General features: G+C 39.0%; 2 long non-coding RNA genes and 1 pseudogene across 5 annotated transcripts; 1 reads left to right on the top strand and 2 right to left on the bottom strand.

Annotated features, from left to right (window-relative positions):
• Nucleotides 1-34,868: 34,868 nt before the first annotated feature.
• On the top strand, nt 34,869-70,322 carry LOC113603736 (uncharacterized). 2 transcript variants are annotated; one of them, XR_008300016.1, is made up of 5 exons: nt 34,869-35,060; nt 39,953-40,032; nt 60,276-60,358; nt 62,551-62,678; nt 70,128-70,322. It is a non-coding gene; the product is annotated as an uncharacterized LOC113603736 (long non-coding RNA). The 2 variants fall into 2 exon arrangements; XR_008300015.1 differs by lacking the exon at nt 70,128-70,322 and adding an exon at nt 63,616-64,154 and having other exon boundaries at nt 34,874-35,060.
• Nucleotides 39,372-98,740, bottom strand: LOC113603735 (uncharacterized). 3 transcript variants are annotated; one of them, XR_008300018.1, is made up of 4 exons: nt 98,678-98,740; nt 76,372-76,665; nt 54,873-54,973; nt 39,372-42,042 (listed from the first exon to the last, which is right to left on the bottom strand). It is a non-coding gene; the product is annotated as an uncharacterized LOC113603735 (long non-coding RNA). The 3 variants fall into 3 exon arrangements; XR_008300017.1 differs by lacking the exon at nt 39,372-42,042 and adding an exon at nt 42,969-44,778; XR_003425429.2 differs by lacking the exons at nt 39,372-42,042; nt 54,873-54,973 and adding an exon at nt 70,579-71,422.
• Nucleotides 98,741-140,239: 41,499 nt separating this feature from the next.
• Nucleotides 140,240-144,179, bottom strand: part of LOC106967345 (60S ribosomal protein L7a-like) — a 6,010-nt pseudogene continuing 2,070 nt past the window's right edge.

The following is a 144,179-nucleotide window of genomic DNA, read 5'->3' as shown; positions in this document are numbered from 1 at the left end:
TAGAAACAGGGGAATGGATGACAAGCTTTGGTTGTTACAATGAAATATTACTCAGCAATAAAGAGGAATTCAAATAACAACATGGATGAGTGTTGGAAACATGCTGAGTGAAAGATGCCAGGCACAAAAAGAATTTACTGCGTGGTTCCCTTTACATGAAGTTCTAGAACAGGTGAAACAAATGTATGGTGATAGAAGTCATAAAAGTGGTTTCTTCTGGGGAGAGATAATTGACTGAAAAGAAGCCTGAGGGAATTTTCTAGGGCGTTAGAAATGTACTATATAGAGATAGGACGGTGAGTTATATGAATGTACACATTCATCAAAACTGATTGTCTTAGTCATTTTGGGCTGCTGCAACAAATTACTATAGGATGAGAGGCTTAAGCAACAGAAATTTATTTCTCAAAGTTCTAGAGGCCGGGGAGTCCAAGACCAAGCTGCCAACAGATTCAGTTCTAGTGAGAGCCTGCTTTTCAATTTGCAGTTGGCCATCTTCTTGTTGCATCCTTACCTGGTAGAGAGCAGAGAGGACGTAAGCTGCATCATATCTCTTCTCATAGGGACACTAATCCCATTCATAAGGGATCCACTCTCATGACTTAATTACTTTTTAAAAACCCCACCTTCTAATACCATCACATTGGGGGGCAGGATTTCAACATATGAATTTAGGGAGAACACAAATATTTAGTTTGTAACAGTGATCAAACTATTCCCTGAAGATCTGTGCCTTTAACTGCAGGTAAGTTATAACTCAGTTAAAAAATGAAAGGAGAAAACAAACTCCTGGACCTACTCTTCTTCCCCTAAAATATAAGATTTCTCTTCTATCTGGAACTATTTTTTAACATTTTAAAAACTCCAGCTAACGCCAAAGTCATCTCTGAAATGAGGAAGCAAACCAATCTGTACTATGCCAAATGTTAATGCAATATCCTTCTTAAATGGCCATAGACACTGCAAGGTGAAACCAGCCTTTTAATAAAAACAAATGTATAATGTATCTATCACTTGACTTAAGATTAGGAGACTGGTTCCGGGTCTATTTCCTGGTGACCTCACTGGGAAATTTTAGGCGAGTCACTTAACTCCTTTACTTTCTCTAGGCTTTACATCCTCACTTATTAAGTAAGAGGTTTGGCCTAAGTTTCACTAGACTCATTCCTAGTTCTACTAGAGTCACAGAATCACTGAATGATAGAGTTGAGATGAATTTACAGCTGACCCTTGAACAATATGGGGTCTGTGGTGCTGACCCCCTGTGCAGTCAAAATTCCATATACAACTTTTGATTCCCCAAACACTTAACTGCTAATAGCCTACTGTTGATTAGAAGCCTTACACATAACATAAACAGTCTATTAACACATATTTTATAATACTATAATAGATTTATTTAAAAAAAAATTCTGTGTTTAGGTGGACCCACACAGTTCAAACTTGTGTTGTTCAAAGGTCAACTGTATTCATAACTGCTTCTTATTTGTCCTATAGGATGCAGTTTCTATATTATCTCCTCCCAGAGGAACATCCTACTGACTTAAATATGATATAGGCTCCCTACTTATTCTCTGTAATTATGGTCTGTTTGATTTTGGTATTTTACTTTAAAAAATTTGGGACACCTGGGTGGCTCAGTCAGTTAAGCATCTGACTCTTGGTGGTTTGGGCTCAGGTCATAATCTCACATTTCATGAGTTCAAGCCCCACATCAGGCTCTGTGCTGACAGTGTGGAGTCTGCTTGGGATTCTCTCTCTTTCTCTCTCTCTGGCCCTCCCACACACTTTATCTCTCTCTCAAAATAAATAAGTATACTTTTTTTTAATTCTAATAATATATTTACTGTTTTAGCAAGTTGGATATAACAAACTATAAAAATCATTGTATATTATGAGCAGTTCGAATTTATGTTAGGAATGAAAAGCTTTCCTACTATTCAAAAAGATAATTGATTAGTTAAAGCAAAAAAAAATGTGTAGGGTTTATAACATATACAGAAGTAAAATGTATGAAAATAATAGCACAAATATGGGACTATACACTACAGAGTTATTAATTTCTTAGATATTGCATGACATTATATATTATTATATGAAGATAGAGTGAGAACAAAAATGTATGAATGAATTACAAAAATTAATTTAAAAAACATAGCCAAAAAGCCAATAGTGGAGATGTAATTAAATGCTAACAATACTCAATTCAAAGAAAGGCAGGAAAAGAGGAAAAGGGACAATACAATACAATAAATAGAAAATATATGGCAATATGATATATTTAAACCAGACAATATCTGTGTTATATTAAATGTAAATGGTATAAAGTATTCAAATTGAAAGGCAGAAAGTATCAGCATACATCAAACACCAAAGCCCAACTCTATGCTGTCAATAAGAAACACATTTCACAATTGGATAAATGTAAAGTGACAGAAAGTGGAAGACCGTTTAATTAATAATAATAAGACTGGAATGGATATATTAGTATAAGATAAAATGAACTTCAAAAGAAAGAATATTGCCAAGGATAAAGAGTGACATTTCATAATGGTAAAAAATTATTTAAGAAAATATAACCATTATGACTGTGTATTTACCTAATGACAGAGCTTTTAATAGATAAAGCAAATTTTCACAGAACTGAAAAGAATAACAGACAAGTTGATAAGTACAGCTGGGGATTTTGCCCTGCCTGTTTTATAGTAAATAAACAAAAAATCTGTAAGGATATAGAAGGCATGAACAACATTACCAACCAACTTGACCTATTTTATATTTTTAGCACACTCTATTAGCTGACAGAATATACATTTTTTTAAGGGCATCTGGAACATACCCCAATGGTTGACCAAATGCTGGGCCAAAATTTCTCAATAAATTTAAAGGATTAGGATCATACAAAGAATGTTCCTGACCACATTGGAACTAAATTAGAAATCTATATTAGAAAGACATCTGAAATATTCTCTAAATATTTGGAAATTAAACAAACTTTGAAATAACTCATGAATCAAATAAAAAAATTACAAAAGAGGATAGAAAATATTTTCAATTGGACTGAAATAAAAACACACAAGAAATTTTAGAATGCAACTAAAGTAGTGTTTAGAAGAAGACTTACAAGTTTAAATGCTGATGGGGTGCTTGAGTGGCTCAGTCGGTTAAGCATCCAACTTCAGCTCAGGTCATGAACTCACAGTTTGTGAGTTCAAGCCCCTCGCTGGGCTCTGTGCTGACAGCTCTGAGCCTGGAGTCTGCTTAGGATTCTGTGTTTCCCTCTCTCTCTGTCCCTCCCCCACTCGTACTGTCTCTTTTTCAAAAATAAATAAATGTTTAAATGCTGATATTTAACAATGATTAAAACTTTCACCTTAATATGCTAGAAAAAATAGAGCAAGTTAAACCCAGGACAAACAGAAGAAATGAAATAATAAAGATAAGAGAAAATTCCAATAAAATAAAAAACAAAAACAGAAAAAATCATTGAAATCAATGAGACCCAGATAGTTATTTATAAAAAAACAAAAACAAAAAAAGCAGTAAGATTGATTGATTGACCAGCTTGACTATTTAAGATAAAATGAGCAAGCAATATTATGAATAAAGAGGTGACATCACTCTAGATATTACAGACATTAAGAGAATAATGAGGGAATCTTACAAAATACTCTTGCTAAAATTTGATCTGTTTTGGCAAACTATAGCAATATGCTAAATCTTGCCTGCTACCTGTTTTAGCAAATAAAGTTTTATTGGAACAGAAGCATACATATTTGTCTATGCATTGTCTACAGTTGCTTTCATGATACAGTGGCAGAGTTGTCTATTGTGACAAAGACTGTATGGCCCACAAAGTCTAAAATGTTTACTATCTGTCTCTTTACAGAAAAAGTTTGCTCATTCCTGACACAGGTGCAATGGAAAAATTCTTTGAAAAATATAAATGAACAAAATTTATTTTTAAAAGGGTAGAAACATCTGAATGTCCTTATATCTATTAAGTAAGTTAACATCATTTTATAAGTTTTCCACAAGATGAACTCCGAAGTCAGATGGTTTTACTGATGGAATCTATACATCATTTAAGGGAGAAATAATACCAATCCTACACAAGAATCATTCAGAAAATAGAAGAGGAGAAAATCTTCAAAACTCATTTCATGAATTCAGAATTATCCTAACACTTAGATGGTATTACAAGAAAACTATGGATCAATATCCTACATAACCATAGATGAAAAATTCCTTAGGAAATATTAGTGACTAGATTTTAGCACAACATAAAAAGAATAATGTTCTATAACTATGTGGGATTTACTCCATGAATGCAAGACTGATTTAGTATTTGGAAATCAATTGATATAAATTACTAAGCTAAAAGATATTAAAACATACTATCATCTCAATAAATAACCAAGATTCATTTAACAAAACAATTCCTGATTAAAAAGAGTAAAATCTTTCAGAAAACTGGTACTAGAAACATACTTTAACACCTGGTCAATGGTATCTATGAAAAATCTAGAGTTAACATACTTCATGGAGGGGTGCCTAGGTGACTCAGTTGGTTAAGTGTCCAACTTCGGCTCAGGTCATGATCTCATGGTTCGTGGGTTCAAGCCCTGTGTCAGGGTCTGTGCTGATAGCTCAGAGCTTGGAGCCTGCTTCAGATTCTGTGTTTCCCTCTCTCTCTCTGCCTCTCTCCCGCTCATGCTCTGTCTACCCTTTCTCTCAAAAATAAATAAACATTGAAAAAAAATTAAAAGAAAAAATACATACTTCATGGAAAATGAATGATTTCCACCTACAGAGCAAGAGGGGTGCCTGTCTGGCTCAGTCAGTTAAGCGTCTGGCTCTTGACTTTGGCTCAGGTCATGATCTCATGGGTTCATAAGTTTGAGCCCCACATCAGGCTCTGTGCTGATAGTGCAGAGCTTGTTTGGGATTCTCTCTTTCTCCCCCTCTCTCTGCCCCTCCTGCTTACTCTTTCTTTCTCTCAATAAATAAATAAACTTAAAAAAAAATAATAAGGATGTCCACTCTCACCACTTCTTTTCAATACTATAGAAAAATCCTAGCCAAAGTTATAAGGCAAGAGAAAAAGAAAGATGACAAAGTAAAAAGAAAGAAGTAAAATTTTAATTTATAGAACACATGACTGTGCATATGAAATATCCTTGGTAATTTACCAAAAAAAAGCTTATAGAATTAAAAGGCAGATTTAGTATGTTCACAGAAAATAAGATCAATGTGAAAAAAAAATGTATTTCTACATAATAGCAATTGGATTGAACAACTGGAAATAGAATTAAAAGTTCATTATAATAGAATCCAAAACATGAGCTAAATGTGCTTAAAAACTATAGATAAAATATTATAAAACAAACCTGAGAGAAAATAAACAAAATTTAAACAAATGGAAAGATTTACTGTGCTCATGAATTGAAAGATTTAATATTGTTTAAATGGCAATTCTCTCTATATTTTTCAATAGATTCAAAGCAATCCCAATGAAAATCCCAATAGGCAAGTTGGTTCTAATATTATACAAAATATTATAAAAGCAAAGTAACTATAAAGGCCAAAGAAATTTAAAAAAAAGAATAAAGTTGAAAAGCATACAATACCAGATTTCAAGAATTACTGTAAAGGTACAGTAATCAAGGCAGTGGGGTATTGACATACAAATAGACATGTACTTTGGAACAGAATAGAAATTCCAGAAATATACCCACCTTATGTGGTTAATTGATTTTGACAAAGATGCCAAAATCATTCAGTGGGGGAAAGAAGTTTGTTATAAAAATTTATTTATTTGTTCATTCATTTTTAAATTTATTTTCCATCTTTATTGAGGTATGTATATCTGACAAAATTGTATATATTTAAAGTGTATAACATGATGATTTGATATGTATACTTTATGAAATGATTGCCACAGTCAAGTTAACACATATATCACCTCAGATAGTTACCATTTGGGTGTGTGGAGGGGAGGTGCTGGGGGTAAGAGAGCTTAAGGTTTACTCTTCTAGCAAATTTCAAGTACACAACACAGTATTATTAACTATACTCACCATGTTGTATGTTAGAACCCCAGAGCTCATTCATCTTATAACTGGGGTTTGTAATCTTTGATCAGCATCTCCCCATTCCCCTTACCCTCCCAGCCCCTGGTAGCCATCACTACACTCTGTTTCTGTAACTTTGAGTTTTTTGTTTTGTTTTCTTTTTGTTTTTCTATATTCCACAAAAAAGTGACACCATACAGTATTTGTCTTTGGCTAATTTCACTCACCATATTGTACTCCAGGTTCATCTATGTTGTTGCAAATGTCAAGATTTCCTTCTTTTTTTTTTTTAAGTTTATTTATTTACTTTGAGATGGAAGGGAGGAGAGAGAGGGAGAGAGAGAATCCCAAGCAGGCTCTGTGCTATCAGTGCAGAGCCTGAAGCAGGTCTTGATCCTACAAACGGTGAGATCATGACCTAGGCCAAAATCAAGAGCTGGACACTTAACTGACTGAGCCACCCAGGTGCCCCAAGATTTTCTTCTTTCTCACCACTAAATCAAAATCCATAACACATCTTATTTATTCACTCATCCATTGACAGACACTTAGGTTGTTTTCATATCTTGGCTATTGTGAAAGTGTTGCAATAAATATGGGAGTGCAGATACCTCTATGAGATACTAATTTTGTTTCCTTCGGATACATATCCAGAAGTGGAACTGCTTAATCACATGGTAGTTCTATTAGTAATTTTTGAGGTCCTCCTCACTGTTTTTCATAATGGCTGTGCCAATTTACTTTCTATCAACAAGATTCAAGGGCTCCCTTTCCTCCACATTCACACCAACATGTCATCTCTTGTCTTTTTGATAAAAGCCATCCTAACAGGTGTGAGGTGACATCTCATCATGGCTTCGATTTCTGTTTCCATGATGATTAATGATGTTCACCATCTTTTCATGTACTTATTGGTCATTTGTACGTCTTCTTTGGAAAAATGTCTACTCAGTTCCTCTGCTCATTTTTTTTTAATTTAAAATTTTCTTTAACATTTTATCTTATTTTTTGAGAGACAGAGAAAGGTAGAACATGAGCAGGGGAGGCGCAGAGAGAGAGGGAGACACAGAATCCAAAACTTTCAGCACAGAGTCCAATGAGGGGCTCGAACCCATGAATGCGAGATCATGACCTGAGCCAAAGTCAGACACTTAACCAACTGAGCCACCTCCTTTACTCATTTTTTAATCAGGCTATTTGTTTTTTTACTCTTGAGTTGTAGAAGTTCCTTATAGATTTTTTATATTAACTCCTTTTCAGATATATGGTTTGCAAATATTTTCTCCAATTATTTAGGTTGCCTTTTCATTTTTTGATTTTTTCCTTTGCTGTGCAGAAGCATTTTAGTTTGATCTAGTCCCACTTTATTTTCACTTTTGTTGCTTCTGCTTTAGTATCATATAAAAAAAAAATCATTGCCAAGACCAGGGTTGAGGAACTTTTTATCTATGTTTTCTTTTAGGTGTTTTATGGTTTTAGGTCTTACTTTTAAGGCTTTATTCCATTTTGAGTTAATCTTTGTGATTAATTGTGATGAGAAAACAGATATTTTGAGTTGCTGCCTAGGTATTTTACAATTTGACAACCCTGCTTACACTCAGAGTCCAAACATTTAAAGACCTAACCTGAGAGTTCTTCCCAAAGTTCTCACTTTGATTTTCCTAGGTCATCTTTTAAAATAACCACTTATAGAGTTGAGGCCATGAAAAGTTAGTGCCTTCTGCCCCAACCGGCTCCTGGGTAATAGGTGTTTTCTAACCTGCTCTCTATCTCCTGCTTACTGGTTACCTGCGATGGAAGACTGCCCTTTTCCTGGTCCACTATGTCCCTAACCCCTCCACCCTGTTTCTGGATCTGTAAGTAATAAATCTCATGACTTTACTTTCTTTGTGTGAGTGTTTTGGAACTGTGCCTTCAATTAAAACCATCCCAATGTTCTCACTTCCCCCAGATAGGAGCACAGTTGCTAAGTGAGCTACCTGTTGACCCCATGTGGGTAACTTGTGCCTCCTCATTTAGAAGGTCATAATCTGCATATTCTTGATTTAATACACCTGCTACAACACTCCCCCCCCCCAACACAATGATGTATTATAGGGCTCCAATTTCATCCTTTTTCTCATGACTATCCAGTTTTTTTCAATAGCATTTATTGAAGAGAGTATCTTTTCCCCATTTTGTATTCTTGTCATTCTTGTCAAAAATTAGTTGGTTATATATTTGTTGGTTATATTTGGGTTCTATTCTGTTCCTTTGGTCTCTGTGTCTTATTTTAACATCAGTACTGTAATGTTTGCTTGCTGTAACTCTGTCGTATAGTTTGAAATCAGAAATTATGATGCCTCCAGACTTGTTCTTTCTCAAAATTCTTTTGTCTATTCAGGGTCTTTTGTGGTTGATAGGACTTTTAGGATTTTTTTCTATTTTTACGAAAAATACCAATAGAATTTTGATAGAGATTGCATTGATTCTACAGATCACTTTGGATTCTATAGACATTTTGATAATATGAGTTCTTCCAATTCATAGTCAGGGGATATCTTTCCATTTATTGTGCCTTCTTCTATCACTTTCATGAATGTTTTATAGGTTTCAGTTTACAGGTCTTTCACGTCCTTGATTAAATTTATTCCTAAGTATTTTATTGTGTTTGATGCTTTTGTAAATGGGATTGCTTTTTCTTTATTTCTCCTTCAAATAGTTCATTGTTAGTATATAGAAATACAAATGGATTTTGTGTATTGGTTTTGTATATTTTATTTATTTTTGTTTATTAGTTCTAACACTCTTTCTGTGGAGTCTTTAGGGTTTTCTGTATATAAGATCATGTCACTTGAAAACAGACCATTTTACTTCTTCCATTTTTATTTGGATATCTTTTATTTCCTTTCATTTCTTAATTGCTCTGGCTAGAGCTTCTAGTATTATGTTAAATAGAAGAGAGTGGTGAGAGTGGACATCCTTGTCTTGCTCCTGATCTTAGAGAAAAAACTTTCAGCTTTTCATCGATTATGATGTTAGCTGTGAGCTTGTCATATATGGCCTTTAAAACATTGCAGTAGATTTCTTCTGTACCTAATTGTTGAGAGTTTTTACCATGAAATAATGTTGAAATTTTTCAAATCCTTTCTATGCATATATTGAGATAATGATATGATTTTTATTCTTGATCCTGTTAATGCAATGTATCACATTTTTTGATTTGCATATGTTGAACCATTTTTGTATCCAAGAGATATATCCAACTTGATCCTGACTTATGATTCTTTTAGTGGAAAGAATGGTCTTTTCAACAATGCTGCCAGAAAGTCTGGATATATGTATGGTAAAATGTAAAAAAAAAAAATTGTATACTTGACTTACATCATACTGCAAAATTAATTGGAAGTGGATCATAGACCTAAATATAAAGCTAAATTTATAAACCTTCTAAAATAAGGGTTGGCAAACTGTACCCACTGGCTCAATCTAGCCATGCCCATTGTATAGTGAATGGATGCTTTTGTGGTACAATGGCAGAACTGAGTAGTTGCAACAGAGACCATTTGTTCCTTAAAGCCCAAAATATTGATTAGCTCACGGTTTACAGAAAAATTTTGCTGTCCACTGAACCAAAAGAACATGTTAAGTATTTTTGTGGCTTTGGAATAAGAAAAGATTCTTTAGGTAGGATACAAAGAGACACTAACTATAAAAAATAAATAAATGACTGGAATTCATTAAAATTAAAAATATTTATGCTTCAAAAGACACTACTAAGTAATTTTAAAAATAAGGATACTGGGAGAAAATATATGCAATACCTATATCTCTTGAAGAACTTGCATTCAAAATATATAAAGTACTTGTACAATACAACAATAACAAACAAAATGATCAAATTTAAAATTGGACAAAGACTTGAACAGACACTTCAAAAAATGAGATAAATGAGTGGTTAACAAATATATGAAAGATGTTTAACATTGCTAGTCATTAGTAAACAAAAATTAAAGCACAATGAGATATCACTGCATATACATTAGAATGGCTAAAATTAAAAAGACTGACAATACTAAATGTGGGCAACAATGTGGAGCAAGTGAAATGCTCATATATATGGTATATATGGTCTCGACGCAATGATCTAAACACACAAAAAAATAAAAAATAAATAGATGATAGATCGATGATAGGCAAAATGATCTAACCACTTTGAAAAACAGATTGACAGTTGCAAATATACTTACCAAACACCCAGCAATTGTACCCTAGGTATTTATCCAAGATAAATGAAACAAACACTTGAACACATATGCTCATCATAGCTTTATTTCTAATAGACAAAAACAAAACCACTCAAATGCTCATCAACTGTGAACAGATAAACAGAATGTGGTACATTCATTCAATGGTATACTACTCGGCTATGAAAAGCAACAGAATACTGATACATACAAACATATGGATCAATCTCAGAAACATTGTGTTGAGTGAAAGAAGCTTTGCACAAAAAAATCATGCACTATATGATTCAATTCATATGGACTTCTAGAAAAAAGTAGTCTAATATATAGAGACAGAAAGCACATCAGTTGTTGCCTGCAGCTGGAGGTAAAGGGCAAGGTGGAATTGACTGCAAAAGAACAGAGATCTTTTAGAACTTCAAAAACGCTCTATATTTTAATTTAGGTTTTGGATACATGAATGTATACATTTGTCCGAACTTATTGAACTGACTGAACTGACTTTAAATGGGTACATTTTATTGTATGTCCATTTTATTATAAAGCAACCTCAATAATGTTGTTTTATAAAATAAACAACTTCCTTCTGCTGAATTTAATTGCTAAACATTTATTTTAACTCCCCCTTTATACTTCTACCTTATGATTTATGTAGGTTTGTATTAACAGAGTCAGGAAATAGCCTCCCACCTACCCCAGAAATTTTCAGTTACCGTTGGTCACCAGCCCCCTGTTGAAGACAGCATTCCTATTTGCACCATCCACAGCTGCAGAAGCCTTTTGCATATGTTCCGGAACTTACTGAGAATCTCTCCTGCTTGGATTTATGGCAAACTCCTTTTGTTTAGTATTCTGTGGACTTTGAACATGCCACTTCCTTGAAATAAAAGCTTATTGGTTTGAGGACAATAATTAGATCATTTTTCTGAGGTCAAGTGTACCAGTATTTACTAAGTCCCTATGCCCTTCTGGGTACTCTGCAGCCCAGAGAGCTGGGAGTCATCATCCTTGAACATAGAAAGATGATTCCCCAGGACAGGGGAGAGACAAGTTTCTAAGCCAATAGCAACCAGAAAAAAGTGCTTAGGAATATAAGCTAAAAATCAGAATATGCGATATATTCTAAAGGTTTTAGGAATTCAGAGAACTGGAAAAGCATCCTCAGTTGGGTAGTCAGATAAATTTTTATGAAGGAGATGAAATTTAAGTAAGCTTGGAGCAACCTCAATCCCTTTAAACGTTCTTCCTGGGACCATTAGTCTATCCCTTGGGTCATTTCAGGCTCTCTCCTCTGGAACCCACAGGAAAAATGGGGTCATTTCATAACATAGCTGGTGGTGCTAGGGTACACCTGAGGGGAGTTTACTGAAGAAATATGCAAAATGGGTATCTCTCTGGATCGCAGCTGGGTGATTTTGCAGGGATCCAGAGAATAGAGTTTTCTACTTTGGAGTGTGTTTTTGTCATCTTAATTTCCGTTTGCTTGCTCTGCAGCTCAGTAAGCCACAGGAATATTAAGATCTAGGAGTTACAAAAACAAGCTCTTAGGAGGTAAACGTTTTTTTTTTTTTGCTAGATCTGGTTGAAGGTAGGAGTCACGTGTACCAGGAAAGATGGCAAGATTTATAAGTAGGCATCATTAGTAGAGAATATGCTAGGAACACAGCATGTTATGTCAGTCTTCTACCCCTCGGGTTCATTAGGCTTTTGTCTGTAATAATTAAGATGAAACAGCTCTCACAGTGAAACTAGGAAAATATACTCTGCCTGTCAACATCTACTTCTGAGGATTATCAAAGCTTCTAAAGGGCTAATAGTTTTTGTCCCACGAATCATTATTACATCTGGTATCAGTTGCCTATGATGAAACAAGTATTTGTAGCCAATGGGCATATCTTCCATTAATTTACCGTAGGCATGAAAACACCTCATGGTCACTTAGTTGTGGGGGCCTAACATAGTTGAAAATAATCACTGTTGGTCTTGGCAAGGTTCACCTTGGAGAAAATAATTCCAAATTTTAAAGAATGTGGGTTGTTATCTATCATATCTTCCAAATGACCTACTTCAGAATTCTTACAAAGCTGACCAGGTTTCACTGGTGAATTACACAGATGTTTATAGCACCAGAAATTAGCTCTAAATATACAATTTAGAAGAGGGCAACATATTAATCTTCTCTTAAATTCATCAGATTGGCTTATTTTGTCTGATAGAAGGATAGGGCCTGAGAAAAGAGAGGGACACTGACCCTAACCCTGCATCTTCACACTGACATAACCCACCCATGGACCAGATCACCAGAGGCCAGAACATTTGAGCCCCATGTACTATAACCCACTTTGAGGAAATTACTTAGAGCCATTACTCTGTAGTGCTGATGGTGGTGGTGGTTTTTCTTCTCTTCTTGCTCCTCCTCATCCTCCTCCTCTTCCTTGTGTTGTTGTTGCTGTTATTGTTGTTGCTGCCTTTCTTCTTCTTCTTCTTCTTCTTCTTCTTCTTCTTCTTCTTCTTCTTCTCCTCCTCCTCCTCCTCCTCCTCCTCCTCCTCCTCCACCTCCTCCTCCACCTCCTCCTTCTTCTCCACCTCCTCCTCTGCCTCCTCCATTCTTTTCCCCTTCACCTTCTTCCTTTTCCTCTCCTCCTCTTTCTCCTTCCCTCTGTTGCTCTTTGCTAATTCCTGGTCTGCTAGCTTTTCACCCTTGGGCTCTGATTTTAATTCTCTAACATCGCTTTTATCCCTTGGTATTAACAACAGTTATTAGTTTCCCTGAATTTCTTCCTTTTAAATTTTTACAGGACAGAATTTTATTCACTTTTAACTCTCCCTACCTTTAGTATTTAGGACATGAATTTTACACTATTCAAACTCTGTTTCTATGTGCCAAACCCCAAAGCTACTTACATTTCTGAACTCTTTTTAATTGGGAGAGAGGGACTAGAAACACAAGAGAGGTAAATTTAGAGGGTTTAGAGGGCACTGGAGTGATCAAGGTAGAAATATTCATGCAGAAGCAAGAACACCATGCCCAAGAGAAGGCTGTGAGGCATATGGTTTAAGGTGCTGGTTAGGTACATAGGATTTATCACTCAAGAAAGAAAGAATTGACTTTTTGCCTTTCAAGTTTCCCTAATGGAGCAACAAGTAGACTTCAGGAGTGAAAATATAATCAAAAGGAGATACAGCAATGAAATTATAAAAACAAAACTGCTTTGCAAACAGAAAAGTATTTCTTAACTGCAGGGGATTACGATTAGCCTTAGTACCTCAGTTTTCCCATACATGAATTAGGTCTCAGAATTATTGCACAACCTACTTTATAGGATAACAGAGATAATCTTGTGAAAGAATAGATATAAATGTGTTTTGTAATACATTTTAAAAGTCTTCAGTTTTTAAGTTGGCGGGAAAAGCATAGACTGCAGACTCCCTCTTCTCACATTAAATCTGTGAAAATGAACGCATATCCATTATCTTCCTTGGAAAAAAGAGAGTAAACTATCAGGAAACCAGAAACTATGAGAAATCCTAAAAGAATGCAGATGGAAAACAGCAGAGGCACATCAGCCAGAAAGAGAGGCTGGAGACCAGAACAAGCATAGGGAAAAGTGGCAATGTACAAGCTCCCTGCCTGGAGGTGGTGGAAGCTGGGTGTAGAATGTAACTAGGAAGCACCAAGACGGTGGTTAGTTGTGTGATCTCAGGAGGAAGGACCAGGTGGGCTTACCTGTGCACTTTGCTCTTCTACTCCACAAGCAGTAGTAGAGTTATCTAATTCATAAGTGAGTAGTGACTGTGAGATCTTGGGAAAGATAGTTTGCAGAGCCTCAGCTGGCTTGCAAATGCCCAGAAAGTGCAGGGTTGCATCTTATAGAAGATTAAATGCTTAGGTGCTCCATGCTAGAGTAGGCCCTGCTGCCCCCCAAATTACCCTGGAAGCTCAAATCAAGCAGAGCAAAACAGAGACAACCAATAGACTAACCAGGAATTTTTATTTTTTTGAGACAGAGACAGGGAGAGAGAGAGAGAGAGAGAGAGAGAGAGAGAGAGAGAGAGAGAGAGAGAGAAAACAAGTGGGGGAGAGGGACAGAGGGAGAAAGAGAGAGAGAAAATTCTAAGCAGGCTCCATGCTGAGCATTGAGCCTGACATGGGGCCTGACCCCATGACCCTGGGATCATGGCCTGAGCCGAAATTAAGAGTCAAATGCTCAATCGACGGAGCTACCCAGGTGCCCCTAACCAAGGATCTTAATACAGGAATAGGCACTCAAGTGAGAATCCCCTGATGTTTGATATAGTAGACATTATGAAAGAGAAGCAATAACATCAACAAATGGAAGAATTTACAAAAGACTACAGAATCACTAGAACAATTAGAAGAGAATTTAAAGAAAAAGACCAAAATTAGATTTCCCATCTACAAATACTAGATAAAAAATTTTGGATCAATATCTTATACATAAAGGAAATAATTATGAGTCTGTGTGGTAAATACCCCTAGTTTTCTGCATAGTATCTATGTTATGCTAACTTCTTACTAATTAACAAAACTCTGGTATTACTTAGACCATCAGTGTACCCACTTAAAACACTCACTTGCCAAACTCTTCAACAAGGATTGGCCATGAGACACAGAAATATAAGTGGAAAGTTATTTGGATAGTGGTAGTCTGTGAAAGTCTCCTGTGTTCATCGTAAAAAAGGGACAGATATAGCTAACTTGTACATGTTGTCCTTGTTCTTATCTTACCCCTTTCTTCCTTCCTAGAACATAGACTTAATGAATATAGATATATGAACCATTTGTGACAATGAAAACTAAAACCACATGGTGAGTATTGCAGACTAGTAAAGTAGGAGTTTTGATGGCTTTCTTGAGCAATTGCAACAGCCTAAGACTTCCAAGCTATCCAGCTACTTACTACATGGGAAAAAAATCTCTACTTTGTAGAGATTTGGAGGACTTGCCTCCCTTACCAGCCTCATTGACCAAATTGCTATTCATGCAGGCAAATGCAATTCCTAACATAAAATCTAGAATTCTATACCTAGCTAAATGATTATTTGAGATGTGGAACAAAATAAACATACTTTCAGGAAAAAAATGCAAAAAGCTTAATCATTTATAGACCTCTGAAAAAAATTACAAGGAGATATACTCCAGCAAGAGAAAGAGAAGGCAAAATGCAATGGAGAATGAATTTATGTATTACGTGCATAATGTTAAAAAGTTATAATATAAAAATATATTAAATGCAAGGTAAGCCACACTTTTATTCATCAAAAGTGGTCACTAAAACAATAATATATGCTATGAAAGTGAAAATTTGTCATTAAGATGTGTGATTTCATATAGTCATATATTGGCTGAAAATATTCAGTACACTGTATCTTCTCAGAAAATAAGTTGTTAGAGAGAGAAAATACTCTAGATTTGCAAAACCTTGAAGTACTGCCCAAAATCATTCTGCTTACTCATTTAAGTCCCTCGAGATATTTGAAAGACTATAAAAGGATTTAGGACCCATTAATTCATTCTTGATAACAAAATCGGGACACAAAATATGACCTAGTGGCCAGACTGCTGGTTGGAGATGAGAATAAAGGTAGTGAGGAGGAAGGGCAAGAGGGAGAGGAGGAGGAGGACAGAAATTATGACAAGAATGGCTATAACCACAGTGAACTTTTATTGAGTGCTTCCTATGGGCAAGGCCTTGTGCTCAGTACTTTACATACATTACCTTATTTATCTGTTTGGAACTTCTCTCTGTGCTCTGCCATTGAGAATGTGGGTCATTCTTAGGTCAATGAAGGTTGGCAGGTGAATTCAGTAACTAAGCAGCAAGGTCAAGAAGAGGTGAGAACCTCTGCAACTGTTCTTTTGTTGGGGAAAACTGCAACACATGAAGACCCACAGCTGCTGGGGTCATGCATTTGAGCTCTTTTACTCCTCCACTTCCCAGTTGCTTTTAAGGTATATGATAAATGGGCCTCTTTAAAACTCTGTCTCACATGGATCTTTAACATCCAGATAATGTTTACTTTGACTGACTAGGGAGGAAGAACAAGAAAGGGGTATGTACAATAGAAGAAAAATGGGTAAAATGGACTTTCAACATCTGGTTAGAGTAATATTGCTCTCCAACCCCCCCCCCCCACCCAAATTACCTGACAAATAAACTTGCTATACATTCCCTTCTCTTGCCTTCTGTAAGACATGGCTTTTGGACAGGCCATCAACTGGTGAACACTATTGTCACCACTGAGCTGCAGGAAGATCTCATTCTCTCTTCCCTTCCCTTAGAGGATGCAAATGGAAAGAAGGCACAGGAAAAAGTAGAGGAAAGGGTAGGGAGCAGAGTAAAGATGGCAAGAAAACATTTGCTCTCTCCTTTGCTGTTTCTATAGCATGGTTCTGACTTGCCATGCCTCCTGGAAGATTATCTACAACTTTATCAGAGGTTTTCTCTTCTTTCTTCACCTATGTTGTCACCACCACCTTTGGGTGGGGACTTCTCTGTGTCATGTTCTTTCACTTCTAGGTCGCATATTTTCATGTCTGGAGATTAAACAACTCCTTGACTAACAGGTGAGCAGTTGAGCAGATTTATGAGAAGAAGCTTCCAACTTAAGGATATGCAACATGGTTAGGACTCAGCCTTTCCTAGTGTAAAATTGAAGTTGGAATTAGTGATTTCATATCCTGAATTTTTTTTCTCAAGTTTTCAAGTACTACTGCATATTAGCCTAGCTCCCTCTCTGCTAAACTATTTAAATTGATCTTATCTCTTGGTTGCCTCCATTTTCACATCTCTTTCCAGAGAGGAGCCTCTTTTCTTTCCCTCCTGGCTTTAAGCCTGACTTCTAGCTGCTTTTCCAGCCTAAATAGCATGACTTTTTGAGCCCTAAATGAGGATTTGAACCTGAGATACTCTTCCCTATCTATAGAGAGCTCTCTTTGGACTTTCATTTCTCTTAATTCCTATAAAATTAACCTGGTAGTGCTAAGGATAGCACTGGGTTTTGAGGACATCTAACCTAAGTTCTACCATGCATCAGGCATTATCAGTTTGAAAGGCAGTCTGCCAATCTGGGCAAGTCATGTCTCTGATGAATGACGGAGTTGGCCTGGCTGGACGGTATTGAAGGTACCTTCCAGCTACAACATCCTAGGATAAGTATGACTAGTCTTTCACGTGCATTAGACAGGTGGCTTCCACATAAAGGGGTTATGCAATTAACATTGTTATAGAAATTATGAGTCTTCAAATGTATTTTGATTTGAGCAGGGTGTATATAAATAGATATAGAGACATATAGATAATTTAGAAGTCTTGAAAAAATAGTACAATTTCTTTATAACTTGGCATGTTGTAAAATATATGGAAAAATAAGGGGAAATTACATCTTCTCTTTTCCACATTGAATGGCTTAGTCCAGAAGAGACTTTGTACAACCTGGCCTAAGACATGGGATTTATTTCTGCCCCCAAAATCCACTGCACCTTGAATTCTGTTTTATCTTCTTGTTCTCTAGTCTCCCCACAACAGATGTTTTGTTGGTGTTTTTATGTTAAAAGCAGAAAGAAAGAATGGGATCTTTGTGAAGCTCACTGGTGACAACAGTGTTGGCCAATTGATGGTATGCCCAAGAGCCACTTAAGCAAGTGCCAAGGTTCCCACCTGATGGATGGACTCACTGTGTGAGCCATGCCCCCCACAGCTGATGCTTGGACACAGGTCCCTCTGGGGTCACAGGCAGTCATTCTGCCTGAGAGAACTTTGCCCTGGCTGAGGGACCACTGCCGCGCCTGTCTCAGCAAGGAGTCTCGCTCATCACCGTTTTTTATTGGTCTGGTAACTAGTGTTGACACCGTGTTATTTTTCAGAAAGTGGTATTTTTTTTTCTGGCCAGCGTCTTTGTGACAGTGGGCATTGCAGTTGTGACAGTAACACAAATGTAATTGAACTAGCAGCAGGCTCTTCAAGCATAATGAAGGTAGATATGGTTGAAGTTGCAAGATCTGGGGGAGTTGGCCCAGATGACTTGTCAGCGGCCATTAACTCTCCCCCGACCCCTGCATTTCCCTTTCCATTATATCTTAGAGCTTTGTTTCAGACAAGTTGCCTGTGGCAGTAGGTTGGGGAGATGACTCTGAAGGGGCTTCAGCCCACACAGGGACACGTGTGACAAATTATCCTGACAGGGCTGCCACTACAATATTAGCAGCTCGTTAGAGGAGATGGGTGAAATTCATCTCGGCTTTGATCAATTTTCTGCTAGCACTTCAGGGCTTTAAAAGAATCCTGTCTTCCCCACCCCGCTGTACCCCCACCACTAATTTCTCCTAATTTTTTATTGTTGAGGCTGCACTTGGCAGGGCTTCCCAAGAATTCAGAGTATCTGGCAATAGACTGAGCAAGTCTTACAAGAGTTTATGCCTGGTTTTAGGAGGAAAAAGGCAACATGAGCCTGGATTTTTGCATTTGTACTTGAGAATAGAGAAACAAAGATCTTGGATGATATAATTCCTAGGGTCCTATCCAATTCTCACACTCCATGATTCTATGAGGAGAGCTGGAAGACAGGGTGTGGAGAGGGGAAGATCTTTGCTCACACCATTCCCTCTGCCTGGGGAAACTTGGAGCTAGAAAGGCCCACAGAGCAAGGCCAGTCCAACTGATGAAATCCCTGATAAGGAAGCAGATGAGACAAAGATCTGGACCTCCTGATTTCCAGTTAGGTGTCCCTCTTACTTGATGGCATCACCCAAAGAGAGAAAATTAATCAAAAATAAATATATCAGGAGTGCCTGGGTGGCTCAGTTGGTTAAGCATCTGACTCCTGACTTTGGATCAGGTCATGATCTCAGGGTTTGTGAGTTCAAGCCTGTGTCAGGCACTGTAGTGAGAGGGCAGAGCCTGCTTGAGATTCCCATTCTCCCTCTCTCTGTACCCCTCCCCCACTCACACTCTAAATGTCCTTCTCTCTCTCTCTCTTTCAAAATAAATAAACATTTAAAAAAAGTAAATGTATCAGGATACCTCAGAGAAACACAACCAATAGGAGATATATGTGTGTGTATTTATATATTATATTTATATATGTGTATATATATATATGTATTACATATAAATATCTACATATGAAATATTTGTACATATATATGATTTATTAAATTAAATCTCTGTACATATATACATATATATAATGTATAAAATCATAGGGCAAGCTAACAAGCTGGGAATTCAGACAGGGGTTGATGCTGCAATCTTGAAGCAGAATTTTGTCTCCAGGAAACCTCAGCATTTGCTTTTAGGACCTTCTGCTGATTGGATGAGGCCCACACACATAATTGAGTGTAATCTCTTTACTTGACATCAACTAACTAAGGCAACATTTGGTTAGTGTTTGATTAAATATCTAGGTACTATAACCTAGCAAAGTTGATGCATAAAATTAACCATCACAGCAATCACACAGGTGCCTACCTTGTATAATACACTTTGTTTAATAATAGAAAACATGTATGTAGAGCTTACCATGTGCTAGAAACTATTCTAAGATTTTACAATAGACAGTTGATCCTCATTATTTGTGGATTCTGTATATGCAAATTCACCTACTTGCTAAAGTGTATTCGTAACCCCCAAATCAATACTTGTGGTGCTTTTGTGATCATTTGTAGACATGGACAAAAATTTGAGTTGCCTAATCTGCATGTTTCCAGCTAAGGTTGAGCAAACTGATGTTCCTCTTTCTGGTTTCAGCAAACAAGTGTCCTTTTTACTGTCTATTTAGTGCCACGCCTTTTTGTAATTTTATGTTTTTTGAGGGTGGGTTTCTGTTTAGAATGCCCCCGACCCCAAGCACAGTGTTGAAATGCTGTCTAGTGTTCCTGAGCATAAGAAAACTGTGATGTACCTCACAGAGAAAATATGTCTGTCAGACAAGCTTTGTTCAGACATGAGTTACAGTGCTGTTGGCATAAGCTCCATTTTAATGAGTCAACAATATATCTCAGTAAGGTGTCTTTAAATAGAAACACACACAAAACAAGGTTATGTACTGGCCAATGGATGAAAATGTATGACCAGACACTAACTCTGTGTTTCTCCTAGGGGCCATGGGCCCATATTTGCTAATTCAGAGTTCTGGGCAACTTCATGGAACATGAATACTACAGAGAACTGCAGATGGTGAGAATCAACTGCATATCAATGTGCTTAATTGTAGAGCAACCCTATTATTCCCCATTTTAGAGTTCTCATCTCTAAAGGACAAAAGCCTTTAAAGGTGAGAACTCTAAAATGGGAATAATAGGAAAGCTAGGTAGTGCTGGCATTGTGACTGGAAACTAGGCAGGTCAGGTTTCCTAGCCGCTGTACTATATTGTGTCCCTGCAAAAGTTCTTCTAATATTAAATTTCGGCTGATGCCTTTGATCTTCACTTACTCCTATATATGTTATGTCTTATCCTACTATCCTGAACTTTAGTGTTCTGTGGGACTTTTTTTTTTTTTTTTGGTACTGTAATGCACTTAAAATGGGAATATATAGAATAGAAGAAAGATGAAAACCAAAGAAATATGGGAACTTGATATTGAACTTCAGAATTTCCTAAAAGTTCTGGGCCAGATGACAAGCTAGTATAGAAATAGACAGTGAAGGAAAACAAACTCTGATTGGATTGGGAATGTTAAATCAGAAGTAACAGGAGATGGGTTCAGATGTATTCATGTAGGATCACTGAGTGGCTCAGTTGGCTGAGTGTCCAACTCTTAATCTTGGCCCAGGTCATGATCTCACGGTTCTTGGGATCGAGCCCTGCATTGGACTTTGTGCTGGCAGCTCAGAGCCTGCTTCAGATACTCTCTCTCTCCCTCTTTCTCTGCCCATCCTGCATGCTTTCATGCATGGTCTCCCCCTCTCTCTCAAACTGAATAAATAAACATTTTAAAATGCATTCATGTAGATTCTCACAAGGCATTTTTAATTGTATGTCACTAAATTTTTTCATCTTTAATCTCTCCCTCTCTTCATTAGTTGTATTTCTGGCTAATGTAAACTGGGCAAAACATAGTAAGATGGCATGCTTTCCAAAGACTTATTTATCTGTGCTGTGAAGCATGGTCCAGAGTTCCTGCCTGTGAGAATTTCATTGTGTTTGAGGAAGTAGACTAAAGCAATAATTCTAATGCAATAGTGGAGGTATTTCAGACAGAGGGAACCTTGTAGACAAAGATATAGAGGCAGGGAAGTTGTTGCAGGAAAGGTAAGTAATACACTACGATTAGAACAGGAAGGATTGAGGGTCAAGGCCATCATTCTGTGTAATGCCAAAAGGCAACATTTCATTGTCTCCCAGGTAAACAGAATTTTCTAGAGTTGTCTAGTGTACAGCCTGAGTTGGACAGGGAGGTCCTGCATAAGTTTGAGAAGGGGTGTCCATGCTAATTTTCTCTTTTTATATTATGTAAAAGAAGATTCAAAGGGGAAACTGACATCAGATTTGCTTATCATTAAAAGGACAAAAGCTGTATATCTTTCTGTATCACCAACACTGTCAACTAGAAGCAATGTGTTTGTGACTAATTCCGTCTATACCTGCTTGAAATATTACTATTGGTGGTACAGTGAAAATGCCTAGTCATATAGTCTCCATGTGTGATAAATGCTCTGACATAAGTTCAAGAACCAGGTGAGAAAAAATAGCCTTTCCAAATATTCAAGCATTTTCAGAATGAAATGCATAGGCCCTCAGAAAATGCTCTGTGAGAGCTGGAAGAACTTTTAGAGAAATTCCAGTCTACTTTACAGATGAAGCAAAATATCTTTGCAAATTCAAACTTCTGCAGCAAGAATAAGAGCTGGAACTCAGATCAACAGCTTTTAATATGGTGTTCTTCCCTCTCCTCGGACCTGTCACTAAAATCAACGACAATAATATGCCTTCTCACTATTTTAGCAGGGAACAACCTGCCAGGCCCGCCTTTTCCTCAACAGTTTTTCTTTTCTGTTTTCCACTGCCTCAACTTGATCTCAGATTTGCACTGAAATTGAGTCCAAACAGGATAAAATACCATGAGAAGCTTTGTTCAGATTGCTGCAGCCCAGCCAGAGACAGGAAATACTAGAAACCATGAGAGAGTGCCTGTTCTGACGAGAATTCCAGCAGAGTTTGGTTCGATTCAAGCAAGTTCCAAAACAAAAGAAAAATCCTTACATGATCCGCCAATATTTCTAGGGTACTCCTCCAAAACAAACAGAAATTTACATCTTTAGAGAGTCCCTCACTCCTGGAGCCTATCCACTGCCCGAGTTCCCCTGGCAGCCCTTCTCTCTGTATCAGAAGAAGGCTTGTGATGGGAAGTCTCAGTTGTGGAGACCTTTTGTGAAGCTGCTGCTTGTTATGAGCCTTGTGGCTAACTCTGACAGCGAGCACTTTCCTGAGGCGTTCACGTACAAAACTATTGAGTTTCATTTTTCTTGTGCTGGGTAATGTGCCAACATTAATTGATATGATGCTGTCATTCTCTCACCCTGTAAAAGAAAATCACTGCAAGTTCACGGCTTAATCTTTGCTCATAGGAGACGTAATAAAAGCTATAACTCCAAAAAAAGAGAGGTGAGCATTGTTAATCACTCTGTCAGTGCAAAAAGAATGCTTTCTGCGGTGCAGTTGTTCACTGACCTAAGATAAATTTGAAGAAGAGGCCCAATTCTCATCTATGCTCCAGAGGCCATATTGTTTTGCAGACGGTGGAATAAATAAAATATTTCCTGAAGAGCAAACACGTGCAGGAAAGAGTGGAGTGTGAGGATATGCTGCAGTTAAGACAGGCTAGCCAGATGTTAGTGCTGACCTCCACTCGCTGGAATCTGATTGACATTGGGGTTGGATTTCTCCAGCTGTTTGGAAGAGCTACATGGGAAGTCGACTCTTTCCCAAGACTAAAGGGGGCCACCTGCAAAATATCCCCTTCATTGCCATTGGGATTTCCATTCTGTGTATTTCTGAGATCTTGAATCCCTATTCTTCAATGTATAGAAATGTTATAAAAAGGATTATAGATTTATCAGGAACCAGATCTCTTAAAGAGAGCTCTGCATTATTTCCACCATGATACGTGCTTAGAGTGTCAGCAGGACCCTACTGAATCCGTATTTAATATTTAGTTTCAGGATAATTTGAACTGTGGATGGCACATACTGAAGCCAGCAGACTAACAAAAAGCACACACAGACACACACATACATATATATGTATGTGTGTGTGTGTGTTTATGAAAGTGGGATGTGTATCATGAACAAGTTCCCGCAAATGGAAACCATCTATAAAACTGTCTACTGGAGCCAATGGAACACTCACTAATTAGAATCATTTCTGGAAACTATTGTTTCAAGAAAGTGGTAGTTCCAGGAAGCCTTGTAGATTTTATTTATTTATGTATTTATTTATGTAGATTTTTATCACTGGAGCCTTGGCTAAAATTAGCATTGTGAAGCAAGGACAACAAAATTGCATATTTTAAATGTGCCTTAAAACTGAGCATTAGTCATAATAAAACACCAGATACCCAAGGACTCAAAACCAGCAATTCTGTAAAAACCACAGAAATTTGGACCTCATGTATAGATTAGTTAGCTGAAATTTACCTTTGCGTTGTCTATGAAATAAGGGGTTAGGGAGTAAATTGCGAATGCAAATTAAATTCAGGCCAAGGTTTAAAGAGAACAAACTGGCTTCAAACAGACCCTTAAGCATTTCAGAAGCAGCTATTTACATATAAGCAATTAATGTCTGAATTACAAATCATTCTTATCTGTTCATTAAAACAAGCTCCCCAGGACCTCTATTAGACTTTTAAAAAATCTAGATATATAAATTGTATACATTCGAAAATAGGAACACATTCCACTGTTCACCCTTCACTAATTCAGATTGTTCTTTTTGACAATCTGGGTGAGAAAGGCTTTGCTCTTGAAGGAAAAAACAGATCTTAGTGATCACACTGACATTGATCTCTGGTGTCTTGGGATTTTAGAAATGACCTTGGAGTGTGCGAGCAGGTCACAGAGGAGATAGCCATTTATGTGATATAATTTAAGGGGTTCAGCTTGCCCCAAATATGGCCCCACTTTCCGGCATTTAGTGTGTCTATGATTAGACTCATTTTAGAGGCAGGCAAATAGCTTTTTCAAGGGGCCCTTGTTTAAATGAACATATCTTCCCAGAGGAGGCAATCCATGAGCATAGATGGGTTTGCCAACAGCAGGGCAGCAGAGGTGAGTAAAAATGGGAGACATCGTTGGGGAGGACCCGTCTGAATCATGGGACCTTTATTCTCATTGCTAAGAAGATAGCAGTTGTAAATAACGATAGCTTAATGGTATCTGGTGAACAGAGAAGACGAGGAAAGGAAGTGCTAAGTACACGTTCTATCTACTTCATAATTGTGCTGAAGGCCAGTCTTCCTTCCAACATGCTAGATGAGCTCCATCCCCATAGGGTTAGCTCCAAGGGTGGGAGAAAATTTCTAACCTCTTAGCTTTTGCTTTTTCTTTCTTTTTTTTTGTTAAGTTTATTTATTTAGTTAGAGAGAGACAGAGACAGAGTAAGTGGGAGAGGGGCTGAGAGAGGGAGAGAGAGAACCCCAAGCAGGGACCCCACCGTCAGCACATAGTCCAATGCAGGCCTCAAACTCACTGACTATGAGATCATGACCTGAGCTCAAATCAAGAGTCCAGCACTCAATGGACTGAGCCACCCAGACACCCCAGCCTTTGCTTTTTCAAGGCAAAAGGCCCTTCCTCTGCCTCATGCCAGTCCCTCTGATGTGGCTTCCTCTAGCTCATGGTAAACCCTCTAAAATACCAAGAGCCTGAATTTAAATGCCTGTATGCATTCTAGAAAGATACTTTATCATATTTGATCAAGCATGGCCCTCACTTCTGCATAAATATCTTGACTTCCATAAGAACATTTTTCAAAATTAAAATTCAAACCCAAGCAAAGTATTTCTGGGATATTGTGAAATGCAATTGGCAACTATAACTTTTCACATGATGAAAAGTCAAATACATAAAAAGTCCATGCATTTATATGACCTACTGAACATTTACACATTGCCCAAAGATATTGTTGTAAATGTTATTTCAGCCTGAGGTGATGTATCTATTAAAAACCATATGATAATACAACCAAGTAGATGTTTTAAACATAATTGCTTATTGGGGCACCTGGGTGGCTCAGTCGGTTAGGTGTCCTACTTCGGCGTAGGTCATGATCTCACTGATGGTGGGTTCGACTCCTATGTCAGGCTCTGTGCTGACAACTCAGAGCCTGGAGCCTACTTTGGATCCTGTGTCTCCTTCTCTCTCTCTCTTTCTCTCTCTCTGCCCCTTCCCTGCTGGTGCTCTGTCTTTTTCTCTCTCAAAAATAAATAAACATTTTAAAAAAATTTAAAAAACTGCTTATTGACCATTTTTTCCACTTAAACAAAAAAGCTGGAACATCTTAAAATTAAAAATTTTAATTTCAGTGTGGTTAACATACACTGTTATATTAGTTTCAAATGTGCAAAGTAGTGATTCAACAGTTCCAATATATTACTCAGTGCTCATCAAGGTTAGTGTACTCTTTTTTTAAAAATTTTTTTCTTTATGTTTTTGAGAGACAGAGCATGAGTGGGGGAGGACAGAGAGAGAGGGAGACACAGAATCTGAAGCAGGCTCCAGGCTCCGAACTGACAGCACAGAGCCCGATGTGGGGCTCAAACTCATGGACCATGAGAATATGACCTAAGCCAGAGTCAGATGCCCAACTGACTGAGCCACCCAGGCACACCAAGGTAAGTGTACTCTTAATCCCCTTCACCTATTTCACCCATCCCCCCTCAACTCCCCTCTGGTAACCATCAGTTTGTTCTCCATAGTCAAGAGTCTGTTTTTTGGGTTATTTCTTTTTTTCTTTGTCCATTTGTTTTGTTTCTTAAATTCCACATATGAAAGAAATCATATGGTATTTCTCTTTCTCTGATTAACTTATTTTGTTTAGCATACTACTCTCTAGCTCTATCCATGTCATTGCAAATGGCATGATTTCAGTCTTTTCTATGGCTGAGTAACATAATATAATAATATAATATAATATAATATAATATAATATAATATATATCCCACATCTTCATTTATTCATCTATCAATGGACACTTAGACTGCTTCTATAATTTGGCTATTATAAATAATGCTGCTATAAACACTGGGGTACATGTATCCTGTTGAATTAGTATTTTTCTGTTCTTTGGGTAAATACCTAGTTGTGCAATTGCTGGATCATAGGATAGTTTTATTTTTAACTTTTTTGAGGAAACTCCACACTGTTTCCAAAGTGACTGCATTGGTTTTAATTCCCACCAATAGTGTAAGAGAGTTCCCCTTTCTCTGCATCCTCACCAACACCTGTTGTTTGTGTTGTTCACTTTAGCCATTCTGACAGGTGTTACCTCATTGTAGTTTTGATCTGCATTTCTCTGATGATTAGTTGAACATCTTTTCATGTTTCTGTTGACCATGTGGATAATTTCTTTGGAAAAATGTCTATTCATGTCTTCTGCTCATTTTTAATTGGATTATTTGGTATTTTGGGTGTTGAGTTGTAGAAGTTCTTTGTATATTTTGGATACTAACCCTTTATCAGGTATGTCATTTGACAAATATATTTTCCCATTCTGTAGGTTGCCTTTTATTTACTTGATTGTCTCCTTCCCTGTGCAATACATTTTTATTTTGATGTAGTCCCAATAGTTTATTTTTGCTTTTGTTTCTTTCACCTCAGGAGACATGACTAGAAAGTATTTGCCTTGGACGATGTCAAAGAGGCTACTGCCTGTTTTCTCTTCTAGGATTTTTATGATTTCATGTCTCACATTAGGTCTTTAATCCATTTTGGGTTTATATTTGTGTATGGTGCAAGAAAGTGGTCCAGTTTCTTTCCTTTGCATGTTACTATCCAGTTTTTCCAACACCACTGGTTGAACACACTGTCTTTTTTTCATTGGACATTCTTTCCTGCTTTGTCAAAGAATAATCGGCCATTTAGCTGTTGGTTCATTTCTGGGTTTTCTATTCTGTTCTATTGATCTATGTGTCCATTCTTGTGTTAGTACTATACTGTTTTGATTACTAGAGCTTTGTAATATAACTTGAAGTCCAGAATTGTGATGCCTCTGGCTTTGTTTTTCTTTGTCAAAGTTGCTTTGGCTATTCAAGGTCTTTTGTGGTTCCACACAAATTTTAAGATTGTTTGTTCTACCTCTGTGAAAATGCTGTTGGTATTTTGATAGAAATTGCATTAAATCTGGATATTGCTTTGTGTGGCATGGACATTTTAACAATAACAATATTTGTCCTTTCATCCATGAACATGGAATGTTTTTCCATTTCTTTGTGTTTGCTTCCATTTCTTTCATCAATGTTTTATAGTTTTCAGAGTACAGGTCTTTCATCTCCTTGGTTAAATTTATTCCTAGGTATTTTATTGTTTTTGGTGCAGTTGCAAATGGGATTGTTTTCTTAAATTCTCTTTCTGGTCCTTCATTATTAGTGTATAGAAACTCTGATTCTATATCCTGCAACTTTTTAAAATTTTTTTCTTTACGTTTTTGAGAGACAGAGATTTTATATCCTGCAACTTTACAAAATTTATCAGTTCTAAAAGGTTTATAGTCATCTTTAGGACTTTATATAAAAAGTGTCATGTCATCTTCAAATAGCAAAAGTTTTATTTCTTCCTTACCAATTTGGATGCCTTTTATTTCTTTTTGTTGTCTCACTGCTGTGGCTAGAACTTCCACTACTATGCTGAATAAAAGTGGTGAGAGTAGAGCACCTGAGTGGCTCAGCTGATTGAATGTCTAACTCTTGATCTCAGCTCAAGTCATGATCTCATCATTCATGGGTTCAAGCTCCATGTTGAGCTCTGTACTAACAGCATGGAGCCTGCTTCAGATTCTGTCTCTCCTTCTCTCTCTGCTCCTCCCCTGCTCATGTGTGTGATGCATGCACAAAACTCTCTCTCAAAATAAATACATAAACTTTAAAAAATGGTGAGAGTGGATACCCTCATCTTATTCCTAACCTTAGGGTAAAAGCTCTCAATTTTTTTCGCATTAAGTATGATGTTAGCTGTTGGTTTTCCAAATAAAGCCTTTATTATGTTGAGGTATGTTCCCTCTAAACCTGCTTTTTTGAGGGTTTTTATCATGAATGGATGTTGTACTTTGTCAACTACTTTGTGTGTGTGTGTGTGTGTGTGTGTGTGTGTCTGTTGGAAAGATCATATGGTTTTTATCCTTTCTCTTATTGATGTGATGTATCAAGTTGATTGATTTGCAAATCTTGAACCACTCTTGCATCCTGGGAATAAATACCACTTAATCATGGTGAATAATTTTTCTTAATGTCTTGTTGGATTTGGTTAGCTAGTATTTTTTTTTTTTTGAGGACTTTTGCATCTATTTTCATCAGAGATTTTGGCCTGTAGTGGGTTTTTTTGTTTGTTTGTTTGTTTTTTGTGTGTGTGTTTTTTTAAATTGGATTTAAAAAAATTTTAACGTTTATTTATTGTTGAGAGACAGAGAGACACAGAGCGTGAGCAGGTTAGGGGTAGAGAGAGGGGAAGACACAGAATCTGAAGTAGGCTCCAGGCTCTGAGCTGTCAGCACAGAGCCCAACTCAGGGCTCCAACTCACAAACTGTGAGATCATGACCTGAGCTGAAGTCAGTCACCTAACTAACTGAGCCACCCAGGTGCCCCTGTTTGTTTGTTTGTTTGTTTGTTTGTTTAAATGGTGTCTTTATCAGGTTTTGGTATCAGAGTAATGCTGGCCTCATAGGATAAATTTGTAAGTTTTCTTCCTCTTCTATTTTTTTGAAGAATAAGTATTTGAGAGGAATAAGTCTGAGAATAAGTATTAACTCTTTTTTAAACGTTTGGTAGAATTTTCCTGTGAAGCTATCTGTTCCTGGACTTTTGTTTGTTGGGAGTTTTTGATACTAATTCAATTTCATTGCTGGTAATTGGTCTATTAAAATATTCCATTTCTTCCTGCTTCAGTTTTGGTACGTTTTATGTTTCCAGGAATTTATCCATTTATTCTAGGTTGTCCTATTTGTTAACATACAATTTTTCATAATATTCTCTTATAATCCTTTGTATTTTCATTGTGCCAGTTGTTATTTCTCCTCTTTCACTTCCAATTTTATTTGAGTTCTTTCTCTCTCTTTCTCTCTTTAATGAGTCTGAATAGAGGTTACCAATTTTGTTGACCTTTTCAAAGAAGCAGCTGCTGGTTTCATTGATCTCTTCTCTTGTTCTTTTAGTTTCTATATCAATTATTTCTTCTTTAATCTTTATTATTTTTTCCTTCTGCTGGCTTGGGGCTTTATTTGTTGTTCTTCTTCTAGCTCCTTTAGGTATAAGGTTAGGCTTTTTATTTGAGATTTTTCTTGTTTCTTGAGGTAGACCTGTATTGCTATAAACTTCCCTCTTAGAACAGCTTTTGCTTCATCCCAAAGATTTTGAAACATTTTGTTTTAATTTTCATTTCTCTCCATGTAATTTTTTATTTCTTCTTTGATTTCTTGGTTGACCCTTCCATGTATTTGTGGTCTTTCCCAATTTTTTCTTGGGGTTGATTTCTAATTTCATAGCATTGTGGTCAGAAAAGATGCATGGTACAACTTTGATCTTTTTGAATTTGTTGAGATTTGTTTTGTGGCCCGATATCTGATCTATTCTGGATAATGCTCCATGTGTACTTGGAAAGAATGTGTATTCATCTGTTTTAGGATAGAATGTTCTGAATGTATCTGTTAAATCCAACTGGTCCTGTGTGTCTGTCATTCAAAGCTACTGCTTCCCTGTTGATATTGTTTGTATCATCTGTCCATTGATGTAAATGGTGTATTAAAGTCCCCTATTATTATAGTATTACTATTGATTAGTTCCTTTATGCTTGTTATTAATTGTTTTATGTATTTGGGTCCTTTTATGTTGGGTGCATAAATATTTACAATTGTTATATCTTCTTGTTTGATTGTCTCCTTTATGATTATATAGTGTCCTCCTTTGTCTCTTATTACAATCTGTTTTAAAATCTATTTTGTTCAATATAAGTATTGCTAACCCAGCTTTATTTTGACATCCTTTTGCATGACGGATGTTTCTCCATCCTCTCACTTTTAGTCTGCAAGTGTCTTTAGGTCTGAAATGAGTTTCTTGTACACAGCATAAAGATGGGCCTTCTTTTTATCTGCTCTGTCACCTCATGTCTTTTGATTGGAGCATTTAGTCCATTTACATTCAAAGTAATTATTTATAGATATGTGTTTGTTGTCATTTTGTTACTTGTTTTGTACCTGTTTTTGTAGTTTTTCTCTGTTCCTTTCTTGCTCTCTTTCATTGTTTGCTTGCTTTCTTTAGTGATATACTTGCATTACTTTCTCTTTATTGTTTGCATATCTTTTACTAGTTTTTGATTTGGAGTTACTATTCAGTCTGTATATAACATCTTCTGCAGATAGCAGTGTATATTAAGTTGGTGGTCACTTAAGTCTGAACCCATTCTTTAAAGTTGGATCATCTTTTAAAGGATATCCTAGTTTTCCTTAGAGGAGGGAAGGACAATCCTGTCTTATTTCCACTGCAGATATTAGCCAATCTTAGAAAATTCCCCTTCCTCGCAGGCAAGTGTGAGTCAGGCAAATAGCAGGAGACCCACATTACCTTCCATCCTAACTGGACCATTTCTATGAATTACCAATCCTTACAAATTGTTCACTATTTATATACCTACAGCTTTTGGCTTCCATTTCTTTTTATTTAAAACAGAGTTATTCATTTTTATTCCTGGGAGAGTTCTACTGGGTGTTTTGAGATGGGCAATTGTTTTGAGGATCATCTTAGATATATGGATAGGGGAAAGTCATCTGTATTCAAGAACTCTGGCATATCAAGAAAGATTTTCTATGCATAAAATATCTGCACTCCCACTATCCCAGAGAAAAATGGTAAAAGGAATTTTAAGATGTCTAATAAGTCTTTAGGACCCTCAACTAAGACTTTGAAGATGCTTGAACAAAAAGAGAAGCACCAAATGGTTCAACTAAATGGATGTGAGGAAGGTGAATCATACTGTCTCTAGAAAGCCAAGAATTTGTCACATGGTAGAGACATTTGAAGAGCATACATCCCTTTCCAAGATATTAGTATGTGGTTAGAGGGAACACTCTTGGTATGATTCAATGTGATGCCAGTATTTCTGTCCTAAAAACAAATGCTGAGTGCTGAGTGTGCAGGTCATCAGTGGAATCTGCTAGGATGAGCAGTGGTATGGCGGCAACAACTCAGGAGCACAAAGCAGCCTAGGCCACAGGATCCTGTCAGTAGAGGGACTTGGAATTCGGTAACAAAGCGGATGAGGTCTCTATGACTATGATTGTCGCCCAAACACTGGATGATTTCCAGACTAATAGACTCTGAGAAACAAGGAGTTAGGTATTATCCAATGTTGTCTAAATCCAAACATAAATATAACACAAACATGCACATTATCCCAGATCTCACCACCTGTTATTCTTGATCCCCTAAATCTGGCATACCCAGAGGGGCAGGGTAAGACAAAATTCTGTTGTCCCTAAACAGAGCTCTGTTTTTCACTGTCCACTTGAAACTTTAAAGCAGGCTTAATGTTTTATTTCTTAACCCACTCATATTACTCAGTACTAATAAACTGCTAATCTTATTTGATTCCTAATGGAAAGGTGCTGAAGATAGGAATGTCCAGTGTAAATCAGCTGGTTGGTGTAAAATATGCCTATACAAACATACGGAGATTTATCTCTAAAACTATTTTTCCCTTTGGTATTTTGAACCAAAGCAGTGTGAATACTGAAATCCAATCTGGAATGGTTATGGACCTGAGCCTCAAAAGCAGTAACTGAACACACCCTCCCCGCATGTCACCTGTTCTCCTTGGCCCTCCAGGGAATGACGGTATCTGTCTCTTAAACTTTCAACAGGTCTTACTGCTGACGATTGAAAGATGCCCAATCAGAACAGTTGTCCCATCAACTTTAGGAGGGAAATTCAACATTAATATCAAGAACTTTTGTTTACTTTTTCCAAAGTTGCTGTATTTTCCAGCCCATTCCCACAATACCTACCAAAAGAAAAAAAAATGATGACAACCAGAAAGAAAAACAAATTTGCTAATTTTACCTCAGACTTTACTTCTCTTCCTTGTCCATCTCCATTTTTTCCCAAGAGGTTGCTTATCTTCAATTTTAGGTCATTTCATTTTGCTCTTGACAAGGTTTGCACTAGAAATTATCATGTTGTTTTAGAAGAGTGTCTCTAACTAATATTGAAAAAATTCTGCACATAATCATAAAGAAAATATCTAGACTTAAAGACATTTCTGCAAGATTCCTCAGAAACTTTACTAGTTAGTGACTAAGACAGCCTAATCACAAGTATCAAATAAGCCAGGGCTCACTGAATCAGGTGCAGAAGAGAAATAGCATGGTTGTGAGTTTGATATAGAGAACACTCAGTAAATGAAATAAGAATTGCACACCTGTCAGCATCTAACCAGGAACACTGCAGTGCAAAAAATTTTCAACCCAGTGTCGTCAGCTAAAATGGATTGGCTTTGATTGTCAGTGGACCACATGTAAATACCAAATGAAAGAACAAGACCTAAGGTCTGATTCCCATCCCATGAGGTATTGGAAGATCTGTTAATCTGAGAGGAAAATTATTTGGCTGGGCCATAAAATAGTATGCTTATCTGTCAGTGTGGTCATGTTTTTATTGAGGAAATAGATTATCCAGAAATGTGTACTGTCTATAGTTCTATCAGATCAAAGAGTTGTTTCTAACTCACATAACTTCTTTCTTGTCAAATATGCAGCCCCAGCAGTCTTCTTCAAAAAGATGGCTCAAGTCCTGAAGCTCAGGTTCTTCATTCATTCATTTATTCATCAGACAATGACTGAAAACCAGTGATGTGTGAAGACATATTAAAATTTGATTATATAAACAGAAAATCAAATAAATGAGCTGGCTGAGGATATAGGCACAAAAGCAGATAATTATTAGTTTGAACTATATGAAATTGCCATTTTTATGTCAAAAATGATTAATATTGGCAATTTCATATGGTACAACCATTTTAATGCAATTTGTTAAACTCAGTTACAGAAATATGTATAGGGTTTTCATTGTTTGTTTGTGTTTCACATTAGAAAAGGATACTGGAGCTGGAGATTATGGATTGGAGAATGGGGACAAGCCTATCTGGGTAGGTTTGCTGGAGGACACATGGTTACAATAGAAGAAGATGTGAATTCTTCTCTATTCTTCTCCTGAGAGAACCTTCTGGAGCAGCATGCCTTTAGAAAATTATCCTGAAGTGGCCTTAGTTATTTAATCAGGAAAGTTGTTCAAAAAGAGAACATTAGGACAAAAGTGCTGATGTCCTAGGGTACTGATACAGAAGCCATCACATATCTAATTGACCTTTTGGTTTCTTGCTCTTACTGACCTGGAGTGTTCCACACCCTTTATTCACTTACCTCCCACCTTAATTCCTGGAGATGGTTCACTGATCAGCAATCTCTGCAATAAGTGGTAAAGACCTTAAGTACCTTATGATTCACAGTCATATGTGAGGAGCTTTTGGAAATAGTCCTTACACCTACTGTCTGGATTCTAAGCCCTGATTTTTTTTTTAAATTAATGTTTATTTATTTATTTTGAGAGAGAGAGAGAGAGAGAGAGAGAGAGAGAGAAAGCATGTGGGTGAGCAGGGGAGGGGCAGGGAGAGAGGGAGAAAGGGAGAGAGAGAATCCCAAGCAGACTCTGATAGCACACAGCCTGATGTGGGGGTTCGAGTTCTCAAACCTTGAGATGATGACCTGAGCTGAAATCAAGAGTCAGAGGCTTAACTGACTAAGCCACCGGGTGCCCCAAACCCTGATTTGTTGATTCAAGGTTGATGACTCCAAGCCTATAAATGCTGACTTTGGCTGGGTTTAATATTGGCCTCACCCTTGCAAAATCTTTTGGTTTTCATTTCCTGACTTTCAAAACCTCCGCTCTTAATTCAACTGGTGCTTGCCATATATTAAGCAGGTCTCATTCTCTGGTTCTGCTTTCTATTCTGAGCAAGCAGTCCCAAGTTCTGAGAAAAGCCATTTTGAAGATCTAACACAAGAGCACAGGGGACAAGAGCATATTGAGTTAGACTCCAGTAAACTTGCAGCGATTCAGGGTTCTCTTAAAAGTTCATTGAAAGTGTGTTACCACATCACTGTCTGGGAAGCTCTTGATGGTTCAGGCTGCCAATGGTTTCACTTTACACTCTGTGGCTTACCACACAGACATTTATGGAGGAGAAGAACACGCTTTCAGCCTAATAATTCATTAGAACTGGAAAACGTGTGGCTCATGAAGATAAAAGGTTGTATACATACACATGTTTCTGGATATGCATTGCCATGAATGATGAGAAAGAAAACATGACAAGAGGAATTATATCCTTCACGAACACTCTAGAATGCTCTCTGCATCACAGAGAGTTTGGGCTTATTGGACTTAATGCCTCTTAAGGTTCATCCAATTCTATGATCCCGTGACTTGCAAAACACCCCAGATGTGAAATAGGATGCTTTGTTACCTAACGTCACTAAGGTAATATTACTGTATGTTCTATGAAGAATGTGCTGCATTCCTGGGGACATTTCAAATCATGTACTACCCCAAGCTTTTAATCATTCCAGGAAAGGCCTGTTGACCCATTGATAAGATCAGAGTGTGTGTAGAAGGTGGTTTAGAGCCTTAGACCGCCACGTCTAGATGATGACGTGCTTTGAGACACAGTTGGAGATGTCATTTGTGGCCATCCCACTTCTATTTTTTTCCTGCTATCAAGGAATAATCACTTTCTGCATGGGCAAACACAGTTTGATGCTTCATTCTTACCTTTTTAGTAAAGTCTACCAGGAACTTGTTTTCTATGATGACAAGATGCATCCCAAATTACTCTAAAGATGATATTGATTTTCTTACAAATAATAAGTCCAGCCTCAGGAGAACCATAAAACTTCAAGCTGTTGCTTCAGTGAGTGTTACCATGTAATGTCAGTAGCTCTGGTTTTTATTTAATTTTGTGATTAAAGTTTTTATTGATTTCCCTGCAGGGTAGAATATATCAATACCTTTGGTTTCAAAGGAGCATTCAGTAACAAGGAAACATAAAAGGACTCAAGTACAGAAAACTGTGCAATATTTTAAAATTTAAGAAACTGCCACTATGAATCCCCAAGGTATATCTTTGGAAATAACTTTGGATGGGGCCACTCAGCCTTGTATGTTAGCTAATCCCTCCAGTAGCAGCTGGTTCATAGGCCTATGAAGTTTAGTTGAGAAATGCTTAGCTAGCAGTATTAAGAGCTAATACTATTTTGCCAGAAGCGGATGCACCAGCAAGTGAATCACACTCCACGTTATCATAAATCATATGTGTTTCTTTCTCTTCACCAGAGAAGGAGTAGCCTAATATTGCCCAATCAATGGAGGCCTGTGGGAAGCCTTGTGTGCTTTTAAGAGATTGTTCTTTTCAGAGGTATTGCATCATTGAGAAACACCGTCAATGCTAAGACTGAATTTCTGACTCAGAATGGACGCCACAATGATTCTAGAGCATCTACAAAACTATACAGGAAATGTGTGGTTTCCTTTAGAGTTAGAAAGGGGGCGTGCCTGGGTGGTTCAGTTGGTTAAGCATCCAACTTCAGCTCAGGACATGCTCTCGCAGTTTGTGAGTTCGAACCCTGTGTTGGGCTCTGTGCTGACAGCTCAGAGCTTGCAGCCTGCTTCAGATTTTGGGTCTTCCTCTCTCTCTGCCCCTCCCTTGCTTGCACTCTCTGTCTCTCTCTCAAAAATAAACATTAGGGGCGCCTGGGTGGCTCAGTCGGTTAAGCGTCCGACTTCGGCTCAGGTCACGATCTTGCGGTCCGTGAGTTCGAGCCCCGCGTCGGGCTCTGGGCTGATGGCTCAGAGCCTGGAGCCTGTTTCCGATTCTGTGTCTCCTTCTCTCTCTGCCCCTCCCCCATTCATGCTTTGTCTCTCTCTGTCTCAAAAATAAATAAACGTTAAAAAAAATTAAAGAAAAACATTAAAACATTTTAAAAAATTTAAAGTTAGAAAGGGTCATGCTACTCTCAAAGTCACCCAATTTTGTGTGTTATCCTCTTCTCCCCTTCATACTCAGGAACCCCACAGGTTGTCTTCCTTTTTGTGGGATGGACATGGGGGACATTCCCTTATGTCTGAACTACTTACTATCACACAGACGGACTGGTTATATATCCTTAACACTTACAGTTAAAATTAGGGTTTCACAAGTGACATTTTACCTGATCCTTCTGATGGCTCCAATGGGGCAGGATTTTCCCATCCTCATTCCACTTACAAGGAAACTAAAGATTCCAAGGGATGCTAAAGGTGTGTTTCATGACTGTAGGTAGCAGATGACAGAGCTAAAGATTAAACCTAGGTCTCTTGTCTACTGACACTTCCACCCACCCTACCGCACTGAAGTCACATGAATCAACTAGCCTTCTTAACTTATTGGCCTTGGCAGATTCATTTGGCTGTTTGTTTGTCTTTCTGTCTGAGTTGACTGCTTGTTCTGGTGTGGGAGAACCGTGAGGGTCTGGTCACCCACCAGTCTGCCTTGCACACTAGTCCACATGTAGCCTTCTTTCTAGTAACTGGGTGTGGGGGGTGGTCTATTTCTTAGAGCAGAGCATCTTCTAGCAGAGAAGCAGGGCATCCTTCAGTGCTGGAGAAATTGAAATGAGGACAAAAACACCAGCCAGGCAGATTTTGCATTCTCACCGGTCGTTTGTCTGCAATCAGAAAGACACAGCAGTTTTGACTCCCTTCTCCTTCCTCCTTAAAAATGCATTCCCTTTGGTTGAAATCCCAACCTGTTTTTAAAAGAATAAGGCAGAATGATCTATGTAGCACACAATCCCAAAAAATATAATTGAGTGTACTGCAGCTGGGGAGAGAGTTAGATGGCTGTTCATCAATAAAAACAATATTAAAAAGGAGGCCCTGTCCTCTGGCTTCACCATAGTCACCTCATCTTTGCTGTTCATCCTGCTTCATCAAAGAGAAAAAAAAACACCTCAGTTTAAGTCAAAGAATAAGGAAGAAATTCATGCTGGATTCTCACTACTAGAAAGTAAATCCATATTCACATTTGATCTTTCATTTGTTCATTTGAACATGCATGCAACCAGGAGAAGGTCCATGGTGAGGAGCTTCATGGAGTCAACTCCAAGAACACAGCTCACCACATCCAGCCCCCTCATGCATGGGAAGGCATTACCTGATGGTCCTAAGAGACAGGCCAAAAGATAAACAGAAGAGAGGTGACAAAACATGTTTTCCCACTATGTCGGACTGAAGAATCTATATTAATGACTTTTTGGATTAAGATATTGCTGATACTAAAGTGAAATGTTCAATGGTAGGGCTATTCCCTAAGGCCACTCTTGCGCATCAACTCTGAATGAATGCTTGTTGAGTTCACTATTCCTGCTTTTTTTTCCCACAAAGTCTCTGAGGAATTACACTTAAGGAAGGTGAAGGTGAAATGGTCTGAAGGTTTTGCCTTCCCTCAGGGGTCCTTAACTATCTGGAGGGAGGGGAATGTGGGAAGGGAGATGCCAAAAAGGAGCAAGGGAAGGGGGAGAGGGACACTATGGAAAGGATTTACAATTTATCTCCCACAAAACGTTAGGTGGGTAAACTCGGATTTCCCTAACTGGGCCTCGCTGGTCCTGTTTCTTGTCGCTGTTGTGAAAATCAGCACTGCGAGAATCCTTAGGCTTTTTTTCGAAATACCCTAAGAATAGGCCAAAGAAAAGGGCAGAGAGTGGTGTTGCTGGGACAACGCCAAGACAAAGAAACTTTTAGATTTCTGGGGACAAGAGGCCATGTGAAAGGAATTTTCCCTTTCACACACACACACACACACACACACACACGTACACACACACACACACACACATTCACATACACTAAAATTCAACAGAGGATGTATACGTGCATGTGGCTGGCAGAAGTTTGATTAATTAGCTAGCAGCATCAGCTTTAAATTAAAATAATTCAAAATGTAGAAGGAGAAAACATGGAATGGGATGCAATCTTTTTTTTTTTTTTTAATGGGCCACAATCTTAAAATGAGCACATGAACAATAAATGGGGAATTAGAGACAGAGCCATTTCGAAAAGTGAATCCAGACCATCTGGAGCTGAGGACTAGAAGAGTCAACGAAGCTGCAAGCATATGGGACGCTGTTTCCTCTTGTGGATGGGGGCATGAAGGGTGTGGTGGGAGGCAGGAGCAAGGGGTGGAAGCCAACCCATCAACAGGTCTGGCAGCAGGGCCAGATGGCCTCCTACCCGAGGGCTTGGTTCCCGTGACAGTGCGTGGGGTGGGAGGGGAGCCCACGGTCTCCCTGAAGACAATAAGGAGAAACAGACCCTGGGGCTGCTGGCTCCCCAGCCCGCTTCTGGCCTGCAGATCAGATGCCAAGGCTCCCTGGACAGGAAATGAGTGAGACTCCACGGAGATCGGTTCAGGGACTCAGAGGAAACCATTGACCCTGGCAACAATAGGAAGAAGGGAGAGCAGGGGGGTGTAGAGGAAGAAGTTTGTTTGCTTAATGTTGATCTATTAAAGGTCAGTGATAAATGTTTGCAAAAGTCTTCGGGCTGCGCACATCGAACTTCAGAGGCCTGGGGAGACTGAGTTCCCGGTGCACGGCCCGGGGGATCTGGGATTGTTTAGAGCTGAAAGAACGACCATGATCCCTGCCACTCAAGGGTACCCTTGCCTCCCCACTCGCCTTGGCAGCCTCCCCCCCAAGTAAGACCAAATGCTTGGCATTGTTTTGTAAGTCAGATCCAATTTATTATTTCTTTTTTTTTTTCCAACGTTTATTTATTTTTGGGACAGAGAGAGACAGAGCATGAACGGGGGAGGGGCAGAGAGAGAGGGAGACACAGAATCGGAAACAGGCTCCAGGCTCTGAGCCATCAGCCCAGAGCCCGACGCGGGGCTCGAACTCACGGACCGCGAGATCGTGACCTGGCTGAAGTCGGACGCTTAACCGACTGCGCCACCCAGGCGCCCCTCCAATTTATTATTTCTTAACTCAGTCCAGACAGCAAGAACTTGAGGCCCCATGCTTCATAAAACGCATCAAATGATGCCTTGGACAAGTTACCTCAGTGCCGTCATCTGTAAATTGGATACAACTAGTTTGTGGAGTATTTTAAAAACCTAGCCTTTTACCCAACACTTAATAACTTCTGAAAAAGTGGTAGCCATTCTATATTAGGAGTATTGTTATTTATCCAGTCATTTCCATTTGTCATAGTCACAAATAATACTTTAATAAGTATCTTTATATTGAAATCTTCACCTGAATGTTTTGATTATTGCTCTGGTGTAAGTTTCTGAAAGCGGGTAAACTGAATAAAAAAAAATAAACTCTTTGCAGGTGTTGGATAACATTGCCAGATGATTTCCTATCATGACTGTGCCCACATCTTTCTCCACCTTCCTTGCGTGGGAACACAGGTAGAATAGCCTTGATGATCCTGGGTTGAGCCACTGAAAGCCATTCCATTGGCATATATTTATTGTGTGCTGTTCTGGGCACTTGAGATATAGTCACAAACAACAACAAAAAGAATTTCCTGTCCTCCAGACACTCAGATCTTGTGGGAAGACAGGGAAAGTAAATAAATATAGAGTAGACTGTTATGCAGGGATGGATACGTTCTATGAAGAAAGTAAAGCAGGGTAGGGAGCTGGTGGGGTGATGCTGTTTCAGTGGAGGTGCTATCTAAATAGTTTAGGTAGACAACATCTAAGTCCAGAACAGAGAGAAATGAAGCCTTGTGAGGATCCAAGGAAATAGCATTCCAGACGGCCGGGAGAGCAGGTACAAGGGCCAGGAGGTTGGTGTTGCTCCACAGTTTCAAGGGCTGGTGGAAAAGCTGTAAATAGAGCAGCAAGAAGGGGAAAGAGATGAGTAGGTGCTTGGAGTGGCCACCAGTCAGCAGGAGGTGATGGAGGGTTGTTCTTAGTGGGAAACCAAGGGTAGGAAGTCCAGAGAAGCTACTCCATGCTTCTCAAGATTTATCAGAATCACTCAGGCTGCTGTATGCATCTCAGATGAGACAGTAGGGTGGCAAGTATGGGAGCAAAACCAGTTAGAAGGCCATGTACTAGTTGCTAATTTGATAGACAAGAAACATATTTCTCCTTTTAATCTGTGTTCTTGATTACCTGTGAGGCTGCCTTTTCCATGTACTTATTAAGCATTTGCATGAATTCTTCTTTGAACAGTGAACTGAATTTAGCCTTTCCCCAGGACCACCCCTGCTCTGCCTTCAGTGGGATGGAGACCTTTCAGCTCCTACCCTAGAGAGGGACTTAAAAGGCAGTGCCTAGAAAGTTCCAGCCAGTTTCTAGTCTATGTGGTCTCCATCTTGGGGGCATTTGGGGGAGTTCTGTGGCTCTGTTTCTGGCTTTTCTCACCAATTTTTAACAGCCTGTTTAAAATATGTGCTTTATTAAGCTGTGATTGTGCAAATTGGGGGATGGGGTGGCTTTGGATGTATTAAAGCTGAAAATTCAGGCTGGATAAATATTACATTGGATTTACTCTTTTATTATGCTTTGAATCATTCTGTGAATGTTTTTTCAAGAAGTGCTGGCATCTCAGGAATGGAGAATCATTCAGCATCATGCTCTTTAAATGCAAAAAAAAAAACACTAGATAAATGGAATCTTTAAAATAACTAAAGGAAAGTGTGCATTTGTTATGCAACATCACACAATTGTTCCATTGGCACACCTTCCTAATGGCTTCTTTATGCAAACGTTATCGCCTTGTGCCATTTTCTACTTCTGCTGTTTCCGGTACATTTATTTCAATGAAGACTGCTAAAAACCTTGAAAGGAATTGGGGAGCCTGGCCCTTTGCTTCATGCGTCAGGATGTGCATTTACAGGACGAACTCGCCTCAACTACCCCGGATGAAATCGGAAAGGGGCAGTCTCCTTGCTTAAAGTTTGGAATCTATGCCTGCAGAAATGCCGAGCACATGCAATCGATTTCGATCTTTCAAATATTTACAAAGATCATTAATTAAATGCACAGAACCAGCGCTTACATTGAATCTGGACTTGGGAGGAGCTTAACTTCAGGTCTTTATAGATTCAGTAAATTTGTAGGGAGTAAGAATGTTGTACTGGCGGAAGACGAACACCTTTCCCAATCTGGACTCTTGTTTTCTGTTTCCTTTGTGATGTAGAGCTTCACTAAGGCACACGGACTTGATTAGAGGTGGCTTTCCGGGATGCCTCATCTTTTTACACATTTTGTTTGGAGTTCACTCAGAACTGCCTAATAAAGCCCTGCATATTACAGACCTTTTGCTTTTATTCACGTGTTTCACTCTCTTCACTGATGTCTGATGCAGGCAAAGCTGATAGCATTTGAGAGGTTGACTGTGGTACTTGGCAGTTCTAACATGTCCTTTGTTCCCAATCTACATTAAGATACAGCCACTGGGAACACCTGGAGAGAAAAGGCCACTGTACCTGAACGTGCTCTGGGTCTGAGTCTCTGCTATGAAACCCAAACACATAGAAAGTCAACCCATTATCACTGATGCACAGGACCTAATTGCTTTAGTGCAGAGGTTCTAAAACTTTTTTTCATTCTTGACACCATTTGTTTTGTCTGAGCAACATATTCCCATTAATAGCGTCCTGCGCTTCTGAGAGGCAGTGTAACAGAGCGGTGAGGAGGCAGGTTCCTGTCAGCCATAGATGAAAATGCAGGGAACTATTCAGACCATTCGAACCCTACTCATATGCTCACTGTCCTATAAACAGTATTCGTGCAAATCACTAAGAAATATTATATATCTTTATATTATATATTCTTAGGATAAATTATATACCCTTATATATTTATATTATTATAAAATTTCAAATTTATTTATATTTTATCTATCATTTAAAAATTTTAGAATATAAAGGAAATAGTAGCCAATTTGGAAAAGTTAATTAAAGTTTATTAATTGCATATGCTTCTTTGTCACAGTTGTCTTTATTAGGTTGCTTAGATAAGGTAACCTTTGTCAGTGAATGAAAACCCTCTAACTTTCCCTATACAAGGTGAATCTTCTCACATTCTAAAATTCTTGTATAATGCAAATTGTTTCCATTAATTACATCTTTAATGGAGGTACACCCTCTTAAGCAATAAATTGATTTTCAAAGTGGAATGATAAACAGATTTTATTTCTGAATTCAGTAAGAGAATTTTCTGGCTTGATGTCAGTGGATTTTCATTTCTAGTGAGGCCCTTATGCTTAGAATAATGGTTTTGAGCAAGCATGGAAGGAGTTTATAAGAATGCTCCCTGCTGGTAATGAATGTTGTAACTTTTAAATTTAGAAAGGCACAGATAGTATCATTCTAAACCAGGAACTGGCAAACTATGCCCCCAGGCCAAATTTGGCCCACCACCTGTTTTTGTAAATAAAGTTTTATTGGCGCACAGCCACGCCCTTTCATTTACATAACCCTATGGCCTGTAAAAGCGAAAATATTTGCCAGCTAGTCCCTTAGGGAAAACATTTGCTGACACCCAAACTAAATGATACTGGGTAAAATAGGACCAACATTAACCAAACAGATGAATAAACAAGTCACATTCATCTTGGGACTTGGAATGGAAAGTAGTTTAAAAAAATTCTGGTCTCCATAACATTCAGATCTTTACTCATCAACTGTTGGACACCCGTTCTCTCTCAAAATCACACAATTCATGGATTTCAAAATATGTGCCTCCCTTGGTCAGTCGTGAGTGCTCTGTCTCATTTCCCTTAAGATGTCATGGAGAGAGCTCTGCAGGCTATGGGTGTGCACTACCCACTAAACCCCAGTGTGTGGGGGTAGGGGCATTTCATCAGGTATGAAGACCAGGTACCTGGTTCCACCATAGGTTCTCTGACAAAGGTGGAAGCATGAAGTCTTTCTTACTTCTAAATTCAAATCTAAATTATCTTCCAATATGTTACCTTGTATGTTTTCTGGAAACTGTTACCTTCATCCATAAAACTGGTTCTATTTTGTGAAATTGGAAGAAACCTTTAAATTTAAAGTATTATTTAGCCAATAGAGCCAGGAGTTCAGTGTGCCAAGGGAATAATCTCTCTGGATTAAAATCAACCTTGATAGACAATGAGATAAGGTTGGCACTGTGAAAGGTAGTGGAGTTGGAACAAAAGCCAGGAGACAGGTTCTCTTCCGCGGGCTTCATCACTAGTTATCTGTGTGACTGGGGGCAGGTCACTTTGAATCTCCATTTGTTTATCTGTAATTATTTTTCATCTGGAATAGCAATGTCTGTTTTATCTACTTCAGTCTGATTGTTGTGAGGATAAAATGAGATAGCAATCGTAATTTTTTGTGTAATGACCTGAACGAGCCTGGGATTTAGTTCAGGAACTAACCATGTGTGGTTTGAGGAACCACACCAGGAAGGCTTCTTTGATGTTAATTTAGGCAGATTTAAGATATTGGACATTCTGGAACATTCAGAGTCTTATGTGGAAGAGGAATAATTTGGGATAGACTGTACAAAGAGCTGGGAAGTTAGCCAAGATGCAGGCTCGGTCCCCTAGGGAAGTCAGATGATCTCATGCCGACTGAACAGAGGCCTTTTCCAGTGGGTCAGTATTGAGGGGTCTGGAACAGAAAACACTCAGCTTTCTTGCAAGGGGACTCTAGTCAGCAGCAGGTGCTATGGAGTAGAGAGCTCTACCTTTTGAGAGAGGATGTGGGTAAGTATCAGACTAAAGTGAAGCAAAGAATTCTTAGACTCCAAAGACTGGGCAGAAAGAAGGACGATTCAGCATGGTGGGAAGTAGGGAAAGGGAAAATATGCAGTTTTTGAGTCACCTTGGTGTCTGGGACTGTATAACAACAAAACCAATTCCAAATCCCATCTTGTGGTGACCTGAGGCTGCGGACATATTCTTGCTTTGATTGAAGTGGCCAGAGTTGTCTTGTTTGAGAGGCCCAAGTAGAAAGCTCTTCACTCAAATACAGTTCCCTCACTGACTGACCTTCAGGTGGATATTTCCAATTTTTCTTTTTTTATCAGGAACATTTGAATGTTTCTGAAAGCTTCTCAATAAAAGATAAATCATCTGGGAGATAGCACACTAAACCATTAATAACCTTTCTTCCTTTAATGTGAATTTACTTCATTGGGTTATCTGCTTCCACCATGACAGCCCTGAGGAAATGAAACAGAGAATAGAGAATTTATAAAACACTAATCACAAACTTCACCTATCTGCATTCTCTGACTAGTCCTTGAGAGAAAGTCTGCCAGGAAAAGATGTGTGGGTTGTGTACTACCACAATAGTAGAGAGTAATGCTTCCTACAGACCACAGCACAGAGAAAGGTGCTTCCCCGAGTGGTGGATAATTGCAACTGCCCTGCCTGGAGGAGACATCCTATTGTTCTATGCCATGAGGCATCCTAAATTCTTGAAAATATGAACAAAGCACAGGCCCAATAGTTCAGGTCCACTGGTTTCCAGACTGCAAGGTCAGAAGAATGTGGAGGAATTCTGCTTCTTACAGAGTTGGGGTCCCTTTGCAGTGGGCTGGAAGGTATGAAAGGGGTACTCTCTCCTCTGCAGCTTGGAGTTCAAGAGGAAAAGAGGCCCAAGCTGACAGAAGGTCAGAGCAGTCAAGAAGCAGCCAACCACCTTCAAAGACTGTCTTATTTTCAATGAAAGTTTCCAAGTGATAATAACATCTCTCAGTATTGAGACTTTGAGAATGAATTTGCAGCTCCCCAGTGATAGATAAAACACCATCAGAAAGTGTGACAGTCCCCTGCACATCCAGCTCAGTCAGAAGGAAATGGATCACACTCAAGGAAAAGAAAAATCGCAAAGCAGGCATCCCAGAACGTATTGCAATCATAACCCAGGAAACCCTCAACCAAATTTTTCTTATCTGCAAACAATGTGCTTGGCTAATTTTCTGCTGACAGTTTGCCTGTACTAAATGGGCTTCATTAACTCAATTGGAAAAAAATGATTTTGCAATTTGCATAGGGTTTAAGAGTATAATTAATACAATTCATAAAAGGCCAGTGCCACTTTGCAGACATTAGTCCCATAGGGGATTATGAAGTAGTTTTCTTTGAAGAGAGTTCTTATGTCTGCAATTCCAATAGCCAATACTGCCCTGCCTTCTTGGTGAGCCATTCTCATCTGTATGCTCAATAAAACTACACTTGCATTGGCTTTGTCTTCCAGGTTTCTGCCCACCAGTCAGTTCCCTCTCCCTAGTCATCCTGTCTTCCGGGGCAGATGTTGTCATTTGGAGGAAAATAAAAGAATGCTTTCAGGTTAGGGCTCAGGGATGGAGTCAGGAAGATGTGATGTCACCATGCACCTCCCTTTTCATCCAGTTTTCTTGTTGCGTATCCATGTTCTAAGAGGTTAGTTGAGTGCTGAAGGCCTGTGTTTTTATCTCTTACAGGGAACAGTTAACAAGCCTGACCTTTTAAAAATTTAGGTCCAAACAAGGACTACCTGGAATTTAAGGAGGGGAGGAGCAGTTAGATGGAAAATTCAGGCTTTGAGAATGAAGGGAGAGATGTGGCCCCACAGTGGTTATCTATAAGTAAGGAGAGGGGTATTTTGTAGTGAAGGAGGGCATTATTGGTGAAAGGCAAACATAAATCTGTCTCTCTATTTTTTTCAGTATGTTGACAATACTCTGTCAAAAATCTCTTTCCTGTCCCTTAAATTTAAGGCAGATGCCATCATTTCCATATATTTTCAGATATTAAGAACCCATTCAGCTGCTCATCACTAGCCATTAGGGAGCCAAAATCACAATGAGATACAACTTTACACCCATTGTTATAGAAAAAAAAAACTGTTCTGACACTTTTTAATATGGGGAGGAAGAATTTATTGTAAGTGTCAAGACTATTGCAACAGGGGAGAGAGATCTGCTCCATTCCAAACACAGAAAGACAGCTGGGGACATATAGCTATCAAACAGAGTTGTTGGGGGATGATCAATGGATGGGAAATTACTAGGGAGGGGACAACAAAGACAGGGGATTTTGCTACAACTGGACTAGGCAATTCAGGCCAAATAGCCCCTAAGGATGAGGCCCAGTTAAAAAGAAGGCTCAGAGGAGTGGAGTCTGACTGAAATTAGGTCAAGGAGACAGTCTTTGTCACCATTAGGATGACTATTATCCAAAAATGGAAGACAATAGGTGTTGGAGAAGAGGATGAAGAACGCAGAATGTGCATTTAGTAATGTAAAATGGTGCACCCACTGTGGGAAACTGCTTGGCAGTTCCTGAAAAAGTTAAGTGTAGAATTATTAGAGTCAGCAATTCTACTCTTAGTTAGGCATTACCCAGAATATTTGAAATCAGGGCCTCAAACACATACTTGTAAAACAGGAGTAACAGCAGCCACAGCAGCATTATTTATCAAAAGGTGAAAATAACCCAAATGTCCACCAAAAGATGAATGGATAAACAAAATGTAGCATATGCATATATTCAGCTTTGAAAAAGAATCAAGTTCTGGTACACGTTCCAAAGTGGATGAGCCTTGAAAACATGCCAACTGAAATAAGCCAAACACAAAAACACAAATATTGTATGATTTCACTCATATCAAGGACCTAGAACAGGCAGATTCATAGGGACAGAAAGTAGAACAGAGGTTACCAGGCCATGGTGCAGGGTGGGCAGGGGGAGGAGAGGAAGAAACAGAGAGTACTTTTTTAATGGGTGCAGAGTTTCAGTTTGGGATATGGAAAATGCTTTGGTGATGGCCGCACAACACTGTGAATGTACTTAATGCCACTGAACTGTGTACACTTTGATTCAAATGATAAATTTTATATTATGTACAGTTTATTACAATTAAAAGTATATAATAATAAAAGCCTATTCAACTTAATGAGCCAAACTCAAACTCAGTTTAAATCTCGGGCCCCCCATCCCTAGGTTGGATTTGGCAGGAGGCCAGGGGCACGTGGAGTGAGGAAGAACTTCATCTGTTCTTTCCTTGCTCCTCCCATCCTACCCTCTTGAAAAGTTGAAGGTGGAGGGGAAAAGGGCTATCAATATAGGCATAGAGTGCCATGTTTTAAAACTGTTAGCACAGTAGTGATGGGGACATGTCTGGATTCTCTCTGGTTCATTGGCTTCCACTTCTGCTGAAATGGAGGTCTCCCCTGTAGGAACTCAGTTTTATTCTCTGTGCTGAAGATCCCAGTTAAGAGGGATGGCTGTCTCTCTCTTCACTTTGCCTCCTCACCAGCACACTCACCAGTTCTTACTTCCAGCCTAGTCTTCTCTTATTGCCATGGTACTTCCTGTGGAGCTTGAGAACCATTAAGGTTTTCTTTTTTCAAAGGCCTTGGAGAGCGGAAAGCCCATTGACCTGTATTTCCTTCTTAAATCCTTTTCTCAATGTTTCCCAACAAGCCTACTTACTGCCTCTGGAAATCTCCAGATGTTCTGGAGATCTCTGTCTGTTCACCTGCATGTCTAAATGCCTGAGGACCCATGTCAAGCTTTCTCAAGAAATCCCCTAACTCCTCTCCAGTCCCTTGGCAGAAGCAGAGTGGGTTTGAAGTTTAATAGATCAGCAAGCATCCAGTAAAGAAAGAAGATGCCTGTCTCTCTCTCTTGAAGGCAATCTCAATCTCTAAAAAGTCACAAATATGGTTGGATTTTTTAAGACTATGGAGCACTTAATCTTTTTTGACACATACTGGGGGGTTTTATCCTCTAATTCCTATGTAACAGAGAAAAAAAAATCCCACTTAGAAGTCTGCTACATGAAGACTCCATTTGATTGCAACTCCCAAAGGTGTTCTGTGTGAAAACAAGAGAGAAATGACCATTAATTGCCAAGAAAAATGTCTTTTTGGCAAAGTCTGTAGTCTGTAGAGGGGACAAAAACATCGTGTGCATTCTAAGTATCTTGGAGAAATTCCTCTTTATTATGCAAGCATGTTTTCATTCCAAACTCACAGTAACCATATGAGTCAGTATTGTTCCATTTAATACGAGAGGAAACTGAGACTTACATAAATGTACTGAAGATCCAGTTCTGGATGATTTTTTAGACAGCTTCCTTAATGGCTATGTGATGCTGTAGCTTATGTTGCTAAAATACACTGGGTCTACAGGATGCAACTAAAGGTGTCTGAACTCTCTACAGAAGGACCTTGGGGAGTACTGACCTATGCCCCAAATCAGGAGCATGCATTCCTCAGGGCCTGAAAGTGTCAGGGAGGCTTCTTAAAGATGTCACAGAGTCAGGATCTCTGCAACTAGTGATCTCCATTAATAAAGAGACAAGAAAGTGTTTGTTTAGTTGAGCTGTGATAAGGAGGAAAAGAGTCTTGGAATAAACACTTGAACCTAAGGCTGAAATTATTATTTTTTCTAAAGACTGCCCACAGAGACTGAAGAGAATTTGAATTTTCTCTGCTGGTGAGGATTGGGAAATGAGGTGAAGTACCTGGAAAATTTTGAGGGGATATTTCAGATACCTTGAGTGAGGCCAGCAATGGCAAACATGGTAGTAACTCTATGGAGTCCTTCCTCCCAAGGCCAAGGAAGAAGGAGGAAGCCACTATTGGTCCCAGTGGAGAAGCACACATGACCGCTTTGGCATCTCAGATGACCTGTGCTCTTTTGCATGATGGTCTTTAGAGGGATGCAGACTCCTTTGGGGAGGTTCTTCAGGAGAAGCAGCAAGTTGGGCTAGGCCAAGTCAAGCCCATGAGAAATAAAAACCCTTCCAAGGGATCATCTGCTGGATCAGAATTTCCTGAACTAGAAAGGAAATTTCCTTTGCCTTCTGCCCTGGGAAGAATTTGTTGGGAAAGCAGATACTTGGAGTGTCTTGAGAGTAGGGATGGGGCTGACCATGTGGAGAATCAGTTTTAGGGGGTCTGCTAAAGTTAAATATTTAGTGTCCTTGACCTTCTAAAGAGATTTGAGCCGTTCTTTTCAAATGAGGATCAGAGGCAAACAAGGCTGACAAGTCATATAAAGTGGCAACTAATTTAAGAAACAATAATTACAAGGCACAATGACAGGTCCATCAGAGTAGTACTGAAGTGGTAGGTTGAAAATGTCTCCTGCCCAATATATCCACAAAATTCCCTGGAACTGGTGAGTGTTATCTTATTTGGAAAAGGCTATCTTTGCAGATGTGATTCAGTTAAGGATCTTGAGATGAGGAGATAATCATGGCTTATGTAGATGGGGCCTAAATGCCATGAAAAGTATTCTTATAAGAGAGAAGAAGACAGACACACAGACGGGAAGGCAATGTGAAGATGGAGCACAGAGATGCAGTCACAAACAGAACAATGCCACTGGAGACATGAAGCTAGACGAGACAAGGAACAGATTCTCCCCCAGAGCCTCTGGAGGGAGCATAGCTGTGCTAACACTTCAATTTCAGACTTTTGGCCTCCAGAACTGTAACAGAATAAACTTCAGTTGTCTTAAGCCATTAGTTTGTGGTAATTTGTTACAGCAGCCACACAGGAGACCAACATGGCAGGGCAGCTGGAGTGTGTGGTCAGGGCACCTGACCAAATCCAAGTGGATGAGGGTCAGGGAAAGCTTCCAGACGTTTTGAGAGTATTTAAGAGAAAGGAAGGAAAAGAAATCATCTATGCAGGAGTAAAAGTAGGTGTGAAAACCTGGAGTCAAGAGAGAGTATAGTGTGGTCTCCAAAGTGGGGAGAGGGTGGCAGAAGATCACACCATCAGACAGAGGTGTCATGTGGACGAGAATGCAGACTTTGAGGGCAGGGAGTGGAAGAAGTGTGCATAAGCAGGCAGTATGCTGATTAGGCAGAAGTTACATGAGGCTCTCTCTGGAAGCCTCAATTAGAGCAAGTGAAAGAGAAACGTTCAATCTGGTAAGATGATTAGGCTGGAAAACTGGCAGGATTTGGACGGGGAAAAGTTAGAAAAAAGAAAGTGTGAACACTGGTGTCCATTTTCTGGATTCAGAACCAAATTGGTGATGACATTCATGACCAAGATAAGGAAAAAAGGAGAATAATGTTTCCAGTAGAATGGGCATTTCAGAACAAAATTATTGGCCCAGGAAAGGCTTATTTCATGGATAGGCAGTTGAGGCAAAACATCTTTCATGACCTCCAGAATCTCCTTCTTTGGCCCTGACATTTCCAGTAATTTCCATATTATTTGTTAGTTGGAATCACAACACCAAAATTCATGTTAAAATATAAACACAACTTTGGAAGGAGGCTTGATCTGCCATGACCAGCCTTAAATGCTTCAGTCTGAAATAGATTATCAGCTTGGCCCTGCAGCAAGGGGAGCCCTTGAGAGTGTAAGGAAGACAGTTACTATTTCTGGAGGGAGGACTATATTTCCACACTGGCCGTTACCAGTGAAGACAGGTGAGAACATATTGGGAGGTTGAAGTAGATATCATGAAGGCATGATTAGGGAAGCCCTGAAAAGAAGTGGGGGGTAGGGGGAGGATGAGCTTGAAGGAACACATCGCATTAAAAGTTAAAGCTGCTTTCCTTTTCTACTCTGAGCATTTGCAAATGGATGGGGTCCTGAGCTGGGGATTATCAGTACAGGGATTAGAACAATGGCCACATCCAAAGTCTAAAGTCTTCTCTGGCAAATTGCCCTAACCTGTGATAAGAGGCAAGATAGGTAACAATGCATGGAGAGTGGGCTTTACCTATGAAGGGTATGAGAATATGCCACCCCAAAATCTGCTACATTGGAATAAGGATTGTGTTGAGTCAAAGGCAATTAAAAAAACAGCAAACTCAGAAAGAGCTCCCTGCCCTCTGCCATCTGCCTTCCCAAAAGTGGGACATAAATATCCCTTTGTGAAGGCTTTCTCCCTCTCCTCTCCCATACCAGAGGAGAAAAAAAAGCAACCATTTTCACTAGAGATGTAAAGTTAGCACTGAGATGGGTCTACACAAACAAACCCTACAAAAATAATCGTTATCTTATGTTAGTTTCCCTATATGTTTATCTTCCCACAATTTATTGCTCCCAGAAGCCCAAACCCCTTTTCCTTTCTCTTGGCACTTCTCCAAACATTTGTCACCCTTTGTTAAAATGGTATATAAGCCCCTAGGTAAACCACCACTTTGGTTCTTCCCCCCCACTTTTTTTATGAAGGCTTCCATGCATATAAAATTAAAATATTACCGTCAAATAAGATTTGTATGCCTTTTCTCCTGTGAATCTGTCTTTTGTCAGTTTAATTTGCAAGCCCCAGGCACAAATATAAGATAGAGGAGAAGTTTTTTTTTTTTTTTCATACACCGATAAGATCTACACATTGTTGTTCAATGCTATAGGGCTTTTCAACAGGGAAAATATTTCTCCTATTTCCTTAATAGTTCTACATGTATTCTTATTTTTTTAAAGGCTCCTCTTTTTTATTTCAAATTTAATAACAGCTATGAGTTGAAAGAAAAATAAAAGTAACCCTTATTATAATAATCTATTACCAGTATTATGATTTATCATAAAATTATAAAGTGCCTGGAGCTTGAAGGAAACACAGACTTCAACCTGATTGTATTTTTGCTGCTGGGTGTTTATTAATTTATTGTACAACTAAATCATGATTATTTAGTCATCTTCCTTTCCCTAACATTTTTCTAACACCTTCTAGAACTTTCCTAGAACAAATCATTGTGCTCAAATTCTCCCGGCGCTTCTGGTTTCGTGACTCACATTCTTAAAATCTCACCTCTGATTTTAGCCACCTCTGGGAAGACAGTTCATTCTGGGCTCTCACTCACTTCCCACCTTGAACCTATGACTTGGTATAGGCTTCCTTCTTCATCTCTGTCCCCTGGGATCCGCCATACCTACTGGGGATTGCCCAGTGCACATGTGCAAGCTGGAGTTAACATCCCTGGGGGACACTATCAACCAAAGGAGATTGGGCACTGATGGATGAATGCTCCCATCACTTAACCCTTGGGTGGACAATTCTCAGCAACACACTATTATTGGCTTTTTCTACTTCCCTGTTTTGTTCTCCCTGCACTTTTCTACTATTCCCTGGGATGATACCCCAGATAAACTATCTGTACAAAGACCTTGTCTCAGGCTCCGATCTTAGGGAATGCCAAGCTAAATTATGCGAAAGTGTACAAGACTCACATTCAGCAAACCTAGGTTCTAGTGGCTCTCTGGCCACCATTAGAAACAAATCAGTTATTGGGGTGCTTGGGTGGCTCAGTTGGTTAAGTGTCCAATTTCAGCTCAGGTCATGATCTCACAGCTCATGGGTTCAAGCCCCACATTGGGCTCTCTCTTTAATGCAAAACCTGTGTTGGATCCTCTGTCTGCTCTCTCTCCCCTCCCCTGCTCTCTTTCTCTCTAAAAAATAAACATTAAAAAAAAAGAAAAAGATAGCTTATTTACACTGACCTCTTGTTTCCACTTATATAAAATGAAGGACTAATCCCTTTGGTTCTCATTCTTTCTTGTATTCACTCATTCTCTCATTTTTTACTCACTCTTTTTTTTTTGTTTACTTATTTCCATTCTTCATTCATTTAGCCATTATACTTTCTGTCATTCACTCATTTTTTACTTATTCATCCACCCATCCATTCTTTCATTCATTTACTTCTATTCTTCTTCTGTATTTTCTTTATTCATTCACTCACATATCCACTGATTTTAAACCAGTCACTAATTCTTTTACTTATATTCTCATTTTTCATCCATCCATTGACTTTTTACCCATTCATTCATTTTTTTTTCATTCTTTGGTCTATAATTTGTCAGACAGTTTTTCTTGTACTCTTCCTTCCCTTCCTCCTTTTCTTCCTTCTGTATCTCTTTCTTTCTTTCTTTCTCTCCTTTCTCCCTTCAACTGGTTGCTGAGAGTCTGAGTACCAGCCAGCATTCTACCATTATTTGGAATAACACTGCTTCATGAGTAATCACTTCTGTGAATCAGACACACACTACAAGGGATAGGTGAGGGTAAGAACAGGGTGGTCCCCAAACACTATACATGAGGAAAATGTAGGTTCCAAATTCCAGGTACCTGTTTAATCATTTTTGTTGTTGCTGTTATTTATGAAGACTACAAGAAGTCTTATTTTAGCCACTAGGGGAAAGAAACTATTTCTGATATTCCTAACCATATAAAAAGTTACTCAACAGCTTTGTGGGAGATTATACTCATATCATCTAAGTGTTTATAAGTTAAAAAACCAGAGGAGTACTCAACTGAAAATGCAAAACAGAATGTAATTGGACACATGCTTTCTCTCAGGAAAAAGTCTCATTATCAAAACTACCTATTTATTAGCCTTCATAGAAAAATGTATGAATCCTTAAATATTTTATGGGCATATATCTATAATTAAAGATATGTTGACATATATAATATGGTGCTAAAACAATTTTTCAAAGCTGAGTATTATAATCAAGAGGGTCATATCATAAAGGTTATTCACTATTGAATTGATAAATGAGCAACTGCAAATATAAAATAATGTGCCAGCATATACTCTCCATGTTGTATTTGCACTCCCACAGACCTAATCCACAAATTTTAAAGAATGAGGTACAGTGTGTGTGTCTGTATGTGTGTGATTTTCTAAGTTTTTAAAATTAAATTGCAAAAATCTTATTTATTGTCATATTTTTAAAGTTTATTTCTTTATTTTAGAGAGAGAGAGATAGAGGGAGAGTGTGCTTGAATGTGAGCAGGGGAGGGGCAGAGAGAGAGAGAGAAAGGGAGAGAGAGAATTCCAAGCAAGCTCCAGGCTCAGTATGGAGTCCGACACAGGGCTCAATCCCATAACCCTGGGATCTTGACCTGAGGCAAAATCCAGAGTCAGTCACCCAACCAACTGGGCCACCCATGTACCCCTTTACTGTCATATTTTGTAATGTAGTCCTATACAGAAAATTGCATGAAACAGAAATGTACATTTATTCAATTATTATAAAATCAACACCCTTATAATTATTACCCAGTTCAAAAGAGACCATTGTCAACACCTCTAAACCTTCTGGTTCTCCTTCTCAGTCACAGGTTCCTTCTGCTTTGAGCTGACTTTTGTGGTAATTAGCCCCTTGCCTTTCTTTATGCTGTTTGACTGTTTTTAAATTTGCTATAAATGGAGTCATACAATATTTATTACTTTCTGTCTGGTTCTTACAATCAACATTATGTTTGTGAGATTTACCTGACTTTTATGTGTACTCGTACATTGTTCATTTCAATTGTGGCATAATATTCTATTGAATGAACTTACCACAATTTATTCATCCATTCTTCTGTCCATAGACATTTGAGTTTTTTTTCAGTAGCTGGTTATTATAAGGGTGTTCTTGTGAATGTTCCCATATATGTAATCTGGAGGACAAACACACAGAGTTCTCTAGGACATTCTTTAAGGCAGAAATGCCTGGTTATAGGGTATAAATATCATCCACTGTAGTAAAAAGCACCAAACTTTTTTCCAAAGTAGTTTGACACCCCCACCAACAGTATATGACAGTTCTCAATTGCTTCACATTCTTGTCAACATTTGCTATTGTCAATCTTTTTAATTTTAGCAATTTGGGGGCAGGGGTGGTACTTCACTGTAGTTTTAATTTGCATTTTCCTGGTGATAATGACATTGAGTGCCTTGTATGATTTTATTCACCATTTGGATAACCTTTCTTATCAAGTACCGTTCAAGGTCTTGGCTACTAGACTTTTTGTCTTTTTGATTTTGGTTTGAATTTTTAAAAGGGATATATTCTGAATATATAACATATATTTTTCTGTGCCTCTGTGTTTCTTTTATGACAGTATCAAAAAGAAAAATTCTCTAACAGAAAATGTACAGTACCTCTTTATAGAAGACCATGACACACAATTGAAAAGAATTAGAGAAAACCTAAATACGTAGACATAGAATATTCATGTCTTAGAAGAATGGTATTGCAAAGACTTAAATTCTTTCCTGAATTGTTCCATAGATCTAAGGCAGTTCCAGTTAGAATATCAATATTTTCCCTTTTTTGTGGAATTTGGCAAACTTATTATAAAATTGATATGGAAAAGCAAAAAGCAAACATAAACAGCCATGATGTTTCCAAAGAAGAAGAAAGAGGAGGAAAAAGACTTTCTCTATCAAGTATTGAGGCTCTGCTGTGGGAATCCACAGCAGATAAAGCAGTATGGTATGGGTTAAGGATAAGCAGATAAATCAAATCAGTGGAACAGAATATAAAATCCAGAGACAGACCCACATATGAATGGAGACTTATGTATAGCAAAGGTGACGCTGCAGAGTCATGGAAAAAGGACTAAACAGTGCTGGCACAAATGATTATTCATCCATATTGGAAAAGTCAGTTCCAGGTTGATTCATGACCTAAATGACAAAGTCAAAGAGTAGAGCTTTTAGACCTTAAGAATGGAAATATTTTTCAAACAGATAGAAAAGCTCTAACTAAAAAGAAAACAGGTTAGCAAATTATTCATCAAAGGGCATCTCTAAGAGTATAAAAAGCAAGTCACAAAGTAGAAAATACAACTATTTTTTTTAATTAAAAAATGTTTATGTTTATTCATTTTTTAAAGACAGAGAGAGACAGAGCACAAGCAGAGGTGGGGTGGAGAGAAAGGGGGACACAGAATCTGAAGCAGGCTCCAGGCTCTGAGCTGTCAGCACAGAGCCCGATGCAGTGTTCACAAACCACGAGATCATGACCTGAGATGAAGTCGGATGCTCAACCAACTGAGCCACCCAGGTGCCCCACAACTATTTTGATTGTGAGTCTTTCTAAAAACCATGATACTTTTTGTTTTCTTTTTGTTTTTTTAAAGAAAATGCCTGAATGAAATATTTTAGTCCTGTATGAAAGTAAGACTCATTGGATAATTCATTTAATACTTCTCAGACGCAGAAAAGTACCTATAAGTGGTTTTTTGGAAGTGCTTTCCTCCTTGGAAGATTCCAGAAGCCACAAGTCATATCTCAATCCATATTTCCTTCCTTTCTTGAATGTATCTTTTTCATCCTTTCCTACAGAGAAGAACTGGTGTAGGATTTTCAAGTCATTTGGCAGACATGAACCTCCTTAGGGAGGCACTGACATGCACACAGCCTTTGGATTTTAACAAAGAATCTGCCAGATTTGTGTTGCTTTCCCTTCTCATCAGGGTTGCAAGGTCTGAGGTAGGTTAGGCAGAAGAGGGGAAATTTACTGACTATTCCTTTGATGATATGATTTTTATGAAATCTCGTACACCTGATAGCTCATAAGATCCCTGTGTTAAGATTGTTGATTGGGTAAGACACCTTCACTGTAATTTTGTTTTTATAAAATAAGACTGCAAAGCCACCATCTTTTCCTTCTGCACATCTGCACATGATAAATTATTTCTATTCCCTTTAATCCATTTTTTATTATTCTTCAAAAATATCTCATGCTTTTTGTCCCTGGTGTTGTTGGAAATAAATCCCTGCCAAGACTCAGCTCTATTGTCAGGAGGCCAGCATCAAGCAGGATGACCGTTTCCTCAAGTTAATGAATTAGTAAATTAGCAAGTGGTGAGTTGAAATTAGATAATTGCCTTAACTTGAAATCTATGTATTCATGAAGCCCATTAACTGAAAAAAAATATTTATTGTCACTGACATCTTCACGCACTCGGTATTTCTGGGCTTCAGTGCTGACCTATTAAGGGGAAACAGGGGAGGGGTTTGAGTGTCTGGTTTTCTGTGTGTGCCAACCATGAGGATATCAGCAACAGGCCCATTTAGGGCTTCAGATAACCTTCCACCTGGAGTAATATATTTTTATTTCACTTCCACGCTGGTGGTTATTATAGTAGAAACTGCAGCAATTCCCTACTCTCCTGTAGCCAGCTTTTTACTCTCAAGTACCCTGAGGAATTAAATGGATGTTTGTAATTTTTCCCCATTATGGGGAAAGTTCTAAATTGTATTGCAAATAAATAATAATATTGAATGCTGATAAAAAAATCCTTCTCTATGCACTCTCCAAGCCTTAATTAATTAAGCCTCACAAACACCCTGTCACCTTGGTAAATGCATCACCCTATTTTAGAATGTCAAGCCTGGTAACCAGTAATTATTAAAAAGTTGAGGAAAGAGCATTTAGATGGAAGTACATTAACAATGTGGTGTATTTTCAAAATGGTCAGAGGAGTGAGAATGTTCAGCTTTGTGTTGTGAAGGATTGCATGGTGACTTTCTGGGAGAACTGAAGTCTTCTCTGAAAACTGTTGCTGATGTGATGGAAGACACCTGAGAGGGCAGAGTGGTTGACAGGTTTCTGCATGCCGTGACATGGGAAGTACAGTCAGGCACCCAAATTTCCAGTGAGGTGAACTACAGGGGCTCCCACAGACAGGAACACCATTTTTAATTTTTTTAATGTTTATTTATTTTTGAGAAAGAGAGAGAGAGAGAGAAAGAGAGCAAGCTGGGGAGGGGCAGACAGAGTGGGAGACACAGAATCTGAAGCAGACTCCAGGCTCTGAGCTGTCAGCACAGAGCCCAACGTGGAGCTCGAACTCATGAACTGTGAGATCATGACCTAAGCCGAAGTTGGATGCTCAACTGACTGAGCCACCCAGGCCCCCCCCATGGCACACCATTTTCTGTAGAGAATGGGTCTGTCCTTGTCTAGAACAACATTCTTTGGACATCTCAAACTATAGTGAATGAATAAACCTCCTGGAAAATTTCCCATAAATCCAGATTCTAGGGCCCCACTTCCAGAGAGTCTATTGGGGGCAGTATATGCTTGAACTTAGAATTTTGTCTTTTTTTTTTTTTTTAAATCAACACCCAGGTGACTGTAGTACAAATGATTCCAGAGATGTTGCCAGTACTAAGCAAATTCCATTATCGCTTGGGAAGTTTTGAGACAGGTATCTCTAGTTTTCCACCTTTCCGATAAAGAGTTTCCATCCTGTGGTGTATCTGATTTTGATCAGCACTGCCCACCAGTAGGCCTGCCCAACTGAATTAACTACAAAACATTCTCTCAGGTCACCTCAGCAAATTGATCTTCTAGATGAAGTTGTTTAGTACTTTTGGAAGTCTGCGATACATAACAATTTCAGTTCAGCTGAAATGCTATCAGGTTATCCTTTGTCTTCAATTCACCAAGCATAAAGTTTTAGCCTTCAGACCTGATCAAAAGTCAGCTGGTCATTTAGTGACTGTCATAGGCCTGGTACATTCTGAGACCTAATCCAGATACCATGCTCAGAGTTCACAGTGTAGCTGGTAACACAGAAATTGCATATTTGAAAATGGCAAAGGGGACATTTAAAAGATGTAAATGCAAAAAAGTACATACCTCATGGTCTGGAGACATTGGTCTGAAACACTTTTTCTGACTCTTCCCTAGCAGAGACTCACATAGGGAGCCATAGTGAAACAAAATGGCAGTTCAAATCTGAGTTACCATCCATGGCACTCCAATGAAATGCACGATTGTGGCATAGACTCAGACTAAATGTTTCAAGTGCGTTTGGATAGAAAAACACCCAGAATGATGCTAATATGTAGTTGTATCATTAAATGTGTGTGTCTATATTCTGGGTATAGGGATTTCCAGTACTCTTTCTGTGCATAATATGTACACAGAGCTTTGCTTGACTCACGCTTGATCTGACTTTGTTGTTGCTTTTTTTTTCTGTAAATTGGGACTGAGTTATAAAGCTTGCCTGTTTTGTCAGTTTGGGTAGCATTATTAGTCTTAAAATGAGACCAGTGAGTAAAAAAATAGATTAATGAATATGTATATATACATAGTATGTACATTCTCACAGAGATCTATGAGATTTATATAATTCTGTTTATTCTTTTGTGTACATTTACTGACCTCCTATATCTCGAGATTCAATAAATATTTTCTATATGACCTCTTATGGGGCAATCAACCCCTAATTTTTAAAAACTTCATGTTGGTTTGGTTAAAAAAAAACAAAAACAAAAACAAAAAAACAAACACCTCTATTTTGCCAAACAAAATTGTTAGGTCAATTGTTTTGAAACTATAGTTTTTTTATTTCAGCAATTTCTCAAAGTGTTCCAATCAGTAAACTGTAGAACCACTTTAATAATCTCAGAATAATCTTCTCTCTCACATCCTCCATATTTCTTTATAAATCTATATTAATTTTTAAAAAATCTTTAAGAAGATAGACTTGATTTATGTCATGAGTAAAGGAATCTCTAGATATTGCAACAGAAAGGAACTACCACTGAACAAGGATTACCTCCTTCCACATACGCCCACCTCCCAATATTATCACCCAATGGGTTTTCTTGTCCCCCACTTTTCCAGTCTTCCACCACCCAATCTGGACCCATTTACTTGGCTGAACAGATGTTTACCTTTCCACAAGCATGCCAGGCTGTTCCCTTCACCTAAAATGACTTTCTCCTTATTCATCCCCCATGTCTACTCATCATTCAAATTCAGGCAGAAGCCATGAACTTGATGAAGCATTTCTGGAAACTTTCTTGACCTTCCCACTGTCTTTTGTCTCTTAGGTCTCACTGTGCTATCCCAGAACCTATAAGATTTTTGCAGAGATGTGTCTATCTTCTTGCATCCCACTTATGATAAGCTCCTTTAAAGGAAAGACTCAATCTTATTCATGTTTGTATTGCCAGCACCAAGAATATTCTGCTGCTCTGTAGATGAGGAATATACATTTGATGAATGCATGAATGAACGGATCAAAGGCAACGTATAGGTAAGGAAGCCAAAGCATGCATATCTTCTTTAGACCAAAAGGAACAACACTGTGAAATTTAATCATCTCGAACTATTTTTATGAAAAGCACCTATGTGCCAGGCTATAAAGCTCTACCTTCAGATACATTGTAAACTGGTTAACTGAATTTTACAGTAAGCCCATAGTAAAGGAAGGTAAATTAAGGTGGGAAGGTAGAAAAATATCTCTTTTACTAGCCACCTTTTTTTTCACAGACCATAAAACTTAAGTGATACACAGGGCTTCCTCGACTTTTTCTAGATTTTGAATTCCTGTACTTCTGTGTCTTGCACACAGTAAATGGTTAATACATATTTGTTGTAGGACAAATGAATGAATGAATGGATAAATGAATGAATGAAGGCTCTGATGTTGTGTGGGTCTCAGAAAGAAATTGATTCCATTTTCCAAACATGGGCATTTGTATTACAGTAGTAATATTTGAATTAAATTAAGATTCCTCATTTATTTGTATCTATCATAGGATCCACTCAATGTATAATCTTTAGGTTTTTTAATAGACTGGTGTGGCTGGCTATATGAGGGTTTCTTCTATTGGATCATCCTGAATATATCTTCATGTTTACCAGTTGCATTCCCCTGAGGATAATGGGATGGTGGAATCTATTTTTCTTCTTCTCACTTTTAATGTTCTTAGGCAGAAAGCAGAGATGTGATTTTAATAGTACATTATTTATTCCTGCATCTCAAGGGGAGGAGGATGGAAGAGGATGGCAATGTGTTTGTGAATGTAATATAGTGTGGATTAAGGTAGGAGAAGCTTTTTATCATGGATAGTCTCATTACAGATGTTGCCAGCACCTGTTGAGGATGAACTGCATTAGAGAAATGTCTCCCCAACTTGCCTCATTTGGGGTTTCTGTTTGCACTACTATTCTAAACCCTATCTCTCAAGGGCTTCTCCTTCGGAGCTAAGCTTTGCTCTTTGTTGAAACTTGGCAAACAAAATCTCAGCTTGGGAACAGTCTCTTCCCTCTGCTTCCTCATCTTCTCCCCCACCCCCTGTTTATTAATTTCTTCCCAGAACTGCTCAACTGCATTTAATTGGGTACACATTTTGCTAAACAAAAAAATACAGCAATTAAATCTTGATTCCCCCCCTTCTTTATTGTAGGCTTCTTCTAATTAAAGAAATGTTTTGATTATTTTCCCCACTAACCCCTCAAAAGAAAAAGAAATCTTAAAATAAGTGGTGACATCTCAAATACTCCGGAATAAATTCTTCTTTGCAAGTTTGGAGTTGAGACAGGGTCAAATTCTACCCTATGTGTCATGAAAAAAGTTCTCTCTCTCCCTCTCTCTCTCTCTCTCATAGAATGAAAATCCAGATTGAATTTGTTACACAGCTTCCGAGAACACTCAGGCCCGGCTTCCAAGTGCAATCCTCCTGCCGGGAGTCAGCAGCCCACGCACATGCACGCAGGGCGTTGCGCCAGGGCCGGTTCTTGCTTTGCCTGACCCTCTGCAGCCTCTGCTTTTCTGGAACTTGTGGTGCAGTGTCGCCTTCTCCGCGGGCACGTTCCGTGGGTTGCCCTAAGTGCACAGCCTCTGGCCAAAATGCCATCGTCTTAAAGGTGTTCCAGCTGAGCCAATGTCTCCCAAACGCTTGCTCCCAGTGTGTCTATGCTCCCCCACTGTTCTGTCTGCCCCTTGTCTAGCTGTCCCTCTGCTGCCAGCGGTGACCGCCGCTCTCAGCCACAGTGAAATCCTCCATGCTCCCAGTTGGGGCATCTCTAAGCAGTGCGGGCCCAGTGCCTGGAGATCATGCTATGCCTTCCTCACTCTTGAGCTGGCTGACATTTTTCACACAATCTTCATTTATAAGCATTGCTAAGCCGTGGAAAACAGAGTAAAATAAACGTGATGATTAACTCACGGCCATACCTAAGAAGTTATCATCACTTCAAATTACAAATCCTCTCATCCCGCTTTCTGATCATGACCTTCTGTCCTTCCACCTCTCTCCCTCCCAACCATATGCTGGTCAAATGCACACTTCCATCCCCCAAGCTTTCCAGGTCACTGTAGCTGTTTTCTCTAATCAGCCCCTGGCCTTTTCCTTCCCTATTCAGTCTAGAATCCAGTGTCTATGCTTCATGCTACTTCTCACCAACACCCTCGATACGTTTGTCCTTATCCTGTTTTTCCAGACTGAGAAAATGCCAAGCCAACTTTCTGCCTTCTCCTGTCCTACATCCAGGCCTATGAGATTCCCTGGAGGAAAAAGACAGCAGCAAATCCATGTTTCTGCAATTCTATCTTCTCCTACCTGAGCCAGGTAATCCTTCTGTTTGATTGTGATTAATTCCTTCTCCCGTTTCTTGTAAGGTTCCTGCAAGCACTACCCTCCACTCTTATACTTTCCATAATGCCTTCCCCGCCAATCTCAGGAGATGACTTCACTTCCAGTCTCATATAGGGAAATAATTAATGACAACATCTATTTCCTGTACCCCGAGAGAACACATTTATCTGCATCCATATAAATCCTTTTCTCTTTCCCTTCTTCCTTGCCACTTCACTAGCAACTCCTTCAGCTTCCCGAGGACCTTGCTCCATCATCTGTATTCCAACTGTCACTTCTCTCTCCCTCCATTACTCCCCTTGCTCCCCTTTACTCCTCCCCCAATCTTTCTCTCTTTCTCTGCACAGCCACCAGCCTTGAAAATAGTGTCTGTTTACTGCCTGCACTGTGTTACTTTCCATTTACTATTCAACTCACTGCCCTTGGGTTTCTTGCACACCCCATGTCTCCACTGAAAAATGTTCTAACAAAATAACCAGTAGTGTTTGAATTGCTAAACCCATTCATAAACTTTTGGCCTCTATTTTGCATAACTTTTCTGAGTCACTGCTGGCTATCATCTGTGCACTCCTCTAAATCTCCTCTCCTGCTAACGCGCCCTACTCTGTATGCTGGGAAGCTGAACTCTACCAGTTGTTTCAATGGGTTCCCTTGTACTTTGGCTGCTAGTTGGGTTTGACCAGTGGAAAGCCCCAGAAAATGATAGAAGAGTCACAGCTGGGTGTATATATCCCACTTCTTTCTAAGGGACAGGCCTGCAGTGGGCTGCTGCCCTTGACAGAAGTCACAGCTCTTCTTAAGGTATCTTCTCCAAATAGCAGTGCTCTCTTGTTCATTCTCTCTCTCTCTCTCTCTCTCTCTCTCTCTCTCTCTCTTTCTCCCTCCCTCCCGCCCTCTCTATTTTTCTCAGAGTCCCAGGATCCACTCTCTCTGCTCAGCTATCTAGACCTTAGAGGTACTGACCCTACTCTCTGCTCTTACCTGCCAGTGAGTATTCCATTAGTACTTTGGGTTCTCTATACTTGCCCATACCTTTGTAAATAGTCTCTTTATTAAACTTTCCTCAAATTTCCCGATTTCAGGGGTGTCATCTCTTTCCCACCAGGACCAGGACCTGTATAAGGTAATTTAACACTACCAACAACTCAGGCCCTCCTGAGTCTCATGATGGTGTCTCTTGTTCTGCTAACGTTTTAGCTCTGCCTATCAATCCCCTTTAGACAGTGGCTGAGTGTGATGCTTAAGGAGATGGGCTCCAGAACCAGACCAGGAGGTCTGTGCCACCAACCAGCAGTGTGACCTCGGGAAATTTCCCAAACCTCTCTGTCTCAGTCTTCTCCTCTATAAGTGGTGGATAAGATGCTTCCCTACCTCAAAGTCTAATGGAGATGAAATGGCTTAAAACATGTGAAGCACTTAGAATAGTGCCTGGTGCACATTAAACCATAAATGCTGGTGTTTGTGTCCTTATTACTGATCACTTTCTTCTCTCTTCTTCTCTTTGCCCCCTAGTTGTTGGGACTTCCCAGCATTCTTTTTTGGTAGACACCTTTCTGTTCGCTATTTGAAAATATCACTGGGATGATCTAAAACAATTATGATAATAGTTAACATGCATTATACTCTTCTTCTGTATATGGCACTGTACTATGAGCCATGGAATTAACACAAAACCCTTTGTGTTAGGCAACTGAGTTACCTCTCTGAACCTCATTTTCCCCCTTTGTAACATGGGGAAAATGATAGTATCTATCTGATAAAGGCTTTTTGTATGAATCTGATGACTTAATAAATAAATAAATAAATACCCTTCCCAGATAGGTACTAGGATTGTCCCCAAGTTGTAGAATGAGGCAGAGGGAAGTAGAGTCACTTCCCAAAGTCAAGGAATGGAACTATGCTTTTATTTGAATCCAACCAGGCTGAGTCCATGCTCCTGTCGTCAGCAATGGATAATTTGGGTAGACTCCAGTTCCCTTAGGCAGGAAAAAATTCAAAAAGTGGCAAATATATGAGCTTTTGAAACCAGCCCCTTGATTTCCTAGAATGCTAATAAAAACATTTTCATTGCCCTTACTGATGAGTGCCTAGGTAGCATGCAGGCACGTCTGCTCTGTTTCCACAGATAGGAAATCAAACTGGGCAGCACTTGACAGACAGCAAGACTGTTCCATCATTTTCCAAACCCAGTGAAATGAGAAAAAGAAACCAGTAGGTTAGATATCCCTGGGGCATATATCTCCCCTTTGGGCATCAGTTTCACAATGACTTCAAAGGGAGTAACTGCTGAACTGGACAGGAGGGAAACTGGGCCCAGAAGGATTGGGCTTGAAGAGTATAAATAGTAACAAGGAACGGGGTCTGGGAAATTGGCGTGAATACTCTGCAATACGTTCTAGCAATATACATGATTAAGTTTTCCATGTAAAGTGGGATTTTCTTTTCTCTCACAAGTGTCTTCTTAAACAATGTTTTTAATTAGGACCCTTGTTTTCCTTTACTTCTTTATTAGGGAAGCTTCTCACTTAGCCTGACATTAGAATGTTCTTAGAAATAAACAGTTTCCATAAAGGCAAAATTTCTCCATAAGATCATTACTATTATGTTGTGTGGGGAATGGAATAGCACCTCTGGGAATTTAATGCTGTCAAGAGTCTATTTCAGTAATATGTGACGTTCTCCAGGAGATCCGCCCTGTCTCCATTTGCTCCTACTTCTCAGGAAACGAGAGGAGAGAACCAAACCCTTGCCGCTGATTAAAATCAAAAGCATTTTCTTGCATGAATAGATAAATTATCTTTTAAAAATGGAGCCCTTTGTTAACATTAGAATCCCCTGGTGCCTGTTGGTTGAACCCTGTGGTAAAAATCTGCCAACATGGAGGAGGAGGAGTGAGAGAAATCACTGAAAAATGGAGATGCTCCCACTCTTTAAGATGCGATTTTAGCTTTTCCTTTTATTTTTGCTTTCATTTGAGGATTTGGAAGAATGAGGAGAGAATGTGTCAAGAGGAGGCACCCTCTCTACTGCACAGAATTTCAAATCTCTGTGGTATTGTGTAGAATTTCTTAGCTCACAGGTTTCCTGAAGACAGACTCTCACAAACACCTATGATTTTAGTATGGACATGGCTGGGACTCATTCTGGGCCTCAGGCAGACCGCCTCCTGACCTCCTTCAATGACTCATGTGTAATATAACATCTGAGTGTGAATGTAAGCATTTTAATATGAAAAGGATTGATTTTTCCTACAGACATGGGATTCTAATGATTGGAAACAATATATTGATTTTTTTTTTTAATTAAAGCCATCTTCCCACTCATAATGGAAGGTCTTGCCCTTTGTGAAATTTATATCCATAGTCCTTGGTGATATCTGCAATTACAACTCCCAGTGGCTAGCACCACATTTGGGAAGGAGGAAGTACTAATAGGAGAGAAATTATTCTCACTCCCTTCTTGGTAACGGGCTTTTAGTGTTGGTCAAAGGTGGCTGATGGAAGGCTGAATGAATGTTGAAATGTCTCTGCCACACACCACAGCCCAGAAAGACAAATTCTCCGGGGCTTTGGGACCACTCTTAGCTCATATTCTCAGAATTCCCTTTACCCTTGCCCTATTCCTTGAAGCATCTGGAATAAGACAATAAAGACACTTCACTTTGAGAAAATGGTTTAAATTGAATCCCCATTCGGTGAAAGTATCTCTTGCTATTGCCAATATCATTCAAGTACTGTCACTGGGATCTTGTCCCTAGATCCCACAGAACAGAGGTTAGTCCTGTCCAGGCTGGCTGAACACAAACCATGAGATGAGTAACTGGGAAGATCTGCTTGAGGCCCGTGTTAGCCCTACGCCACTCTCAGCACCCGCTCCTTCATGCTCATGTCATGTATGTACCTGCATCAAGGTCACAGATATTGTGACCTCCCAGGAACTTAGAGATGATCTGAGTGAAGTCCTTTGTTTTATACCTGAAGACACCGAGGCCAGAGGGGTTAGTCATGTGCCCAGGCTTGTTCATGGCACAACCAGGCCAGCCTGAGCTCTCTTATCCCCAGTCCAGTATACTGTGTCCTACACCACATTCTTTCAAGCCCAAATATGCATGTTTTCCCCAAATTCTCTCAGTGACTGGGCTCCTAATGTTGGTCACTACTCCTTCCCTCATCTCTGAATAGCTCCCCCTTGCCCCTCTGCCTTCCTACCACCTGCAGATTCAGCACCCAGGATTCCTCCTTCCTACCCCCACCTCTTCTTCAGTGCCCCATCTGGTCTTTTTCTCTTCCCCCACAGACTCCTTTACTCCTTTCTATGTCTTTCCACATCCACATCCATATACACTTGGCTGTACGTGACATGTGTGTAAAGGGCATACTGAGTCAGGAGACCCAGGTGCCAAACCTGGCTCCCACATACTGACTTTATTACTCTTTTAAGGATTAGGTTTCTCATAAGCAAGGAGAAACTGTATTTGCTTATCTCCTGGGTTATTGTGAAGATCAGCTAAAATAATGTCTAAGGAAATGTGTATAAACTAAGTGATATCCCCAAAACATTAGAAATTATGATGAATATTTTTCCCTCAGCTTTGCCAACTGATGTGAGCACCTAAGATGAGCATGAATAGATAATAGTTGTGAACAGATCAGTATTTATGCCTCCTGAGTGACATATGTACCCCTGGTAGTGTCTTCTGAAGCTAAAATAACTGCCCAGTGGGCAACTTTAATGGGGGTATGGCAGGCACCAATGCAGGACTTAGAAGAGATTATTTTACATGCAACCATTCTAAGCTTTAGAAAGTCCCACCTATGAAAACTTTTTCTACCATACTAAGGGCAGGCATTTGCCTTAAGAGAAACAAAAAAGGGGAGAAAGACATAGCTTGAAAATTCACATCCCAGAAAAGGGGAAGGCATTCTTTTTTTTTTTTAATTTTTTTTAAATTTTTATTTATTTTTGAGATAGAGAAAGAGCATGAATGGGGGGAGGGTCAGAGAGAGGGAGACACAGAATCCGAAGTGGGCTCCAGACTCTGAGCTGTCAGCACAGAGCCTGACGCGGGGCTCGATCTGTGAGATCATGACCTGAGTCGAAGTCAGATGCTTAACCGACTGAGCCACCCAGGTGCCCCAGGGATGGCATTCTTCAGGTAAAAGTGTGGCCACTGTGAAGCCCAAAGACAGGACCATAATCAGTCACATTAACCAGCAGGTCTGGGACGAGTTAACTTCTTCATCTCCTGGCTTAACAATTGCAGGTACCTGAAAATATAACTGCTCAGACAGGTTTGTGGCCTCAAACACAGATCTATGCTAGCCAAGAATGTGATTGGCATACTAGAAGATCCTTATGATGTCAGAAACACATCTGAGAATTAAATCACTTGTCAGTCATTTATTCCTTGGTGTGACTGGGTTTGTTATTTCATTCTTTTACTCAGTTTGGGAGAAAGGTGGGTCTTTTGGTTCAAAAACCAAGAATGAAAATTTGTACCTCTTAATCCCCATCACCTTTTTCACCTATCACCACCCCTGACACTCTTCCTCTCTGGCAATCACTACCTTGTTCTCTGTATTTATGAGTCTGCTTCTGTTTATGTTTTTTGTTTGTCTTGTTTTTTAATTTTTTAAAAATTTTTTATTCATTTTTGAGAGACAGAGACAGAGACAGAGCATAAGTGGGGGGAGCGGCAGACAGAGAGGGAGACACAGAATCCAAAGCAGGCTCCAGGCTCTGAGCTGTCAGCACAGAGCCCGATGTGGGGCTCAGATTCACAAACCAAGAGATCATGACCTGAGCTGAAGTTGGACTCTTAACCAACTGAGCCACCCAGGCACCCATCTTGTTTTTTCAGATTGCACGGATCAGTGAAATCATACGGTATTTGTTTTTTCCCGTCTGACTTATTTCACTTAGCATAATACCTTCTAAGCCATTCATGTTGTCAAGAATGGCAAGATTACATTCTCTTTTAAGGTTGAGTAATATCCCATTTATATATTCATGTATTGATGGACATCATTTAGGTTGTTTCTATATACTGGCTATTGTAAATAATGCTGCAATAAACATAGAGGTGCATATGACATTTTGAATTAGTGTTTTGATTTTCCTTGGGTAAATACTAAGAGTGGAATTACTGGGTTGTATGGTATTTCTATTTTTAATTTTTAATTTTTTGAGGAACATCCATACTCTTTTCTGTAATGGCTGCACCAATTACATTTCCACCAATGGTGCATGAGTTTCCTGTTCTCCACATCCTCACCAACACTTGTCCTTTCTACAAATTGTAACTATACTTAATGTAGTAAGCATTTCACAATGTACAAACTTGTCAAATCACTGTATTGTACAACTGTAACTAATATATTGTTGTATATCTACTATACTTCAATTAAAACAAACAAACAAATAAGGATGAGACATGTTACTGATGCCCTCTCATGGAATGCAAGCCCCAAAGCCTCTATATGAAGGGAGAGGGATGAAAAACAGTAAGTGAGGGAGCAGCCTGCCTCTTCTGGTTCTTCATCAACTTGGGCCAACTCTGGAAGCTTCCTGGACATGAGCTTTGTTGTCCTTCACTCAGAGGACCTATCAAGCAGACAGCTGAGTCAATGAGAGTCTTCAAAGACTTGGTTTATTTATGGTGGTGGTAAACATGTCCCCAAGGACCACTAGATAGGTAACAGGCCAAAATGCTTTCTGGCGTAAAGACTCAGTGCATCCATATGGTCCGCTACTCACATTCTTCCCGGTGATTTATTTTGTGCCTGCTCTACAAATTTCCTAGTAACCCCACTCCAGTTCCTCTTTACAAAGACGTCAAAACTCTATGGTTTCTTCCTCTTTACTATTCCTGAGACTCTGAGTGTCCTGCTGACTGAGGCATGTATTTTTTTTTTTTTTTTTGCTGACAAAAATATGTTTGCCTAGTTTCACTTATTCAATAAATTCTTTTTTCTACTTTTTTTCTACTTTTCTACTATGTTTCATAAGAAACATAGGATCACATACAGAACCTCTCCCAAAGCCCTGTTCCTTTAACCTAATTGTATTTTCCTTTTTTTTTTTTTTTTTTTGGAAAATTCTTCATATCAATTCCATCCATCCCATCTTCATTTACCACACAGCCCATGCCTTTACACATTCTGTATTTCTTTACTGAAGGCTTTCTTCCATGCTTCCCCTTCTTTAACATTTTCCCCATCACATATTCCAAGTCACATTCTGACCCAGCACTGTACTAGCTGTGACTTAATTTGTATCATCTGACTGATCTAAAATACCAAGAAACTATCTCTGGACTTCTAGAGTCAGTACAATTTGAGGTATCTGTTTACAATGGCCAATAGGACACTTAACTAAGAGGTGAAATGTCTGTGACCCCCTTGTTTTACCTATCTGCTGCAGGTAATGTTGGGAGCAAGAGTGGTCAAAGGAAACAGGAGACAGCTGTCAACCTGGCAGGGACCTAATAGTGGGGAGAAATCATTCTTTTTCCTCGATCTTTGCCAATTATACAGAAGATCCACAAAAGCCATTGCAGATGAACCATGTGACCAACAGATCAGCAAATGTGTTTTTAAAGGCAAATATGTAGTAAAAGTTGCTCTATTTCAAAATGCAGTGAATTTGGATTTGTTTCAAAGGAGAGTCTTTACTCTAGGTTTTAAACTGATAGGCAAATCCCCACAAGTGGAAACTGAAGTTCCCTTGAACCATTGCCAGATCTGACACAAGATAGAGAGCGGTAATGGACTCACAGGAAGCAATGGTTAATGTTTCTTACAAGTGTTAAAAAGCAACTCACAGTATCACTCTCTTTCAATGCACCATCATGCCCTATGAAGCCCTTGGGTTCCACTGATCTATGGAAAGTCCACATGTCCAAGTTTTGATATAATAATTATAGACAGATGTGGGAAAACTGAACACTCATTCCAGAATTGAAAGTAACCATTTTATTTGGTCACCGTTATGAAAACTGTATATAAGGAGAAATTTGGATTCTCATCCAATATCCTCTGAAAAAAATATGCTCAGGCAAACTTTTCTAAGTGTTAAAACTGAAGTGTGATTTGAGTAGCATAGGAGACCAGTGGAGAGAGAAGGTCGGTAATCACGTGAGAAGAGACTGTTTTTATACCTTCTGATCATGGTGACCTCTACAGAAAGTTAGTCGCTCTGAAGAGTAACAAAGGCCATCTGTTAGTGTCTATGGTATTCCTGCTAAAGGCTAACAGGGACTAAATGATCTTTTGATGTTTAATGCAAGCCTCTAGCAGTGAGTATTCTCTGCTTATCTGAAAATGGTATATGGTGGTGGTTTAACAGAGCTAGACAGGTGGGCCACATGACTCATAAGAGTGACAGACATACTGGGCAACTCAGAGCACAGTACTTTGAAAAGGTAATCCCTTTAATTAGGTTTGCAAATTACTGAGGTCACGTGTTGTTTAAATTCATGACTCTTCCTCATAAAATCCTGAGTTTATGAATTGAAATAGTGCTGCCAAGAGTCAGGTTTTGTTAATTCGTGATCGTGGAGACAAGTTGCTTCTGGGTGAATGGACTAGGAGAGGTGAACAAGATGCATAGTTTATGGAGGAGGAATATGGCTCTGGTTCTGAGAGTTTTCTGAGGCTTTCAGAATAAGTGGAAATACATTATTTAATTTCTGCCAGGACTTCTTCCTCAGGCAGAGCCTAGTATCAAGAGAAAATTTCAAAGAATAATGTGTTGATATTCCAAAGACCTGGATTCTAATTTTCACATTAGATGTTAGAATCTGAGTTTTCTAGTCTAAAAAGTGGTGAACTTGACTAGATCATCACAGCTTAAATGGACATATTTTTTCTGTCAGCGATGAGAATGAAGGAGACATGCTTTGGAACTTGCTAGATCTTTCTAAACTCACAAATCCATGGTGCTACAATCAAAAGCATTCTGAGTAGCAAAGATCCATTTGTTTAGATATAGTAAAGGAGGTTAGCTGTTGTGCCTTGTTTGGATGAAGAGACAAGGTTTGAAAAAAAAATGATATTTATGGAAAGGAAGAAAATAATGGGATCTGAAGTTTTATTATGCACTGAATGTTTTTGCATTATAGTCCTTCTAAAATTAGATTTCTCCCAAAAGGTGGTTTCCTACAGAAGGCATCTTATTTGAATGCAGGATGACACTGAGTAACAATTTAGTGGCCAAAATTTAGCAGTGGTTGCTCTTCAGCTTCTGGTGGGCTGATGTTCAAGGAAGAGCCCTCCCCTACCCCAAATCTGCTGTGCTGAGTAGCAGAAATGCAAACAAGAAATTAGGAAAATACCTCCCCAATTTAGGCAAAACCACTCTGGGCTCACCTACTCTTGGGATCTCTAGAAAAAATATCTACAGATCTTAAAAAGAGAACGAATGGTAAGTTTCTTGCATGCATGTGCCATCTCAACTGGCATCACTTCTGCAGAAAGATTTGAAGAATCTTGACAAGCAATGAATTTGGAAGCTCTATTTCCTCATTCTCCATTTCAACGTGATCAGCAAATCCAAATATGCAAAAATGATGCTTGTTTGGAGGACAGCAGTGCAACCCAGGCCACTGCTCTTTCCGGTTTAGAAGTAGACATATTTCTGCCCTGGAGATCTACAATCTAAACTGACAAGTTAGAATACTGGAGATATCTCAGAAAATAGTCTTCCAGGTGATTGGAGGAAGCCTTCATTTGAATTGGGATTAAGGAATTCAGCATTAAATGAATTAGCATGATGGTTCTTCTCTCTTGCCTTCTCTGTTATGGCTGGTACCACAGTCATAGTCTGGCCTCATCTGCTATTTTTATAATTCTTTCCTGCACTCAGAATTTCTGTTTCCAAATTTTTGACCATTTATGTTAATACAAGTAATTCTTTACTTGCAGGCTGGACTGCAGCGTTTTGAGGAAAATTGCTGTCTTACCCTTGTCACACCCCTGATGGCACATGAGGCAGGGCTAGCCTGCACACTTTGTACACTCTTAATGACAACTCATCAGTAGACCCTGCCTGCCTATTATCTTTCTCTAGCCCAGTGGCTCCCACATGTCAGTCACCTAACGAGAGCCATTCTAATTGAGGTTTCCATTGATCTTCAGTGAAATGAGAAAAATGAAGGCAATGTAGATAGCTTTTCATAAAACCTAATTTATTCTATTTAGAGAACTAGTGTATTCTAAAATTATGTCTTGCTCCTACTTTGGTATTGAAATGTCCTTTCTTTTATCAAAATAATGGGGATGGTAGGTGGTTATTTAGTATTTCTAGCCAGCAGAATTAAAAATCTCAACAATCTTATGTTTCACTCCCATCTTCCTATTTGTTTTTAAGTACTGTTAGTCCCTAGAATTCAAATGTCTGTAAAACCCTGCTTTAAAAGGCAGAAGTTTTAGTTTTTATTTCTTTGCTTAAAACCTTATATATATAATATGTACTTTGGGTTGATTTTCCAGTAATGGTCCCTATTGCTGCTGCCAGATTCCTTCCTTCTGAGCATTATGTCAGTTTAAGGAGCAGAAATGCACAAGTATCTGGATCTTTGACTAGACCCCTCTGACCATGAGTCAGGCCGGGCTGTGTAATTTGCTGGAGCCAATGGGACAGCAACAAATCTGAATGTTTTTGCAGAAAACATAAGCAGAAATTTGAAAAGAGTTTTTTTTTTTCCCACATTGGGCTTGCCCTCTAGCTATTCTTGGAACCCTGCTCCTGCCATGCTAAAGAGCCCAAGCTAGCCTGATGGATGATGAGAGGCACGTGGCCCAGTCACCCTGTTGCCCCAGTCAATATCCAGCCAACTGTCAACCATGTGAGGAAGACCATTGGTACTAGCCAGCTTCCTGCCAGCTTACCAAGTGAGCACAGACACATGAGCAAACCCAGCAGAGACCACTGGGGCCCGTAAAAGAACTGCTTAGTAGAATAATGAGCCAGATAAGTGGTTGTTGTTTTAAGCTACTATGTTTTGGGGTGGTTTGTTATGTGACAATACATAACAGATACGGTGACACAGTGCCAAGTCTTCAAAACACCATGAAGAATCTCTGAGATTTTTCTCAGACATATAAGGATATGACAGCATCCATCGGATAAAAGTGAATTTGGATTCTCAGCCATGTCTTCTCTTCAAGACTTACATGCCCGTCTTTCTCTTATAAGATCGTCTCCAGAGCAGGAACCTAGTAGAATGCCTGGTTTTCAGAAGCCACTCCATCAACATCACTTGAACAATCCAATCCCTGTGATCAGGGCTGGCCTGTTGTCAGGAATGACCCACTGAATGTGATTTGAAGGTTGTAGGAAAGGCTTCCTCTCTCCACACATCTCCTTGATTAATACTTGAAATTTCAACATCAGCAATTTGTTCTCTGTGCTGAAGTTGTGCTCCCCATGAGGCTTTTAAAAAATGCAAACATTCCTGGCTGGGTTAGCATACTGTCATCCTCTTCCTGTGAATGCTCTTATCAGATATCTCGGTCACCAAGGGGTCAAAGTTGGGGTGAGAGTAAACAGCAAAAAAGAGGAGAAACGTTGAAGAGGTGACAAGGTCCCAGTTACCAAACAGGAGGGCTGAACACACTTCCCACTGTGGCTGAGTCAGCGCTGTTTCCTGAGGAGAGCCCAGCTAAGAGTTGAATTGCCCCCTCCAAGGAGAGGAGGAATGGAATCTGTCTGGCTTTGGACTCTTGCCCTGGGGGCGGGGATGGTCAGATGTGAGGAAAGATTCATCACCTCCCAGTGCTAGCATTTTCCTTGGAAGCCCTCATCTGCTTTTTTGTGCCCCCAAAGCAACATTTTTTCAATAGCTTTGTAGGGTGCACATTAGCTGTCTATTCTTGGCTACACTGTCCGTTGTCACACCCTGGATGTCTCTACTTTTTCTTAGACTCTTTGGATGTGAATTGGTTTTGCCAACATGCCCAACTACAGTGATGAAAACCACAGAGGGGACAGGCTGGGGGGATGCATGACTTGCTGCCGCCAGATTCCTTCTTTCTGAGCATTATCCGAGTTTAATGAGTTGAAACTCACAAGTATAATTAGCATAAGGCTTAAGATACTACTCTCTGTCCGTAATTGAATTTAATTTACAGCTTGAATAATTGCATTTACATGTGCAACCAAATGTTTGTCTTTGTTGGTTTTAAAAGCCTCCATCCATATTTATCTAGGAAAACTTTGCAAGGCCAAGGATCACTTATAAAAAGCTAGGGTGTTCTGGCATCTCTTGGCTTGAATTGGAAGGTGAGTTTGTAAAATGCAATCCTTGGAAATTACCTAAAAGACTTGAGGCTTTCTGATGTGAGACACTTATCAGCTTTCTAAATGTATAGCCTTAAGCCTCAAAAGAATGCTGTTCTGTTGCTTAATACAGCAACCTTAAGCCTCCTGGGGTGAAAAGTACTTAGCATAATTAAACTGCTGACTGTTCTTGAAGAGGGAAGGTGGGTTTTGTTTTAAGATTACAAGTGGCATTTCCAAGCACTTTGAGTTGAGGCCATCTTGATAGTATAGGGTATCTTGCATTCTGCAATCCTTGAATTGCAGGCATAGCAAACTGAAAGTGCTTGTAAGAGACAGTGTAATTCCATACACATGTTCCCTAGGGTACCCCTAGACATAAATGGAAGTATCTCTTCCCTCCTTCCCCCACCCACTTCTTTAGTAAGCTAAAGCAACGCAGACAATGTTTGCAAAACTGAGCTCTTCTTTCCCAGGCATTTTGGAGCAAAGAGTCTAAAGACCTATGATCTCATCTTCAAGCCTTGTAAGCAAATGTAGAGGAACTGCAAAGCTTGGCCTAGTACAATCACTGTCATTGAGCTTCAGCTGAGACTTCTGTGTCATTTGGCTTTCTTTGTATCACTCTTTTTCAAAATAGAACAATGTGTAGATATGCTAGTATTGAATTATAGTGTTACTTAACTATGTACAAACACTAATATACTTATAGCTTCAAAAAAAGAAAAGACAAAATATGCAAATAAAGTAGAAACAAACCTATAAAATGCATGGCATTCAAATGCACATGTTAATTTCAAGAGAGGTTCACTCCGTTTTTGCAGAAACCACATCACCTGCGTATGAACTGGTCACAACCACTGCTAACATGCTCTGGTCAGTTTGCCCCATTGAAGCTATTAGCAGAACATGGGGTGACTCAGTATTTGCCTCATTTTTCTGTTTCAGGATCAAAATTAATTTTTGACACTGACAATGACAGTGAGTCAATGGTCTTTCATGATGTGAATGTCCATCTATGTATGAAGTCTTTGTCTGTTCTGCATTAGCCCATCACAATTAATGTCATGATGCTTTAGCAAAGAATGAGAACAGTACATGGGAGAAGCTGTTGGTTGTCCAGGCAAGGATACCACTCCCCTGAATGCAGCCCTGTCTGAATGAACAATCTCCAGGCTCTAGGATCTGGGGAGCTCCTTGCAATCTTCTGAAGGGGGAAGGGGCTTGGAGAGGGATTGATGTGGTCATTCTTCCCCTTGGTCAGGTGAGCTGTCACAAGCACATATCTGGAAACAGCTTATTGTCTCAGCAAATGCCCATCTATTCCCCATGATAGCAGAGAGCAGACAGCAGTATCAGGAAGAACTTCTCTTTGTGACAAAAATACCTGGTTTATCCATAAGGATTCCTGTTGCCTGTGGCCCCCTTAAAAGGATGGTGCTCATTGGCCCTCATTCCATGGACCATGGTCTTGGAAGATGGAGTCCTCATCCTTCTGGAGACCCAATGCCATGTCCAGCACCATGCTGGTCCTCTCTCCTGCTCCGTGAAAGTAAGTGCATGCCTCATCTATGCCAGTTTCCATCTGTTCTTTCTGCAGTTGAAGTTATCCACTCCCCAGACAGGGTCTCAATCATATACTTGGGGATCTTGTCCCAGTGATGAGGGAGTAGGAGGCAAGCTGAGGGGAAAAGCACAAGTTAGTATACCCTCCCTCCCCAGGTGGGACATATATGATATTCCTTGGACACTCCAGGCTACCCCAAAACAGGAAAGGACAAAAAAAAAAGTTAAACTGATAAGAGTCTCCACCAGTTTACCAGAAAAAAGCAATCCCATCATAGCCTAAAGTCCAGGAACTCCCTACTATCTTTTTTTTTCCTTTTTTAATGTCTATTTATTTTTGAGAGAGAGAGGGAGACACAGAGTGTGAATGGGGGTGGAGGGCAGAAAGAGAGAGCGAGAGGGAGACAAAGAATCTGAAGTAGGCTTCAGGCTCTGAGCTGTCTGCACAGAGCCTGGTACGGGACTTGAACTCACAAACCATGAGATCACCACCTGAGCCCAAGTCTGAGGCATAACTGAGCCACCCAGCGCCGCCCCCCCCCATACTGTCTTAATGTTAATACTTTGCCAGAGGGAAAAACAACCTTAACTTGACAATAGCTAGGCTTTCAGTAAGTCATCTTTAGCATGTGAAAGTCTCTTTGGAAACTCCCTCTTGACTTTATGTCCCCTGACTTCATAAAACAGTCACCCCCACAAACCCAGTGCCGCCCAGGGGTCCTGTCCCCATGCTTTAATAAAATCACCTTTTTGCACCAAAGATGTCTTTAAGAATTCTTTCTTGGTCATTGGCTCTGGACCTCACGAACCTCACCGTTCCCCCAAAACTTCATCACCAGGTCTTCATCAACACTCTAATTCTGTCAGCATTTTATATGATTTCATTTGTACAGCTACTTTAGCAACCAAACCTTGAAGGTCTGAGTCCTTTAGAATCAATAGCTTTTTACCACCCCTTCACTTCAGGTGATTGCTGTATGCATTCTGCCATCACTCAGAGCCCCAACACCTCTGAAAGCTTAACTTCCTACATCTTACTCTCTGGCTGCCCTAAATCTTTACTTTCACTACCCTGGATCTTTGACCTCACCCAAGCATCTATAATTGCTCTAATTTATTCCATTCAACCACTTTATCTTAATGTTATATCCTTCAAACCTAGATTTTTTTGGACCATTGTTTCAATGACTCTCTTGCCAAAATTCTCAGTTTCCTTGATCTATTGTTCTTCTGTTACAAATGCCCCATAAAACTCCAACTTGAAATCAACTTAACAGTTTAACTTCTATGTTTCCTTATATCACAAACCTCTCAGATTCGTGATGATGATTTATGACCTCAATTAGACTTAAAGCTGCCCAGTAATCTTTCTATCTCTCTCTGTCTTATTCCCCACAGTGGTTATTTCAAACCTCATCTATCCTCAAATATTCTACCCTGGAATACCTTCTTATACTTTTCACAGGGAACTAAGCTCATAAAATGGAATCCATTTTACAGAAATTCCCTTCATTCTTTGCTACCCTACCTAAAACTTAGCTGCATGGGCATATACTTTTTACTTTTTGCTTCTTGATTGAATAGAAGAAGAGAATTTACCCACTTCTTCATCACTCCCATAATGTTAATCCTAGCCTAGGGCTAATTTCTCTACCTCTGCTCTGCATCAAATCTCTCATTGCTTCTCAGGAGACTTTGTTATTCATCAGTTATCCTTTTTGACCCCTATACTTTAGCCACTTTTTATTGGCATCTTTTTACTAACATTAGAACAGATTCAAGCTTATCCTATATTTAACTCAAAATTCAACTGTCACTCAATCTCATCCTTTTCTTCCTATCATCTGTCTCTTTATCTTCACAACAAGATCCATTGAAAGAGTTGTCCACTCACATTGTTTTCACTTAATCAATCACCTATTCACTCCTTAACCCATGACCTTCAGGCTGCTATACCCATCCTCGCATCAAAACGCTTCTTGCAGCTCATCTTCCTGTCTCTATATCCAGTGCAAGCTTTCATTCTTTATCTTACCATCCTCTCTGTGACATGGTAGACCACTTTCACCTATTCAACACTCAGCCTTAGTTTCTGTGCATTGCACTCTTCTGGTCTTCTTCCTAGCCCTCTGGCTATTGTTTCTCACTCTGATCATTATCTCTGTTTCTTTAATTTTGAAGAGATATGGATGCAGCAAAGATGGACTTGAATTATAGCCAAGGTAAAGCCACTCAGAGGTGAATATGATCCCTAGTAATTTCATTTCTAGGAATATTGTCAGTCTTGGGTTCGACACTGAGGGTTACATTTAAAATCACTCACTCAGAGGCACTCTAATAAAGGAAAGAGAACCTACTGAGGTTCTCACAAATACCATATTAGAAACTTAGGAGATCCAAAAGTGTGACCTTTTTACATCCAAATACCACAAGATATGTATCAAGTTATAGGAAGGCATGAATATGATAAACTAAAGGTGGTCACAATTTCTTGGACATTTCTACAATTGACAGTTGGGATTGCTGTCCCCTACTTTTGAGTCTGGGCAAGCTATCTGCCTGTTTTGATGAATAAAATGGTATGGAAGTGATGTTATGATAAATTCTAAGCCAGGCATTAAGAAATTTGCAGCTCCATTTCCTGCCTCTTAGAATCCAGATGCCATGCTGTGAGAATATCCAAACAGATCCATGAAAGAGAGAAATCTGTCAATAGCCCCAGGTAAGTCTCAGTTGACAGCAGAAACTTGTTAGACATATGAGTGGGCCATCATGGAACTGGGTCCTTCCAAACCCAGTTGGAGCACCCTCACTTGATGTTCCATGAAGCAGAGATGAGGCAACTCTACCAATCCCTGCCCAAACTGCATATTCATGATCAAAACAAAGGGAGAAATTTCTGCTAGAGGGAAGTGGGTTATTTCCTCCTCAAATATTTACCAGTGTACTAGATTTCAGAGTTGTTAGGGAGAGTTGGAGGGAAATTAGGGTATTGGAGAAGGAAGAGACAAAAGAGCTAAGTCTACAACTTTTGAAGTAAAGAATTGAATTCCCTGCAGTATTCCAGGGCTGAAGAGGCAGAAATTTGCCAGGCTCTTATTAAAAACCTCAGAAGGGCCACTCACCTCTCCTTCTCTAAAAGAATGTTGGTTAAAAGATGAAGTTAGTCATGCTAAGACTAGTAAGCAGCCCTGTGTGAGCTTAATCTATGACTGTGACAAGGTGATTACCTCATTACCTTATCTATCAAACAAGAAAACAAGAGGATATACTTCCTGGTTAAAGATGACATCTGGGGACACATGGGTGGCTCAGTCAGTTGAGTGCCTGTCTTTGGCTCAGGTCATGATCTCGCAGTTCCTGGGTTCGAGCCCTGCATCGGGCTCTGTGCTGACAGCTCAGAGCCTGGAGTCTGCTTCTAATTCTGTCTCCCTTTCTCTTTGCCCCTCTCCCACTCGTGCTCTGTCTCTCTTGCGTTTGAAAATGAATAAACATTAACAAATTTTTTTATTAAAAAAGAAGAATTTCAACAGAAGATTGTAATTCATAAAAAAGAATCAAATGGATGGCCTAGAAATATAAAATGCAGCATTCAAATTTAAGATCTTCTTGGATGGGTTTAAATTAAGACAAGAAACAACAAAGACAAGATTAATGAACTCAAAGATGAATCCATAAAAAGTAAAGGGAAGCACAGAGTTCAGTAGGGTGGAGGTAGGGAGAATGGATGGAGCAAATAGAGAAAGCATAAGAGAAATGTAGGGTTCAGTAAAAAGTTTTTTCATGAGTGTGGGTAGAATTCCAGGAGGGGATAAAGAATGAGCAGATTGAAAGAAATATTTGAAGTGATAATTGCTGAGGTTTTCAAAATGATTGAAGACACAAACCAGGACACTCAAAAAACTTAATGGGTCCTAAGTAGAATACATATAAAGAAACCACCCTTAGGCACATGATAGGTCAAACTTCTAAAAACCAAAAACAAAGAAAAAATCTTTAGAGTAGCCTGAGAAAAAAGACATCACATTCAAATGAGAGACAATAAAATTTATGGCTGACATTCCAATGGGAATCATGAAAGCCAGAAGACAATGGAATGACACCTTTAAAGTGCTTAAGTAAAAACTAAAAGTAAAATTCTATGAGAAAATGGCAGTGAAATAGAAATCAAATTCAAGACAAATACAAAGACATTTTCAGACAAAAAAAAACATGAGAATTTTTTTCTCTAGACAATTGGAACTATAAGATATATTAAAGTTCTTCTAGTCAAAGAAAAATGATTCCAGATGGAAGTACAGAACTGGAAAAAGATTAAGAGCACTAAAAATGTGAATATAGGTGTACATATAAAATATCAATGGTTTATAGCAAAATTACAAATAGTATCTCTGGGTTAATGACATATAAAAGTAAATTATACTACATACATGATAAGGAAGTAAATTACAGATACATTACTATAAAGTTCTTGAATTTTGGGGAAGTAGTAAGAATACTAACTTAAGGTGAACTTTAATAAGTTAAGGCTGCATATGTAAGTTTATAATAATATAAAACTAAATAATTAATAAAGGAAAAAGCATTAAAATATATTTAATCTAAATGAATAAAAGAAAGGAGTGATAAATAGAATAGAAAAAACAGAAGGTACCAATTATAAGGAAACATAATTGGGTCACTCTCAGAAAAATCACACTTAGACTATTAAATAAAATCACTTAATCAAGGCATTGAACACTGGTTTGAGTAAATGTTAAAACTGTTACATGGTCACCTATTCACCTTAACAGGGTGGGGGAGGGGACCAAGAAATGCAACTTGCATCCATTTCTGCCATATCTTAATAAGGTGCAAGCATAGCACCTAGCCATGCCCATTTGAACAGGCTGGAATAGGCTGCCTGAAAATTAGACTTCCCCTAACATTATTCAAAAATCCCATGTGTGCTCTCTCTCTTCTCCTCAGTCAGTCTTCAAAGATCACTTTTGCTATAGCCTTGTCCCTTACCCCAAGATTCTCCTTGCTTTACATACCTGATTGAATAATAGACATTTCAATTATTGTGACTGCTGTCAAGTATATAGTAAGTATTGACATTTAACACCTTAAAAATTGGAGGGAACAGAATGCTTGGCATCAGTCAAGAGTGACATAACACACACACACACACACACACACAACATAAACAAGATAAGAAACTTAAATCCACTTATGTCAGTAATTATATTAAAGTAAAGATTATCAGGGGTGCCTGGGTGGCTCAGTCGGTTAGGCGTCCGACTTCGGCTCAGGTCATGATCTCGCGGTCTGTGGGTTCGAGCCCCGCGTCGGGCTCTGTGCTGACAGCTCAGAGCCTGGAGCCTGTTTCAGATTCTATGTCTCCCTCTTCCTCTGACCCTCCCCTGTTCATGCTCTCTCTCTCTCTCTGTCTCAAAAATAAATAAATGTTAAAAAAAATTTTTTTAAAATAAAAATAAAAAAAAAAGTAAAGATTATCAGACAGGATAAGAAAGGCAACTATAAACTCTTCACAATACACCACTTTAAATATAAGGGCATTAGAAAGGTTGAAAAAAATTATATCAATAAAAGCACAAATAGTTACTAACCAAAAGAAAATTAATGTACCTATATCAATATAAAAAGAAAGCATAAGACATTTTACTAGAGATGATGATTAAAAATTCAATTAAAGAGTAAGATATAACAATTCTACTTTGTCCAATAACAAAGATCAAAGCACACAAAGCAAATATTGGCAGAATTTTTAAAAAGAAGTAGATGCTTTCTCACTCATCATTGAATATTTTAACACTCTTCTCTCTGTGGATTCTCACTGATAGAATCCAATAGACAAAAATATCATAAAGATATAGAAAGATTTGACCAACTTTTTTTTTAATGTTTATTTTTGTGAGATAGAGAGAGAGAGACAGACAGAGCACAAACAGGGGAGGGACAGAGAGAGAGAGAGAGAGAGAGAGAGAGAGAGAGATGGAGACACAGAATCTGAAGCAGGCTTCAGGCTCCAAGCTGTCAGTACAGAGCCCAATGCAGAGCTTGAACTCATGAGCTGTGAGATCATGACCTGAGCCTCAGTCAGAAGGTTAACCGATGGAGCTGCCCAGGAGTCCCTTGACCAACATGATTAATTAAGACAGAAAAAAAATTAAGATTACACGTAACAACAGCAAAACCATTCTCTTTTATGATACATGAAACACTGACCACAATGGACCATGTGCTTGGTCACAAAGAAATTTCTTCAAAACACAAAAGAATTTAAATTGTATAGAAAAGTCTTGGACTACATAATAGTGACTTAAAAATAAACAACAAAAAAGCTAATTGGAAAATCACCAAACGTTTGAAAATTAAGTAACACATTTCTAAATAATTCATGTGCAATGAAGACCTCATAGTGGAATTAAAAAGTATTTTCAGCTGGATGATAATAAAAATATGAGAACTTGTGGGTGCAGTTAAAGCAGGAGTCAGAAAAAATTTTCTAGTTCTGAATTCACAATTTAGAAATAAAGTTTGGAAACCTAAGTTTTTATACCAACTAGGAAAAAGAGGGGTATATTATATCTGAAGACAATAACACAAATGACAGCAGAATTATTTTTTAAATAGTTCTTTGTAAGTTTAACAAAATTGACAAACCCCTAGGAAGATTGATTTTGAAAATCATGGACAAAAACACAAATTAATTGTATTTAGAACTCAAAAGGAGGACAAAAATATAGGTTCTACAGATGTTAAAAAGTAATATAGGGCTAGTGGCACCTGAGTGGCTCAGTCAGTTAAGTGTCCAACTTCAATTCAGGTCATGATCTACCCATTTGTGAATTTAAGCCCCATGTCGACCCTCTGTGCTGACAGCTCAGAGCCTGGAGACTGCTTCAAATTCTCTCCCTCTCTCTCTGCCCTTCCCCTGCTTGCACACTATCTGTCTCTAAAAAATAAATAAACACTATTTTTTTAAAATAATATGGGGCTTTTATAAATAATTTTTAATTTTTAAAATTAGATAAAATACACAAATTCCTACAAAAACACAATTTATCAAAAGTGACATAAGTAGAAAATTTAAAAACCAAATTGTTCTCTAGTAGATCTATAATTAAAAACTAAACACAAAGAAAACTCCAGGCCCAGTTTGTTTTGCTGAATAATGTTTCCAAATAATAAAGGAAGAAACAATGCTAAATTTAAACACAAATGGCCAGAGAATAGAAAAAGAATACTTCTCACCATTTTTATTAGGCCAGCACAGCCTTGACATTAAAAGCAAACAATAAAATTGCAAAAATAAATACATAAATATATACAGAAAAGAAGGAAGGGAGGAATAAAGGAGGAAGGAAGGAAGGGAAGGAAGGAAGGAAAGAAGGAAGGGAGGAAGGGAGGAAGGAAGGGAGGGAGGGAGGAAGGAAGGGAGGGAGGGAAAGACACGTCTACATTTTTCAATTTTTACTACAAAATATTGCTAAGAAAAGTTAAAGAATACCTAAAAATTGAGAGCTTTACCATCTTAATGAATTGGTAGACTCAATATTTTTAAGATATCACTTCTCCCTAGATTGGTCTAAAGATTCAATGGTTTCCTAGGAAATTCTTCATTTTAGTAATTGTCAAGACTATTCCAAACTGTATGTGGAAATACAAAGGACTTGGAACAACCATGACAATCTTGAGGAAGGAGAACAAAGTTGGAAGTTTTACTCAAACAAGTTTGCTGAATGTCTACGAAGCTTATTGAAAACATGACATGGCACAAGGATATATCCATACACCAGTGGGACAGAAGAGAGAGCCAGAAACAGCCATTTCTAGATGGTCATATCAGATTTATGACCACTGTGCAGCTACAATTCTGTAAGAAAAGAATGGTATTTTTAAATAGGAAGGTCAGTTAGATATCCATACAGGAGAAAAAATGAACTCTGATTCCTACCCAAACCATACACATAAATAAATTAGAGGTGGATTATAGACTTATTACACAAAAGATTAAATCATGAATCTTCTGGAAGAAAACATAAGCTAATACTTCTCCACTTTCAAGTAGGCAATGGTTTTTTAAATAGAAAACAATTTAATAAGTGGAAGTTGGTGAGTTGCACTTAATTAAGAATAAAAACCTCTATTCAGAAAAAGATTACATTAAGAAGTAAAGAAGAAAATGACTGAGTGGAAGAAGATATCCAACAAAAGACATGTGTCTGTTATGTGTATGTAACTTCCACTGATAATAGGATAAAGATGGGCAACTAAATTGAAAATGTGCAAAATACTTTGAACATGCACTTCATAAAAGAGAATACCCAAATTAAAATATATATATTTATATATATATTTATATACGTATATATGTATATTTATATATGTATATTTATATACGTATATAAAGATGTATATATATGTCATGTCTGGGTGGCTCAGTCTGTTGAGCATCCAACTCTTGATTTCTGCTCAGGTCATGATCACAAGGTCATGGGATCAGCCCTGTGTTGGGCTCCATGCTGAGTGTGGAGTCTGCTTGAAATTCCCTCTCTCCCTTCCTCTCTCTCTCTCTACCCCCCATCCCCCACCCCTCTCCCCCACTCACATGTTCTTTTTCTCTAAAAGTAAAAAAAAAAAATTAGGGGTGCTTGGGTGGTTCAGCTGGTTAAGCGTCTGACTTTTGGTTTTGGTTCAGGTCATGAACTCACTGTTTCATGAGTTCAAGTCCCATGTCAGGCTCTTTTTTGACAGTACAGAGCCTGCTTGGGATTCTGTCTCCCACTTTCTCTGCCCCTTCCCCACTCAGCCTGTTTTTGTCTCTCTCAAATAAATAAAGTTGAGAAAAATTAAATTAAATTAAATTAAAAATTAAATATATATATATGTATATATATATGAAAAGGTGTTTAAAATCAGTACTCATCAGGAAAATACAAATTGAAACCAAAATAAGATACCATGATGCTCATATCAGAATGGCTTAAATTAAAAGACTGACAATCTCAAGTGTTGAAAAGAATGTGGAATAACTGGCACTCCCATACATTTAGCTGGTAAAAGTGTAAATTAACGCAATTACTTTGGAGAAACTGTTTGACAGACCCTAGTAAGGATATCTATCTATCTATCTATCTATCTATCTATCTATCATCTAATCTATCTACCTAACATCATCATCTATTTACCTATCATCTAACCTTTTACCTAGTAAGCTAGTTACCCAGTTACACTCCTAGATGTATATCCAATGAATACTTGTGCCCACCAAAAGATATGTACTGGAATCTTTATAACAATGATGTTTTTAATCACTAAAAGCTGGGAGCAAAACATAAAACATCCATCACAGTTGAATGGACCAAAAAAATGTGATACATTTAATACAATGGAACACAATAAAAGATGAGAAATAACAAATTACTTCTACTAGGCACAAAATGGATAAACCTCACTGATATAATGTAGACTGAAAGAATATAGACACGAGAGATTCGATGCTGTAGGATTCCATTTGTATAAAGTTTCAAAACCAAGCATAGTTAATCTGTGGTGACAGAGATAAGAACCACAGTTACATCTGGATCAGCCAGGTGCTGGGTATGTTCTATGTTGTGACCTACAGAGTGGGTGCAGGCATACACATGTGTAAAAAATCACCACTCTATGCTTCTAAGTTATGTGCACTTTTCTATGTTTGAGTCATACATCAGAAACTAAAATCCTAACAACCGACTGATATCTTGCAAATCTATTCACTCTCATGTCTTTTCTTGGTTTTGTCAAAAGGCAATGCTAAAGCCAAACCCTTACTGATTGAACCAGTAAAGATACAATGAGCTACTTTTAGAAGGAGACAGTTTATTACAGAAAGAGAGAGCAGCCAAAGGTGCTAGTTTCCTGTAATCCTTGTCCAACACACCACACAGGCCAGTACTGAAACAAAATGGGCTGATGCCAACAGCATGAGTAATGGGATACTCCATTGCTGAGGAGCCAAATTTAGACTACAGCTAAGTAGGTTTGTATTCTGGAGGTCTATTCTGAGGGGGGCAAGACAGGAAGACTCCTACCTTGACGGAACCCTGGAGGTGATGGGAAATTATCTCATGACAGCCTCCAGGGGAAGACAGGGAGGTGAATGGGAGATGGGAACTTGATATGGACTCAGAGCAGCCCCCCACAGGCCTTCCATCCTCTCTCGTTTTCAGAAGATTATGAGGCTTCCTGACAAGAATCAGATTAGGTATAGCTTTGCCTACCTGTGTATTGGACTTTCTACCTGAAACATCTTACAGGTATAGGTGACTCTATGGGCTCCTCAAATTCAATGTTTTCAGAACTATGTTGACCTCGAATGCTCCAAAGCCTCACCTGCCAAATCCAGAGTGTGAGGTCTGAAGCTCAACACCTATGTCTCCATTCAAACCACTCTTATTCCAGTGTTTGTTATCTGTGTGAATGGCTCCAGCACCTTCTCAGTTGTGATAATAAGGAAATTGAGTCATCTTTTTCATTTGTGTATCCAAGTTGGTTGTATCTAAACAACCAAGTTCTTTGGAATTTTACTTCTTAAATACCTGTTTATGCATCCAATTCTCTTCCATTCCATCTCTACCATACAGCTCCCTCTCTATCACATTTCTTTCTTTTTATTTTTTAATTTTTAAATTTTTTAATGTTTATTTATTTTTGAGAGAGAGAGAGACAGAGTGCAAGTAGGGGAGGGGCAGAGAGCAAGAGGGAGACACAGAATCTGAAGCAGGCTCCAGGCTCTGAGCTGTCAGCACAGATCCTGACATGGGCTTGAACTCACAAACCGAGATCATGACCTAAGCTGAAGTCGGACATTTAACCGACTGAGCCACCTATGTGCCCCTACCACATTCCTTTCTAACGGGAATTTGCGTAAGCTACCTCTTTTAACTGGAACCACCTTCCCTCTTAGACATGACTCTTTCAGATTCTCAGCCCACTCATTTCTTCATGGAAGCCTTTCTGTAATGTCCCAGATGAAGCCAATTTTTCCAATTACAGAGTTTATATATATATATATATATATATATATATATATATATAATTATATTCTGTCATAAAACTGTATACCCTTTGTATCTCTTACCACACATTCAGTTTTATATTCTCTTGTGTTATATTTGATCAGGCTACAGATTTCATGAAGGTACAGAATGTGATGTCTTTTTCACCTATTACATTCCCAGCAATGAGCATTGTGCTTAGTACAGAGTAGGTACTTGATGTATAATTACTGAATGGGTAAATGAATAGTAATTACAATTGTGTGTAATCAGCTGCATAACGTCTACCTATCTCTAAAGGGCAAGAAGCACCGGTCTTTTCACCAATGCATCCTTAGGGCAGAATGCTAAGCAAACAGTCCTTAATACATCTGTGCTGAATGAATGAATAAAAGTAAATGATGAGTACCTGGAAACTGTTGAAAAGGTAAAAAGATAGTCCAGGAAGTAGACTTAGGTTGCGATGTGGCTTTGGCATTTAGTAACAAAAGCCCACAGCACTTCCCTGGCAGGAACCCACCTGCACTTTACCAGGGCATTTAGTTTATCAGTCCAAAGTAGAGTAAATTCATCATTTAGGCACCATGGCAAAGTGAAGAGGACATACATCCAGGAAGGGCAGAGATCTCTTCATTCTGCCTTCCAATTACACACCTTTCAGGTAGCCGCAATAAGGTCAGTACAGATTGGAGGAAGGCTGGCACAGATAGCACTGTGGCCCCTCTCTATACATTTGGAACCAGTTCAGCTGAACATGGAAACTAAGCTGGAAGGGAAAAATAAAGGGGAAAGATTTGAGAAAGGTTAAAGCAAACATTGATTAGAAAGGGAGTTCTCGGGGAATGTGCAAAAGGCAACTCCATCTGCTATGTCTGGTTAATGTGGGGGAATAGGTTTTAAGATCTAATTGTATATGAATCTCTGTTTTGTTTTTTTAATGTGTTTTGTTGTTATTGTTATTGTTTTTGTTTTTGTTATTAGCAGAAGAACGATTCCCTTGTTTTAGATATAAGGAAATGAAGCTAGTCCTTCAGAAATAAGACAGTATTCTCAAGGTTTTTGTTGTCTTGTAAATACATATACCCATTTTGGGTAGCTATAATCTCCCCCACTCTTTGCTCAAATCTGATAGATCTTTCTAGAAGGTTGTCTCTTTGGGTGACTATTTCACACATTTTGTGTGTTGGGGTGTTTTTAGTCTTCTTGAATAGTATATTATAAATATTAATTTTCCTTTTCTCTCCTTTAGTACAGTCCAGGCTTTTTTCAGCTGTATAAAGGGAAGCCAAAAGAAAGGTTCTGTGAGTGAAGCTGTGCTACAGAGTGTGTGATAACAGAAGAAAAATACAACTCCCAGAGGAAGGTGAAATTTTGGGAGACAGGGCTATTTGATGAACCACTCTCCACCGCTTCCCAACTTGTGATTTTCCCTCCAAATATCTATGTTTTAATATGCTTATGTTATGAATAGAAGTATATGACATATGTTATGAATAGAAGCATAGACTTCTTAAAATTTAAGTTTTTTGGGTGTTGTTAGCCAGCCACCAGGAGAAACAAACTGGGGAAATAATGACACAAAAGTACAAATAAGGGGACAGTCCAGGGTTTTCACAGAGTCCTCATATGGCCTGTATGGTTCCTACCTCTCTTTTGCTCTCTTTTTATTTCTGAGGACTAACCATCCTGAATCTTCCCCTTTTCCAATTTAAAAGAGAGAATCATGCACCCTCCTTCATCCTTGGCTGTCAAGGTGGCAATTTTTCTTTTTGTTTCCTGGGATCTGCTTAATACACACCAGGATGATCCTCTTTGGGATTTCTTCACATTACTTTAGGCATTACCATCCATTATTACCTCCATTAAGTGAGTTTATCAAATCAGTTTTGGTCTCCTAATGGGCTGGAACTCTGATTGGTCAGCTTTTATAGAAACGTAAGAACTTAAAGGGGTAATATAGGTAGTTTCTCAAACCAAGGGAAAGACCCATAATACATCTACCTGATAATTTTTGAGGGATTATGTATGAAATAAGATGGAGGCACTAAGTATGAGGTGTCATCTTGTAAATTCTCTTTAAATCCTGTTAATTAATCAAAAAGAAATACTCATTTTTGCTCTGGTGAGTCCTTAGCATCTGTGTAAGCTATGTTAATCTCCCATTTAAACAAAGAAAACTGTCTTAGGCTCAGGGCAGACTACAGTATTATCAATAATCTTTCATTTTTCATATTTATTATGTTGTTACCACGTATTAGTGGTCAGTGGTATCAGTTTTTCACTTAGTCATTTAACTGAAGTAGGATATCTACTTTGTGCCATGGATACCTTTTTAAGAAATTTCAATTTTTTCTGAAGGTGTGGGGAAGCCACTGTGAGATTTTACACAGAGGAATAAATGTGGCCAGATATCTTGCAAAATGACTCTAGCTTCCTCTCTTTGAACTTTTCATTACAAAAAAAAAACAAAAAAAAAAACAAAAAAAAACAAATCTATCGAAGTACTCTTAAATGTTTGAGAACCAAAACAACAAAAATCTCTTCTCTCCACCCTTATGCTACTCTCCAATAAAGCACTATTTTCTATCTTCTACTTTCTGTTCTGAGAGAGTGTGCCAAGAAAGATTGCCCAAACTTAATGAAAAAAATCATAGTTGCTTGAGCGCAACTTCAGGCTACCTTAATGCTCTCTATCTTCAGCCTTTGCAAAGCTGACTCAGATTGTTTGTGTCATTGCATGGCTGGCATAGTCCTCTGCGACAGCTGGTGCAAGGCTAACTCTTCTCTTTCAATAAATGAGGCGGAGCCAGGGCTCAACCTGATGTATTTTGATTTGGGTTGCTCTTCCCTTACACTACAGGGCCATTAAAGATAAATGCACCATCATCCACCTGGGGCTCTCTGAGCTCTGTGGCTTTCCTTCTTCATGATGGGTCTTCCATGGTGTCACATAACTGGGATCTCACACCCGTTTGGTAACTTTCTCTATCAGCGTCCCTTAATGACGTCCTTTACCCTTCCCTTCCTTTTCCACATCTCAGAACAACCATTAAAAGATGACTTTCAGGGGTGCCTGGGTGGCTCAGTTGGTTGAGTCCGACTCGATTTAGATTCAGGTCATGATCTCACAGTTCGTGAGTTCGAGCCCCACATTGGGCTCTGCGCTGACAGTGTGGATCCTGCTTGGGATTCTCTCCCCCTTTCTCTGCTCCTCTCCCACTTGTGCGCTCTCTCTCAAAATAAACAAATTAATTAAAAAAAAAGAATGACTTTCATTTCACTTTTATACTTCAAATGATTTTTGACAGTGATTCTTCCTCCCCTTTCCGGTGGGGTTCAGTGATAATGTCTAAATGTGATTATAAATAGATCTGCTTTGGTTAAGGGGTGCTTTTCTCTCAGCATCTTTAGATTTCATTACAGATCTAGCATGTAGGGTGGATGCTCTTTGCTAATTTTTTCCCGTTTCTTTTCCTTCCTCTGAGAAGCACATTATTACTATACTAAATGCCTTGAGCAAAACTTAATTCATTCCACGGATTCACATCTGTAAAACAAGCACTGATGGGGAGAGCTGTTTGAAATGAAATAAGAGCTGAAGCTTACACTGTTAAAAAAAGAAGAAGAAAAAGAAATGGGCTGACATCCCTCTCTCAGTGTGAAAGGATTAAGATGGTTTTAATTATCTCACCTGGCTTTGGTTATTTCATTTATTCTCACTCCCTATTGTTTCCTTTATATAGCTAATATGATAGCATAAGGTCTGGTGTTATCATCTGGATTTCTCCCTTTAGGAAAGTTGAAGAGCCTCAGGTTAAAAAGTAAAAATCACAGTTCAAAATGTGCATAAATGTGTGATGACAAGAGCAGAGACTTAAGTTCCTATGCCCAGTCATGTACGAATGCCAATAATAACTGAAGACTCAGGACTGAATATCTCACACTTCTTTTGAATAAAGCAAATGGGTTTCTAATGTGATCTGGATGTGAAAAGATGTAGTTATTGAAGTATTGGTGTGATCTTACGGAATGTAATCTCTGATCCAGCCTCCAGGCCAGGCCAGTTGTATACATACAAAGGCAGGGTGTTTAGGGCTTGACAGTTTCTTTTGATGACAAAAATATATACATGCAGCAACACAAAGGAATTATTACTCTTGGCCTTTATTTTAAGATGATGGCTGGCATCAGTTTAATATTTCCTGTTTTCCCTTATCAAGAACTCTGTTTGACCTGACTGGGAGCAGGGAAAGGAATTTTCCATAGGCCTTTTTTTTCTCTTAACACCTGAAAATTATCCTCTGATAAAGACTTGACAGCAGCCTTGAGCATGGACTATACTAAGGGAGAATTTGAAGAAGAGAGTGAATAATATATTGCAAAGTAGAGCCAATCCAGGGAACCAGAAATTATTATTGCAAACACTGGGGGTGGAGGAGCAAGGTGATACAGGGGAATGGAGACACATTGCATGGGCCCTGGGTCCTGGGCCCTGGAAGTCAAGAAGAGCAGCCTTTTCCCAGCGCTTAGGAGGTGAGAACACAGCCAGCATGGAGCCATGCAGAGGGGCCCAGGGAGGAGCCCAGGATGGACAGGTCCTGCTGTCCTGCTCTTAATTGCTTCTGTTGGGTGGGGGTCTCTTGTCTGCTACTTCTGTTCAGGATCTATAAGCACAGAGAAAGGGTAATGGGCAGAAAGTGATAAGTGTATCAGCCTCTGATAGGACTAAACTGGACAGGCAGTGATGGGCATCTAACCCTTATCCTGGCTCCAGAGATCCAAGAGCAACCCCCAAACAGGATGACATTCTGGAGGGATAGGCCACGTGGCTCATGGCTGAGACACATTTTCAAAGGCCTGGGCATGCAGAGCATCCTACCTGGCCAATCAAGTGATTAGTGGTTGAAACTAGGACCTCTCCACCCCAGCTGTCCCAGGGTCCCCCACACCATCAGGGAGTACTCAGAGGACTTCAGACAATCTCTCCTCCCTTTCGAAACAGCAAAGGAAAATCAAAGACATTATTTTCAACCTGATTCTTATAACTGAATGCCCCACTGATCGGGATAAGCAAGGGACAAACACATTAGTGCCCACATAAAATGGCTTTTGGAAAAGTAAGATCTGATCCACTGAGCCGAATGATCATTACAAGTTGTAACCAGTAAAACCAAATTTCAAAGCAAATGGGACACTTGCTATCCTCGCCTCACTCAGGGAAACTGAGACATGGTGTGGAAGGAAGAAAAAATTTCTACCATGCAGAAGTGCTCCATGTTTTTCTGTGCAGCCTCAAGGACAGTTTGATTTTGTTTTTCCAGACATTGTTCATCCTATTAGTCAGGATGAGCCAATTTGAACCTGTTGGTGGAATCTGAGCTGTAACTTTGACTTCCATCTAAGGTCAGGGCTATTCAGGTTTGGCTTGACTGCTGAGAGCAGGTCTGGGTTTGTCCCTTTTATCAAGGTGAATACAGGTAAGCACTGTGAATCAATAAAATGCAGATCAAGGGAGTGGTCATGATCATATTACCCTTCTAGAGGGTGTCAATTGACAGCAATTTCAGTTCTACTAAATCCCAATGCTGAGCATCTAAAGAACTCCATGGGCTTTGTCAGAAGAAAGGAATCAGAGGTGGTTAATGAGCTGTTGCCGGAAAGAAAGGAACATGTCTTTATAAGACTATGTTATGCAATTTAAGGATTTTTTTAAGCATTATTTCTCTCCAACTCTTTTATAAATTACAAAAATTTTCAACTGGAGCAAAAAGAACCTCCCTGTTTTTCAGTAGAGTCCCCTTGGCTTTGATTTCTAAGTGTTGACCTCTGGGATAAAAATTAGAGCATCCACAGTGCCGTGGCCAGCAGACAAGCTTGCCACATCCTGCACGAGCAGGGTTAGATGCTCACCTCCTGCCCTGGCTGAACCGGAACAAAAAGCAAACAAGAAAGAAAACATTGTGGCTGATAGTATGCTCCACCTCTGAGTGTGCCTCTCAGGGAAGAAGCTCCCACCACTGGCTATAGTGGCCATCAGCCCATCTTTGACAGCTCTAGTCATTAGAAAGTTTTTCTTTCTGTTAAGCCCTCACCAGCTTTATTCTGCCTCCTACCTCTTCACAAAGGAGATATGAATTTTAAAATATCTTTGTCCTGGAGCAAAAAGCACTCTGCTATAAATACTGTATTTGCCAAATTCAGATAAAAGGTCGATGCGTATTCTTGAGTGGCAATTGAAACAAATGTGTCCCATATATGTGTGCTCACATGAACGTGGCTTGAGTCAATCTCAGCATTATACTAAGTTGAACCATATGAAATTGCTCACTTTGTAGATCACAAATGATTGACAACTGGCCACTTTACATTGATTCAACCTGTAATGCAATGGGTAAGAATGTGGACTTCAGAGCTCCTTCTCCCATTTAGTAGCAGTGATCTTTGACAAGTTACTAACTACTCTGTACCTTAATTTTCTCATCTCAATGGTATTTATCTCATAATTATAATCTCATTTTCACAACACTTATGAAAAAAGAATGGGTTAATACACGTAAAGCATTTAGAAGAGTTCTTGGCATTAAGAGAAAATTATTCATTCTCTTTTCTCAGGATTTTGCTGGCTGTAATTAAATATCTTATCCTAGAAGGACAGAAGCTATGTGGGGTGGAGTGGATGGCTGCAAGAGGGACATTTGTCTAGGATATCCTGTTCAAAAAGCGCTTCAATGTAAATTTCTGACATTATCTCCAAACAAAAGTAAACATACAGTCACACAGACACATGGACAAGATTTGCAAACTACTACTAATTCATAATAAGTTATTGGTTATTAACACTTAAATTAATCACAGTATTTACAGACTTGTTCTGGCATATCTTTATTTTTTGATATATTTGAACCTCATAAAAACAATTGACTCAATCTTGTCAGTCTCTGCAGAGAAGGTAACAGCTAAAAGCCACTAACTCCTGTATATTTCTCATGTGAAATGCAAAAGAATATTGCTTAAGGTATAAAACTAGCAGACTCTTCTCTTTTAGAGCTGTTGGCTTCCACAAAGAGGTTACATCTACTTCTGGCTCAATGACCTGTTCAAGTATTGGGGGAGGCTGTGGTCACTGGCAGCATTGAGTAGCCTGAATCACTGCTGATGCCAAGAAATGGAACCTTGAGCTCATTGCCAATGTTTTAAAAATCTTATTGAAAAAAAACCATCATATTTAGGAAAAATAATTCGAAGTCACACAGTACCTCATATACTTAAATATTCTAAAATCTTACCATGCATTAAGACAGCTCAGTAAAGAACTGTTTATTAACACAGAATTTTAATGACTGTTCCCCCAAATTGCTTTACTGGATTGCCTGTATAATGGGTCTATATGAAAGACAGTTCAATTCAGACTCTTTGTTGAGTTTACTACAGTAATTTGTTCTTGTTCCAAATGGTGTCCACTTTATGTAAAGAGGAAAATTCCTATTTGGTCTTGGAAACAAGACCAATAAATTTTGTAAATGAATGAATTTCCATCTTCAAGGTAGCAGTTAGGAGCCTTAAAACCAAATTTATGGTCCATTAAGTAAGTCAATTTTTCTTATCTTATTCCAGGTTCCATTTTATATTCCTGTCATTATTTTCTTTTCTTCTACTTTTTAAAATCAACCTTATTGAGGTATTATTTATATACACAAAACTGGCCAGTTTTAAGTATAAAATTCAGTGAGTTTTGACAAATGTGCAGAGCTGTGTAACGATCACCCTGATGGCATATAGAACATTAAAAGTTCCCTAGTTCTCTTTTTCAAGCAATCTCTATTCCCCAACCCCACTCTTTGAAAACACTGGTCAGCTACTATCATTTTGCTCTTTCTAGAATTTTGTATAAAAAGAATCATACAGTCTTTTGTATCTGGACTCTTTTACTTGGCATAATCTTTTTGAGATTTGTCTATGTTGTTGAGTATATCAGCAGTTCATTCCTTTCTATTGCTAAGTAGTATTTCCATTATGTGTATATACAAATATGCTAAAATATAAATTGATTCCAGTTTGTGGCCATTACAAATGAAGCTGCTACAAACACAATTTACATCTTTGTGTGAACATATATTTTCCATTATCTTATCAAATATATGAGTGGGATTATTGGGTCATATGTTAAGTTGAATGTTTAACTGTATTAAGAAACTACCAACTTATTAAGTGCCTATGTTAAGTGCATGTTCAACTGTATTAAAAAATGATTGCATTTTACCAGCAATACATGAGCACTCCAGTGGTTTTGTTCTCTTGGTAACACATGGTATTGTGAGTCTTTTTCATTTCAGGCATTCTAGTGCATATGTATTAATATATTATTGTGGTTTTATTTTGTATTTTTCAATGGTTTTATGATATTAAGCATATTTTCATGTTATTTGTCATCTATATGTCTTTTTTATGAAGTGTCCAGTTGAAACTTTTGCACCCTCCCCCCTTTTAAAATTGGACTTATGCCTTCTTATTATTTTATTTTATTTATTTATTTTGAGAGAGACAGAGATAGGGTGAGCATGGGAGGAGTAGACAAAGAGGGAGAATCTCAAGCAGGCTCCTCACTGTTGGCACAGAGCCTAATGCAGGGCTTGAATTCACAAAACTGTGAGATCATGACCTAAGCTGAAACCAAGAGTCAGACACTGAACCAACTGAGCCACATGGGCACCCCTGCCTAATTATTGAATTGTAATAGCTCTTTATGTGTTCTAAATATATTCCAGATATATTTTCCCCAATATATTTCTTGCCTTTTCATTTTCTTAGTAATGTATTCTCAAAAGTAAAAAGTCTTTAGTTTTGATGAAGTCTTATTTATTAAATTTTTATTTTATATCTTCTGATTTTTATGTGCTCAGAAATCTTTGCCTAACCCAAGTTATATATATTGTCTCAGATTCTTTTCTAATAATTTTATATTTTTTTATTTTACATTTAGATCCATGGTCTATTTTGAGTTACTTTTGATCTGTGGTTTGATGTAGGAGTCCAAGTTTATTTTTTGCATATCAATATCCAAGTGTTCCAGCATCATTTATTAAAAGGAATATCCTTTCCACTTTATCTTTTCACCTTTAAAAAATATGCCATATAGGCATGCATTTACTTTTGGACTGTATACTGTTTCATTGATTTATATGTACATATGGTTGCTGTAGCTTTACAGTAAGTCTTGAAATTAGGTTATGTGTTTCCTACAGCTTTGTTCTTCCCCCCAAATTGTTTAGGTATTCTAAGTCCATTCTAAGTCCATGTACATTTTAGAATCACCTCATCAAAAAATACCAATAGGATTTTAATTGAAATTATATTAAGTCTATATGGCAAATGGGAAAATGTGCCTCATGGACCTCCTATTACAGGGAGAATAATTGACCCAGGGCCCCAGATGCTGTCCTTTGAAATCCATTGTTTCATTTGGGCCAGAGGATGCCTCCCACAGGCAACTCCCTAATCAAGGACTGAGAGTGGGGGACATACCGAAGAAAACTCATTTCTGGGAGATGTGGAACTCCTCTTTGGGCCATTTTAAAGTCAAGGAATCCTTGTCATCTTTGTTGAGCTTGCTTAGACTGCACAACTCTAAGGGCAATCCACTCAACCTTTTCTCTCTCTCCTTCACTTGGGTTCACTCTTGCCTCGGAGTTTGACATATTTCCCAGGCTTTTCTAGCTCTCTCCCCAATCCTTTTCTCACAGGCTTCTTCCTCAATAAAACCCTTGCATTTTTTAACCCTATTTTAATGTCTGTTTCTCAGAAGGTCTGGATTAACACAAGTGGTACCAAGAGTGGTCTGAGAAAACAGACAGCAAGATGAAGGCAGAGAATTAACTCAGCTACTCTTTAGCATAGAGCACACATGTCTGCTCCCTAGCATAAGATGCAGATCAGTTGCTAAATATTTCCCTGATGGTGACCCTGGAAAATGTCCCTGTGGAGGCAAATGCTGTGTTAGGTATAACGATATAGCATTTGGAAGTAGGAGGACAGTGCCTACAAAGACAGCCCGATTGGTTGGTTGACACTAGGTGTATGGACTCCCTGAAAAGATTAATGAGAGACTGAGAGCTGTTAACATGCACTTAATAGCCAAGTGTGAGAACCATAGAGCTTCCAGTGGTAATGGTGGTAGTATATAAAGAGGTCCTTATTACCTATAGCTGAAGGGCAGGCATAACCAAAAGACAAAGCTAAGACTTAATTTTGAGAATGGTAGAGCTCCAAGACATTAAAGTACTTCTTTAACACAGAGAAACCTGGATGGATGTCCCTGATGATGTTGACTTTACAACACCCACAGCCCCACCCTCTGGGCATGTACCATGCACCGGGAGTCTACCTTTCCCCAATAAGGGCTGACACTTACGCCAGGCTGGAAGATGCTGCAGAATCCTCCTCCCACAAGGCATATGTGTCCCCCACCTTAGGAGCTGTCCCCATCTTCTTTCTTACTGCCAGATGAATAATTAGGGTTAAATACCAGAATAATGCTGCTGTGGTGAGGGTAGAGACTGATAGGGCAAGAAAGAGACTATACACCTAAAGAATGAAGACAACTATCACCCAGTACTGTCAAGAGCAAGGAAAGTTCTCCTGGGATTATATTCTGAGGATATTTGATCGAGGAGGATAGAATGTAAAGCTGGATAAGCAATTATTCATTGATCTCGGGACATTTTCTCAGGATGTGGGATTTATCATCCTAATAAGAAAGACTCAGTGGATGGAACAAAGTCATTTCTGAGGTGGCTTTTAAAAGCCTGGAAGAAATGGTGGTCAAATCTTAGCAAAGTAGAAATGCCTGAGCTTCCCTGGCAGATGGTAGGGGCAAAAATAAAAAGCCTAAACATGACTATGTTCCAATAAAACTTTATTTACAAGAACAGGTGGTAGGCCAGAGGTAAATTTGGCTATATTTTGCTGACCATTGCCTTAGACAGCAGTCAACCAAGGCACTGCTTACTATCTATAATTTCCAAAGAAGAAAAAAGAATGGAAAAGTAAAAGCGTGAGAGCAATTACTGCAATAAAACTCACCATTTGTTGCTCAGTCCCCACACCTGAATGCATTTTCAGTTCTGGAACCCTTTTACCTAAGAGGTAGCCAGGCCCAATAGGATCCTGTAACATCATAAAAGTATATTCTTTGACAGTCCCCTACTTCTTCCCCAAAGGGACCAATAGCCATTTATTCAGTTGACCATACACTGTGGAAAAAGGAAAACAACAGAAACTTTCAAGAACTAAGTCTGAGTTGACATTGATAACCAGAGACTCAAAAAATCATTATAGCCCTCATTCGGTGTGGGGTCCTGAGGAAACCAGGTAAAAAATAAATGAGTCCTAGCTAAAGTCCAGCTTACAGTGTGCTCCTTGGATTCATGGATGTACCTAATATCATTCCCTAGTTCCTGATGCACAATTAGAACTGATATACTTAACAGCTGGAATAACTCTAAATTGTATTCCTGGTCTGCAGAGTAAGATTTTTTTTATAATGAAGAAGGCCAAATGGTCTTCTCTGATACTGTGGGTAGATGGTAGCGATTATGACCTAGAAGATGCAAAGGTGGCATTTCCTATCATATCTCAATTTCATTCACCAGTCTGGCCCTTGTAGAAACCAGATAGATTCTGGAGGATGATGTATATTAAGGACTTAACCAAGTATCAACCTATTGCAGCTACTATGTCAATTATGACATTACTAATAAAGCAGGTTAATAAGGCTGCAGATATGTGGCAGATTGCCATTGGTTTGGAAGATGTGTTCTTTCCATTCCAATTAGGAAAAGGGATCAGAAACTTGTTATGTTCATGTGAGAAGGGCAATAGCCATTTGCCATTTTCTTTCAGGGCTAAGTTAATCCACCTGTCCCCTACTGCCACTGCACCAGTGTACCTATTGCATAGAGCCTGCTCAAAGGGGCAGTGGATGTTCAAGGTCGTTTTGCAGATAGTTGGATCAGTATGTGAGTGCAAGCCAAAAATGAACAAGGGCTGCATTACGGCCACATTCTTGGGTGACTAAAAGCAGTAGAAAGGGGAAAATTTTCCAATGGGCAGAGCACTGAGTGGTGAACCTGACATTGCTTGAGATGTGAATACACACAGGTTACTGGGCAGTGGCCTAGAAGGGAAAGGACAGGGATGTTGAGACAAGCTATTCCAGGAGAGGTGCATGTGGATGGGCAAATCAGAATAGGCACAGAGTGTGAAGATGCTTAAATCACACATTAATGCCCACCAGAAAGCACCTGCCACCCTAGAAAAGGCACCAAATAACTAAGTAGACAAAATGACTTGGCCAGTTGGCCGATTTTGTCATCTGCCACCCAGAACTCACCCTGCAGATTGTGAACAGAGTAACCACGGTGGCACAGACAAGCTACTGATGAGTCCAATAGCATGAACTCCCACTTAGGGAGCGTGCCTCAGACACACTTGCTCTGAGTGTCTGAAACAAGCCCCAGTGTTGAACCCCTACAGAGGGACCCACAGGTCCTATAGTGATGACTATATCAAACCCTTCCCATCTTGGGTGGGTAGAGGTTGGTCTTCAAGAGGGTGGATACTTACTCTCAGTGTGGATTTGCCTCTCCTGCCCTTGGAGCCTCTGCTGTTTAAGCAGCTCTTGAAGGCTCATGCTGGCCACTGGGTGGAAGACAGATTGTACTCAGCCACATTGAGACTAGAAGACCATCTAGGGGGCTGTTGCAGTAGGACAGATAGAGGTGAAAAGAGATGATGGTTGCCTGGTAGTTGAGGTAGTGAGATGATAGGATTCAAGTGTGAATAAATAGTGAAAAATGAAAAGTGGACTGTATTAAGATAAAAGCTAACTTTTTTCCTAAGGAATCTCAGGCTCACCTTGCTACATTTTAATAGCTAATATGTTCTCTCTGATTATCCTCTGACTCAATGAATCCTTTGATAAAATTGCAAACAATGTTTCAAGGTTCCGTAGTCACAAAGAAAGCAGGGCAAATATCTAGTGGCTATGTGCCCAGAAAGGGTGTTACTTTTGGCAAAATGAACCAGAGCAATTTCCAAAGTAGTATTTATTCTTTTTGAAATTATGCACACAACAAATGTCTGGGTGAACTGACTTCTCTAATCCATGCACTAATGTGTTAGGTAGGCTTATAATTTGGAGCCCTCTCTCAGGAAATCCTGAAATTATGGTTCTTTCAGAAGTGTTGACTCATCTCCTCAGCTCTTTCTGAATGTATCCATTTAACACACCAATTAGTAATTCTAAATTGCATTCTAAATTCTGCAGGTGATTTTCTGATGAAATGTTGCTTTGCTAATTCTCATGGGTGTTGTTTAGAATTTGGTTTTGCACTGAAAATTGCTTTGATTTTGCTTTTGATAAAAATGGAAAGTATTAGAAAAGGTCCAACCAACTGCATATTTCCTGGATACACCACTGAGAATCCTGCAGTCTGGTCTATGAGGTTTATATTCAAATACAGCATTCATGCATGCACACTCTTCACTCTATAGAAAGCAAGTCCTTGCCACAAGATGGTTTATTAAAAAAACATTGCTTTCAACCATTTATGTATAATTCCCAAGAAACATGCATAAGATGTGCTATAGAGTACACAGGGCAGTCCAGACAGCATGTATGGATTTATTTCAGTATTTAGTATCTTCCCAGACAGATTAATTTTCTGCCATGATGCCTACTACTATTCAATGTAAAACATTAATTTTAATTTAAAAGTAATGATTTCAAATGTTAAACAGAAGCAAATACTTTTCACTGAGAGTCATGTTTATGGTAGATTTTTAAATGATTTCTTACACTGGATGCATGCAGAAAGCTTCCATTCTGAGACAGAGTTTTCTACCAGGTTGAAAACAGGAGAACAAAGGTAAAGATATCAATTTAGCTTCCTCCTCATCATTGGTGTGTTACCATGGCTTGGAACCTAGGTATAAATATTTATGATGGAAAGGGAGGGTGGGGAGGGTTGGGAAACAATGGTGATGGAGTTGGTGGAAGATCTTTAAAAAAAAATTTTTTTTTGAAGTTTATTTATTTGGAGAGAGAGAGAGAGAGAGAGAGAGAGAGAGAGAGAGAGAAAGAGAGACCATTTACACATAGGGGAGGGGCAAAGAGAGAGGGAGAGAGAGAATCCCAAGCAGGCTCTGTGCTGTCAGTGTGGAGCCCAATGCCGGACTCGCACTTAGGAACTATGAGATCATGACCGGAGCCAAAACCACAAATCAGATGCTTAACCAACTGAGCCACCCCTGGAAGGCTGTTTTTAGTTTGCTTTCTAACACAGCATTAACCTCCATGTGTGACCAATGGGATATTTACTCTTCAATAGCTGTAAGTTACAGTTGCTTAAAAACAAAAATATTTACTGCCTCTGAATGTGCTGAACACAGCTCACCCACTGTGCATCCACGTGCGTGCACACGTTTTTCTCATTCTGTAGTGTTGAAGCTATAAAATAATATGGACCCTCAAATCTCATGGAAAAATCAGTCTCATGTTGGGTTCAGGAAATGTGGCAGTTGATGACAATGACCAGATAATAGATTCTTACAGGACCAAGTGTCCTATCATGATGCACGGATTTATCCAGGTTGCATGTCCAGTACCCCCATCCTGATTCTTCCATCTGGCATTTATGAAGTTCACATTTGGGGTAAGGCTATAGGAATTTCAAGGTCAATTCCAAATCATAAGTTCTATGAAGCCATAAAAATGAGGCTTATAGCCAAATATTTGGTGTTCTCTTTGCTGCCTGCTGTCCTTCTAAACCACCCTCACCTTTTCATAGAAAGAAAACAAAGTTTTATCAAACTTACATGGTTTTATTTTCTCCATTATCACTTATTACATGCAAATTATTTCACATCCAGGACTTTATTTTCTAAACCTTTTTATATAATAAAATATATCTTTATTTTCTAAAGAATCAAGATATGTGTTCTCAATGGTGGTATCAACAGGATAGCATATTTGAAATTGGAGATTTCAATATATGGCTAATAAAGCTCTCAACTCTTTCCCCTTTTCTGGCTATTCTTTTCACTTCCTTCATCTTTTCTTACTTTGACATTCCTCTCCAGTTTCTTCTGATCCCACAATCACATACACACACGTGCACAATCACATACACATACACATACACACCACATTCCACATTTTAACCAATTTTCTTGCCTTTGGCATTTTGTTTATCTCTCTGCCCTTCCTCCGTTTCATTCCTTCTTCTGTTCCTCATTTTAAGGCCAAGGTATTGGAACAGGGCTTTGTGGACTCATTAAAGATGGGAAGGAGATCAGTGGATGGTCCTCCAAACTGAAGAACATTTCTAATGTTCTCCTTGGGAAAGACAGGAAACAGAAAAGTCAATAATGTTAGCAATTTTTTAGTTTCCAGGAATTAAATTAAAAGCTAATTCTTGGTATTTATTTAAGACCTTAAGGACTAGGACTCAGGACATAGCTCCAGTGGACACAGAATTTCAATTTTCAGTAAATTAGTTATTAGTAAGTCTTACTCATAGCCACCATTCTGAAGAGCATAGCAGAAACAAAGTTTATTATTTTTTAAGTAAAAATTGTATTGAAATACACATACAGAAGACTGCATGAATCACAAACGTATAGTATACTGAGTTTTGATGTTAATGATGTTTAACACCAGGTCAACAAAATAGGACATTACCAGGTCCCTAGATTCTCCAAACTAGCCCCTTCACAGTCATTAAGTCCTACCAAAAAGTAACTATTCTCCAAAATTTCCTCAGCATGGATTAATTTCGGAAGGTTATGAGTTTTATATAAATAAAATTGCACAGTATATATATTTTCCTGGTTATTTCTTATGCCTAAAATTATTTCATGAAGGACGCCTGAGTGGCTGACTTCAGCTCAGGTCATGATCTCACAGTTTGTGAGTTCAAGCCCCGCATCGGGCTCTGTGCTGACGGCTTGGAGCCTGGAGCCTGCTTCAGATTCTGTGTCTTCCTTTCCCTCTGCCTCTCCCCTGTTCATGCTCTGTCTCTCTCTGTCTTTCTCTGTCTCTCAAAGATAAACATTAAAAAAATTTTCAATTTTTTCATGAGATCCACTCATATTGCTAAGGCAGAGCAGTAATTTATCCCCTTATCATTACTTTATCATAATCAATTTTTTATCACAACTTATAGTATCCATTCTATTGATAGATATTTGGGTAGTTTCCAGTTTTTTGATTATTATGAATAAAGCTGCTATGAATGTCCTTATACATGTCTTTTGGTATACACATATATACACTTTTTTTAATTTGAGAGAGAGAGGATAGAGAGAGAGGGAGAGAGAGAGAATCCTAAGCAGGCCCCATGCTCAGTGTGGAGCCAAACCTGGGGCTCAATCCCACAACCCTGAGATCATGACCTGAGTCGAAATGAAGAATCAGACACTCAACTAACTAAGCCATGCAGGTGTCCCCATATATATAACTTTCTTAGGCATTTAACTAAGAGTAAATATGTTGGGTCATAGACTATGTATAGCTTAGTTGTAATAAATACTGTCAAACTGTTTCTTAAGGTGGTTGTACAAATTTACACTCCCACCAGAAGTATATGAGAGTTCCAATTTTTCTACATACTTACCAAAGCTTGGGGTATTCTGTCTTTTTATCATTAGCTATTCTGTTGGTTGAATAGAAGTATTTCATCTTGGCTTTAATTTTTATTTCCCTCATGCCTGATGAGCACATTTCCCTATGTTTATTGATGATTTACTTTTTTTTTTAAGTGCTTAATTCTGTGTCCATTTCTCTATTGTGCTGTTTCCCTTTTCTCAGTGACTTGTAAGAGTATGGTAGGCAGCCTCTAAAACAACCTTCAACAATCCTCCCCTCTGTATTCATGCCCTTGTGCGGCTCTCCCTTGAGTGTGGACTGAACTTAGTGACTCACTTCTAATGAACAGAATATGGCAAAAGTTATGAGATGTCACCTCTGACATCAGGTTATAAAAAGATGGTGGCTTCTGTCTTGCTGGATCTCTCTCTCTTTCTCTATCTCTGTCTCAGAGATATCCTCTTTGTTTAGAGGATATCAGCTGCCATGCTGTGAATTGTTCAATGTCACACTGATGTATACAGGCAAAGGCCAGAAGGCACCTGATCCCTGCAATGGCCACATGAGTGAGTTTGGCAACTGACCCTTCCCTAACCAAGCCTTGAGAGGACAACAGTCCCAGCAGACAGCTCCACTGCAATTTCATGAGAAATGCAATTTCATGAGCCAGAGGCTCCCGGCTAAACCACACTTGGATTCCTGACCCACAGAAACTGCAAGGTAGTAAGTGTTTGTTGTTTTAGGCCACTCAGTTTTGGGGTAATATTTTTTGCAGAAGTCTATAAATAATATAAAAAGGTCTTCACAGATTCAAGATTTGAGTCTAGAATAGTCTAGTCTTTGCCATTTATATGTATTGTAAAACCTTCTCCCACTCATGGCTTTCCTTCTCGTTATTGATTTTTTTGATAAGTGCAAATTTTAATTTTTCATGTATTGCAATTTATGTACTTTTACTTTATAGTGAGTGCCAATGTGTTCTGCTTAAGAAATTTTAAGAAATCTTTGCTTACCCAAAAGTCATAAATATCATCTTTAACTGCTGCATTTTCAAAAGATATATTCATCTGAACAGGATATGTTTCCAAATATCACATTATGATATATAACATTTATTGGACAATTACTAAGAGAAAAGCACCATGCTAGCTGCATAATTCAAACTCACAAGGTACTATGTAGCAGAAGTGGGATTTAAAACCAGATCAATATGAGCCTTTCAAAATCTTCACCATTTATTATTTATTTACTTATTACTTTCTTGACATAAGCGTGTCATTTTGAGATTCTGGCTGATCTAAAGTATTTTCTGTCTTAATGAGGCCAGGGAAAGGAGGCCTGGTGCATTTGAAATTAATCAGTTTGTCTCCTAAAAGACATTTATGTTCCTTTTTTTTTCTTTCAGTTTCTATACAATAATTTCAAAGTCCTTTCAAAGTTTCAGGTAGAACCTGCATTGAGCTTCAGATGTTCTGTCTTCTTGTCCAAGAGTGAACATTTTGTAGTTACGGAACTTGGATAACTCATTTCTGAAGTGTTTCTGAAGTGGACACTTTTCCTTTCCTGAGCACCCAACATTTTGCTCTGATTTTCTCTGGGAAGTTACCTCCTTTCCATTGGCCTCAGCCTTGGTGGCACCGATCAGGAGCACTGCCCTCCTGCTGGGAAGACAGCCATGTCCCTAGAGACATCTCCCAACTCCTGCTTCTCCCCACCAAAGCACAGCCAAGGCATAGGCACATACCTTAGGCTCAATGTATCAAAAACTCATTCTGAGGATGCAATGGGGTGATGCAAAACCGAAAGTTAACTGGTTTCAGGGGTACTTGGGTTGTTTTTGATATCAGCTCAGGTCATGATCTCATGGTTCCTGAGACTAAGCCCTGAGTTGTGCTCTGCATTGATTGTGCAGAGCCTGCTTGGGATTGTCTCTCTTTCCCTCTTTCTCTGCCCCTCCCCCACTTGCATTCTCTCTCTTTCTCTCTGTCTCTCTGTCTCTCTCTCTCTCTCTCTCGCTCCCTCCCTCTCTCTTTCTCTCTCTCTCAAAATAAATGAATAAACGTTAAAAAAAAAGAGTATTAACTGGTTTCAGTTCACTCATTCCGTTGGAATTGACTGACACTCAAGTACTTACTGTCCTGTTTCCACCTCTGCCCTATAATACTTTGTGAGGACTGAATTATACTAAAATAACTCACTCAGTGTCTTTCCCTTAGTAATTGTTCAATAAATGTTATGCATCATATTGTGATTATTAGGAAACATATTCTATTCTGGTTAATGAGGCTTTCTTTTGAAAATACAACAATAAAACAAATTATGTGGTTCAATTTTTATCTTCATAATATTTCTGTTTGGCAAACGAGGTCAGCTCCTCTGGGTATCTGATTCATGCTTCAATTCAAGTTCTTCATTATAACTAAAGGCCTTGTCTCTGTACATAACCAAGTGTATAGAATGTAGAAAAATTTAACGTAACTAGAAACAGCTGTTGAGAAAGTGACTTTGTGCACTTGTGGGCATACATGCTGTTTTGTCTCCTTATAGACTATTGTATCTAGTGCTTGTCAACAATTTAATAGGTATATGTCTAATTACTGAATGTACTCATTCTGAATATCCTGTTGGGTCTTAGGTGTTAACCTCTTTGACTTAAATCTTTATATCCTTTTGAAGGAGCATTTCAGGCTTGGGGCATAGACATGATCTGTTTATATGTATGTTTCTATATAAATATTTTTTTTCTTCAGATTCTCTAAGAATGATTGTTTTTAACCTCACTTTACTTTGCCAAAAGTATTTTTGGGGGGTATGGGGGAAGTTGGTGAGGAAGATAAAGGGCCCTCCAGAGAGGATGGTGAGCAGAAATAGGGCTGGGACAAAAAGAAGGCCCTGATCCTTATAGTTCATAGGGGTCTATGACAGCCCTGTGACCTGATTTCCATGTCCTGCTCCCTCAGGGACCCTTCATAATGCCAGGGCTGCTCATACAGAGCAGCAGGGTCTAGTCCTACCAGGTGGCCAGGACTAGCTGACACCCTCCGGAGGGGAAGTGGGGACAATCTGCAGATGGGGCGGAGGAAGAGTGGCAGCCATAGACCATGACAGTGGGGACAGGTGTTGGGGAAAGACGGGTGTCCAGGTATCCCTCAAAGCTCATGCAGACATGAATTAAAGGCTGTCCTTTAAAATTTAGGAAATACAACACCAAAAAGAACAGAACAAAAAGCAATCCTTCTCTGGAGCAATAACCCTGTCACATACCCTCTGGTATGAAGCGTGGTGATAAAATCACAAGCCACACCTCATATCTCTACAGAAAACACATCATTTGTGAGCAGCAATACCAGGTTCATTTTGGGACTCCAAGCTTTGACTTTGACCCAAGCTGAAGGAGATTTCAGGTTTTTCTTGCAGCAGTGCAGCTCTTTAGCCATACAGAGACCATGTGAGGGCATCTCCAGGCAGGAGGGGAGCATCCATCCCAGCTGTCTCCAGAGGCTAGTTTGGACTTTTTCTGATTGTCTCCCACCATAAGCCCCTGCTACCTGCATGGGACCTGTGGTTCCTCTAGACCTGACCTCTAGTACTCTCCCTATAGCTATTTATATCTCGACTTGAATATATCTCTTTGCCTGTTAAAAGCAAAAGCTCATACAAATGCTTTAGAAGATAAGAAAGACAAAGTTGGGAATTTTCCTTAGGAAACTGTTGAAGACCCTAAAGTACATAAAGCAAATCTTTCCCAAGGAGCAACTGATAATGTACAGCGATCAATGTTCTGTATGTCACATTAATTACAATCTGATGGCACATTGATTCCATAGGAATATTCCCCGCCCCCTCTACTTCTCAGGCTTGCATGTCGAACTCAGATACCTGCTGCCTAAGCTCATATGGATGAAATTGTTCAGGTAGACTTTCATCTCCTCTTAGGGACTTCTTCCTAATCTCTCTGATACACTTCCTGGTTATCCCCTCTGGTTCTTTACTGTGCAGTATATTTGTCCTGTGACCATCCTGGTTGCAGTGAGTCCAGCTCTAATTCATGACTCTTGAATCAGATTCAGGAAATTTCTTTTCTTGGTTTTATGTCATCTGCATGGATCTCGAAGCCATCTATGTATTATAGGTTTATAAGGACCTAATGCCTATAATCTCTACTCTTGGCTGACTAAATTCTTACTGCCTTGGTTAATTAGGCTAAATCAGAATCTCTTGGAGGGCTTATTAAAAAACACAGATTCCTGGGCCCCACTCCCCAGAGTTTCTGATTCAGTAGATCTGAACGGGAGCTAAGGGTCTACATCTTTAACAAGTTCCCAGGAAATGCTGAAGCTGCTGGTCAGAGATCACACCATACAACCTGCTGGTCTATAGCTTCAATACTCAAAGTGCAGCTGTTTGTGTCAGATATACAGGAATAACCCAGGAGTTTTTTAGATATGTGGAACCTGGGATCCCACCCTGGACATGTAGAATCAGAAACTTTAACAAGGTTTCCAAGAGCTTTGCACAGGTCAAAATTATGTCTTCCCCTTGGTATATTAAATCGAGGCACTTATATACCAGTAATGTGCCAGGGATATACAAGTGGCAATTGAAAACATTATTTCTATATTAAAATGAGCTTGGATATGTTATGGGGTATAATGCACAATTCACAAAGCTTTTTAAAGTGAAAACAAGAAACTATCAAGAAATTTCCGGCATATAGCAGGTAATTTCAAACTATACCCCCAAGGACCTTGGGCATGTGCAATTATGACGATCATCCCTTATGAATAATTGCATTAGGTTTGAGAAGCTGGATTTCTTTATCTGTTTCTGAAAGTTAGCATCTGGCCCTGATTCTATTAATCAAGATATAGCTTTTTTTTTCAATGATGATGTGGTTTTAATAGTGGCTGTACCTTCCCTGAGGGACAGCATATAAAATTTTCTTGTCATAAGTAGCAGGAGACTTCTCTTTCAGTTGGAAGCCTGGTAATCTTACTGCACTGCTCCCTATTCCTCATTTCTAGCCTTTTCCAGTGATAATGTCTTTAGGAAGTTCTGATGAGATGTTTCCCTCTCCTTCCCTCTCCCATTCTCCTCCCTCCAGAGAATTGACTTTTGTTCAAAATCCTACTTCACTCAGAATTACAATATTAAGCATTTTTATGCATGCACTAATAATAATAGACAACACTGTGAAGAATATTGTTCTCTGTTCTCATACAATTACTCTGACATGTTTCCTTAGAGAATTTGGTTGATTCTGCTTTGTTGAACATCTAAAGAGATATATTAACTAGAAAAGAGGCCTTAGAGATGAAACTAGAAGTGAGACCCTTATCAATTCCTTAAAAGACAATAAAATATACAGAGAAAAAATTGTAGAGTTACCTACTGGAGAAAGAGGTAAATGTATAGGAGCACATTAATGGTGAAATCCTACCCAATAAAATCCCTTGCCAGCAACCACTGTTGCTTTTGAACATCTTACTCCACAAGAGGGGAGTGAGTAGAAAGACTCCAATTATTATTTTAGTATTCCAATACACTGACAGGATAGCAGTCTTTTTTTTTTATGGTCATTATTTTTATTTCTGTTGTAGATTAAAAATCCTACTTAGAACTATATAGGGAATTCTTTCTGAATATAGCTGATAGTGGTGATGGAAGAATCATAAGGGACTCTGGTTGAAAACACTGTACTTGTTCATGTTTTCTGGTCTTGATACAAAAAAGCTCAAGTGTTGGAAGCACTTCCCAGTCACTAAGAATTCATAGCTGTGGATAAAGAGCAGTGAATTTGAGAAGGAAGTATTTTGTAAAGAGCAAAGTTGCATAGGATGCCATGGATTACAGCTGTCTTAAGGTTCACTTAGTAACCTGGGCTCTATGAGAGACTCTTACACACCAATCTAAGACAGACTGCATGGAAAGGGCCAGAACACCAGAATTTCCTTCCCTCTTTATCATACCTGCCCTCTCTCTGTTTACATTATGACCCCTAAAAACTCCTAGTCATTTTATCTTGATGTATGTAAATTAAATTGGAATTTTATGATAGTGTATAAAGTAGCTTAAATTTTAAAAATTGTTGAAGAAACATGTTAGTAATTGAGAAGGAAATATATACTGATGGAATTTTCTCTATTGCAGAGCTAAGAAAATGGACATTAGCCTGAAAATGACAATGATTTTCCAAACTTTGGATTTTTCAGCAAAAGAGGAACTTTGTCTAGCCAGATTTCAGAGACTCGATAAACACTCAGACAATGTGGTTTTACAGCAAATAGCAGGTTTGATACAGCCTTTCCCTTCACATCTTTTTGATGCAATTTTGAAATTTCATTCCTAGTGCCCCTCCTCCAAGTAGGGGATAATTCCACGGGAAGAATCATGCCCAGGCCTAATAATAGATGCATAAAATCTGACATCCTTGGGGTTTTCACGTGATTGTCAGAAGGCAAAATATAGAAGATGGTGTAAGTTGAGTAGTTACGAATTTTTAGTCTAATTTCAATGTCCTCATTGATACATCAAATGTGATAACTTCATTAGATTCCATGCCGATTATTTAGTAACAAAGATGCAGAGAAAAGCTCTCGGAAAAAGAATTGTTCATTTGAACAAATGAGCTTGAGCTCAAAGGGAGCAACTGTCTTTCCCCCCGGCCCACACGTGCTCTTGAAGGGACGAGGCAACTTGCAGGAGGTGAAGCTGTACAACATCCACCCGGGTACAGAAGTCACCTGAGGTCCCAAAGGCTCAGGGGGTTGCCAGGGAAAACCCTCCTTTTATGGAAGAAAGGTTTCATAACACAAAATCAAAGGGCTTGGGTAGCATCTAATTATTAAAGCAGTGGCACCAGGGTTCCTGTGTTTCTTGTGGACAGCAGAGCGGTCACACCAGGGGGTCCTCCTGAGGAAATTGGAGCCATATAAATCCTGGCTGCCCACTGCCTTGCTGCATGGCTGGTTTGTGCTGTCTCTCTCCTAGGAATCAAAACTGCTGATCATAAGCAAAATGGTGGTCCAGCTTCCTGGCCCCATTCAGTTCTTTGTCTTTCTTTACCTGAATGAAAAAAGATGAGGATTTTTGTGTGTGTGTGAGTGTGTGTTGTGTGTGTGAGTCTTTTAGGTGAAGGACCCTGACAGATTCCTTTTCAGACGCCCAGGAAATAATCTGTAAGTCTTATAAAGAGTCGCATTTGTATCAGAAGACATAAAGTAAAGTAACAAAATAATATTAAATTAAATAAACCAGGCTGAGTGGATCCTGGAGATTACTCACACAATAGTATTTGAGTGAGAAAATAGATGAAAAAGAATATGTTTCATGTGAAACCCAGACCACACTCAACCCTTTTGATCTAATTAAAAACCTTTCAGTCTGGCTTTGTTGGTTTGGCTTTTCCATGCTTTCTATAGAGTATTTCCACCAGGATGCTGGAGTTCTGGGAAGCCCGGGGCTGTGTCCGATGTGCTGAGTGATACAGAGATGGCTAATGTGGTTCCTGGAAGAAGAAATGACTTTTCTCTATGTGCTGCTTCCATTCTGACACACCTCAAACCACTCAGCATACTCATTATAGATCTTGGTTAAAAGCCATTTCCCAGCCCCTGAAGTACAGCTATCACTCACTCACATGATGGCTTATTTTTAACATTTGAGACCCTGCATGACCATGTTCTATTTGTTGGAGACCTTAGATTTCATGTGAATGCTTTTTCATTAAAAATTAAGTGAGGTGAAACAGGGGCACCTGAGTGGTTCAGTTGGTTAAGCGTCATGAGCTCAACTTCAGCTTAGGTCATGACCTCGCAGTTCATGGGTTTGAGCCCCACGTCGGGCTCTGTGCTGGCAGCTCAGAGCCTGAAGCCTGCTTCAGATTCTGCGCCTCCCTCTCTCTCTGCCCCTCCCCCATTTGCTGTCTTTTTGTCTGTCTCTCTCTCTCTCAAAAATAAATACACATTAAAAATTTTTTTAAACAAAACAAAAAAAACGAGGTGTAACAAAATTAAAAATGTTGGAAAATATCATAATTATGCCATCTCAATGCTACTGCTACTGTTTTTGCTTATTTATACATGGTCAACCATAGCATCATAAGCAACCATAGCATCATTTTTAACTGTGTTTTTTCTTTTAATACTGCCTCATCACATTCTTCAATTGTTTCCATAACTATTTCTCTCTGAGATTGCCTGCCAATTCACTGTGAAACATACCCACTTTGTCCTAATGTTAGTCATTCAGATTGTGTCCCTTTTCTTCCCCCCCACATTGATAATGTTATAGAAAATTCCCTTCCCTCAAGAGAAGCAAAAATAAGATAAAAACATAGAGGGAGACAGGCCATAAAAGACTATTAAATACAGACAACAAACTGAGGGTTGCTGGCAGGACATTGGTTGGAGAGATGGGTTAAATGGGTGATGGGCATTAAGGAGGGCATTTGTTGGAATGAGCACTGGGTGTTGTATGTGAGTGATGAATCATTAAATTCTATTCCTGAAATAATTATTACACTATATGTTAACTAACTTGGATTTAAATTTTTTAAAAAGCAGAAGATTAAAAAAATAAAAAGAAGAAGATTCCCTTACCTCAGAGAGCTCTTGCTTCTCCTGAATTATTTTCTTAGGATAAAGTCTTAGGAATGAAATCACTAGGCCAAAATTTATGACCATCTTTGTTCTCTATTCTTTCTCATACTGCTTTCCCCCAAAAAGTTTATACCAACTTACAAAACAAGCAATAACATAGCAATAAATGTATAAAACATTGTAAAGTAAATTTTGATGCATTTGTTTTGCTAATTCCAATGACAATAGTTCTTCACGTTTGCTTTAGTAAGTACTTTTTTTTGTTATACTTGTGAAAATATAAATTAATTCCCTGTGTTTGTTATTTGTATTTCCTCTTGTACCAATTATCAGAGTGACACATTTTGTAATTTCTCCTGTGCGCAGGATTCATCAATTTTATAATGGGGTTTAGAAAACCTGAACACCTGATTGGGTCTCCCTAATCTACCTGATTCTTCCATTACCTTGAGAAATGGTTTTGTAAGGATATTTTTGATTTGAAGACATGACTAAACAAATATTTGGGCCAACTGTTGGGCTCCATGCTTCTTTCTTTCTCTCCATCCAACTGCAGGAAACGTTGTCAGTAGCAATAGCCTCAAGCCAGTTATTCTAAGTGGAATAAACACTATTTTACCAGGGTAGTGCTTTAGAAACAGTCAGCTATTTAAGATACACACCTTTGGAGCAGAGCCCACCCTTCCCAGCATAGGATATAATAATAATCTTATTTGAAGATCGCTCTATAATGACACTAGGTCTGGACAGCCACTGCCCCCCCCCCAGACCAAAATATCTGTCACCCCTCACAACTTCAATCAGCACCAACAATTTTTAGCAGGTAGCAGGTGTTTAATACCTGTTGAAATCAATAAGTGAAGGAATGAGAGTGTGATCCCTCAAATCACTCATTACAACTTGGAAGTAGAAAGAAGGTAGAGATTCTTTATTGAATCTACAACTGACCTTCTCTCTCTTATGAGCTGGGGGCCCATCTGATAGGTAGTAGAGAGGAATGCCTTAGTTAGATTTAAATTTTGGATGGAAACCATAATCGACACTCTCTTTTGAGATTTAACTAGTCATTTTGGTAGAAATGCTCAGTTCTTCAAGTTGTTCCCCTGTCTGCTGGCTCATCTCTGAGATGTTACTCAGGGCACAGGATGAGGCTGCCCTGAGTTGTGCCACTGGAGGAATAAGTGAGGTCCCGATCTGGAGCTGATTCTGCTCTGGCTGGCAGTGTGGATCCAGGCTCAAGCAGCCTTCCTGGTCACCATGCAGATGAACTTGTGAACTGTTCCTAGCTTGGTCAGGACCTGGGAAATTTGACCTTTTCTCAATAATCCATGGTACCACAGATACTGGAAGTGCCTAACCCATCTTCCATACATCCCCTGCATGTCTCCCAGCCCCCTCAGCCAACTACCAGCTCTCAACTCAGTAGGAAGCTGAGAGCCCGGTCACCTCTGCTGAACTGGGATGCTTTGCTTCTTCCCTGGGCCTAGGCTGCCTCATGTTGAAAGAAAACACAGAAACACAAAAGAGAAAAGTTCAGCTATCCCAAAACAGTACTTTTGCAAAACAAAAGAATGAATTTTGGGAGATTCTTACAAAGAAGTCTGCCACATGACACTTGGCATAGAGAAACCTCCAAATTAATCTGGGATCTTGGAGGCATGTCGTGAATTCTTAACCCAGTGCCCCCATGCAACCTATAAAACCGAGGTTCAGCGGTGCCTGGGTGGCTTAGTCATTTAAGCATCTGACTTCGGTTCAGGTCATGATCTCACGGTCTGTGAGTTCGAGCCCCGCGTCGGGCTCTGTGCTGACAGCTCAGAGCCTGGAGCCTGTTTCAGATTCTGTGTCTCCCTCTCTCTCTGCCCCTCCCCTGTTCATGCTCTGTCTCTCTCTGTCTCAAAAATAAATAAATATTTTTTAAAAAATTAAAAAAAAAGAAAAAAAAAACCCCGAGGTTCAAACATGTTTGCCTTGTTCACAGTGATTCAGTGCTCATCTCTATGGAAGAATGAGTGAAGGGTTAGAGAGAGAAAGGCCGAGAGTTGGGCGTTAATGACATCCTTACTCAACGAATGCTCAGAGATCATCAGGATTGGGCATTGTGCTTTCCCACGGAAGTCCTGGACACACTTGTCTCACATAGGGCTAGATAGAGATGCCAGCAAGGAAGGACGTGGCAGTGTGAGTCTGTTGCTAGTGCTTGTTTCCAGCTCTTTTGTTTCTTTCTTAATGATATTCTCTCCTCACTTCAGACCAACCTCCCACTCAAAGGAGAGATAGCTTAAAGAAAGCTACCTAATCCTTTCTCTCTCCATGTCTGTGTTTACACTGCTGCTAATGAGAACCACCCCATCTCAATCATCTCAACAGGGAGGCTTCCAGGGACGCTTTCATGACTCAGTCGGTTAAGTGTCTGACTTTGGCTCAGGTCATCATCTCATGGCTTGTGAGTTCAAGCCCCGCATCGGGCTGCATGCAGACAGCTCAGAGCTTGGAGCCTGCTTCGGATTCTGTGTCTCCAGCTCTCTCTGCCCCTTCCCCGCTTCTGTTCTGTCTCTCTCTTTCAAAAATAAATAAACATTAAGAAAAAATTTAAACAGGGAGTCTTCCAAAGCATGGACTATCTTAAAAAAACGAGTACAGTATTTACTTTCATAAGATGTTTGACTTCAAAATGTCATCTTTTTTTACATTTATTTATTTATTTTGAGAAAGAGATAGCACAAGTGGAGAATGGGCAGAGAGAGAGAGGGAGACTGGGATCCCAATGCGGGTCTCTAACTCATGAACCGTGAGATCATGACCTGAACCAAAATCAAGAGTCAGATGCTTAACTGACTGAGCTACCCAGGCACCCCCAAAATGTCATCTTACATTTGTTAATTTTTATTGATGTTCTTTTCAGCCAAAAAAAAAAGCCTTTTGTAATTATCTTTATTGAAATTAGGTACTATTAAACTTGTTTTGAATGTTCTGAGCCTGTGTAACAGGGGCAGTGGGGAACCATTAGCAGTGATCCAGAAAGTAGAAGAAGGAGTTGCCTAGAATCTGTCATCTTCTGGGGGCAAATCCTCCTACAGAGTCGGGAGTTTTGCTTGTTGCTGTTAAAGGAAGCAACCAAATTCCCAGATGGGCACACACCCTTTGGACCCTAGAAATAGCCCTGGCTTGAGACTAAAACTCAGGTTCAGGAAAATGCTCCTGGATAAACTTTTACCAGGTGAAATGTGAGCCATTAGGAGAACCTAACCATATAATGGTTTCCAAAGGGGCAAATATCAAGCAGCGTGGCCACATGAAGGCCAACTGGTCAGGTACACTGGAGGCAGGGGGCACTTGTGCAGCCACCTGCCCCAGGACAGTAGAATTGGTTTCCTGGAGTCTGAAGTGGGAGGGCGCAGGGTTCAGAGACTGCCACTTCACTTCCTGTGAGCAACACCTCTTCTTATTACATAATTTCCTCTCGAGCCCACACAACAGGCAAAGTGTGTACTAAAGAGGTTCTCCTTAGCCAAAATATAATTTTCTGCACACCGTGATTAGCAAAGCCTTCTTCTGCACACCAAGAGTCTGTGATTGGCCTTGATTACTCAACAATAGGAGGTCAGGGATAGGTTACTTGGTATCCTGTCTCATCCTCTCCCTCTCCTCCCATCAAGGGATAATCACCATGATTCTGAAATTCTAAATTCACTGAGGGCTGATTTGCTGCACTTGCCACTTATCCAACCAATTTAACAGCAAGCACCCTTGGGGACTAATTTCTGGCTTGAACTGTGTTCATCCACATCTTAGAAGTAATGAAAACTGGGGTGCCTGGGTGGCTCAGTCGGTTGAGTGGCCGACTTCGGCTCAGGTCATGATCTCGCAGTCCGTGAGTTCGAGCCCCGCGTCGGGCTCTGTGCTGACAGCTCGGAGCCTGGAGCCTGTTTCAGATTCCGTGTCTCCCTCTCTCTGACCCTCCCCCGTTCATGCTCTGTCTCTCTCTGTCTCAAAAATAAATAAACGTTAAAAAAAATTTTTTTAAAAAGAAGTAATGAAAACTGACCTGATGGGAATGCAGGGTGGTTTGTTGTGTGGTGGATTGAATCTCAGGTGAAGGATGGATGTGGTGGTAGAGATGGATCTTCCTTCACCTGCTTCCTTCTGAAGTGCCTGCCAGCCCTTCTAGGTAAACACTGAACAGTGTGGCAATGCCAGGGCAAGCTGTGAAGAGAGTGTTGCAGAATTCCATGGCAGCTATCTCTGCTTGGTAGATGAGGGAGGAGGCCCAGGGAATTGATTATTTTGTATAGACACTGAGGGTCAGTGGCTCCATGCCCACTCTCACTCTCACACTGAAGCCATGTGGCCTGAATTCTTCTGGGGCATATGTGATAGGCACCTGGTTGCTCTTTCAAGGAGCCATAACCTGAGGTCAGTGTCAGGATTGCATGAACCTATTAGCAGGGTTTGTCTTCAAGCCCCCCTATGGCTTGTTTTAGAATCCTCTACCCTGTCTCTGGTTCTCTGTCTTGAGTATCCGGTACTATGTCATCCACCAACTATCCAAGCTACTTATGAATGTTTCCTAAAAGTACTCTAGGTAGCAAGAGAATCATTACCATTTTTCCTGACAAATTCTGTTTCTCCTATATTTGCTTGCCTCAACTCCAAGTGCCCCACTGGGCATTATTATACCTGGACTGACCTTTTACCAGGCATTTAGTTCCTCTGCCTTGAGTCTTTCCTGAATTCTGCTTCTTACACCAAAAACTACCTCCCCCGTATCTCGACTTTTCCCCAGACAACTGGCCATCAGGTTCATTGCATTCAAGTTCAATATTTACAGACAATAGACCATAGCATATATCTATCTTAATTGGTGATATGATACCTTAATCCAAAGAAGTGACTCTAAGGCCAGAAATTTCGGACTTGTCAAGCAGAACAGTGGATGGATGGGATGGAATACATCGAGTCAGTCTTCAGAGTCCCTTAGCATCCATCTGCTACCTCAGTGCTGCCTGCTCTGATAACTCTTGAGGTAGCTTAGTCATCCATCACACACACTCTTGTCCCAAACCTATATGTAGGGCAACTCTGGAGAGTGGTCATATTTTCCAACTAGAAACTAAGGTACATGATCTTAAAAAGGCGGCTTCTAAGTTATGAATTTATTGGTAGAATGAAGAGAAATCTACCAAAACACATTATTTGGGTATAGAATAAAAAGAATTCTTACTAAAAATTTAAAAATTATAGGAAAGGGCACCTGGGTGACTCAGTTGGGTAAGTATCCGATTCTTCATTTTGGCGCAGGTCACAATCTCATGGTTCGTGGGATTGAGCCCCACATTGGGCTCTAAGCTGACAGGACGGAGCCTGCTTGGGATTGTCTCTCTCCATGGCTCTTTGCCCCTCTCTGATTCTGGCTCACACGGGCAAGCATGCGTACATGCTCTCTCTCAAAATAAATAAACTTCAAAATTTTTTTTTAAAAATTACAGAAAATTGGAAGCTGCTCAGAATATGGAAGTTGGATAGCTGCATGGTTGCTATGTCAGGTTATGATGCTTTGGTGCTATAGCAGAATGACAGCCTTGGATCCAGAAACCTGTGTTTATGTCACAGCACTGCCACTAACATGATGTGTGACTTAGAAAAAGTCCTTCAATACCTGTGGACGTGATTCCCCTTATCCTCTAAACAAGAGAGAAAATGTGTAAGTGTGCACAGTGTTGTCTTTAGTATCAGACAACCCTCAGCATCCATCCTGGCTCTGCCACATATCAAGCTGTGTGACCTCAGGCGGGTAACTTACCCCACCTCTGAGCTGCAGTTGCTGATCTGTAGAGATGATAATAGTACTTAGCTTGCTGTGCTGCTCATATTATGACACACATAATAAGTGTTCTGTAAATGGTAACTTTAATTATAAAATTAATAAGGTATTATGGTTAGGTTAACTGAATTCAAAGTTCCTTTCTATCTCAATTTATTGGGAGAGAAAGCCGAGGAAATAAAGGGAAAAGTTTATAGGTTATGACAACACCCTTCTTTTTTCCTCCGTTTTTCTCAAGTGATCTAGAAGCAGCCTAATACAACTTGCAGACCAGGATGACTCTGCCAGTCACCTCCCTCCCACCAGAGAACATTTCTGGGGGAAGAGGTAGGCTGCACATTTTAAGTACAATTCCTCAGTTTCACTTCCCAAATGAGTTCTGTCAGGATCCAGAATCTACTTCTCTCATAATGACCTTCCCCAGTGAAAATTAAAGACTCATTAATCTGTAGAGGGCCAAATGTAAAATCGTGCTTGTAAAATAACACCAGCTAAATCATCATCCTTCAACTTTGTGGCAAATAGGAAGCTTTTAATCTCAGAACACTTAAGAAATTTGGGTTTTAAGAAACCATAACCCGAAGGTAATACATGACTCTTTACAAAGAAACTTCCTGTCATGCTCTTTTGCTGTGGCTTTTTCCCCACCTACCTAAACCTCATGAAAGTAAAAATACTGATCAATCATGCAAAGTGGGACTTGTCTAAAATAACTGAAATGTGATACAATATGAGTGTTAGGAATGCATAGCAGCAGACAGTGGTTATCAAGCCAGGAGATCACTCATTAATATTGGGTGCTGGGTGATAGAGGGTCATGCCTGGAACATCTGCACTGTGTCCTGACAGCCCAGCATCCACTCGTGCCCTTCAGCAGCCACCTCAGCTTAAGTAGCCTGATTGTCAGTGTGAGCCTCAGGCTCCAGTTAGCAAAGACAGCGGACACAGCTCTGTGCTCATGGGCCCAGAGAAATCGGGTAGTGAGCATTAGAAAACGTGAGTTCGTTTTTCTGTGATCACTTTCACTTTTTTTCCTCAAGTAAAAACTTTATAAAACAAACTCTCATGTACCCTCCCAACCCCCTTTAAAAATTGTCTTTCAAGTTGGCTGGTTGAGGGATGATAGTTTTGTAGTGTAGAGATAGTATGAAGCAGGGATAACCTGGAGGCTGAGGGATGAGTTTTAACCATGTTGATTCTGGCAAATACAGGAAATCAGAATGGACAGATGACCAACGGTGTTACATGCAAGCCTGCAATGTGTTCAGTTCTACTTCCATTCCTCTCTCTGCTGCTTCAATTAATTCATTAGACACCAACTTATTCTAAAATTATGTATTAACTCTGTGCGAGGCATCTGAAATAGAAAGGGTGACTCCAGGGGGTGCCGTGGGAGACTTGGAGAACACCACAAAGACTCCTGCAAAAAGTGACATCTGACGTCTAAAGGAATAGTGACTCTAGGGTGCTAGGGCTGACATTAATGAAGGAGTGGAATTCTAGATTGGAAATGTAATCTAAAACTCAAGTGATTGCTGGTAAAATCCAGTTACTTTCAGAAGCTTAATCTTTGAAGTCATTCAGATATGGAAGAGGCAGTGTTGATGCCACCTCACTGCCTCCTGGGTGCGAATCACTGGCCCGAGCCTGCCAGGAAGGAGAGCTAGCATTTCTGCTGGTTCTCCAGACTAATACTGGAAATGAGTTTTCACACTGTGTGGGGGGCCACAGATGCACCTGACCACTGAATTCTCACTGTGGGCTGCACTGAGCCCACCAGGTAGGCAACAGTGAAGCCACACGCAAGTAGAAGGGATCCCACTGCATCCCTTCATGCCCTCTCTTGGGGAGGGCTGTGATACGGACAGAGCTCACAACAGGGATTGTGGCTGCAAGCAAATGGAGCTGAGTCCACATCTTCCCCAACCAACCCTAACACAGCTCCGTGGTCCCCCCTGTACATTGGAGCTGGGGATGCCCTGCAGTGTCAGGAAAAGCACTCAGGGGGCTGGTGAGCCACTCCTTGCTCTCACCCTTCCTGAAAGAACCAGACACTGGGACACTCCTGGTCATTATTCCTGACATTCATGCCATCGGTGAGCACAGTGCTTTGCTTCTTACACTGTTTAGTACCCTCGACCCCACATTTATGCACCATAACCCAGACTGCCCACCTCACTGGGTCATTGTGAGGATTGAATGGAAAAGCGCTTTCCTTATAAACTTTAAAGCACCATCTAAACAAGATTATTTATGTTATTTTATGGCCATTAATCAGCACAGAAAATCCCACGAGGCAGGTAAGGCAGGAATTATTAACTCTCATTTTTGAGTTGAAGGAACACCAAGCACAGGGAAGAAAATGCAATGTGCAGACCAAGAAAAGTTATAGACTGCTCTATTTCTGGAAGAAAGGGAATGGAACAGTAGATTTTACAAACTCTGTACTAATCCAACAATTTCAAGTTTAAATCATATGGTTTGATTTAAATTTACTTTTTCTAAGTCTCTAAGCATATCTCCTTCTTCACCACATAAACAGTAAATTTGGAATGGCTATCACTGGGAACAATGAAGACTAAATCAAACTGCAGATTCTTTTTCCAGTGAAAAGCACGTGGGGCAGGTGGGCAGGTATGGAAACTTCTGTGAGCACAATGTTCTCTCACCTTTCGCTGGAGGGCGGAGCAGTTTCTGAACACCAGAGCATCTTTGTTCCTGTCTGCTCTCAAGTGGCTCTGCTCTAACCTGACATCGATCCCCTCTGTGAAGTGTCTTTGTCACTTGCAGCTTTAAGTGCTGTCACAGCCGTGGGCTGATGGAAAGGGGATGGCGTGTTTGGGCGTCCAGGATCATGACTGTGGCTAGAATTCCCCACTGAAGGAGCCTTCTCTCATGAAAGGAGCCCAGTGGCCTGACACTAGGAGTGGTTTTGCCATTTGCGTTAGCTACAGGGCACTATAGCATTTAAAGCTTGCTGGTCTGTCAGCTAGCCAGCTTAGCTGGGCTTTTGTAGGTGGGGTCCAAGGGAGAAGGATGGACAGTGGATGGATTTTAATCAGACCCACCTGAGCCCAGGCAGGGGAGGTCATGCTGAAAGCAGCCCCTCCTTCAAAACGGGAAACACTCCTAAAAGCACCAGGTAAGACCCATGTTGAAAGAGTAGGACATGGTTTTAGAGATGATGACCTAAATCTGGGACTGTCCCATCCATGACTTTGACCTTGTGCAATTATGACAAGTGTTCCCTCCCACTCTCCAGAGCAACACTCGAATTTTATGTATAACACTATGCCTAGGATGTTACAATGTCCTGACACAGATCATCCAGTCATACACTCCTGAGCCGCATCTACTGAGCATCTATTAAGTGCCAGGCACAATTCTACATGCATTAACCTTACTTCAATCTCTAAATCAGCCCCACCATGCAGGTGTCATCCTTCCCATTACACTGCTGAGGAAACTGAGACAGAGTGGTTACATAACTTGACTAGAGCCACCCAGTAAGAAAGTGGCTAAGCTCTGGGGCACCTGGGTGACTTAGTTAAGCATCCAACTCTTGGTTTCGACTCAGGTCACGATCTCACGGTTTGTGGGTTCAAGCCCTGCCTAGGGCTCTATGCTGATTGTGCAGAGCCTGCTTGGTATTCTCTCTCTCCCTCTCTCTCTGCTCCTTCCCCACTTGTGCTCCGTCTCTCTCAACATAAAATGAAAGAAAGACAGAAAGACAGAAAGACAGACAGAAAGACAGAAAGAAAGAAAGAAAGAAAGAAAGAAGAAAGAAAGAGGCTAAGTTCTACCTCACTCCCATGACCAGGTTCTTATCATTATGCCATAGCCACAACTGTCATCAAGGTAGGATCTTGGGGTTCCAGTGAATTCCCACCACACAGCCTGAATGGCTATCTGCAGTTGGGACCTGTTGGTGGCCCTTTAGAGGGCTCTTAGTGAATGGCAGAACCATTGTTATCCTCAGCTTGTCGACTGACTTTCTGAGGAATGAACCGTTTCTCAGGGTTCCCATGCACATAGTGATGTGTAAGGTCTCCCCACCTAGTTTGGAAAGGGAATACAGTGACCAGAAGTAACATGCCTTCAACAAGTAACTTGCTGGGCTGAAAACAAGGGTGTGAACCCCTCTGACTTTGGTACACAGTGTTCTAAGAGACACCTTACATTTATATATTTCCTATAATACCAGAGAGCTGTGCCTCTGCAGAGTAGGCATCCAATGTGTGGGACAATTTGTAAGATTTTAACAATGCCAGAAAAATGGAAAAAAGAAATAACTCCTTGGGCTCCCCATTTCTTGGGAATTCTAAGCAATTGTGACATAAGCAGGTCTTTAACAACACTGGAGAACCAGATTGGGAGAGGATATCATGCCTTGGTGCCAGGACATTTTTTGGATAAGGTGTTGACCCTCAAATCTGACCTCAGTGAGGATGTCTATCATCATAGGGATCGGCTTGGGAGCACTTGTGCATGCATCAGAAGAACCTTCACTTGGAGGATCTCAAGTTGTGTCCCCTTGGGTCCTCTGTGAGGTCTTGGCTCTTTGCACTTCAGACTTTTAGGTCTGACTGTGAATCTGCCACAAAGGGGTTCCTGCCACTCTGTAGATGTGTTTCCCTCCTGAAGTTCAGCTGTAAGAGCCCTCAGGGAGGAGAGTGATTTAAATGGTCAACCTAGTGGACTTGCTATCCACACACCTGTTTGTCACTTGCAATCATTCTGAAAGGCTTCTTAGTGTAACTACAGCAAGCTGGCTCATCATTTCCTTGGTCTCCACGGTGGGGTCCAACCTCCCACAGTGCTGGCTGCAGCCTCAGACTGGAGTTCTAAAAGGTTTCTCAGAGGAAACACCGTGACCTCCAAAATGGTGGCAAGAAGCCACAGAGTATTTGTGGGGTTTCTGCCTTCTCATTTGAGGGTGAAAGTGAGGGTGGGACATGGGTGAAGCCCAGAATGGGAGTTCAGGGAGTATGAAAAGCCACATACCTTTGGCTTTTTGTTTTTTTGTTTTTTTATTGCTACTGTTTAAGGAAAGAGAAATATTCATCTACCACAAAACAAAGGTATTTTTTTAAAACATTGCCTAAAAGAATGTTTTATACAAAAAAAATCATGTTAGGATACAATTATGGACATAATTAAAACACCATTTCAAAGGTGGAACTGGTTAAAATGACAACCGTCTAAAAAAAAATGAAACAACTTCCTTCCCTTAGTATCAAGATGGTAGATGAACTCACCTGTTGCTGCTAAAACTCTATCCCAACTCTTTTAAAGTCTGTGTCAAGGGCCTGATCCTTTGACTCTATTCCAAACTCCCCAAACAGTAGGTTCTCTTCTTTCATAATTGTTTCACCTGCTGTCAGCAGTATGGCTAGGATTTTAAATCTCCTAAGGAGCCTGTATAAAATTTCCTTTATATTGCTCCGGTTAAATTTTTGTTTCTTTTTTCCCCCTGAGTCTCTGAATCAGGGCATGCACAGTGTGGCCCTCACAGGCATCTTTTGTATTTTGGACTCACATAAGATCTTTTGGATACCTTGATTGTGGGACAATTAGACTCAATAAAACAAGGAAACAAAAGAAAGCCCATTCATTCCTCCTCCTATGGCTTCTCAAGAAGGTCCCAGGACTGTGATTCTTTATCCAGTCTCTGCTTCTTTATTTCCAGACTACAAGATGTAAAGGACTATCTTAAACAAGGAAATGTGCACCTACATTAGCAATTAACATCAACTCCCTTTTACAATCATTCCATTTTCCCTCCTGCTGTTCTAGGAAAACCTGAATTAAAAAGCCTGGTGCTGCTCAAGGGCAATTAATAGCACTGAGATGACAAAAGATCTTAGAACAGCTGACAAAGTGGCCCTGGGAGGGAACTGGGCCCGGGCTCAAAGTCACGGTGGGAAGTGTGTGCCCCGTGCAGCATGCGCTTTATGCATGAAGAATGAAAAGAGTTTCATCACCCAGGATAATGCAATTAAAAAGTACACCACCAGAACCCACCCCATGCCAACTTGTTCAAAATTGGGCCTCAGACCCAGGGGCCGAATTGAAATTCGAAGCTTCGACATCTACATCGGCAGGGAGGGAGGAGTTGGGGGTTGATCTGCCTCCTTATGCAGACAGGTGCCTGTTAGCTGAGCAGAGGGACATATGTTCATTGCCTATGGTAAGAAATGATTAGAGGGCCCAGGATGGGTGGACCGGGGGAGACACAAGCAGTGTCAGAGGAGAAGCTAATTAAAAGCAGGTTCTCAGGTCTCTTTGTCCTCCGCACTCAGTGTTTCTGCCCTATGCTGTACACACACAATTTAACATGCACAGAGAAAGGAGAGCAACTATCTCTAATTGCCAGAAAACGACATCGCGTTTGTTGTCCCGAGAGCAGTTTTGCCCAGGTGGAAATTGTTTCCCCGATTAGAGCACTCTGCTGCGGACCAGAGTGCGGCTGGGAATTTTTTTCTAATGTTATTGAGATGAGACCATTCAGGCTGCTGATTACTGACACAACAGAGTAATCTTTCTAGACAACTACTATGACCCTGGATTGGCAAGAGCAGGGAGGAAAAAGAAAGGCCCCCTTCACTAACCAGAGCCCCATGAGATGAAACAGGGTCAGGGAGGGAAGCTTGGTCTAGTCAGTCGGTTGAATTTCCGCTGAGGTCGTGATCTCACGGTTTGTGAATTCAAGTCAGCATCGGGCTCTGTGCAGACAGCTCGGAGCCTGGAGCCTGCTTCAGATCCTGTGTCTGTCTCCCTCTCTCCCGGCCCCTCCCCCGCTCAAGTTTTCTCTCTCTCTCTCTCTCTCTTTCAAAAGTGAATAAACTTGAAGGAAAGAAATAAAAGGAAGGAAGGAAGGAAGGAAGGAAGGAAGGAAGGAAGGAAGGAAGGAAGGAAGGAAGGAAGGGAGGAAGGAAGGAAGGATGAAAGAAAGAAAGAAAAGAAGGTCAGGGGTATGTAAGCATGGCCCACTTTCTGTTGCTCCGTTGTGGTGACCCAGCAGTGATCTGGAAGCTATCCTCCTTCCACTGCATGATGCTCACCCTGCAATATTGACACTTCGGACTCTGACTCCTGTCTCCAAGGTTACTCCTATTGGCATCCATGTTCTACCAGCAAGTCAGACTAACCAAGTTGAGCTTAAATCAGCAGGCATTGTGCTACAGTTGGCTGTGAAGGACTCACATCGGCTTGTTCTCATGAAGGTCTCTATGCAAAAGGACAATTTCAAGGCACTCTTCTATCCAATCCCAGATGTTCTTTATGAAATTGTGGTGGGAAAGAGTAGAGGGACATGAAGAAATATACTCACACACAACTAAGGCAGCCAAAGATGTTTGGGCTACTGTAATAATGATAGCTAAAATTCACTGAGAGCTGCCTCTATGCCAGGTACCGTGCTAAGCCCTCATGTGCATGCTCTTTTTTAGTGTTCACTATAAGCTTGTAGGGTAAGTCCTTTTGCAGTGTCCATTTTACAGCTTGACAAGATTAAAGACACATGGCTAGAAAATGGCAGAGCCAGAATTCAAACTGGCCAGACTGTCTTTGGACTTGACCCCAGCTCCTAACCAAGACCCCCAGGCTGAACGTATAATGTGTACAAAAAGAATCAAAGATTCTTCACGATAGGTCCCATTCTAGTTAACAAAATCGGATGGAAAAAAACTTCTACAATTTGTTATGAATGACTTATGTAGCCAGACCAAAAAATGGGCACTCCTAAGCAGTCACCATTTATGTCTGCACCTTGCTGTGTAATTATCTTGTACACAGCAGCAGCTACATGGCCTCTGTTTGACAGTGGTTCACATTTGGAGTTCCTTGGGAAAGACACAGAGTTAGATCCTGAAACCTAGAGCACAAGGAGGTAATTATTTCCAGGATTCCACTCAATATGTGCCTAGAAAGGTAGAGAGGGCAGGGAGGAGGTGGAAATAGGAAGGTAGAGAGAATTGTTTTTTAAAAGGTGCAATTCCTTTGTGGAAAGTTTTCATATCTATATAAATGGTAGCAGGTGTAGAAAGAAGGCCCACTCTAAAAGCTAAAGCTTCACTCTCTTCCGAATGAATCATCTTCTTGTTTATACTCTATTGGCAATTAATGATACACCATCCCATAACATTTTCATTACTGCTGTCTCGTGCTATGGTCTTCATCTTTTATTGTTGAATTCCTCATGTATTATTGACCTGTCTTCCTAATTATATGGTAAGTTATTTGAGAAGGGAAAATGAAGTTTTTCCTTTTTTTAAAAAAATTTTATTTATTTATTTTGAGAGAGAGAGAGAGAAAGAATCCCAAGCAGGCTCCTCACTGTCAGCACGGAGCCTGCTGTGAGGCTCAAACTTATGAACCATGAGATCATGACCTTAGCTGAAGTCAAAAGTTAGACATTTAACTGGCTGAGCCACCCAGGTACCCCAAAAATGAATTTTTTAAATTACTTATAACCCCTATGGTACTTAACAGAAAACCTAGTCCATATCTGTTGGTAGATGAAAGAAGATGTTTGTGCTCATTTTTCTCCTATCTTGAAGTAACAAAAGGAATTTAGTCTGAGACATGCCAGAGGAACTCAGAGGAGGGTAGTAGAAAGAGCTTCTTCACTACTTTCCAGCACTTCATTTATGCATCCATCCATCTGTTGACCTATTTATTCAATGTTCCTAGAATTATGCCAACAAGAAGGCTACAAAAAAGTACACGGTCATGTTCTTTATGATCTCACAGAACCATAGGAAGGAGGAGAGGATCATGCCTGCTAAAATTCAAGGGAAAAATGAAAATTTTTATGGGTCTCAGTTCGCTGCTAACCACATCCTCACATGCTTGTCTGTTAACTCATTCACTCAAGCAATAGATATTTGTTGAGTGTGTACTGGAAACTGGGATGCATGTGTGAACAGAATAGATAAAGACCTTATATTCATGAAGTTTGTAATACAGTGAGTAAGACAAACATTTATAAAATAATGCCAATGATTATTTAATTATAAGTGCAAGTTGGGGCGCTAGGGTGGCTCAGTCTGTTGAGCGTCCTACTTCAGCTCAGGTCATGATCTCCCTCTTTGTGGGTTCGAACCCCACATCAGTCTCTGTGCCAACAGCTCAGAGCCTGGAACCTGCTTCAGATTCTGGGTCTCCCTCTCTCTCTGCTCCTCCCCTGCTCATGCTCTCAAAAATAAATAAACATTAAAAAATAATTTAAAAAAAGAAGCACAAATTTATATGGGAGGATAAATGCAAGGAGCATTTCTAACCTAGATTTGGCCAAGAGGATGGAAGCCAGAAAAGCATTTCCTGTAGAAGTTTCATTGACACTGAAACTTACAGGCTGAGTGGAGGAGTAGACAAAGGAGAAGGTAAAAAATGGAGAATTCCAGGTATAGCAGTTGAGTGGCCTTAAGGTGGGAAAAAATTTGGCACAAAAGAAGAAATGAACTAACACAAGTGAGGAGAGTATGGGGGTGGAGTGGATGTTGGTGGAGCCAGATGAGGCTAATCAGTGGGGCATGGCCAGATCATGCAGGAGGTCATAGGTTGGGGTTGAGTTGTTTTTATTTTAGTTTTAGCATCTAGCATTCAACTTGTCTTTCTATTTGGGGGCATCTCTCACCATGCATGACATCTGAGGTATCCATAGCTATGTCAGCTGTTACAGAGAATGAAGGAGGGAGATCTTCCTTTTCTCATCCTCTGGCATCCAAGACATTGTCATAGAAATTCTGTCAAATTACTCATCTTGGATCACCCTGAATCTTTGAATATGAAGCAAGCAATGCAAACTCAAAGGAAGAGTTTAAAACTCACTCATGGCAGTTGCATCCTGTGGCATCAAGCAGTGGCAATAGCACTATCTGGTGTCCTGTCCTTCTAGACTATTCCTTCCATCTGTCCTCCAGAGCCCATTTTTTCTTTTTATTCCCCAAGCATCAGGGAGTCTATGAGTCTGCTATCAAACTCCCTGTCTGTCTAACTTCATCAGAGCTAATTCCAATTGGTTGTAACTCAGGTTGTTGACTGGTAAACAATGATAAGTAGATTAGTTTTTAACTTAAGGACAACAGAAGTTTGTTCTATCCACATTTCTACCCAAGGTTCTATCCAAGTGTTCCATCCAACTGGAATATCGCTAAAGGTTCTTTATAGTTTTCAAACCACTTCCACATGACCCATTTGTTTTTATAGCAACCAAAGGGTTAGTTACTATCATCTCCCTTTTATTAACCAAAAAGAGAATGGAGTTGGAAGAGTCCAAGTGATTTCTTTCTGCTGTGAAACAGCTAATTAATGGCAAAACAATTATATGAGGCCAGGTCTTCTGGTTTCCTGTGCATCACTCCTCTTGTTACCTCTTGCAGTGGATGCAAGACCTGTGGTGTGGGAAGAAAAGCAAGTGTCATGACTTCTGTGTCAGCAGCAGAGGCACACTGTCCAAGCTGTACACATGAACTTACCTGTGGACTTTCTTGCAAACTCTGTTTTCACACCCACCATTATTTGTATTGGATAGTAGATTTACATGAGAAAGAAGGTAGCATCCCCAGAACACAGTCTGTCTGGAAAGACTTCTCAAGCACAAAGCTGCAGTTAGGAATGTATAGGTTCACAAATGTATGTAGCTGCTGAGACATCCATTCTCAGAGAAAAGTTTGAAGCTTGAAATCGTAAGATGCAATACAAAAGAAAATGTATATTGGTAGAAAGATTAAGCATGGTATTATGTAGCCTGCTGGGAAGCAGCAAAGATGGAGAATCAAAACATAAGCTTTGACTTGAGACCCAGAGACAGTACTTATCTTGTAGGACTGCCGTAAGGATTAAACAAAGTGGCACATGGAAAATTCTTAGCACAAAGCCTAATACAGGGCAGATACTCTATTAGATGTTTATTCCCCTGCTTTGTTTTCAGAGGCATCAGAAAGCAAATGGAGATTGTCCCCTAGCTAGATAGGGGTCAGAGATAATCTGTAGTTTAGCAGACCATGGTTCAAACTCAGATTTGTCAGGCAGAGGCTATCAAAAGAGGCTAGGGCACCCAGAGGAACAGAGAGAAGTCAGCATCAGTCTACTCCCTCATTCTCAAGACCAGCCACATTGCTGAGACTTTCTTTCTAATAATATATCTAGAACTTAAATGACCTATTCAACCTTCAGGGGTGGGAGGGTAAAGAAACTGGTGTGTTACTTGAAATATAATACACAGAAATTCTTCCAACTTCTTTTATTTTTATGCTTTTCCATAAAAACCAATTGAAATGATTGTTTTTTTTTCTTTTCAGGGAAAGAAACAAAAGGTTTTTTAAACCAGTAAAGAGTATTTTCTATTAAAACTAAATATTTTTCTAAAAGCAAATTTTATTTTCCCAAATATTTGACAAGAGCAAGCTGTAAAATTCTGAAGGAGTTCAGTCAGCTGTGCAGATTGACTTTTGAAGTGTAAAATAAACCTTTACTTAACAGATGTCAGAACTGTGACTTTGAGAGATAATGACAGTTTTTATAGTAGGTTGGTGACAGAATTTCTAAGAAGAATGAATAAAGTTTTGGTGCCAAGTTTGGGGAAAAAATGACAACATGATTATTAAAAATTGACTGAGTTGAGGAAAGCAAAAATAAGTGTTTTAATTTATTTGATTAGACAGCGTAAATTGTTCCGTAAATACCAGCAAAATACATTTAACAAAAGGATAGGCTGTACCATCAAGTAAGAAGGAGAGTAACTCAAAGGCCCTAACTTCCTCCAAAACTGCCATGAATGAAGTTTATTTCAAATCATTTCAAAGGTCTTAGACAAGGGATCAAACAGCCCTGGAAGACTTTTTAATAACTACTTTCAGATTCTACCCCTCTAGCAGCAAATACAGACAACTCTGCAATACTGACAAACACATTCTAACTGGATGATGTAGGGTCAGCAGTCCCTGCAAATATTTTAGGCAAAATCAAATACCCCCAAGGGGTGCCTGGGTGGTTCAGTCAGTTGAGCATCTGACTTCGGCTCAGGTCATGATCTCACGGTCCGTGAGTTTGAGCCCTGCGTCGGGCTCTGTGCTGACAGCTCAGAGCCTGGAGCCTGCTTCGGATTCTCCGTCTCCTTCTCTCTCTGCCCCTCCCCGACTTGTGCTCTGTCTCTGTCTGTCTCTCAAAAATAAATAAATGTAAAAAAATTTAAAAAAATCAAATACCCCAGGCCCCATTCCACTCTCTCACAGTCTTTCCCAGGGCAACCTGCCTGTGACCAGGTCACCTCCAGAAGCAGCTCCAGTCCTGCCTCTGTACGAAGGCTTCTTGGACTCCTCTGTTCCCCAGACAGTCCTTCTATCCTGAATAGAGAGGGCCCTGGAATAGTCTGCGTTGCAGCATTCAGCATTGGCCAGTGATGGTCTTATTGAGCCAGAATCTCCCAGCCTTTTTACTGTAGGCAACTTCCACTATGATGCCTCCCAGGAGATGATACTCAGGGGATGCCAGCTTCATGTAGGGATTCTGTTCTTTTCTGGACAGGTGAATTTGGGGAATAAAATAGACAACTCCAGAATATTCTGAAGGCTAAAGCCAGAATCAGGAACTGACTATCCAGTTCCTCCTCCTTTCACATTTAGTGATTTTTGAAATGGTTGAGTTAAAATCAAACATCATGATATCTAATTTCCATCTGTTCTTTTTTTTTTCTTTTTCTGCCTTTTGTAGGTTTAATTAAGGTTTGTAGGTTTAATTAAGCAATTATAATTCAATTTCAACTCCTCTATTGAATTATTTAACTTCTTTAAAATAATTGTTAGTGGTTGTCTTAGGAGTTACAATAAAAAATTTAAATAATTTGTGTCTGACTTCAAATAAATTATACTGCCTCACGTGTAGGGTAAGCATCTTTATAACAGTCTATTTCCAATCCTGCCTTCCCAACCTTTCCTGGATTGTCATTAATTTTACCTTTACGTATGCTGTAAACATGTAATACATTGTTATTACTTTTGCTTTCTATAGTTACCTTTCACTTCCTTTTATTCTTTTTCCAATGCTCTTTATTTCTTTGTGTAGATCCAAGTTTCTGAGTACTACATCCCTTTTGCCTGAAGAACCTCCTTACTATTTCTTATGAAGTAGGTCTGTCACCAGTGAATTCAGTTCTTTCAGTTTTTGTCTGTTTGAGAAAGTCTGTTTCAAGTTCATTTCTGAAGGCTATTTTCTGTGGATATAGAATTCTGGGTTGACAGTTTCCTTCAGCATTTCAAACAAGGCATGCCATTATCTTACTGCGTGTTCTGATGAGAAGTGTGCTATAACTCTTATCCTTGTTCCTCTGTAGATAATATACCTTTTTTTTTTTAGGTGTGGCTGCCTTCAAGATTTTCTTATTGTCTTGGTTTTCAGCAGTTTGAAAAAGATATGCCTATATGGTTTTATTAGTGTGGGTATGCTTGTATTTATCCAATTTGGCATTCTCTGAGTTTCTTGAATCTGTGGTTTTGTGTTATTAATTTTGGAAAATTTTCTGCTATCACGTCTTCAAATATTTTTTCAGCTCCATTCTCTTTCCCTTCTGTGATTTCAATTGTGCATATTTTAGACCATTTAATATCATCTGAAATTGTTGAATGCTATGTTCTGATCTCCCCCTCCTCTAATTCTTTTTTTCTTTTGCAGTTTATTTGGGAAATTTCTACTGCCCTATATTCAAGGTCACGGATTCCTTCCTCGTCTGTATCAAGCCTACTAATGAGCCCATGGAAGACAATCTTCATTTCTGTCGTTGTGGTTTTTGTTTTCCAGCATTTCCATTTTATTCTTTTTATTGAAGTATAGTTGACAAGCAATGTTACATTAGTTTTAGTTGTACTACATAGTGGTTCAACAAGTCTGTACGTTATGCTATACTCACCACAAGTGTAACTACCATCTGTCTTCATACACCACTATTATAATACCATTGACTGTATTCCTCATTCTGTGCCTTTTATCCATGTAACTTGTTCATTCCATAACTGAAAGCTGTATCTTACACTCCATTTAATTCTTTCTCATAGTTCTCTTGTCTCTGCTGACATTACCTATTTGGTATTGTATATTGTCTATCTTTTCCATTAAATTCCTTAACATATTAATAAGTTATTTTAAATGCCACACCTGTGTCATGTCTAAATCTGGTTGTGATGGTTACCCTTCAGACTAGGTATTTCCTTGCCTTTTCTTAGCCTGATAATATCCTGTTGTCAAAACCTGAGTAATGTTGTAGAAGGTAGTAGATGCTGAGGTAAATACACTTTATGCTTGAAGATAAACATCTCAGTTCTTCTGCTAGTCCTCCCTCAGCTTAATTTAAATAAAATTGACATATAGCATTAACATATAGCAATGTGATGATTTGATATATGTATATGTTATAAAATGATTACCACAATAAAGTTACTTAATATATCCATCACCTCACATAATTACATCTTTTCTTTGTGGTGAGAACATTAAAGATTTATTCAAGTATATAACACAGTATTATTAACCATAGTCACCATGCTGTACCTTAGATCCCCATTGTTTATTTGCCTTATAACTGGACGTTTGTACTCTTTAACCAATATCTTCCCTTTTACCCAGCCTTTGGCAATTCTACTCTCTTTATATGAGCTTATCTTTTTCTTTTTAGATTCACATGTAAGTGAGATCATACAGTATTTGTTTTCTCTGGCTGACTTACTTCATCTACCATAATGCCCTCAAAGTCCATCCATGTTTTCACAAATGGCAGGATTCCTTCTTTCTAATGGCTGATAAAACATTCTGTTATGTATATTTACCCACATTTAAAAAACCCATTTATCTGTGAATAGACATGTTATTTCCATGTCTTGGCTATTGTAAATAGTACTGCAATGAACATGGGAGTGTAGATATCTCTTTGAGATGATGATTTCATTTCCTTTGCATATATACCCAGATAGGATTGCTGGACCAGATAGTAGTTCTACTTTTTAATTTCTTGAGGAACCTCCAGAACATTTTCCATAGTGGATCTACCAGTTTCCATTCCCACCAACAATGGGAATGAGGGCTCCCTCTTCTCCACAACCTCTCCAATACTTATCTTTTATCTCCTTGATAATACTATTTTAACAAGTATGAGGTGATATCACATTGTGGTTTTGATTTGCATTTCCCTGATAATTAGTGATGTTGAGAACCTTTGTATGTCCCTGTTGGCCATTTATATGTCTTCTTTGGAAAAATACCTATTCAGTTCCTTTGTTCATTTTATTATATTTTATTTTTTTTAATTTAAATTCAAGTAAGAAATCATACAGTGTAGTCTTGGCTTCAGGAGGAGAGCCCAGTGACTCATCCCTTACATAGGACACACAGTGCTTATCCCCAAAAGTGCCCTTTTTAATGCCCATCACCCATTTAACTCATGCCCCACTCACCACCACCCCTCTAGCAACCCACAGTTTGTTTTCTGTATTTAAATTGAATGATGATGATGATGCTAATGATGATGATGATGATGATGAAGATGATGATGATTTGCTATTCAATTGTATGAGTTTCTCATATATTTTGAATATTAACCCTTTATCTGATGTATGATCTATACTTTCTCCCATTCAGGTGAATGCTTTTTCATTTTGTTGATTGTTTTGTTTTGTTTGTTCTGTTTTGTTTTTTTGTGGTGAAGAAATTTTTTTAGTTTGATATAGTCCCCCTTGTTTATTTTGCTTTTTAATTTGTGTTTTGGTGTCATATTAAAAAAATCCCAATGTCAAGGGATTTTTTCCCTTTGTTTTCTTCTAGAATGGCGTCTATGGTTTTGAGGGTTATATTAAATCTGGAATACATTTCAAGTTAACTTTTGTGAGTGGTGTAAGATAAGCACCAATTTCATTATTTTGCAAGTAAATATCCAGTTTTTCCAAAGTCACTTATTGAAAAGACCATATTTTCCCAATGAATATTATTGGCTTTCTGGTAAAATATTAGTTGACCCTAAAGGCATGGATTTATTTCTGGGTTCTATATTCTCTTCTATTGGTCTATGTGTCTCTTTTTTCTGTTTTTGTAAAAAATTCCATTGGAATTTTGATAAGGATTGCATTGAATCTATAGATGGCTTTGAGTAGCATGAACTTTAAAAAATATTAATTCTTCCAATCTATAATCATATAATATCTTCCCATTTATTTGTGTCTTCTTCAATTTCTCTCATTAATGTCTTATAGTTTTCAGTGTACAGATCTTTTACCTCCTTGGTTAAATTTATTTCTAAAGATTTTACTGTTTTTGATGCTATTATAAACAGGATTGTTTTATTTACTTTTCTTTCAAATAGTTCATTGTCAGTGTATTGAAATGCAACTTATTTTTGGATGTTAATTTTGTATCCTGCAACTTTACTGAATTCATCAATTAGATCTAATTGTATTTTGGTGAGGATTTTAGGGTTTTCTATATGTAAGGTCATGTCACTTGCAAACAGAGACAATTTTACTTTTTCCTCTCCAATTTAGATGTCTTTTATTTCTTTTACTTGACTAACTATCCTGGAGAGGTCTATCAGTACTGTGTTGAATAGGAGTGTGAGTGGGGGGTACTTTGTCTTCTTCTTAATCTTAAAGGAAAAGTGTTCATTCTTTCACCATTGGGTATGATGTTAACTGTGATTTTGTCATATATGGCTTTCATTATGTTGACATATGTTACTTCTATATCCAATTTGTTGAAAGTTTTTATCTTGCAAGGGTGTTGGATTTTGCCAAATGTTTTTTCTGCATTTATTGATTATATCATATTATTTCTTCATTCTATTAATGTGGCATATCATGTTTATTGATTTGCTTATTTTGAAACACCCTTATATCCCAGGGATGAATCACACTTGATCATGATGTATGATTCTCTTAATGTGCCATTGAACTCAGTTTCCTAAAATTTTCTTGAGCATCAGTATTCACCAGGGGTATTGGCCTGTAGTTTTATTTTCTGGTGTCCCCATCTGGCTTTGGTAATGCTGGCCTCATAAAATGAGTTTGAGAGCATTCCTTCATCTTCAATTTTTTGGAAGAGTTTGAGAAAATTTGGCATTAATTCTTCTTTAATGTTCACTGGTAAAAATTTACTAGTGAAACCACCTAATTTTGGAGTTTCTTTCTTGAGAGGTTTTTGATTAGTGATCAGTCTCCTAACTCATTATTAGTTTGTTCAGATTTTCTATTTGTTCACGATTCAGTCTTGGTAGGTTTCTGAGAATTTATCCATTTCTTCTAGGTTACCTAATTTGTTGGAGTATGAGTGTTCATGCTAGGCCTTTAAGGGCCTTTAGTGTAGGGTTTTGTGTTAATATTTTCAGGAGTTTGGGCTATATTTGAAGGTCGTTATTGCTATAATCATCTCCAGTGCACCATAGTCTCAAATTCCTTTAATGATACTTGTGTTAGGATATGAGCTAATTGGCCAGAATAATTTTTCTCAATGTTTATTTTCCACTTGATTTTGAGTTCTCCTTCTATCTGTTCACCAGAAACTATCTCTTGCAGTGATCTCAGCTATGTGTTACTTTTACTCACTTGTTAGCATGGTGATGAAGAGTGGAAGAGGGGGCATTCCCTGTGCTCATTGAGCCTCAGTATGAGGCAAACATTGTGGATTCGAGTCTTGAGAGTGTGGCCTTTAAAGTACATTGCCCCTCTACCATCTATAATCCTAGACCTAGCATTGACTTCTGCCCTTCTCTAGGGTGGGGTGGAATTTTATTTATTTATTTATTTATTTATTTATTTATTTATTTATTTATTTATTTTTCTCTTCTTTTCCTCAGCTACTGTGGATTTTCTTCAGTGCTCTAAGCTGGCAATTTCTATCATTATTCTTTTTTCAGATTAAAGCTTTGGTACCATAGAAGAGATACTGGAGATGAAGCTGGGCAGAGTTTCAGCAGTGGCTACTACTCCCTACCCACAGTCAGCATGATGTGAAACTTTCTTAGGAATCTCTCCTATCTTCTGTCTGACTTCCTGGTAGTATCCATGGAGGAAAGGACTAGTAGAAGGTGAAAATCCTCCCTTGTCTACTACCCAGAGACTTCACACCCATATGTATCCTTCAGTAATTTATTAAACTTTTTAAGCTAGCTAGTTATTTATTTATTTATTTATTTATTTATTTATTTATTTATTTATTGATGTGGCATTTTTCCTTGGTAAACAAGTGCATGAGTTCTTTTCTGTTTGTCCTTTCAGGCACTAGTCTGTCCCTGGATTTGACATTATTCCTTTGCCCTGTCACACCAGTTCTCTAACTGGGTCAAGAAAAGTTATTAATTTTGTTTAGTCAGTGTTTTTTCCCCTTATTATTGTAAGGGCAGAAGCAAAGCGCTATCTAGTTCTCTACCTCTCTTAGCTGAAAACTTACGGCCCATGTACTGATTTTTAACACTGAACCAAACTTGGATTTCTGGAAATAACTCCATCTGATCACAAATATATTACACACACACACACACACACACACATGCACACACACACACACACACATATATATATATATATATATATATGTGAATTCACTTTGCTAATATTTTGCAAGGGAGCTTTTTACATTTGTTCATGACTGATACTGTTTTGTAAATTTCTTTCCTTACAATTTCTTTGTCAGGTTTTGTGTTTAGGTTATTCCAAAATTTTTAAATGAATTGGAAATTATTCCTTCCTCTTTTAGTTCCTAAGAGTTTGTGCGCATTTGCATCATTCCTTACTTCAAAGTTTGCTAGCCATTGGGGAATCAATATACGTTGGTGGGAAGATTTTTTATTAGAAATCCAATTTGTCCAACATATATAGGATGAGTCAGTATTTCATTTTGTTTATTATTTATTTATTTATTTATTATATTTATTATTTATTTATTATTTATTCATCTACTTGTTCTAAATAATCAAATTTATCACAAAAATTTGCCATCATATTACCTTATTACCCTTATAATGGCTGTAGGATTTCCTCTTCTTTTAATCCCAAGATTGGCAATACCTGTGTGTTTTTTTCTTTTCTTTTCTTTTTTATTTTAATTTGTTGGATTATTTCTTCTAGGGACTTATCAGTTTTCTTGCCCTTTTCAAAGAATCAACTTTTGGCTTTGTTAATATCTTCTATTGTTTGTTTTTATTCCACTGAGTTCTATTATTATTTCTTTTATTTTACTTATTCTCACTTTAAGTTGCTCTTTTTTCTTAACTAAAGACAAAACTGGGTTATTGATTTTAATTTTTTCTCCTTTCTATTAAGGCGTTTAAAATGATAAGTTTCATTTAAAGTACTTCTTTAGCTACAGCCTACAAAGTTTGAAGCGTTGTGTTTTCATTGTAAATCAACTCAAATTTAAAATTCTCACTGGTAACTTTTAAAATTTAGTCCATGGATTTTTTAGAAATATCTTACTAACTTTCCAAACATTTTTGGTTTTTCTGGGCATCTTATTCATTTCTTATTTAAACTATTATTTTAAGAGATCATATGGTATAAGATTTCAATGTTTTAGAATTGATTAAATTTTATTTTATGGGTCAATATATGATCTATGTTGAGCCAGGTATAGTCTAAAAGTATGTGTTCTCTGAAGTTGTTCATCGTGTTCTATAAATGCCTATTAAGTTATATTGGTTGATTGTGTTCAGATCTTCTGTACCTTCATTGATTATATATATATATATATAATATGATTTAATATATATATATAATATGATTTAATAATTACTGTGAGAGGTTGTTGAAATCTTCAACCATGGTGTGAATTTCTCTATTTCTTTCTTTACTTTTGTCAAGATTTGCTTTGTGTTTTTTGAAGGTATATTATTAAGTCAATATGCATGTAGGATTTTTAAATATTCCTGATGAATTCGGTTTTTTATCAGCATAAATTGTTCTTCTTCAGATGTAGTAATACTCTTGTTCCTAAAGTTAATTTGATCTCATCTTAGTATAGCCATGCCTGCTTTACTTTGCTTATAGTTTTTATGATATATATTTTTCCATCCTTGTAGTTTCAACCTCAACTATATATTTATATTTAAAATACATCTCGTATAGCAGCATATCATTGGGTCTTGCATTTTTCAAATTCATTTTGACAATCTCAACCTTTATATTTGAGCATTTAGATCATTTGTATTTAATGTAATCATGATTATAATTGAGTTTAATTACTTTTAAATGATTAGTAAGGGATTATGATATATCCCAAACCTATCAAAGTCCATTTGAGTCAATATTATACCACTTTACACTTAATACCTCACACTTCCACTTCTAACTTTCCAATTCACACTTCACATCCAATTCTTCACATTTCACAGTGTACAAATATAATACACCTGCCACAGTATGATTTCATTTACTCCCCTATGTTTGTGTTAATGTTGTCATGCTTTTATTTCTACATAATGAATAAATCCTACCTTACAATATTATTATGTTCATTTTAAATGATTACCTGCCATTTAGGAAATTATAGAAAGAAGAAGAAGCATAGTCTTTTCTATTTATTCATTCTTTTATCATTTTTGGTGTCCTCAGTTTTTCCTGAAAGCCCAAATCTCCATTTCCCTTCAGTCTTAAAAATATCCATAATTATTTCTTACAACTCAGGTCTATCAGAATAAATTCTTCCAGTTTTCTTTTGTCTGAAAATGTCTTTGTGTATGTTAATATTGAAGGGTATCTTCTCTACAATGTAGTTTAGAATTCTGAATTTTTTTTTATTCTATTTCTTTTTGTTTTTAACGTTTAAAAAAATCTTCTTCTGGGGCACCTGGGTGGCTCAGTCAGTTAAGCATCCAACTTCGGCTCAGATCATGATCTCACAGTTTGTGGGTTCGAGCCCTGCATTGGGCTCTGTGCTGACAGCTCAGAGCCTGGAGCCTGCTTCAGATTCTGTGTCTCCCTCTCTCTCTGCCCTTCTCCCACTCATGCTCTGTTTCTCTCTCTCTCTCTAAAAAATGAATAAATATTAAAAAAATTTTTTTTAATCTTGTTCCATTGTATTCTGGACATCATTGTTTCAGATAAGAAATAAGGCATTATTTGTTTTGCTATTTCCCTCATATATAATTGTTTTTAATTTGGCTTATTTCTGTATATTTGGCTTTTAGAAATTTGACTATGACAGGCTTAATGTGGTTTATTTTGCATTTATCTTGCTTATGGTTCACTGAGCTTCTTGAATGTGTAAGTTGATGTTTTCCATCAAACTTAGGAACATTTGAGTCATTCCTTCCTTCTATTTATTTATTTTTTTATAATTTTTTTTAACAATTATTTATTTTTGAGAGACAGAGAGAGGCAGAGTATGGGCAGGGGAGAGGCAGAGACAGAGGGAGACACAGAATTCGAATCAGGCTTCAGGCTCCGAGCTGTCAGCACAGAGCCTGACACAGGGCCCGAACTTACAAACTGTGAGATAATGATCTGAGCCAAAGTCGACGCTCAACCGACTGAACAACCCAGGCGCTTCCCCTTTTCTTTTTGAAAGAGAACTTTTTATTACAGTTATGTGCAGAACATTCAGCAGGGTACACTTAGCCATTTGGTGGCCAGCTCTTTAGCCTTTGCCTTTTCCAACTTGGCAATGTGAGCCACCAGCTTTGGACCCAGGATGTTGCCTCCTTACTGATGGTGGATCTTACCATATCTGTCACTATAATTGGTCCTGATAGCTTCCACCAGCTTAGCCAGAGCTCCTCTGTCTTCCAAGTTAACCTCCGTGAAGCCAACAGTGTGCAGGTCTTCCTTTGGGCCAAATGCCCCAGCCTGGCCTTCCTTTTGATAATGCAGTAGGGAACTCCCATCTTATGACACAGGGCAGGCCAGAAAATCACCATCTCAATGGGATCCACATCAAGTGCAATCATTGCTACTGAGCCTTCTTGTTTTCCACCAAAGTTGTGACAGTATTAACCCCAGCTCAAAGGACATGTTACCTCTTAGTGGGGACATTCCCCTTGAGGGAGATTTCTTCTTAGCCCCAGCCAACAATTTCTGATTCTTCTCTTGCTTTGTCTCTGGACTGTATTTGTGGGCCACCTTAAGCAGTTGAGTAGCTGTTTGGTGGTGCAAGCCCTGGGTGAACTGGTTAATTGTGGGAAGCACTTTAAGACATTAATAGAGAATAGCCCTTTGACACTGCAGCTGGATGTAGCAAGGCCATCTGACAAAGTGGGTAAGGTCCCTTTTGAGCTGGAAGTCTTGTCCAAAGCCAAAATTAGTGAGCCTTTTCTCAAACAGGGGATTGACTACCTTGTTGGCTTCCTGCTTCTTCATGACAGCAGGGGCTGGAGCCACCTTTTTCCTCTTAGCCTTCTTCCTTTTGATCTTGGCTGGCTGGAGGAGAGAGCTCTCTATTTCTTAAAATATTATCATTCACTTTTTCTGGGGTTCTAATTCCAACAGAAGTTAGAAATTGTATATTATGCCACAGATTTCTGAACATCTTTACTTTTCTTCCACCTATTTCTTTTTCCATTTTTCAGACTGGATTGTTTATATCAATCTGTCTTCTTGGTCCTGACTTATTTTCAGTAAACCATTAATTATTTCTGAATTTTAAAAATCCTAAGTTATTGAAGTCTTGTTCAAGAATTCCATTTCCTTTTTTCTCTCTTTATTTTTTTTTGTTTCCATCCCTCTGCTGAGACTCTCTAACAATTCATAATTATGACACTATTTTTCTTTAAATCCTTGAACATATTTATTATATCTGTTTTAATGTTTAGAGTACTAACTCCAATGTTGGCTTCACCTGAAGATACATTATCTGTTTTTTTTCTTGATTATTGGTCAAATTTTTCTATTTTTTAAATATCTAGTAATTTTTATTGCATTCTCAACAGCATAGATGATAAATCTTAGAGTTTTAAGATTCTGTGATCTTCTTCCTGGCAAGTATTGACTTCTACTCTGGTAGACTGTCCAGTCACTAACTAATCAAGTTGAACTTGTGTACAGATGGTTTTATTTTAAGCTTTTTAAGGTCATACCTGTGGTAGGCCTTCCTCTGGGACTTGGTTCTTATTCCTAAAACAAGTGGCTTTTCTGCTGTGTCAAATGGATGCCGAAATGGATACAAGGTCTTTCCACTGAAACTGGACTAGAACCCCAGCATCTTATAGCTCTGTTCAACTTCTAGTAACCCAGTTACACTTTCTACTCTGTTGCTGCTCTCCAGGAAGCCATTCATTGCTTATCTTGTGCATACTCAGCTAAATCCTCTGCCATGATCTACTCCATTGCACGGCTGCCCTTCCCAGTGCCCTGTCTCACAGATTCTAGTTACTTTAAATGTCTTATACTTGATTTCTACTTTCTTCACTCAGGATGATCATCAAGCTCTGCTTGGGCTCCACCTCCCTAGGCCATAGTCAGGAAATTTTCCCTACGCAGAGATGGCATGATTGCAAGTTTACCTTCTCTCAGGGATAGCAGGCTGGCACTAACTGTTTTTCAAAGCCTGCAATAATTGCCTCATATATTTTGTCCAGTTTTATAGTTATTCTCAATAGGAGAGTTAGTTTTGCATCATTTACTGTATCATAGACAGAATCAGACTTTCCTGGCTGAGGATTCTTAAATGCAATCTGATTACTTACTGAGACGTATAAAGTTCTTTGATCTTCCTGTAATTATCTAGTTTATTTCTTGTCGCTGACCACTTCTCCAACCATAGCTTTTTCTCCCAAAATTCTTCTCATACTTTTCCCCTTTGCTTACTTGCTGCTTGAAAAATCATGAGATTGTTTTGTCTAGAGTAGACATATGTGACTTCAAGAGCTAAAAATGGCATATGTTAGGGGCAAAATATGAACTCAGTTTTAACATACCTTTAAAGTCTCTACAGTACATCACATGAGTACTTGGGTTTTTATCTTTATTATTTCGTATCATTTACATTAATAAACACTTGAGTTCTTCTTAGTCCTATGCTAGGCACAGAATATGTTTTTAGGGTATAGAATAAGAAACTCTGTCCTAAGGACTTTGTTTACTTTGAGGGTAGGAATAAGGCTATTTCTAGATTGCCATTTCCATTCAAAGTAATTTGTGTAAATGCATGAATCCATCAACTTTCTTTCCTTCTTTTCCCTTTCCCTTCCTTTCTCTGTCCCGTCCTTCTATTTCTCTTTCAGCCAATATTTACAAATAGCCTCATAGGTGCTTGGAAGCCCAAAATATCAGCATCTTTTGGGGCATCCTATAGTTTCTTAAACTCTCAGCATTATCTTAAATTCCATGGCAGGACTAAAATTTCCCTAGAATTCTGCCATCTTTCCAGGAGCAAAAGTAATGACAGTAATATTGGGTGTCTTCTGGTCTCTGGCCTAACTGATCAAAAGGAGGTATTTTGGCATCTTACTGAGGAATCTCTGTGAACAATCAGATATATGATTCATAAAAAGTGCTCTTGGGAGATCTATCCAAGAACAACAATGAGTTCAGAACTTTTCTGTTCAATCAGGGACATTTTTGTCTGGATATGCTCTGAATTTTTATTTATTTGTTTATTTTTCTCTTTATAGCAGAGATGATTTCAAGTATTAATCTGAAAACATCCCAGAATAGATCTAGCTTTCCAAGGAATAATGCAAAAATTCACAAAACAGTATTAATTTGTAGAATTTGGTAAACACATGTGATTGTGTTCTTTTTCTTTATTCTATTTCCATTTTTTCCATACTATTAACTCAAAGTAATATATAGTGATAGAGGTAAAGATGTATAAATATCATAGTATTCTTTCACGTAAGGGATTACTTTCTTCCTTTTAATATTACTTTTTATTACACTAATTATATTTTAACATAGGCTTACTGTTCAAAAATACACACTCCATAATCAGAGTAAAACATTGCCCTTAACTTCCTCTCTCAATTCAAATGGATTCCTTTTACTATATATGTATTTCATTTGAGTCCGGTTTAAATTTTTAAAATGTGCTGAAAATCACCTGTAGGTATGAGGGAAACATCTAAAACTGAAATAGCAATGAGGCTTATAACTCTCAAGAACTTGGAGATCCCTGCCCTGTACTCTCAAAGTTTGATCCCTCTCAGATACTCGTTATATGGTGTCATTTCGACATTTAGAAAAATGACCTATGGTAGTCATATAAGCTACAGTGAAAATTTTTTTTTTGTTCATAAAATATTTGACTTTCCAGATCTTCTGATTCTGAGCGTTTTTACTTTATACCAAGGCAATTCATTTTCACTTTTGCACTTCTTTCAAGATCTCTAATATTCTTCAATTCTAAAATCACTGACTGATGGCATACAAGTGTTAGTTTTTTAAAGGCACAGACTCTATTATTTTCTCTCCATTTTCTGTTTTCTTTTCATTACTGTAGAAATTTGTATCAATTTTTAGACAATTTGTTGTCCACACACCAAGATAAAAGTAAAGGATGGATGAGCAATTTCTTTACCCATTGACTCCACTCAGTGAGCAAGAG

The sequence above is a fragment of the Acinonyx jubatus genome, chromosome B4, assembly GCF_027475565.1.
Source record: "Acinonyx jubatus isolate Ajub_Pintada_27869175 chromosome B4, VMU_Ajub_asm_v1.0, whole genome shotgun sequence".
Taxonomy (NCBI): domain Eukaryota; kingdom Metazoa; phylum Chordata; class Mammalia; order Carnivora; family Felidae; genus Acinonyx; species Acinonyx jubatus.
This window is presented reverse-complemented; position numbering and strand designations above follow the sequence as displayed.